This window comes from Eptatretus burgeri, chromosome 11 (assembly GCF_056783735.1).
Source record: "Eptatretus burgeri isolate ZD-2024b chromosome 11, Ebu_testis_v1, whole genome shotgun sequence".
NCBI lineage: Eukaryota > Metazoa > Chordata > Myxini > Myxiniformes > Myxinidae > Eptatretus > Eptatretus burgeri.
Genome location: NC_140971.1, coordinates 52,612,707 through 52,756,885, shown reverse-complemented (window position 1 = coordinate 52,756,885; position 144,179 = coordinate 52,612,707). Strand labels below are relative to the sequence as shown.

Genomic DNA, 144,179 nt, shown 5'->3' with positions numbered 1-144,179 from the left:
CCATGCATTCCTTCCACCTGCCAATCGCTTCACTGATGGGTTTAATCAAAAGCCATCATGTTGCACTTCACAAACATATTTTACATCTATCTGTACATCTCAATGATGAAAAATACTGTGAAATGCATGAAAAACGGATCTTGGCGAGCACAGTGTTTTGTCGTGGAGGTTGTTGTGGTTTTGTTCCATTCTCGGGTGGGTAGTTTCATAAATTTCTCAATAGAGTTTTCCTTACTATAATTCACGGACCGGCGCTTGTGTGTTTGTTTGTTTGTCGCGCTACTCCTCCTGCAGTTCTGGCCCAATTACATCCAGACTTTCCGGTGGTCTTGAGGGATGTGGGGGATTGGTGAGGGGGGGGGGACGACAATAATTAACCTCCGCCATCTTCGAAGATGGATGGAGGTTACTGTTTTCACCCCTTTCTGTTTGTTTGTTTGTTTGTTTGTGAACAGTATTACGGAAAAACTCCTCGACGGATTTCGACGAAACTTGGTGGGGGGGGTTAGGTATGGTCCTAGGATCATGGCATTAAATTTTGGACTTGGTCCCCCCCGCCAAAAAAAATTTAGAGAAAAAAATTTTTTTTTTGCATTTCTACATGTTTTAAGTGATTTCCAACCCCCCCCAAAAAAAATTGTTACCCCTCCCCCCCAAAAAAATTGTTAGAGAAAAAAAATTTTTGCAACTTTTTTTTCAACAAAATTTCGATTTTTTTTGGCATTTTTACATGTTTTAAGTGCTTTCCAACCCCCCCCCCCCCCAAAAAAAAAATGTTGGAGAAAAGAACTATAACTCAGCACTGTTGACATCATATTTAATGAATAAGATATAAGGTTCACTTGAGTGACCCAGCAGTATTGGCGGCGGAGGTTTTGCACTCTCCCGAGTGCTCCCCCTCTAGTTCTCCATGTAAATGTGCATCGTCTCGCATTGCCTCCATGTGGGGGAGGGTATTACAAAACTCCTCCATTTACAGCACAGTATTCCTATCCCCACGTTTTCTCGTGTAGCGATGTGTTTTGAATTATATGCAGTAGGTATGTGTTTGCTTCATGCTCGTACTTATTTGTTTTTTTTAATTCCAGCAGTGATTGATTGTCTATACACCGCCCAAGTAAAGTTATGCATCAGAAGAACATGTTGCATACTTGGAACAAGACCACCCGTCGGACGGGTACTCTGCTTTTGTGATTTAAATTTTCGATCCATATGAAGTGTTTCGTATCTGCCGTTTCTCGCCGGCAGAATCATCTGTAATGGGTGTGACATGAGAAGTGTCGATATTTGTTTCCCTCATGAGTGTTTGTATTTTGGGTTTTTTTTTTGTTATATTGACCAATTCCACCAAATAATATTTCAAAAGAATTAGCTTTTTGAGCACTCTTATGGAATGATGTGACACTCACTTCATTCTTTTCTCGAGTTATTGCATTTGACCTTTAATCGCAGGAATAAGTTATTTTTCTCTGTTCAGTCCATACTCCATGTGTGCCCAGTTTGTTGGTGATCTCCGGGTCACTTTCTGAGATATTAAGATTTTTAAATGTTCGCATTTTTGGTCATTGCAATTTTTTAGGGTCAAGTTTTTCCATGTGGTATCCCAGTGAGACCTATTCCTAAGTCTATCCCTATTCCTAAGTCAGATTTGATTAGTCAAAAAGGAAAATGTGTTTTTCTGCAATCATTTAATTTAATGTGAAAATGTCACTTTTGACGTCATTTTCTGCGAAAACGTGACATCACAGAGGAAGAATAATGTCAAAGATACTTTTGATGTACCTTAATTCATAGAATCAAATGCAAACAAAACCACTTCCTTTCTCTGATGATTCATTCCAGAGTTTTAGTTGGAAACGCAATTTTTCACTCTTTGATGACCTTGACCTTGACATTTGACTTCGGTCATTGTTGGCCACATATCACACTTTGGTTGACCCATGCTATTCTCCTACCGAGTTTGGTGACAATCGGTTCAGCCATCGCCGACCTATATCCAAGATGGTGCGGAGAGATGGATACACACAGAGACAGACGAAAGAGCTCGTCATTCTAATATTTCGCTAACCTCTTTTGGGGACGAGGCATGAATTGATTCTTCACCTGAAGATGTTACCATATTATTGGTCCTCTGATAGAAAGGGCCCCCCAAGTGAGGATTTGCAAGGGGGCACCCACATACCTAGCAAAGGCTCTGGGAGGAGGGTTTAGGAAATAAGCCTTCTGCAAAAGAAAAGGAAGAGATTTTGATGAAGAAAAGTGAATAGGTTGTTCCTGATGGAGTATAATGCAATTTGGAAGCGTTTTTTTAAAAATTTATAAAGAGCTTTTAAAGAAAGACAAACGTTTTATCCAGGAAAGATTCAGTTTGGGGATATTGAAAAGTAAAAGGGATTGGGATACGAGTAATTGAGCACTGGAGATAGAGTTGAGTAGTTTTTTTTTCCGACGTTGTTGCTGTTGGTTGTCATATTTTTTGCTGTTTTTTTTTTTTTGGAGTGAAGAAGAGTGTATGTTGTTGTTGGTACTTTTTGAGCGAAGAAGGGGAATGGATTGAGCTGTGGGATCAGAAGTAATAGTACCTGGGATATAAAAAAACAACGAGGCAAAAAACATCAGGAGAGGAATTACCTGACTAGTACTAATCATAGGCCTAACTTTATCTGGGACACAAAATGGATGATTCAACCTAAGATATGATTTGGGACAGAAAAATTGACATAAACCATGACCAGCAAAACAGGAATTAAAATAAAACAGTAAAACACACATCTGCTTTTGGGAACTTAGCTTAGGCTGAACTGGAAGGAGCAGATGCCAATCACGATGTCCACTTGCTGTGAACCCAGAACCAGAAGTCAAAGTTTAAGGAAAATACTGTGAGTATTATGCACAACAAGGATCATTCTGTTATAACGATTTGTTTGCAGAACACCAGTCATCCAATAAATATACAAGTGGGAAAAAGTTCCTGTGTATCATTTACACCTCTGAAATGAGAAATGAAAATAAACATATCACGTTGTTTGGTCATTTCAATATTTAGTGTTTGATAAACATGAAAGACATGAGAAAGTCAACAAATGTTTGCAAGACTTGTCTCCAGAGGCTCAAAGAGGGGTGCAGTCAAAAGTCAGTTAACAGCTCAGTATCTGGTGTGACCACCATTTGCGTTGACATACACTTAGCAATGGCACCTCATTTGAGGAGACAAGAGTGGTTGAAGAAGGCTTGAGGGATGTCATTTCAAATCTGTACCAAGGCTTGCCACAGTTGGGCCAACGTCGCCGGTTGGTTTTGAAATCGTTATTCTATTTCATCCCACACATCTACTATTGGAGAAATATCAGGTGAAACAGCTGGACATGGAAGTGTGGGAATTTACAATCTCCAGACCGTGAAGTCGGTGACCACTCGTGCGATGTTAGGGAATGCGTTATCCTGTTCAAGTGTGATGTGACATCCATGAACCTGCAAGAATGGGAGGACGCGAAGATGGAGAACTTCATCACGTTACCGAATACCTGTCAAATTGCCATTAATGACCTCCAGCAAGGTTCTGTGATGTACGTTGATGCCTCCCCATACCATCATACTTCCAGCGCCAAACGCCGAATGTTGCACAACACTTGCGTCAGCATAATGTTCCACTTCCCACTGATAAATGCGACAAAGGCCATCACTACTGTTAAGGTGGAAGCTCGACTCATCTGCAAAGAGGACAGCAGCCCAATCTTGTCTCTTGAACCTCAGACGTTTTCTACACCAAGCTAGGAGTGCATGTCAATGACATGGCAACAAAATCAGATGTACTTCTGGTTGTCAAGGTCAGATGTTGTGCTTGTGGAATCGTTTCCTGACTGTACTGGTACTGATTGGTCGCAAGTCAGGGATGCTGCGATCTGTCAAGCACGCTGTATGGAACCGATTCCTATGGTGCACCAACGTCGATGTTGGTGACCAATTAGTGTCAGTACTGTGATAACGGATATGGTTATCCGACCAGTGTGACATCACAGTGATCACCCAGAATGTGGACAGTCTCTGATGTTGCCAGTTTGTTGATAATGTCTCCAGAGTGACTGTATGGTGTTCTGATGAACACCAAAAATGCCTAACCATAACGTTTTGTGGCATTCCTGTCTTGAGCATGCCAATAGCATGTATACGCTCATTTTGGGAAAGGTGTGGCATCCCGTTTACATGTAGACGCCAATAAAAAAAAGGAAAATAATGGCAAACCAGCCAGTATAATCCTTGGTCAGGAAGCTGCTTCAGTAGTATTGATGCTCTGTGAAGAGTATAATACATCAGAGAGAGGGAAATATGGTGTTACACTTCCAACTTCAAGCCGAGAGTGAAGAGTGTGATCAAACTGAGTAGGGAATGAGGTTCCACAAGCAGGATACGAAAGACGTGAAGGAGATGAGATCAGTCGTGAGCCTGGATTTTGGCAGTTTCTCAAGGAGGTCGGGTTGCTGGAAGAATGTGTGTAACATTTGAGAGACTGAAGATGGGCAGAAGGATGAAAGAGTCATGAGAGTAAGCCCTGAATAGAGTCGGTAGGAAATTGAGATGCCACTAACCTGTCTACAATGGGAAGGCAGCAGGATTATCATATCTGCTTCTTTGAGGGGAATGCCAATCATGCTTTGATACTATTTAGAAAGATTTAATAACAAACTGCTTTCTCTCGACTTTCACATACTCAGAAAAACGTGCATCTCAGGTCATGTGACAGGTCACCTGGCATTTGTTTTAAATGGACTCAATGAAAAACAAGTTTTGGCATCATCGAAGCTGTTGAACTTTAAAAAGTAATTTATTTTTGGGGTGAGTACTGTACTCCATTCTGACAATGAGCCAAATAATACTAACAGGAGTTGCAGCATGCTATTACTCTATATAATTAGTTTGAAAACTATATTTCCAAAGCCTGATTCTTATATTAACTGAGCTGAACATTGCAATGACCCATCACATCATTAAGGAAGTTTTTTCTGTGTTATTGGCGGATCATGCTGCAAGACTCACAGGAGGCTTTCTTGACATGATTCCAAATTGATAAACTCGCAGAATCTATCATGCGGCTGTCCAATTTAATGCAATATGTGCAAACTGAGCCCACTGTGTGTGCTCCTTGCCAAAGATTATCTCCAAGTACCTACTTCTGATGTTCACTATGTTGCTTGCATCATGCGATGTCTGCAATGTGGACCACAACCGATGGGCATTGCCTCATGCTTTGCTGGGGGAGTTGCTCAAGTTAATGAGTTATTACAGCTCACCATGCAGGATGATCATACTCATGGTCACGTGCTCTCAATACCCTCCTCTCGTCTTTGTCATTGGCCTCGTGTAATCCGTCACAAGAATGACAACTGTAATGGCTCATGGCACCACAATCTAACGGCACTTGGCTCATTGCCGGGGCAAGAAACGTGCAATGCCTCCCACCATTCTGAAGTGGCACCCTCTCGCCCTCATCCTCCTCCACCCACATTTCCACCTTTCCAACTATCCGTTTAATTTCCGCCATATTCAGCATCTCTCCTTTCATCCATACCCTCATCTCCTTTTCACTATTCCTCCCTATGCAGTAGGTCATGCAAGCATTTGGCAAGACACCAATATCATAATAATCCAATGGTGTAGCTTGCCCAGAATCCAAGCTCTCAGAAAAAAAAGAAGGTATATCTTCTTTGGGGAGCTTTTCCGACATGTCAAGGAAGTTCGGTATTTGGAAGGAGATTCACCGGAGCTAATCGAGTCTATGGCTTGATCCCTTGACAAATTATGTTTCTCGTGCCTTGAGTTTCAAAGCATTGAAAAAGTTTTTATCATAAACTCATTTTTGTGCCATCTGTTTACAAATTTTAGGCTACAGCATATTGGGTTGCTAAACTTGTGTATATGGTAATTTGAAAAGTTTGCAAAACAACATGAGATTGGAACATGAATAGAGGTGGTCTGTTTGCTATTCCCACTAGGTTTTGTGAAGTAATTCGCAAAATTTAAAGTTCTATAAACGAATTACGCCAAGTTAAACAAGTTATTTAAACTCATACTTTTCAAAGCTCTACATGGCCATCAAGAAGCTTTACAGTCAGCTCTACCACGAGGATGCAACTTCTCCTCCTTTTGTAAATAATGACCTTTCACCTATTCAGCTCTTTTCCCATATGTGTGACGCACTTAACCTCACCTGTGTATGCAGATTGCCCAACACAGGCAACCATTGCTTTTTGGTTTGTTTTACCTGATTGCATAAGTAGTGTTTGTATGGCCTGATTGAGTTAAGGTCTCCATATGTTTTGGTATCTGGTCTCTATTGTTATTCCCCTTCAGCCATTGATTAAATATTCAGCATTCAAGAGTTTTCTGCACTCAACTCGTTAATTATGCTATTCTTCTTCCTTAAAAAAAAACTTATTTCAGATCATCATTTAGACACTGTAACTGTAGGTTGAGTGATGAGAGCCACTTGATTGCAAAGTCAGTGGCTTCATGTATTTCTGCAAAGGAGCCCATTAATCTTCTCTCTGCACAGTCTTGCACTATGTGTGGGACTCTGATCTTGATAACCGCAAGACCATTTTGGGGATTCAGTTAGCTTACACTTACACATATTGTGAGCAGTCCTTACATGTATAGTTCACAGTCGGTTGAGAGCACTACACTGGCGTCTGTATAGATCAAAGTCTGAGATTCTTGGTGGGGTCTCAAATTATCTGGCCACTTGAAACTGATGACTTTTCCCATTGCTGGCATCACAACTCCTTGCTGTTCATGTTGGCTGTTCTCATTCTCCTAATCCAGAAGGGCTTTAGCGACTTTAGTTGAGGCCTTGGAGGGTTCACTATGTCTTCATGGATAGGCATGACAACATTGGTCTCTATCCAGTGGTATTTCTGAAACGTTCACACTTGCCTGTGAATGTTTGGGGTGTGATGATGGCCAGCACAGGTAATTACAGTAAAGTGATTGACTTCAGGGTGCAAGAGATGATTCTCATTGTGGAGTTCAGAGTACTCCTTCTTCTTCTCTTCTTCTTCTTCTTCTTCTTCTTCTTCTTCTTCTTCTTCTTCTCCTCTTCCCTTTATAAGGGGTGAGGTCCGATGGCACCAAGTTTCTACCCTGCCTTGAACACGGTACTCTTCCACCTCCCTATGTCCTCAGCCAACTTTCTCGGCTCTCCAACCACCCCTACCTTACAGATATCCCTCCTCACACAATCCTCCCATCTCAACCGCAGTCTACCTATTTTTCTCCTACCTTGCTCCCTCAACCTATCTGCTCTCTTTACCATTCTATATTCACCCATCCGCACCAAGGGTCCAGTCCATCTCAGCCAGCTTTTCACCCATCTCCCCGTCAAAATCATCTGCACACCAATCTCCTCCCTCTTCATTCCCGCAATCCTCCTGACCCAGTTGTTCTCGCAAACCTGCAGTCTCTGTTGTTGTCTCTCTGTCAGTGCTACCATCTCCAGACCGTAAAGGTGACAATTGACAATTACACATGACAATTAATAAATTAATAATTAATAAATCACTGCATCACACAAGAAAGCTCTGACGATTATTGGGGTAAAATCCTCCCGAGGAATCGACAAGCAAGCTGTGCCTACCAGTTAATCAGATGCTGGGCAAATAACGTTATTCTTTTCGCAATATAGTGTCAGAACAGCAAAACCCAGAGATGCCACAGCCACTTCAATGCACTCAAGCTCTGAAAAAGAAATGCACCATCATTGTCCAAGTTCCCCCCAACAAAACTGACTATCCTGGTGAATTGACAGGAAAAGTTGAGTCAAATGGAAGACATGTCATGAGGCATTGTCACAGAGGTCCAATAAACTTTCCTGAGGGAATGTCTGTGAAGCAGCTCTGATTGACCAAGACCTTCTCGCTTTGATCCAATCACAAGGGTAAGCCGAGCGATATAACCCTGCAATTGGAGTTATTCGTTTACTTTGAATTCACACCATGGATGTGCAGATAAGAAACAGAGTCCACACATATTTTAAAATCAAAAAGCCAAATCATTTGCATGACTGCAATCTTTAAAAATTGTAAATCCCTTGTGATAACATTAAATTATTAATCCCAATGCAAACACAATATTTATTAACTTCTAGAAACTAGCACAGATTATCTGGTAATAGCAAAGGCGCGCGCACACACACACACACACACACACACACACACACACACACACACACACACACACACACACACACACACACACACACACACACACACACACACACACACACACACGATAAATCCTCCATTGCAATGTGATAAGTCATCATAAAGAGTACTGAGCTTGGCGATAAGTCTCTGCGCAGAGAAATATTGACTTTCAAATGCAAAACGTAGATGAGTTTAAAAAAAAAACAGAAAAATAAATAAATAAAGGATATTTTGAGCTGAACATTATTAAGTTTCGTTGTTAAGGTCAAAAAAGCAGTCTGTGAGAGTTTGACCACTGTGAGCAAACTGCCCTGGCAAAATGGTGTTGTGTGGTGTGGCATAGCTCACCGATACTCCAGCGAAATGTATCAAATAACTTGTTTTTGGTGACATTTAGCCTCAGCAAATTGAACACCGACTCGGTGTCTTCCAAGAGCGTTGATGCAGTGGTAAAATTTGCATGTAAAACAGCCCCACTCAGGCCATCATTCCAGGAACTTTGGCTTTATGTTGGTTCGACATGATTCCAGCAGGTAAATGGCTTCGGGTAGTTAAGCGAGATGTCAGGACGTTCCTGGCTCCCATCCAATTGCACCTGGCTCTGATTTTGATTCCAACGTTCACAAACTTGTCAACTGCAGCACATTCTAAGCATGCTACCTGAATCACATGTATCAAGCATCTCAGTATGGATTTTTATTGCAAAATAGTATACTGTACCTGAAAACAACCTGAAGGTGTAACCAGACCATAAGGTGCATTTCCTTTGTGCTCAGTCTGCAGAACCTTCCACATCATGAACACCTTCCTCTCCCCAATGCCCTCAACTCCTCCCCACCAACCTATCTTGTGACTCTGACGTCACTAAAATGCCCCAGCAATGGCATCTGCTCTTATCAAGGTCTTAATGGTTTTTGATTAAACCCACTCAAGGCACTGTTTATGCAACTGCCAGAGAACAATGAATGTCTTTTCCTGGGTTAAAAAAAAAATTAATTACTTTCCATAAACTGAAGATCCAAACAAAGATAAGAACAAGACACAAGTGCACAGTACTATAATCTCGTTCTGCAAACATTAAATCTATTTGACGACACGTTTCATACAAAATCAATAAACTAGATCTCACAGACAATATCTAAACCCCAGAGCTCATAACAGATTGGCGAATAGAAGCAATAGGTGAATTTTTCCGTGCAAGTTATTCGACAATAGATGGCTCATACATGATTATGACTCAACCCTGCAAGTAAAGGTAACTATTGATGCATTGTTTGTCAAATGGACAACAAAGGCAAGGTTGTTAATGAGGGGAAGGGTGGGGGGAGGTGGGGGTTGGTGTCATGCAGAGTTTGAACCCTTTTCAAAGAGCTTGAGTTAAACACCACTGTAAATGGTGTAATCAATGGTTGATTCATTATTTACCCACTTATTACCATAAGCATGGTATTCACCATGAGTTAATGACATAGTCACCCACTACAAGTGCACTGCCATATTGGTGTTTTTAGCTTCTTTTTGTCATTGCAAATCACCTCCAAAACATGTCACTGGATTCAGAAGAATTGGACAAGTTGAATTTGGCTTGACCAGAGCATCTTGACTTTCTTTTTATCCTGGGAATTGAAACCAATTCCATGTCATTTTTTTCAGGACTCAAAGCTATTGAGCAGGAGGTATACAGGTCTGCACAAGAAGAATGAGTCAGATGCCTCCAACCCCAAAGCAATAATAGAGAGGAAGGAGAAACAGCCAGTTGCTGACGTTGCTGACTGTGCAAGCTAGGAATAAAGGCTCATTTCAAACAATCATCCATCATCAATCAACCATTATTTACAAACCTTATTTCATGCTGCTTTTCGTTGATGTATGATGTAAAATCGACAAAACATATCCGAGGGTTTGGATTTTAATACAACTTCAAATGAGAATAGCTTTTGTGAAACAAAAGGTGAACAAAAAGGCTAGTGACCCAATTAAAATAAAAGGTATTGTAAGTAAACCGCAAATGAAGAAAGTTGTTCTCTGTGTTGTACGACTCCTGTGTTTCACCTTGTACTCCGGCATGTTGAGACTTTATGACAAACATAAAGATGTTTTTTTTAATTTATTTTTGTTATCCAGCGTCGAGGCTCATGGAAGAGCAGAATGGGGGAGGGAACAAAATGCAAACGGGGGGGGGGACAACAGAGCACAAGTGACAGTGAGATCAAGGGGAGGGGGAGAAAGACACAAGCTGAATGAAACACAGAAAGAAGAGGAAGAGGAAGGCAGGGATGAAACAGAAAAGGAACAAGTCAACTGACAACTAACAAACAAAAAAGAGAGAGAGAGAAAAAGAGGTGAGAGAGAGAGAGAAAAAGAGGTGAGAGAGAGAGAAAAAGAGGTGAGAGAGAGAGAAAAAGAGGTGAGAGAGAGAGAAAAAAAGAGGTGAGAGAGAGAGAAAAAAAGAGGTGAGAGAGAGAGAGAGAAAAAAAGAGGTGAGAGAGAGAGAGGAAAAGAGGTGAGAGAGAGAGAAAAAGAGGTGAGAGAGAGAGAAAAAGAGGTGAGAGAGAGAGAGAAAAAGAGGTGAGAGAGAGAAAAAGAGGTGAGAGAGAGAAAGAGAGAAAGAGAGAAAAAGAGGTGAGAGAGAGAAAGAGAGAGAAAGAGAGAGAAAGAGGTGAGAGAGAGAGGTGAGAGAGAGAGAAAGAGGTGAGAGAGAGAGAAAGAGGTGAGAGAGAGAGAAAGAGGTGAGAGAGAGAAAGAGGTGAGAGAGAGAGAAGGAGGAGAGAGAGAGAGAAAGAGGTGAGAGAGAGAGAAAGAGGTGAGAGAGAGAGAAAGAGGTGAGAGAGAGAAAAAGAGGTGAGAGAGAGAGAAAGAGGTGAGAGAGAGAAAAAGAGGTGAGAGAGAGAAAGAGGTGAGAGAGAAAGAGGTGAGAGAGAGAAAGAGGTGAGAGAGAGAAAGAGGGAAAGAGGGAAAGAGAGAAAGAGAGAAAGAGAGAAAGAGAGAAAGAGAGAAAGAGATATCACAAGAACCTGGAAAATGGGACTGCTCAGGAATGGGGTCATTTGGGGTAGATGAGATCATGACTATGGATTGGGGGGTTGGGGGGGGTGACCTGAGGTAAAGGTGAACAGATGTCTCAAGGCCCTGGAGAGAAGAATGGGACTGAACAGAATGGGGAAGTTGGTTCCACAGGTGTGCCAAAAGAAGAACAAATGAGGTGAGCAGATTTTGAGTTTTTAATTGGAAACCACACACATCAGTAGTTTTTAATTGGTAACTGCATTCATCGGTAGTTTTTAATTGGTAACTACATTCATCTGTAGTTTTTAATTGGTAACTACATTCATCAGTAGTTTTTAATTGGTAGCTACACACATCGGTAGTTTTTAGTCGGTAGCTACATTCATCAGTAGTTTTTAATTGGTAGTCACATTCATCGGTCGTTTTTAATTGATGTCCACACGTATCGGTAGTTTTTAATTGGTAGCTACATTCATAAGTAGTTTTTAATTTGTAGTCACATTAATCGGTAGTTAGTCATTGGTAGCTACATTCATCAGTAGTTTTTAATTGTTAGCGACACACATCGGCAGTTTTTAATTGGTAGCTACATTCATCAGTAGTTTTAAATTGGTAGTCACACACATCGGTAGTTTTTAATTGGTAGCAACATTCATCGGTAGTTTTTAATTGGTAGCAACATTCATCGGTAGTTTTTAATTGGTATCCACACTTATCGGTAGTTTTTAATTGGTAGCGACATTCATCAGTAGCCAGATTCATCGGTAGTTTATAGTTGGTAGCCACACTCATCAATAGTTTTTGATTGGTAGCCACAGTCACCGGTAGTTTTTAATTGGTAGCCACACACAGCAGTTTTTAATTGGTAACTACATTCATCAGTCATTTTTCATTGGTAGTCACATTCATCGGTAGTTTTTAATTGGTATCCACACGTATCGGTAGTTTTTAATTGGTAGCTACATTCATCAGTAGGTTTTCATTGGTAATCACATTCATCCGTAGTTTTTAATTGGTATCCACACTTATCGGTAGTTTTTAATTGGTAGCTACATTCATCAGTAGCCACACTCATCGGTAGTTTATAGTTGGTAGCCACAATCATCAATAGTTTTTAATTGGTAGCTACATTCATCAGTAGCCACATTCATCGGTAGTTTATAGTTGGTAGCCACACTCATCAATATTTTTTGATTGATAGTCACAGTCACCGGTAGTTTTTAATTGGTAGCCACACACAGTAGTTTTTAATTGGTTGCTACATTCATCAGTCATTTTTAATTGGTAATCACATTCATCGGTAGTTTTTAATTGGTATCCACATGTATCAGTAGTTTTTAATTGGTAGCTACATTCATCGGTAGTTTTTAATTGGTAGCCACACACATCGGCAGTTTTTAATTGGTAGTCACATTCATCAGTCGTTTTTAATTGGTATCCACACACATCGGTAGTTTTTAATTGGTAGCTACATTTATCAGTAGTTTTCAATTGGTAGTCACATTAATCGGTAGTTAGTAATTGGAAGCTACATTCATCAGTAGTTTTTAATTGCTAGCGACACACATTGGCAGTTTTTAATTGGTGGCTGCATTCATTGTTAGTTTTTAATTGGTAGTCACACATAGGTAGTTTTTAATTGGTAGCCACAAACATTGGTAGTTTTTAATTGGTAGCTACATTCATTGGTAGTTTTTAATTGGTAGCTACATTCATCGGTAGTTTTTATTTGGTATCCACACTTATTGGTAGTTTTTAATTGGTATCTACATTCATCAGTAGCCACACTCATCGGTAGTTTATAGTTGGGAGCCACACTCATCAATAGTTCTTTATTGGTAGCCACAATCACCAGTAGTTTTTAATTGGTAGCCACACACATCGGCAGTTTTTAATATTTAGCTACATTCATCAGTCGTTTTTAATTGGTGTCCACACGTATCAGTGGTTTTTAATTGGTATCCACACGTATCAATGGTTTTTAATTGGTAGCTATATTCATCAGTAGTTTTAATTGGTAGCTACATTCATTGGTAGGTTTTAATTGGTATCCACACTTATCGGTAGTTTTTAATTGATAGCAGTAGGGTGAATATACTGATTCTGGCTCACTTTTCCCCATGTAAGTGAATGGGGGATTTTCAGCGATTCATATTTTTTTCCCCAAAAAGTAAACCCCTTTTTATCCCAAGGTATATTTATTTGTCTCCCCTTTTAACCTAGGGACACTCTTTTTAAATAACCAATGCAATAAGATAACGATTTGTTCAAGAAGTAAAGTAGTAATGTGATTTGTTAAAGGTGATTCTAAAGAAATATCTGAAACATGTAAGCCCAGGGGCACTCTTTTTCAAATAACCAATGCATATTGTTTAGCTCAATCATTGAACCTATAAAGATTTGTTCATTCTCAAATTCCTTCAATAGTTTAATTTTCTTTGCACAATAATCCCCATCTAAAATATTTAAAAATAAAACATTTGAATCTTTATACTTTTTTAAGATACCCCTTTTGTGCCATTACGAAATGATAAACTTCTCTTAATGCTCTTGTTTGACCACATCCTGAGCCAGATATGATTTTGAGATTATCGTCAATTGTTTTTTCATTGTTCACTTGATAACTATCAAGGTTTTCAGTCCATTCAAGGATATTTTTTTTTTTATTTACATCCTCTAACTTACGAGTTTTTAAATTGATTCGCTTGTTTGTTTTATTTACCTTTGTTTTAGTTATTTTTTCAGTCAGACTTATTTGATATTTTTCACATTCATTATGTTTTCCATTTATATACAAAGACTGAGATTTTCTCCACTCTTTAGTTTGATTAATACTTGGTTTGACCATTTATATATTGTGAAAAAACACGGCGGTAGCCCTTAAAAACCCGAACCCATCTTCCATCGTTAAAACACAATCTATTCTATACACTCTATCATACAATATCCATATGGAACACAATCTATTCCATTATCTAAAATAAATCTCTTATCATCAAAGGCTCCTAATGCCTTTTTATTTACTTCTTCACTAGATATCTTATGTTTATAACTTCTTATTGTATTCATTTTCCTATATTCTTCTTTCTTATTCATCAAACAATTATAATAATTTCGAAAAGTTATTGATTTCTTTATTACATATTTCTTTATTCCCTTTAACCTCTTATCAATCTGATCACCATACTTATAAGCATATGCCTTTGCTCTCAATCCAATAAACTCACTCATTACTTTTCTACCCAACTCATCCTTAAACTTACCAATAACCTTATCATTCTTTTTTGAAAATAAGTCACTCTTCTTACTCAAATTACTTGTATCATATACTCCAATATTTTTCTTCATATCTTTATAAACATCATCAGTTTTTATATGGAGGATAAAAGTATCAGTGTCCATATACAACAATAAAACATTTTCACCAGACTCTTTCTTGAAGTCATTATACAAATAATCATACATCAATATCTTTGATAAATCAAGAACTTCTGTTCCAACATAAATTGGTTTATCCATTACAATACTTTCCTTTTCCATATGAATAGCAGAAAAGTTCTCTGAAAAAACCTCTTCTCTCTCAAAACTTGGTTTATTTATCAATCAAGAAGCTTCTTTCCAAGATGTTGCAAATCTAATGTTTTGCCTGTTTCTAACATTCTCCATTGTCTTTCCAAAGACAGCATTATTCATCCATTTATAGAATTCCCCTTCAAATTTTATTTTTGTATTTGTTCTCATATCTGTATTGAATTTAATATACTTTTTCATCCAAGGACTTTGTTCAAATTTTAAAACTCTATGAATTTTAGCGAGTCTCAGTCCTTCTCTCCAAAACTGTTTCAAGCTTCTCTGATGTAAAACATATCCCTCTTTATCGAAGAATGTTGTTAATAACTTTTCTGTTGATTTGCCTTTAATATTAAAACTTTTATGATAATCACTTAATCATTCTTTCTTTGGGGTTTCTTTCTCACATGCAAAAGGAAGGTCTTTATGCTTATTATGAAGATCACTCGGGTACCTCAAATCAACTTCAAAATAATAACCTTCTTCTTCGTCACTCAATTCCTCTTGAGAAGAAATAACAATATTCATCAAAGCCTTTTCATAATCCTTTTCTTCCACCCACTCAAATTTACCATAAGGCAGAGATTGAGACATTGCCCATCCATACAAATTATTAGCATCAAAATACATCAAATAATTACTATCTTTTTCACTATCATAATTTGGAAGATATTTATTATTTGCTTTGGCATATCTTTTTGAACATACTTGTGATATTCCACCTCTCTGAGACTTCTCAATCATCAAAAGCATATCTACATCACTGATTAAATCTATATCTTGTTTTGTCGTTTTCAACATTGCACTCCAAGCTTAACCAGGAGCTATGAAATAGTGGGCAGGGAGTAATCCACAACAATTTTTATTATGACAAAAGCTTCAATCACATCAGCGAACAATAAAATATGTGTTTTTAGATACAAATCATGATATTCTCCAAGGGTCTTTATCTGAATAATTTTCCAAATTTTTTGTGCGTGTTTATATTCCTGATCACTTATCTCTTTTTCAAAAAGGTTATTATAGAAACTTTCTTTTGAAGGAAGTCATGTTTCTTTAAATCTCATAAATGAATCCATATAATCATAAGGATAAATTCCCTTACTTGTAAGAATTTTATCTTTACTTTGAATTTTATTCCTTTTTTGAATTTCCTCTCTCGTTAGAATTCCCTCTTTAATCATAATTTCATCTTTAAATCAGAATTTCATCTTTAGTTAGAATTTCATTCATCGTTTGAATTTTCTTTATAAGTAGAATTTCATCTTCAGTTAGAATTTCTTCATTAATTTCCTAATTAATTGGAATTTCCTCTTTACTTTGAATTCTCTCTTTAATCTGAATTTCCTCTTTAGTTGGAATTTCCTCTTTTGGAAAGAATGAATTAAGATTTGGAAAAGAGCCCGTGGAGCATAGATTTGATGCGAGGTCGGCTAGTGGTGTTCCCATAAACTTGCAAGAATCTAGAAACCTAATACGAGTTAACGGTTTTGTGAATATCATTTTTGTAAATGAAATATACTTTTGACTTGTGTTTGTTGTGGCAGAAATATTCCCTGCTGTTTTTGAAAGTTCATTTAGAAAGAGATGTGTGTCATAGTTCGCACTGTTGTGAAGAAAGACTGGAATAAACGAAGGAAATTTATAATTAAGATTACAACAGGAATGAGCGGTACCTCTATATTTACCAGTAAGGTGACAATGATCCCTAACTTTAGACTCCTCAATTTCCTCCTCACAAATATGACAGATATTGTTCTTTCTAAATTCGAATTTTTCTTTTTCGGTTAATTTCATCGATTCATTTGTTTCTTTCATTCATTTAGTTAGTCTTATACAATCCTTTTCTAATCATTTTACAAACTCTTGTGAAGCTTTTTTTCCACCATTATGTTCAAGTTTATTATACTTTCCTCCAACAGATGATTTGATATAATAACAGAAACCACAAGGAATATGTTTTTGATATTTCTTTGTATGTGATTCTTTTAGATTAGGAGAAGCAGTATTTATCTTTTTTAGGATACATTCAAAATCAGCGTATATCACAAATGGGTGCATGATAGATTTATTATAATCTTCAAAATAAATCTTTTCACCAGGTTTAGACATTGGAATTACAGCTGATTTATGATTACTACAATATTTGGAATGTTGTTCTAATCGTTCTTTTGTAGGAAATGAATTAAGACATTGCTTACGAGGCTATATTTTGTTTGCTGTTCTGAATACCTGAGAAGAGATTAATCTTGATAAATTATTGATGTATGTGTAATCTGAATTCTTTCCAACACAAAAATATATAAGATCAATGTGTGTTTCTTCATTTTTATAGTTGTATGAAATTTTTAATATTTGAACTTTGTTTGTATCTGTTAATCCATATACATTAATAGAAAGATTATTCTTTTTCTCAAATTTAGGAATATCTGTTAGTGGCATTGGGAATTTAAAATCTTTAATGTCCAAGGTATTCTCATATTTCATATATTGTTTTACTCTTTCTGAGTTACAATTTGGTGGATGTAAGTGAGCAAGAACAGACCAGAGAAAACATTTATTATCATTGTTCTTAATATTAACAACTGCCTCCTTTAGTTTTATTTATTTTGGTTATTCAATATAAGAAGAAGCTTCAAGAGGGTTTTATTTTAGAATGTGTACATCTAAAAAGATGATTTTTAAAATATTAAATCCACTTCTTAACACTGTATTATCAACATCCTCCTCTTGTCTTGATAGTTCTTCATAAACCCCACTATTCAAAAAATCTTGAAATGATGTTATAAAATGAAGATCTGTTCTCATATAAGGAGTTTATTCTTCATCTTGTCTTTTCATATTCATTTTCACCCCCATATGAAACTTTGAAGTTTTCATTTCTTTTAATGTCTTTTTAATAACTTTTTCAACATCAGGTTTCACTATTTCAATTGATTCAGCTATTGATGATGGACCGGGTTCTCCAAATTGAAAAATCCTTATTTTTATATGCCCTTTAAATGCCCCATCAGTGTTTTCAATAAAATAGTCTCCCTTTACTTTAAACTCATTTTTCTTGTGTTTTTGTGATTGAAGATGTCTATTATAACAACTCTTCAAAACATCCTTTGAGCAGATATCACAATGTTTTCTTTCCAACTCAAGAGGAGATATTTGATGAAATAGATTAAATGTATGTTTGTTGGTTTGTAGGTGTTTTTTCTAATATTTATATTCGTGATTACAAACATGACAGTACGTTGTATTCACCATATTTATATAATAAAACTTTGCTCAAACTAAAATTTTCTTGATGAAAATTTTGTTTCATTTATAGGTGAATCTGTGCTTAAAACCATTTTATCCTCCAACTTTTTTCACTTAATAAATACAATGTTTCAAGACACAAAAGACAAGTTTCAATCAATGTCTTCATTTGTAAAATAAACTGAGAAATATGTCAAGGATGTAAAATTGAACAAAGATAAATATAACAACTATTCCATAAAAACAATTATGGTGGATAAGATAAGTTCTTCAATTTCCTTCAGTGGAAGGGCTTTTAGTATACCTGGAAGAACATCAATTAAAGTATCTCTAACAAAAGTTTCTCCTCTCCTTCTGGTAATATATTCAAAACGAGAAAAAGCAATGAAACAAGAAAAAGTATCAAAAAATAAAAACCTTATGGATGAAGCTTTCAAAAGAAAAGATAAGACCATCTGTAATATGCAAGGAGAAATTTGTATTTTTTTCAACAACCCTAAAGATGTAAATCCTGATGAAATAAAGGATGTTAATATATCAGGTGAAATGACATTTCGTTCAGTAATAGTTAAGGATCATTTAAAATTACCTTTCATATAAAAAATGTTGTTGTTGAATCTGATGATAAAAAGTATATAGATATCGATGGTATTATTATTAAATATGAGTCAATATGCAACTGAAAGTATAGATGAATTAAAGTTTAAGTAAAGTTTTACTTTATAAATATGCGAGACTTCCCTGATTCTCCAGATGACAAATTTGAGGAATGTCCTCCGTGTGAATGACGGGGATTAAACACAGAGTCAAAAGCCTATAAACAATGTATATTCTGTGATTATCTTCTAATTAATGAAAATAAAAATTTTTTAAAGGAAAATAATTCTCTTAGATTTACACCAAAAATGAATTACTTTCCAAGATTGATTAGAGAAATGAATGTAACGTATAAAGGTGATAACACACCTTTCCTAACAAGGGAAGAAACTGAATGTATTCGAGAAATGTTCAAAGGATTGTTGTTATCTATTATTCATGGATGTAATTTTCAGGGAAATATCAACACAATATATTGCATAAATAAAATAATGGATTAACTTGAATTAAAGCTGAACTTAGGATAAAATATAGAGTTTCTAAAAAAGCCAAGAATAAATTGAATAACCTGTTTTCCAAATATATAAATGAATGATTTTTTTACCCATTTGGGAAAATAAGATAAAATTTAACAATCATAAAAATCTTCCAAATTCATTAAGATGTCTCATAGTTGGTTCAAGAGGATGTGGAAAAACCTGCTTACTTTTGAAGATGCTCCTGACTCCCAATTTTTCGATTATGATAATTTAATAATTTTCATAATGTCGAGTTTTCAACAAGAGTATCAACAACTCTCACAAGGTTTTAATGCTGGTCTTCAAAAATAAGATATAATCGGTTTATTTAATCTTCAAAAAATCCTAAATGATTATAACATTGAAGATATAATTCAACTATTTTGTGATAGACAGAGATGTAAAAAGAAATCAAAAACAATAACTTGTATTCTTAGTGATAATACGGATGATATACCGTCTCCCCAAGATTTGGATAAATCAAAAAAGAACCTCGTTATCTTTGATGATTGTGCTAATGAGAGAAACCAAACGGTAATGGACAGCTACTACACAAGAGGGAGACATTCTTCTTGTAATTGTATTCATCTTAGTCAATCGTACTTTCAACTTCCTCGTCGTTCCATCAGAAACAATGCTGATACTTTTATTTTATTCAAGTTAAATTCAATAGATATAAACAATTTTTGGAGAGATAATTGTTCTACATTATGTAGTATAAAGGAATTTGGGGATTACATGAAGCACACGACTGAGAAATATAAATATATTGTTGTGAAACAAGATGAGATATTAAATTATATTTTCCAATAAATAAATGGATACGAAAGAAAGAGCAAGAAGATTTAAGGAACATCAAGAGTTGGTTTCAAATGTTGTAAAACAACAGGAAGACATAAAAAAGAAATGCAGACAGAAACTAACGGGTGAATAAGCATTTGAAAGAAAACAAGAGAAATTTTTTAAACCACTTTTAAAAACTTCCCAAGAAAAAATTAAAGATGTTTCCACAGTTCTCACAGTGGAATATACTCCTAAAAAACTTCAAATGTTAAAAGATTTTGATCAAATGACGAAGGAAGAATTAGAGCATTTAGGAGAATGAGAATATGATGATGAAGGTTTATTTCAACAACTGGAAGAGATTAATCGACCACCTGATTATATTGTGAATGCTCTTTAAAACAATGAATATTCGGCGGATTCATAAACCAAAGCAGGACTCATTCCAACAGAACAACCAGAAATATTTAATCTTGTTCAAGAAAAGGTATTGATATTGAATGATCAATTAATGTTCTTGGGTTCCGCTCAAACCCCTGTTAAACTAACTGCGAGATTAAAGTTTTTTCTCAATAAAGATGGAAGACAAGGTTCAACTGTGAGGGATGAATCAAAGTATATTGATAAACCATTGGATATGAATAATAATGATAATAGAGTATATATTGATCTGCTGAACACTCTTAATTATAGGGTTAGTATTTCTGGTAAAAGTAGGAAAAATGAGAAGGAGAAACACATTATTCAGGCTTCAAGTATCCTTGGCTCAGTTATAAGTTTTCTTCCAAATGACCCATCACAATTAGTTAATAGATTGTTATTGTTGTAAGGTGGTAAGAAGGCTGGAAATAATAATTGTTTAAATGAAGAATCAGCCATTTTAGACCAGTTGATGAACATGAAAACAATAAATCTCATTATAAAGACATTTTATCTCATATTAAATAAGATGAGAAGCACAATCCTGAGTTTTAATTTCACAACAAGCGACCACACATCTTCATTCCCATACCCACTACAACTTGACCCAACAAAAGAATATGAGGCATCTTTATTGTCCATGGAAACTTATAATACCTTATTTAATATAACTGATAAAAATGACAAGTTTAGTTATAATCCGGGAAGTGGATACAAAACGATAACAGTCTCACTGGAAGCATATGAGATTTCTTAAATATCTTCTGAAATTGCTCGTCTTATGAAAGAACAGGGTGATGAACCAAAAAATACTGTTATAAACATTCAAAAACATACTTCAAAATCAACGATTAAACTTAAAAATAACTACAAGGTTGATTTCACAATAGATAATTCATTTCGAGAGTTATTGGGTTTCCCCTCAAAAAAAATTGAAACGAATAGGACGTTTTACAGTGATAAAGTCATTCAAATACCCTCAGGAATAAATTCGGTATTAATTTGATTGATGATGCTTATAATCATGGAATAAAAATAGATACAATATTTTCATTCAGTGCATACTCAACCCCAATTGGTTATAAATTCAATATGGAACCCAAAAATTTGGTTTATCTCCCTGTGTCAGGAAAATACATACACAGAGTAAATTTTAGGATAACCGACCAAGATAATCATATGATTTCTTTTAATGGAGAAGGTATATCCATCAGAATTCACTGACGTGAACTTTTCCAAAAAGTAAATTCGATGGTTATTGTGAGGAAAGACGAGTTGATAAAATATAAAATAATTACAGGGGATGGGATGTTCCTTTCCCCACACCACAAGGGTGAAGGTATGTAACTTGGTATAGGATACTATTAACCTAAGAGACAAAGGAGTGTCGGACATCAATTTAGAGGAGATGGGATAATTGATACTCTAATGGGTATTGGTTCAACTATTCTGAAACATAAAGACTTAATTGGTTCAACTGCTTCTGCTGTGGGAAATGTAGCAGGTGCTGTAAAGAGCATAAAAGATGCCCAAAAGGTATCTCCGAAATTACAAGCAATGAAAGAAATTAAGAAAGGCAAAACTCAGTTGTCTCCCCAAGAACGACAGAAAATAATTCTAATACTTGGGTCAGGATTTCAAAAGTTTTAACATCTTTTTTCCTAAATAAATACAAGTATGGAAGCAATTGATAGTATCCATGATTTGGATGATACTATTATCATCTCAAACTCCACTAAAAAAGAAGATTACTTCAAGGTAAATGCAATAACTGGAACAGACTGGAATGCAAATGGTACAAAAAGTTTTGAAATAAATACTCAACAAGCCTATTTGAATCTATCCGAAAGATTCTTGTTGTGTAAATTTAAATTCACTAAGGCTGGGAATAACACAAACGCTGCACTCGTAAATGATTTCTTCTGGAAAATGTTTGATAGTGTTCGTTTGTACATTGGAACACAAGACGTTGAAGCGGTTGATTATGTCTCTGCTCTATCTGAAATGATGAAATTTACACTATATACATTCAGTGATAGAATGGAAAAGGGGGCTGTCGAAGGTTTCATTCCTGATATGTCAACAGGAACAACCACAGACCCTGCATATATTCAAAGGAAAGGAACGTATACTGATTATACAAAAGCAGTTAATAGTTTTACTGTGGCAGTTCCTCTTAAAGGTATATTTGGATTTTCTGATCATGATAAAGTTCTGTATGGTCTTAAAATTAGATTTCAACTGCAAAGGAATGATAATGAAAATAGATTACTTTTTGGAGTTGCTGGTGCTTTTGTTGATCAGAATAAATTTGTAATTGATGAAATGAGTTGGTATATTAGTGAATATACTCCTAATCTTAAAACAGAAGAGATATTGAACAGAAGACAACTCAAAGAAACCGCTCAGTGTATCATACCTCAAAAGAAGATGTCAACACGTTAAACTAAACCAAACCACTTACACGTGGAATTTGGGTGTTCTGGAAGGAAAGCCACCATATCTGTGGATCATTTTTATAAAAACAGATGGCGATACTGCTACTGATAAGAATAATGCATTGAGTGATAATGCTAAGGTGAAACAACTTGGTGTTCCTCTAGATGGAACATTTTATCCACGAGATAGATTGGAAATTAATTGTGAAAAAAATGATTATGCTGAAGCATACAAGTCTTACCAAAAGGTGTGTGAAAGTAATGGAAATAAAGAACCAATTTTGGATATGACAGCATTTAAAAGTTTGTATACAATCTATGCGTTTGACCTGAGTGCTCAAAAGGAAACTATAAAGTCTAATTGAGTGGATACTTCCTTATACATTGAAAGAGGAGAGAGTGAAGAAGTTGATACATATTCTTTGCTTTTGGAATAAACAGAATTACAGATTAATACAGATAATGGTGTTATGATTAATCTCATAATTTTTTTTTAATAAATGAGTGGCAAAGTACCAACTGGGGTATATGTTAATCAAATCAATCTTCATAAACTATCGTCTTGTGTTCAAAATCAAAAGCCTTGGACGATTAACGTTAACACAATTCAGAGAAAAGGAGCAGTAAGAAATGATGTTTGGCTCACAAGAGAACAGGTTAAAATCTTGAACGATACTGGCTCACTTAAAATTAAAATGACAAAAGCAATGTTGAAAAAATATTCAATAAGAGAGAGGAGTGGAGGATTTCTCCCATTTCTTATTCCTTTATTTGCTGGGTTAAGTGCGGTTGGCGCATTGACGGGTGGTATTTCAACAGTGGTGAAAATTGCCAACGAAAGGAAGGCTCAACTCCGGGCTCAAAAATAATTGGAAAGACATAACAAAGAGTTGGAGAAACAAATTAGTGGAAGTGGTGTAATTGTAGATTTTGCTGAAAAACTTGAAGGTCTGCCTGATAAAGCGAGATTGTTATTTGGAGATATGCTTTCTTCTATCGCATAAGCAGGTGTAAAATTAACCAAAAGAGGTAATGGATTATATCTTTCTAATAAAAAAATGAGCATTGATGAGTGGTTTAAAGAATTTGGAAAGAATACAACATCAAATTTGCAATGATGTCATTAATGATGTCATTAAGACTGAAGAGCAATTCGCTGATGAATTACATAAACCAATATTCAGAAAGTTTCGTAGAAGGAAGGTTTATTCCAAGGAAGTTGATTATATCTGGTCTGCTGATTTGATTGAACTCAATAATGATAAGGGGTACAAGTATGCTTTAACGTTATTGATTTGAGGAGTAGATATGCATGGGTTGTCCCTTTAAAAAACAAAACAGGTAATACTCTTATGTTAGCCTTTCAACAAATATTTAATAAAAGTAAGAGAAAACCTAAAAAAAATTGTGGACTGATGAGGGTAGAGAGTTTTATAACAAGACATTTATGAATTTTCTAAAAAAATAACAGTATTACATTATACAGTACCTTTAATGAAGGAAAGTCCGTTGTTGTTGAACGTTTTAATCGTACCTTAAAAGAGAGACTATATAAAAAATTCACACAACTTGGTTCACAACAATGGTCATCTTTTATTCAGGATATTGTGGATAAGTATAATGACACGATTCACACATCAACGAAAATGAAACCATCAGAAACATTTACGAAATTAAAATATGAAAAAGATTAATGTCAGAAAACCTAAGTTCAAAGTTTGTGATATCGTAAGAATATATAGGTGGAAATCTCATTTTGAAAAAGGTTATATTAAACGATGGACGAATGAACTTTTTAAAATTGTTGATATAATAGATACAGTTCCTTGGACTTATAAGATATATGATTTAGAAGGGGAAGAGATTTTAGGTTCATTTTATTCACAGGAATTACAAAAGACAAAACTAAGCAGATAATTCCCATGGGAGCAATGGGTTGTCCCTTCACTCCCTCCTACTATACACCTTTGTGGACACTAGAGGGCCAAGTCTGAGGTGTGTCAAGGGGGGACGTTCACAGAATCCTCAACTGAAGAGTCAAGGCTTAACGTTTGTTTGTTGGTGTGTGTGTGTGTGTGTGTGTGTGTGTGTGTGTGTGTGTGTGTGTGTGTGTGTGTGTGTGTGTGTGTGTGTATGTGTATGTGTGCGTGCAATGGGAGCAATGGATTGGCGCTTCACTCCCACCTACTATACACCGTTGTGGACACTCGAGGGCCAAGTCCAAGGTGTATAACAGGTGGCATCTGCCGTATATAATGTGTGTCAAGGGGGCGTTCTTAGATCTGTGAACCCAAAACACAGAATCCTCAACTGAATAGTCAAGGCTTAACTTTTGTTTGGTGGTGTGTGTGTGTGTGTGTGTGTGTGTGTGTGTGTGTGTGTGTGTGTGTGTGTGTGTGTGTGTGTATATGTGTGTGTGTGTGTATGTGTGTGTGTGTCCCAGCCCTCACATTCAAAATCTCAACCCCCCCACCCCAACCCTCACATTCAAAATCTCAACCCCAACCCAACCCTCATCCAACACAATGTCTTTTTCAAAATGACATTTCCACCTATATATATTTTTTACGTTTTTTTTTTTTCTCTTCTTCCAATTCTGTCTTTTAAGGCTTTAAGGTTTGATGATGTAGAAAGGGGGAGTAAGCCTGCACTTTCTTCCCAGTACTTTCTTGATCTTGCTCCCATCAAGCACCATCCAACAAAGAACTACATCGATAGGTTTAAATCCCAAAGAGTGATAGCATTTCAAGTCTCCAAAATAAACCCAACTTTCCAAGTCTTCAAGGTATAACCACATTCCTGTTGAGTTTCCAAGATATGTATCACATTGTGAGTTATCAAGCCAGAACCCACATTTCAAGTCTCCAAAATAAAACCAACTTACAAAGTCTCTAAGGGATAACTCATTTCCTGATTTGTTCAAAATTTGTGAGTCTCCAAGGTAGGTCCCATATTTAGAACCATCTTGGCAGAACCCTTTTCCTGAGTCTCCAAGGTAGTTATTTAAACCATCAAGGCAGAACTCATTTACTGATTTTTTCAAAATTTGTGAGTCTCCAAGGTAAAACTTGTATTCTGTCTCATCAAGGTCGAGCTCGTTCTGTGGGTCTTGGTCACTCATAAGGTCTTCAACCAAGCCAACAATTTTGCCCCAAGTTGTAGCAAAAGCAGTATTTTCATTTTGTATTTCAGATACAATTTCCTGTGAGAGAAAATAATAATGTATTAATGAAGTTATTTAATTATTAAATGAGTCGATGCTTAAAAGAAACCGAAAATAGGAAAATAAAATCTTACCTCAACAGGTAAGAGGTTTGAATCCAGTTCATCAACTTGAAGGTTTAGTTCCATACAAGTAGTCAATCTACAAGCAAGCTCATCCCACTCAAGCTCAGTACAGCACTCCATTGTCAGAATTTTTTTTAAATGGAGTCTGGGTTGAACCTTTTATGTGGAAAGACTGTTGGGCATGGTTTCCCTGGGCAACCGCAGGCAAGCCCAGTCAAGCCTTGTGAGAATGGAGAATTTTTTTTTCAAAATGGACGATTCTTTGAAAATTCCCTGGGCAAGCCCAGGCAAGCCTTGTGAGAATGGAGAATTTTTTTTTCAAAATGGAGGATTGTTTGAAAAAAATTGCCGAACAGCCCAGACAAGCCTTGGAAATTTTTTTCAAAAACCATAACAATCTAGAATTTTCTCGTGATTTCTTTGAGAGTCAGAGATGAACTGGAAATTACGTAACAGTAGGCAGGGCTTAGTAAAAGTGGGCGGGGCTTAGTAAAAGTGGGCGGGGCTTAGGAAAAGTGTGCATGGTTTATGAAAATACCTCATGAGAGTGGGCTGGGCTTAGGAAAAGTGGGTGTGGCTTATGAAAATGTAGGCGCGGTTTTACAAGTGGGCGTGGCTTATGCAATAAATAATCTGAGGCTCAGGAGGTGGTCAAACAAGAGCATTAAGAGAAGTTTATCATTTCGTAATGGCACAAAAGGGGCATCTTAAAAAATATAAAGATTCAAATGTTTTATTTTTAAATATTTCAGATCGGGATTATTGTGCAAAGAAAATTAAACTATTAAAGGAATTTGAGAATGAACAAATCTTTATAGGTTCAATGAGTGAGCTAAACAATATGCATTGGTTATTTGAAAAAGAGTGTCCCAAGGCTTACATGTTTCAGATATTTCTTTAGAATAACCTTTAACAAATCACATTACTACTTCACTACTTGAACAAATCGTTATCTTATTGCATTGGTTATTTAAAAAGAGTGTCCCAAGGTTAAAAGGGGAGACAAATAAATATACCTTGGGATAAAAAGGGAGTTTACTTTTGAGTAAAAAATATGAATCGCTGAAAATCCCCCATTCACTTAAATGGGGAAAAGTGAGCCAGAATCAGTATATTCACCCTACTGATAGCTGCATTCATCAGTCGCCACACTCATCTGTGGTTTTTAGTTGGTAGCCACACTCTTCCGTCGTTTTCAATTGATAGCTCCATTTATTGGTAGTTTTTAATTGGTAGCTCCATGCATCAGTAGGTTTTAATTGGTATCCACACTTATGGGTAGTTTTTAATTGGTAGCTACATTCATCAGTAGCCACACTTATCGGTAGTTTTTACTTGGTAGCCACAGTCATCTGTAGTTTTTAATTGGTAGCTACATTCATCGGTAGTTTTTAATTGGTATCTACACTCATCGGTAGTTTTTAGTTGGTGGCCACACTCATTGATAGTTTTTAATTGGTAGCTACATTCATCAGTAGCCACACTCATTGGTAGTTCATAGTTGGTAGCCAAACTCATCCATAGTTTTTAATTGGTAGCTACATTCATCGGTAGTTTTTAATTGGTAGCTACATTCATCGGTAGTTTTTGATTGGTAGCCACACTCATCGGTAGTTCTTAATTGGTGGCCACACACATCGGTTGTTTTTGATTGGTAGCCACACTCATCGGTAGTTTTTAATTGGTAGCCACACACATCGGTTGTTTTTGATTGGTCGCCACACTCATCGGTAGTTTTTAATTGGTAGCCCACTGCAGAAATATGGTGGCTTATTGTTTTTTCATGACGTGTCATCTGATCTTGCCAACATTGCCCATTCACACTTCACCAATGGAAAAATGTTACATATGATTATTATACAACGTATTATTTTGTTGTCAAGTCTCTCAAAAACCAAGTGTTTTGCCAACTTCCACTCCTCCATCCCTCTCTTTGCCCATGCAATGAATCACCTGCCTTTTTATTTTTTTTCACTGTCGTGGCTCGTATGAGAGTTAAAAGCTACAGAGAATCACCTGCCTTTGCCCATGCAATCGCAATCTTTCCCCAGCCTTCAATAATGCAAATTTCTGTATCTATTCACAATTATCCTATCATGTCTGTAGTCACTCTGCACTGTCCCGCTGAACAACACAATCAACAAGAAAAAGAGCAATGAGATATTGCAGACTTTGGCCAAGACTTGTTTTGTGTTATGTTTGTATGGTGTTTGTGTACTGGTGTTTTACATAATTAATTAGAGACATAATTAGAACTGCCACTTTATAACTACCGGCAGTGATGACCGGGAAACAAGACGTCCCACTTTTATGCAACCCCACTTTAATTGGACACCTGACCCTGACCCATGACGTTTTTTTAAATTCTTATTCAATTGAATTTAGAATGGGATTGAAATAAATTCAATTTAAAATGGAATGGAAGACCAAATCGGTACTCCTGCATTGGAGTCATCAAAAGAAACCCGAACAAGCAAAAAGCAAAGATGAAGTCATCAGGAGTTACATGGAGAGGATTCGCATTTCATCTGATACTCCTCTTCCCTCAAAACCATCCAGGCACAGCCAAGTGAGCCTTATTCAAAAAGAAAAATTAAATTCTGGCTGTGAGACCATGTGTCCAATCAATTTGACATTTAAAACATGTATTCCACATCACTACTAGATCATAATTGTGAAGTTTCATGTCAATTCATTAAGCGGTTCCAGAGAAAACATTATTTAATATTTTTCATTTGTGTAAAGTTTCCTCTCGATCTGTCCAGCCATTCTGGAGAAGAAGATTTTTTATAAGTTTTATGGTATATGCAATATGGCTGCCAAACCATGTGACCTATGACATCATATGTGTGAAGCTTTTGTTCCTCATGACCACAACGTGCTCCCAGAACCAGCCCTCATGACCCTCTCTCCAGGCGCTTCTTCTTCACCCTCGAGGGTTCCTGCACGCCAAGAGTTCTCTCTGGTGTCTCTTCTCTCAGCCGCTCCTTGTACTTCTTCTGGGAGGAGTCCTCCTCTGGCCTCCCTGCCCATGGGGCAGCCCTAATAAAAATTAGTCTGTTGTTAGCTTCTTGACCCTCCAGCATATTATGCAGCCGTGGCTGGCACACCCTGGCCAAACAGATTGTGATGGCCTTTTTGCGCACGGTGCCTTTTGTGATGGGAAGTCTTCACCTTCCCATCACAAAAACCTTCCCTTGCCTTGCCCACAAACAAGAGTTGTTTACACATGCAATATTGCAGAATATCCTGTCTATAAATTATATACACTGTTTCCTCAGCATCACATTTTACAAAACGACTTACTCTTACAGGTCCGTGTTACATCACAATCTAGCCGACGCAAAACACACGGACCATTTTACACTTACCACAAACTAACTATGGATCCCCCCCCCCCCCCCGCTTTCCACACAACAATATTATTTTGAAAATATTATGTCTCACAGACCAAGCTGTTACTTACTTACTCACAAATACCACAACATCTAGCTTTCAACTTACAAAGTTGGTTCCACCTATGAGAGAAAAGAGGAACAAATGAGCAAAATTGAGCATTTAGCCTGGATTTTGAGAGTTTCAGCGTAAGCGGATTTCCAGAAGACCTTGTGTGTCAGGTAGAATCCTGAGTGAGGAAGGGGGAGAGGGGAAGAAAAAGGCAGAGTGTGCAAAACCATAAAGGAGATGGTAGAAGACAGATGCCACTGACCTGTCTGCGATACGAGAACAACAGGCCTGGAGACTCGGCTTCACCACAGGAGATTTCAATGTCGGTTTCCTTGGCATCAAGAAATGCAAAGTGTGAGGCCAGGGCACCAGCCGAAAGTGGAGAGGAGTATTCCATCGATCTGTGGATAAAGACCCTGCAAGTATATAAAACTTTAGTTTTGCCAAGGAAAGACTTTGCTTGACAAAAGATGCCCAGCCTTACTTTGGAGGCCAAATTTGATATGTGGTTTGTATCATTTGTGCTTGACTTTAATTTTGACAGTGATCGAAGGCCAGGCAGGAGCTTGGACATGTATCACATACAGGACGTAGACATTGTAGACACCAGTTAGTGTACTCATATTAATTACAAGGACATTATTAAACTAGAGAGATTATTGAACACCTTATCCCACGCAGTCTTGAGTGAAGAAGGACATTGGCAGGGTCTGCAAGCACAGCTGCAATTTGATTGGTCAAGATGATGTAAAATGCCATAATATTTTGTCGAAGTACTGCTAAACAAAAGGGTTTTGAATGTGCCAATAAAGTGATTTGTGTTTTACGGTGTTCATGTATGTAATTCAGTCAAAACAAAGAAAATATTTTAGAAGTTGTAGAAAAAAAGCTTTTTTTCGGAATTTTACCACCGTTGATGCAGCGCCTTTTAACACCACATTATCGAACACATTACATTAGTTATTTGTGCTTGTTGTTTGTGTCCTTTATTGAGATCGTCAAAAACTAAGTTTCCTGGTTGGAATGGTTTTCAATTTTGTTTGACTGTCAGACAGGCAGACAGACTCAAAAAAATCTCACTCCTCTCTGTGCATGCAGGATCGGGACAAATTGAGAGCCAAAATACTGCGAAGGCCTAGGTCACATTTGCCACAGCGGCCGTGGGGTCTCCAAAATCTACGGCCACTAGCAATTATAGGGCGGCCACAGTATTTCCATGGTCACACAATGTAGCAGTCGCATATGTTTTTATTTTTCAGGGAGCTGCACGGCGTATTTAGGCCTAAGTCACATTTGCCACGGCGGCCGTGGGGTCTCCAAAATCTATGGCCACGAGCAATTATAGGGCGGCTGCAGTATTTCCATGGTCACACAATGTAGCAGTCACGTATGTTTCTATTTTTCGGGGAGCTGCACGGCGTATTTATAAGTTGTGGAGACCGAAAACGTGGGGTTGCCGTGCAGTCTTTGATTTGATGTCGCACGGTGACCTTAGGGCATTCCTGCGGCGGCCATATAATTTTCAAGGCAGATGCAAGGTGCCTGCAAGGTGCCTGCAAGGTGCCCGCAAGGTGCCCGCAAGGCGACCGCAGGGGGACCGCAGGGGGGGGGGGCTAAGGCGAACGTGCGGCCAGACGGACGGTAACGAATGGGTTAATTTTTTTTTTCTTACCAGTTTTTTTTTTTTTCGGCTTGTCGAATTGCTACGGTGAACGTAGAAATGAAAAAAAGTTATAACTGCGCTTTATAATTCCACGGCGACCTTACGGCCTGTAAAATATAGCTATATGGTGTAGGGACACCCTGAGGCCACCTCAGAAACTCTGCGGCTGCCGCACGTTTCTGTCAATTCAGAGGGCATACGGCCGCCGTATCCTCGCCAAAGAGCAAATGCGACTTAGGCCTAAACTACAGGGTTTTTTTTTCAAATTCATGTTCAAATATGTAACATTCAATTGAAATTAAGTTGTTGTTTGATCATAAACTGACGTTTGGAGACAGACAGACAGACAAAGTGAACCAATTGCTTAACCCCACTTTTGGCTTCACTTCAGGGAGAAACAATGGACAAACACATATGGAACTCGTATATGGGATTTGAACCTGAGTTTGCTGTATCATGAGTTAGAGGTTCAGACGGGAACACAAAATGTTCATCCCAAATTTTAGGACAATTACCCTTATTATCCTCAGTTTTTTTTTTGTAAGTGCCTAAATCTAGGTGCCGATACTTTTTATCGGAAGAACCAGACAGACATTTCATGCCAGATTGCTCGATTCTTTCTGCCTTGGGATTTGCAGGCAAAAGCGCCTGTTCTTTGACGGCACAAATATATGGTTGTCATTGCACTCTGGACATGCTCTTTGAAATTGTGCAGAAAAATATTCCAGCAGCAACGCTCATCAAAACAGTTTTCAAAAACACAATTGGCCGACGAAATGCACGCGTTCAACCGTACCATACGTGGAAATGCATGTCCAACGGTGGTTACCTCACTTAGCATGTGATAAAGAGTTAGTGTGGTATGGATGTGCATATGAAGAACCAAATTTTGAACCTTTGATTTTCACACTTTAACTTTTTCTTTGGCTTGCTGCTTCAAGTGGTGAATTTCGATACATTCATCTATGTATCTTCAATTCACTCCGAATAGTTACAGTACATTCAGGCGCACACACACACACACACACACACACACACACACACACACACACACACACACACACACACACACACACACACACACACACACACACACACACACGACAAGCATTGCCTTCGGCCAAGGTTATGGACAACCTTTAAAGATCCCTCAGAATAAAATTACTGTGAATAATATCTCGATTTATAAAATCAAGTAATGCATTGGGAAAAAAAACTTTAAATGAACCAAAGCATGATATTCTGAATCAAATCTCATGCAAAGACTAATAGTTTAGACCCTGGGAGGTCAAGAATGTCTGATCTTTTTCGTTTAATCCCATTTGTTAGCCACATAAGCAAATCGAGGCGATTCTTCTCATAAGTCCTGGCTTCGGGGAAGGAGGAAAGGGGAGAAGTGATCCACATGTCCTTTGAAAAAAACAGTGTGGGAAAAATGCACACCTATCTTCATAGTAGTATATCCATCGCTGGAGGTCTCAAATGAAATCCCAACCTACAAATATTTCATTTGCATCAGTCCGCCTGACTGATTTTCATGTCATCAAATGCCTTCTGGGCACATGACTTAAGGTAATGCATTTTTCAAGGTGTCTTGCCGATGATATGTATCATTGTCTGTTGCAGAGCATCGGTGCTGCTGGCTCAATTTCTTGGCAAGGCTCATACTGGGTGGTTTGCCATTGCCTTCTCAGCAGTAGTTCAGGCAAGAATTTGTAATCTGTTCAGGGTGCTGGCGATATCTCGCCTACTCTTCACGGAGGACACCGTGGATCTTTAAATTTACCAACTAATGATGGCAGACGGGACGTCCAGTTTAACGTCCATCCGAGGGATAGCACGCACATTGAGGAATCACCGCAGCAGTGAAACACCAGGATGGCCGTGTATAGCTGGGTCGGAATTACAACCCAGGCAAGATGGCATAGAGGTGAGTGTGCTTACCTCTTGGCCATCCTTTCAGCCACCAAGGTGTCTTCACTAGAGTAAAACTCATAACCATCACCTTTGTCAAATTTCACTCTTTTGAAATAAAATAATGAGGTTACTTTCGTGCTGACATCTTAAAATCCCAAGGGCTACATTTGTACAGTATGCAGGGCAATTCTTTTCACAAGTCCTGGCTTTTCTGCTTTGATTCTCACCAGTTGTAGCGTTTGACCTTACTTCACAAGGGGCCATTAATATTTTAAAAAGATGACATAAACATCTGCTCGCCTTTGCTTGTGCATTTCAAAGAACACATCCTGTATAAAAATGGTTCTCAAACTGAAGTTTCTTTACCAGACCATTCCATTAAACTTGCGGATTATTTCAAAACTCCAAGTTGTTCCAATGAGAAAGACAAACCTCTATCTACATTGTCGGCTATTTCAAAGAAAACCTGCAGGAAGGGAAGAAAAGATCCATTTATCACAGTTTTTTTTTCTCTCTCTTGCCATTTAAGTTTCTCCCTCTCCTGCGGTTGGGCTCACCCAATATGCAATTCGCTTCCACGTCCTGCAGAGAGTTCAGCATCGTGCCTCGCCTGCATAAGTCAATGGGTGCGCAGAAAGATGGACACTGCGGATGCATTCGTGTCTTGTGTCCAGTGAGGGCACGGCAAATTGGAAATGGTCCGAGCAATCATGGTAGGCCATCACCCTGAAAGTTAAAACATAGGCATGATAAAATCCATTCAGGCAGTTTATCACAAAGAGTATCTGCCTGCATGGGGTTTGTTTAGGTTTTTACAGAAACCATCATGATAGGTCGCACGGTTTGGGAGAAAGAACATTGTCAATCGGGGTACCGAGGGGGCGACTGCAACCAAAACAATACCAATTTGTAACAACTGCTTATTGGTAAATGCTGTCAACCTGAAAGTCACTTTATTCTGTACCATTTCTCACCCATCTGTGCCCTGCTATTGTTTATGGCTTTGTTTTTGGCAAATTGGCACGTTACGAGGAAAATAGCACTTTGTTGCAAATGTGTTTGGAAAGTCAAGGCGGTATGTTGTCAGGAAAAAAAAAGTCGTGTTTCTTATTTGTACTGGAATGGAATGGAATGAAAACGAAGTTTGCTGTCACTGCAGCCTGAGCGGCAGTTTCCCGTCACAGGGCTCTTTCCGCTTCACTGGGCTCAATTGGCTGGAAGGATTGCTGAGAGAGGAGAAAAGTCTGTGGTTGGTGGAGTTTGTTTTTATATTAATGTTTCAAGTGGAATGTCATTAATCTACTGAGCATAATCTTTCCTGGATTTTTTTTTTTTAATGGACTGCAAATTAATAAAAGGACCGCTCGAGGTCAAGTTCAATTGTTCCTTGTTGCAAGAGGAAAACCCCGAGAACTTTTATGCAGTCGTGACATGTTAGGGTAGATAATCTGTGCAAAGTGAGGTGGTGGTGGTGGTTGCATAACCTTATGAAAACTGTTTGGGTCCCATCTTGGCGTTTCTGCAGGAAAAAATAGACCCAGTGGTGCCCAACTCCTCTCTGGCTCAAATTTCTCAGCAGTCACGAGGGTATAATCCACACCTGTCATGGCAATGCAACAATGCTTTACTTTATCCACCACTAAGCCACTTACAAAGTGAGTAGGAAATGAAAAAGATGTGATTTTTCACAATTTCAGCAGGTTGGAAAAATGTACTTTATATTCAAAGTCCAGCAAAGGAAAAAAAAACAACAATTTGCCAACAGAAGCAGGCCAATGTACAGTGGAATTGAAATCTACCTGATGAAACCATCCCAATACGTACGTTTCATTCTCTCTTTGGGTGGTGGCCCATGTTAATACAGTGTGGATACATTCTCATTCTTTCTTTCTTTCTCTCTCTCTCTCTCTCTCTCTCTCTCTCTCTCTCTCTCTCTCTCTCTCTCTCTCTCTCTCTCTCTCTCTCTCTCTCTCTCTCTCTCTCTCTCTCTCTCTCTCTCTCTCTCTCTCTCTCTCTCTCTCTCTCTCTCTCTCTCTCTCTCTCTCTCTCTCTCTCTCTCTCTCTCTCTCTCTCTCTCTCTCTCTCTCTCTCTCTCTCTCTCTCTCTCTCTCTCTCTCTCTCTCTCTCTCTCTCTCTCTCTCTCTCTCTCTCTCTCTCTCTCTCTCTCTCTCTCTCTCTCTCTCTCTCTCTCTATCTCTCTATCTCTCTATCTCTCTATCTCTCTATCTCTCTATCTCTCTATCTCTCTATCTCTCTATCTCTCTATCTCTCTATCTCTCTATCTCTCTATCTCTCTATCTCTCTATCTCTCTATCTCTCTATCTCTCTATCTCTCTATCTCTCTATCTCTCTATCTCTCTATCTCTCTATCTCTCTCTCTCTCTCTCTCTCTCTCTCTCTCGCTCGCTCAATGTCGAAGATGAGGAGCAAGATGTGCTGGCAAATTTCCACCGACTCGTGATAAATGGAACACATTTACTTTGCTGTGGGACCCACAGGATGGAGCATAAATCAAATGCCCACGACTGGTTGACTGAGTCTCAAGCATAGGATAAAAGAGAGCATTTGCCGGAATGGCATTGGTGTTATTAAGGTAATTTAATGCCGAGTCTTTCTCGGAATTGAATGGAGCACTTTTTTGCATTCATGAAGTCGTGCACGCACCGCCAACATAAGCTATCGGTTTCCTCCTGTCGATGCAACACTGAGGTTGGAACACGCAATGGACATCCACGGAGATCAGTATCCTTCATGATGGTAGATGAAGGGTTAAGGCTACAAGCGTTTGGCACGAGTACAATCCTGGGAAGGGTAATTCACTAGAGGTCAGTATATTACTTTAGCATTAGTCATGAACATCACGAACCAAAAAATATGCTTGGGCTCAGAAAGTTTTACCTTACACTTAACCACCTACTACTACTACTATTGCTATTTAATGGTCCTAACTCCTAATCATTCCTACCTTCTTGTTGGGTTGGCTAGATAAACGTGTTTTGCCGGTCATTCATGAACGAGCTGGCCAGGTCTGATATTCGACTCAGGTTGCAGGCATTTGTAATTTGTTCAGGGTGCCCATGATAACTCGCCTACTCTTGAAGAAAGACACCATGAGATAAATAACATACACAAATTAATGGTAGCAAATGAGAGACCCAGTTTAACATCCATCGGATGGATGGTGTTTGGAAAGGCAAGGCTACCCTGCCCGCCATAGATTAGAGTCCTGACCACCGAATGTCCCATTATCGGGAGGGCAAGATCCAGTATTATCCATGAAAGATTGCGATTGCTATGCATATCTCTCCACTATCTGCCAGCCTTACATTATAGTGTCATCCACCAGTATTTTTTTAGGAAGTATTTTAAGTTATTCCAGATGATAGAATATGTGTAAAATGTAATTCCACCGAACAATGTAACACAGCAATGTCTTTCCTTCTCCTTGTTAACGAGTATTGTGAAAAGTTCCTGTTGAAGTGTTGTGGCAGAAACCATTGTCGTATCTCAGCAGGTGTTTCGATATACTCTCCTTTTGCAAAAAAACCAACTCCAAATGCTTTGCTGCTGATATGAGTCCTTTTGATGCTGTGCCTTTATAATACGAGTTCCCTTTCAAGGAACTTCGACGGAGGAGGAAGCGATTAGTTACAACAAAGCCTGTGCTAGTATAGCCAACCAATGGTTGTTTGGCCATGTTCTATTCTTTTTCAAAATGCTGAGCATCAACCAAGTTAGCAAGACATACCATTTTTAAGTACAGAGCGTTTCAAAAAGATTGATACAACTTTGACTTGCTGCCATTTCTTTGTTTTTTGACCGATACCGTTTTCCTTTTCAGAGTTTGGTGGTGTTATCGTGGTATTTGTTCTCTTGGATTTCTAGCTCCGTAGCTCAACTATGCCATCGACAGTGAAGCAGAAGACAAAAGTGCTCGCTCTGTGGTATGAAACTAAATCATATGTAGACACCTGCTGGAGGTTCTGCCAGGAACACGACCTCAGAACATGTGATGTATTGTGTCATTGTGTCATTCAATGTATTGTGAAACATTTTGAGCACAAGCGTACAGTTTACAACCAGAGCAAGCGCAACAGTGGCAGGCCAGCAGCAGTAACCAAGAGCCAAGCCAGCATCGATGCCATGTGGGATTCTGTAGTGGACAGTTGCAAGAAGTCCCATGGCCAGTGTTCCCAGAAGCTAGGCATCAAACCAACATCAGTCTGGTGTATCCTCACTAAGGAACTTAAGTTTTTCCCATACATCATCTCTATTAGGCATAAACTGAGTCAAGATGACATGAGAAGGAGACGATATGTGCAATTGGCTCAGTGACAGAATGGAGCGGTACCCAAACTGGATCAACCTGATCTGGTTCAGTGATGAAGCCCATTTCCACTTGAATGGTGCCATCAACAACCACAACATCATTTTATGGGGGGCAGAACCACCTGAGGAGATCACTGAGAGGTACCTGATAGGGCCTAAGATCACTTGCTTCTGCGCCTTCAATGCCTGAATGGAGAATGCTCGGGCCTTACTGGTTTGAGAATGACCTGGACTACTGGTTCTGGGGGCTGCCAAGGGCTCTGTCTATGCCAACCACCCTGCCACATTGGATGATCTGAAGCAGGAGGTGTCAGACTACCTCCAAGCAGTGCCACATGAGACCTCCAGAAAAGTTTGACAGAACTTTGGAGTCAGGATCAGTGCTTCTCTGAACGTCAAATGCAAGGATTTTGCGTAATTGCCAATTTCAGAACTTGGGCTCTCACTAACTCTCACATTGACTTTCTGCAATAGCAATCAGTGATATAAAAAACACCATGTCACAAGCTTTCAATAAATGTTTGGTTCACATTCCTGAGGTTTCTGTTTCTTTGAAAATAAACATTTAAAATTGCATCACTCGTTTTGAAACACCCAGTATTTGCTATGACTTGGCCAGGAATCGAACAATCAACTCCAAACACAGGGTGGATTTTAACCAAAATCAAATTGGCTTGTTGTTGTCACATAACCAACTCATCCACCACATTTTGTCATAACTTGCCCACAACTCTTTTAAATATCATGCTATACTGTCGGACACTGACATTCACAGATTTGACATTCGCGGACAACGCGTATTCACTTCATAAAATGTGACCTGCTTCTACATTTGCAGCCTTGTGCTTCGCGTATTCATGGTTTTTCAGGGGATTTTTAATCTCCCCTTATGAATCACGAACTGCCGGGAACCTATTCCCCTTTTTCACATTGAAATAATGCCCTGACATTCGCGGATTCAATGTTCGTGGAATTTTACAGGAACGTATCCCCCGCACATGTCGGAATCTGACAGCATATTGTTTTTGGCCCAATCTCTCAATGGGGAAGAATCACTTTTAAAATTAAAAAATTCTCCATCTGGATCCGGATTTGGATCTTCCTCTGAAATTGAATTGATTCGTCTTTGTCAAACTCACAACCTGTTCACCAAGTTTGGTCTGAATCCATCCATAACTTTTTTAGATATCGTGCTCACAAACAGACAGACAAACACACTGGTGAAAACTTAACCTCCATCCACCTTTGGTGGTAGAGGTAATAATGGAACTTGTTAATGACACAGAAAAAAATAATTATAAAGACCATTAACTGGCAGAATCAAAACATCATCATAGATTCACAACAAAAGGAACATGAGGAATAACATTTTCCAACAAGACAAGAAAGGCAATCAGTAAAGCACAAATATCCAAATCCGGATCCACAGTGCTGATAGAAAGTCTACACCCCCTTTGAAAATTTTTCACCTTTTGTTGCCTGATAGCCTGGAATTAAATTGCATTAAATCAGACTTTTTCCTTCATTTACAACTTCGAAGTGAAAAACAAATTATACAAATTTCAGAAAATTACTTAAACATACAAAACGTGAATATCTTCGTTGGATGAAAGTCCCCCCCCCCCCCGAGTTAATAATTGGTGCAAGCACCTTTGACAGCAATTGCAGTTGTGAGTCTGTTGGAATAGGTCTCTACCAACTTTGCACACCTTGATTGGGAAATATTTTCCAATTCTTCTGTAGAAAACTGTTCAAACTCAGTCAAGATGCATAGAAAGCACTGATGGATTTGAATTGCAGTTTTTCACGGGATTTGATGGAGAGCATTGGATTTAGGTCGGGGCTCTGACATTTATCTTTTTTTCCTTAGCCACTCCAGTGTAGCTTTGGCTGTGTGTTTCGGGTTGTTGTCATGCTGAAAGGTGAATTCCGTCCCAGTTTCAGCTTTCTTGCAGAGGGCAGCAGCTGTTCCTCTCGGATTTTTTCTGTATTTTACTCCATACATTTTCCCTTCTATCCTGACAAGTGCCCCAGTCCCTGATGATGAGAAACATCAACATAACATGATGCTGCTCCCACCATGGTTCACAGTTGGGACGGTGTTCTTTGGGTGACATGCTGTGTTGGATTTGCACCAAACAACGTTTTGCATTGAGGCCAAAAAGTTCCATTTTGGTTTTGTCAGACCACAAAGCTTTTTGCCACACGGCTTTAAAATCTCTGCAGTGTTTTTTTTTATATAACTCAAACAGGATTCAAGGTGGGCTTTTTTGAGTAATGGCTTCCTTCTTATCAACCTACCACACAGGCCAGACTTGTGGAGTGCTTGGGATATTGTTGTCACATGCACACAGTGACCAGTCTTTGCCATAAAGGCCTGTAGCTCTTTCAAAGTTGCCATTGACCTCTTGGTGACCTCTCTGTTCAGTCTCCTTGTTTGGTTATCCAGCTTGGAGGGACGGCCTCGTCAAGGCAGGGTCTTGCTGGTATCATACGCCTTCCACTTCTTGTCTGTGATTGTCTTAACTGTGCTTCAAGGGATATTGAAGGCCTTTGAAATGTTTTCATTCCCATCCCATGATCTGTGCCTTTCCACAACTTTGTGCTAGAGATCTTTTGAAAGCTCCTTGGGTTTCATGGTTGAGTCTTTGTATCAGAATAACTGCAATTTAACACAGGTTTAAACCTGCAATTTAACACAGGTTTAACAATAACTGCAATTTAACACACCAATTAACTTGGTGTGTGATTTTGAAGGTGATTGGTTACACTTGAGCTCATTTTCAATCGCTTTTATAAGGGGGGTGGACACTTATCCAAACACGATATTCTAGATTTGTATTTTTAATTTTTTCTTTTTTGAAATTTGTAGAATTTATTTACAATGTGTAAATAAAGGTGAAAAAAGTCTGCTTTAATGCAATTTAATTCCAGGCTATAAGGCAACAAAAGGTGAAAATTTTCAAAGGGGGTGTAGACTTTCTATTGGCACTGTACCTCCACCAAGCTGAACAGTTTACGTTTTGTATCCCTTTGATAGGCTGGATCTGTATCCGGACACGAACCAAAATCGAATCATCTTGTTCTTGTCACCAAGTTTCATCCGAATCTTTCCACAACCTTTTGAAATGTCATTTTATTTTTGGTTTTTGGCCCGATCTCTCAATTGTGAAGAATTACTAAGAAACTGAAAAAAATTGAGTATCCGGATCTTCACCAAACTCGAATCAGTTCGTCCTTGCACACAACCAACCTGTCCACAAGGTTTCGTCCCAATCCATCAGCAACATTTTGAGATGTCCTGCTCAAAGACAGACAAACAGACAGCCAGACAGGGGTGAAAACATAACCTCGGTCTACCTTCGGTGGTAGAGGTAAAAACACAGGAACTAAACATTTCACCGATGTGGCTCCTTCAACCCCAATTAATTTATTACTGCAGCACGAATCATGGGAGGGGGGAGGGGGTGGAGTAAGGTGTTAAATTGAGACAACAAATCGAAAACGTTCCGAAATTTTGCCAACGTAATACATATATAGGTCCAAAGTGATCACGTGCACCACCGACATCTCGAGATTTCAACATTGAGGCGCACGCGCTGAGAAACATTAAATACATCATTGAGTTCCCGCTGCTAAAAGCGAGCTGTCATGCATAATGGTGAATAAAAGTTGAACTAAAATCAACAATTATATGCACATTTGGTGACGTGCTCAATGTAAACACTATATTTTTAAACATTGTCAGTAACACCTGACCAGTACAACCTCGACAAGTGCTTGTGGGATGTTTACCCTAGTAAGTGTAATATTTGCCACTTTTATATTGTGCCGAAACGGAACTATGCCTCCACATATCCACAACAATGTCCCTTTCATTATTCAAAAATAATAATCATAAATATACATGCTGAATGCGACCAGGTCTCATCTTCAAAGGGGATATTCAAAGTGATCCATCAACAATCAGATTCGGTGAGTTGTGTCGTGTCCGCTCTGAGCCTGAGAGATCGGTGGTTCGAACCCTAGGCGAGTCATTCCAAAGACTTTAAAAACGGTTAATGCTCACCATTTACAAAGGATGGAGCACGCACAAACAACCACTCCAACATAAACATCGTGTATTTGTACTATTGACAAACTTTGAATCAAATATCCATCCTCTTTGACAAATAGGGACTTGTTGGTCCACTGGACCAAATTTTCATTGGTCTTCACAGAGTTGTTGCTTCCCCGCCTTCTGTACTGCTTGAGCATTAGCTTGCCTTGAGCATTATTTATTTTGTAATTGGAATGCCATGCCATGGTAGAAGGACATATTAAGCTGCTCTATACACCTTCACATGGCGTGCGTTTATAACATGGGAATTCTAACGGATTTTTTTGGAGTTAAGTAGCCGAATCAACTCAGGCGATCATTACCATAATTTTGGTGCATTGCGTTCCACATCAGAACTCTCTCGTAGAACTCCACAAAAAACATGCCACACACACACACACACACACACACACACACACACACACACACACACACACACACACACACACACACACACACACACACACACACACCTCATCCATTTATAGTAGAGCCTGAAAGAGTCTGAGGGGTCTTGTGCATATTTTGGGTCCTCGAAGTGTTATGTGTCTTTGTGGTCTTTTGGGTCCTCGCGACTAAATTGTCGAAATGGTCTGAAGTGTTGGAAGGGTCGTAAAAGGTTGAAAGCAGTCTTAAAAGATCGAAGGGGTCTTAAAAGGTGTATTTTTGGTATAAAGGTTTGGAATTGTCTGAAGGGGTCTGAAGGGTCTTCAAACATATAAAAAGGGTCTAAAGGTCAAAGTGGTCTTTCGGGTACCAAAATGTCGGAAAGGTGTGAAAGTCGAAAGGGTAGAGAGGAGTCTAAGGATATTCAGAATTATAAAGGGTTAAAGAGGATATAAAGGGTCTGAGAGGATACAAAGGGTCTAATGGGTGTAACAGGATCTTTGGGGTTTTAGGGTTCTAATGGGTCTTAAAGTGTGTGGGGATCTTTCGGGTCTTTGGGGTCTACAATAATATTTAGGGGTCTAAAGGGTCTTAGGGGTATATAGGGTCTATAAGGGAATTAAGGATCTTCAGGGTGTAAATATTTTTAGGGGACTTAAAGGGTCTTAAGGATTTTAGGGGTCTTAGGGTCTTTGTGGTCTTTATGGTCTTCGTGATGTTCATGGGCCCCATCTGTAAAGGGTCTTCGTGTGTTCAGACCTCATCTGTAAAGGGTCTTTCAGGGTCTTGAGGTGCTTGTAATTAATACACATACACACATTGTGTGTGGACAAACAGGAAAACAAACGGACCCCAATGCAATACCCTCTCCTCTGGTGAGGGTAACAAGACAGAGAATTGAACAAGGCTGAGACTCGACAGGGTTTATAAATTACAGTAGATCTAAGGACGAATGACCCGCATTAAAGAAGATCTACGTGCGAACAAATTCACACACTCACTCACTGGCACATACTGTATCTAGACTGCAATAGTCTCTTCCCATCCCATCGGAAACAGGCGAGGTCACCTCACTTATTTTACTATCACACATGTACTTACAATCGCAATTCCAATTATTAATCCACAATCATAATGTGCACAAATTCAACAATTAGACAAGCGTGCAGATGTAACAAATTCTTCAAATTATTCATCATAAAGAGATGTTGACTTCACTCGAAGTCTCTGTGCAGACTAATGTGTGCATTAAAGCACGAAGGACACAGCTCAACGAACACAAACAAACAATGATGTTGGGAGTTCCGTTCATTCATTTAATAACTCGCTCTCTCCAAGAGTTTCCACATTTGCTATTACGTATAATTACGCTTTTTGTTTGCATGGCGATTGTCCAAAATGAAAAAAGACTTACAGACCAGACAAAAGTATGTCTCACCTGCAAATATATTTCATATATAAGGATGTTACTGTCATGCCTGGTATAGGCTTAATGGTTAGGGTGGTGGGCTTGGGATCCTAGGATCCTGAGTTCAAATCCCACTTTTCTGTTGAATTAATACCAGGTGGGGTTGACTCTGCCTGTCATCCTTCTGAGGTCGGCAAAATGAGTGCCAGCATGCTGGTATCCTGTGTCGGAGTGTTGACTCGTCCAGGACTTTATGGCAAATGTCATTTCCAAAAGGTAAACATTGATTATTCCTGTGCACATCAAAAAAAATCATAATCATATCAACAGATGCTTTTCATGGGGATTTTTTGATTCCCTTTCAACAGTACTCTGTGCAAAGATCCTTTCAAATAAACAATATATGATACCTGTGCAAACACTTTATGCTTCAATACCCAATAATACAAATCATTAAATTCCTCGTTGAAAACTTGCATGCAATAAAATCGACTACTACCGCTACTACTGCTTGCTACTACTATACTGGAACGGTCTATGTCTCTCGATTCTTGAATAAGAATGCTCCAGACAGTTTAACCATACACTTGCAGAGGTTTAAATCACTTTTTCTTTTTTTAAAACACTCTAAGTGTGTCAGTAAAAACCGTGCCTTTTCTACAAACCCACATGTCCTGCCAGACCAGGGATGAGTCCGCACGCCATATGCAGTGGAAATGACACAACGCATGGGCGGAGCATAAATATACATGAGGCAAAACATGAAGAGGCATGAGGCAAGACTTGCATGGAACATAATATACATCTTACATTCAAACTTGGTTACATCACAACTACTACGACTACTCCTACTATGATGCTACATCTTTAATGGCCACAATGATTCCGACCTTCTTTTGGAATCCGCTTGAGAAAATTTGTGGTCCAAGTCCTTCACAAACCAGTGGGGCAGGCCTGATGTTCGACTGAAGGTAAAAGGAAGTTGAAGTTGTCCAGGGTGTCACCAATAGCTCGCATACACTTTGCAAAAAACACTGTAGGATCTTTACTTTCCACCAACTCGCACGAACAAATCTGACACCCAGCTTAACACCCATCCAAGAGACTTTCGTCAGTTTGTGATGCAACACCCTGCTTGTGCAGCATGCAATCTGACAGTTTATAGTCAGGTCAGGAATTGAACCCAGATTGGATAGCTCAGAGATAACACACCGTAACACAATTTTTAATCCTGGGTAGTAAGTGTTATTTCCGAATTGAGTATGCCTCTAAAGTGGAGAAAAGGGCTATTATTCCCCTCAAACTTTGCTTTTCTGACCAGGAGAGTGTTTTATTAGAAATTCACCTATTTTCAATGAGAAAACAGGTGAATTTGTGTCTAGACTGGATATAAGATATTGTAGGATGTCACCTTTATATATGACAAGCTCGCAACCATTTGAAAACATGAATGAACTTGACAAAATAAACAGTGACGGGGAGCCGAGCATAGCTGCACTAACCTGATTGCAGTTTTGGTGGGTCAGTCCTAAAAATCACTCTCCTGGTCACAAAAGCAAAGTTTGAGGGGAATAATAGCCATTTTCTATACTTTTGAGGCATACTCAATTCGGAAATAACACTTACTACCCAGGACCAAAAAATAAATAAAAAATTGTCATACGGTGTAATCAAATGAAAGACCAAATATTACATTGGAGCCATCAGAAGGAACCTGAATAACCAAAAAGCAAAGATAGAATCATCAAGGGGAACCTGGATGGGATTCGTGTTTAAGCTGCTACTCCTCTTCCCTCAAACCTTCCCTTGGTGGAGCCAAGTGAGCCTTACAATAAATTTTTTGAAAGAATTCACTTCTCCGTCGACAGATAGATAAAGAAAGAGACAAAATAAGAGTAAAGGAGGGATAAAAGAGGGGAAAGAAAAGAAAAAGCAAGGATTCGAATGAATAATATTAGTTGCAACTTTAATAAGTAAGTGCACTACCTCTGCAACAACCTATCTGACTCATGTAATAAGATTACCAACCTAAATACTGACATATAGGAACACTGTGCATCGACATCAGGTGTTGAAGCCATGAGAAGTTACTTTTCCATCTTAGTATGTTACCCCCTTCTTAGCAAGACCACTTCAACAGACTTCATTACAGATATAATTGTTAAAGTTAGGCCAACTTAAGCATAAAATCGAACGAAGCCTCTTGCACAGGTATTCACTGCACCAGTTATAGAGTTTGAAGGAATTGCAAGACCTTCCAAATTTGCTTCAATATGATTCATCCACCCAATTCTTAAGTATTGACTTTCTAAGAAATTTGATTCTAAATTATAAACATGCTGAAAGCACAACTGACAGTTTGAAGTATTACCCATATTCCATGAAATCACCTTGTCTTATCATTTAATACTCGCAAAGACTGAGAATTTTGTTTTACTTTATGCCCTCTGAGACCAGTCTGGCAGCCACAGATAGCCAGTGGAGCACATGCGCTATCCAGGTTCTATTTTTCAGATCAATGAATTATATTTGTATTCAGCTGAGATAGCATTGTCAAGGGTTATACACTACGTGCCGATTATGCGACCCAATAATAAAATGACTTTTACCGGGGTACCGCCACTCAACTTCTCTGCAGGTGTTGAGGCTCATGGAAGAAGTGACAGCCTGCTGTTCTTTGGGATACAATGAGATACTTATACTGTACATCCACAAGTCGGTGAGACAGCCTGCTTAACAACCTCAAAGTCATATATTGAAATGACATTGAAACATGAACACAAGGGACAGCAAACTACTGTAGCCATTTGCGTTACCTTCTGGTAGCACCATGAATACATTGGCCAATACAAATCCACCTGCAGACTTGTAATAAAGAGCATGATGAACGACCTGATTCTCATTAATACCAACTTTAAGGGCAGCTGGTGTGAGATGGTGCGTAACAGCTGTGAACCATTATGGGTGATAATATCTGCGGGCAATTTTGATCACTCAAGCTGTACCATGCATTGAACCAGCAGCTGAGTTGGGATTATGAGTGCTTGCAGAACTTTCTGAATCAGCTCATCACATCATGCAAGCTTTTTGCAATAGTACATAATACTGGAATTTTTTTCTCGTGTTCCTTGCTGGACTGATTTACTTGAGATCACTTGCTGTCGTGCAGCTTTACTAATGTTTGGTCACAACATTTAGGTCCCTTTGGATTCTTACTTGGAAAGCCACCAGATAACCAATAAGGTCAACCTGTGAAAGGGTATGTGCATGATCCAATGAGAATGCAGTGAATTCATGAATATGCTCACAATCACACGGGGCATAGAGACAGTAACATGACAGGCGGTACGATGGCAAGACTCAAAGCAGCTGATTTTGGAGAAGGTGCAATGATTTTGTTTTCTTTCTCTCGGAGGAAAAATGAGTCAGCCCGAAATTTACATCAACTTTGCAGGTGTCTGTCATGCCAGAGAGGATCACTGATGTGGTCACCAAAATTCAAATGAGCTCGTGTGCCATTCGGGACAAACTGAATCCCAACAATGGCATGTAAAATCCCTCATGGATTGAAAGGATAGTCCAGAGGTTAAATGCAACAACACCTGGTAACGTCAAGGTTCTGGTATCAACCAGTTCATTGGCTGAATTGTAAGTGAAGGGAAACTGGGCAAAACTATCTGACCGTGAAAAATTCACACCAATTGTGTGACAGAATTTGTTATGAGAAGAAAGGTTAAATAAAGGAGGATATGTAATCCTCCTTCACTGTTTCCATAGTTACGAATGGATGGTTTTAATGCTAAGCACTGAGCATGTCATAATAATGATGAATATTTGCATATGACCATCTGAATATCAAGAAATGTCATTTTTTGCATACAGTCTTGGCTCATGGAAGGAAGGACAGGAAGGAAATAATATAGGAAGATAATGCGACCGAGGGAAGATAAGTAACGCACAGAAATTGGGACAACAAGTGCATGAAAGCATAGGAATGAATTATGAAATAAAGGAGAAAGGAGAGAGAGGAGAGGGAAGGAACATAGTATAACCTGTGAGTATAAGGCAGCTTGGATCTGATCTACAAAGGAAGGACATTGGCACGACAGGGGATTGCCAGTCTGTGGCTGCCTATGGAGGACAGCTTTGATAAAAAAAAAGTCTGCCCTGGAAAGGTTTACTGAAAGAATGGTCAAGAGAGGAAAAGCACAAAAGTTTGAGAGAATGAACTTCCAGTAGTTGGTTATGGAAATGGATTGGTGGGATTGTTGGATGATGCTTCTGGAGGGACATGGTGAGAAGGCAAAAATTGTCTGGATTAAAAGACATGATCCAGATGCAAGACCACTATCTGACCCCTTCCCGGTCATCGGAGAGGGAAAGCCATTGCTGCCGACCTGGCAGTCGGAAGTGGAATGGAGTAAGGTTTGGCAGTTGATGTTTTCTATCTCACTTGAGGATGGACATATATTCATGGAGATCAGCCAAGCTGTTTTCGTGTCTATGAGCGAACAGACAACACAGACGCATTGTAGGCGACATAAGTATGATTCAAACCGCCAACCTCCCAGACTCAAAGCGGATGCTCTAACGGTCTCACCATTATACCACCAAGTTTTGCCTAAAAAAAAAACATTGTCCTTTTTAATCGAATATGCTTTTAGCAGTTTAACCTTTATTTTCTTGCTGTAGGCAGTGTCTGCAGTGCAAAGACTTCATTTATAACCGATATTGCTGAAGGTAAACACAACAAAATACCACCATTGGTTAATCTGACGAAGCTGTTAATTTTCTCTCACCATGTAGTCATGCAATTAAACAACTTCTTATGGAGGGCTATTACAGATATCGCATTTTGCGTTATATGCCTTCTGCTTGGAACATCCTTCGAGGAGTCGTTACATTTCATGACCCAGTGACTATATAGCCCCCCACAGAAGCATGACCATCCTTTTCACATCCTGTCATAATGGCCGAATTGGCCAGTGACCTCGAACGTCATTGTTAAGTTCCTTTTTTGTAAATTGCTCTGCTTGATAGCATGTCAGCCCGTTCACGAAACAGTTTTTAATTTCCGGTCAATTGTTAAAGTTTAACATCCTAAAGGCGTGCATCATTTCGTGCATAAAATATGCAAAGCACATCATTATACCGCCAATGTAAGATTGAAATCTATCATACTAGGCCCTAATATAATCACGTATCAGCCAGTGTGTTTATACTGTAATACTTCATCATAATACCTATATCGGGTCAAATCAAACCCCATTCATACTTTGGATAAATAAAATTAATTGGCTGGACCCTTTGCAATTCCTTACACCCTTTGCAAGTACACGTTTTGAAAAGTTAATGTTTATTGTACGGTGCCATATGCTTGCTGTGGTCTTTTGAATTTGATCTGAGTCTGACCTCCATAAAAGGAGAGCATATAATGTAGGTAGAATAGTATTTTTGATGCAATTTTTTGGATATAGTGTTGGTAATGTAAGTACCAATATTATCATGTGTTTCGTGCTTTCGTGCACGTGCTGAAAATCAAGATGATGGCAAGTGATCAATCGGAATGAAAAGGGAGAAATGGGCAATAATTGTGAAATTTCTGGTTTAAAAAAATCCGATCAGATCAAGTAACATGCTCCATACAGAGCATCGGTTACTGCCGAAGCAGTTTCTTTGGCAGGGTTACAGTCCTGGATCGGTCGCCTCTCCGACACAGGAAGTCAGGGCAGGATTATGGCAATTTGTTCAGGGTGGGTGGATGAATCATACTGAAGCAAATTTAGAAGGTCTTGCAATTGCTTTTAACCCTATAACTGGAGCAGTGAATGCCTGTGCAAGTTGCTTTGTTTGATTTGACGCTTTAATTGGTCTAACTTTAACAATTATATCTGTAATGAAGTCTGTTGAAGTGGTCGTGCTAAGAAGGGGTAAGATACTAAGATGGCAAAGTAACTTCTCATGGCTGCTGATGCCTCAGTCGCATTGAAAGGACAGGCAATGCATCTGAGATTTACATGACTGCCCAGCCTGAAGTGAATGTTGTATGTGGTTTGAGTCTGTAAATTGTTTAGAAGTGCTTGCAAATGGAGTTTGAGAATTGGGAAAAGAACAATGGGATAGTCCCAACTACACTCCCAACACATATTGTTGTGGATTCGAACCTGTCAATTTTGTTAATGGAGGCGGAGGGTTCGTTTCACCACGACTGACACCAATTTGTTGTGGGCCGGGTATCGGCTGCGAGCACGACCACAAGATGGAGCTGCAGAGTCGACCACTGAACACCCAGAATTTAGATCGTACCTTTTCGGAAAACTCCGAAAGTACGGGTCCCTTCTCGGACCGTGAATCGTCAAGAAATCCACCACGTGGTATAGGGTTATTTGTCAATCTTCAAAATACCTTTAAGACCACGTGGCGATCTAAAGAGGATTCACACCCTCGACGGTGCTCGTACGGAACGAGCCGCTAGCGTGCTCGAACCGTGTGCGACCCGAGCGGATGATCACAGAGATCCGTCGGTCCAAATGTCCCCTTACGGCGGCAACAACGGCCTTGCTAATTCTCTAACACACGTCACGTTAAGCCAATGAAAGAAACACAGCAACGAACTGAGACATTTAACACATGGGTTTATTTATAATGGGGCGGGGGGGGGCATGCAAGAAGCAGAGTTATCTGAATATAGAGATGCAAGGCAATTTATGTACAAGCAAAGAGCCCTTATACAATTCCTACTTACTAGACTGGCACCACCAAAACACACACACACACACACACACACTTGAAATGTTTTTAATTCTTGGACTTGAAATGTTTGATAAACACCATTCTGTAAGAATTTTATTACTTCAACAGGTGGTGTAAGACCAAAACTATCAAAATAATATTTGTCTTGACGATTAAAAATACAAACACAATGAGAACCGTTTCCATTTTTATCTACTAAGTTCATAATAATATTTTTTGTATGTTCAGGCAAGTACGTTAATTCATCTCTCATACAAATAACCACATGATGAATTTTTAATTTCTTACAATATTTGACAAGTTGTAAATTTGATGTTGTATTCTTTCCAAATTCTTTAAAAAACCACTCATCAATGCTCATTTATTTATTAGAAAGATATAATCCATTACCCCTTTTCGTTAATTTTACACCTGCTTGTGCGATAGAAAAAAAGCATATCTCCAACTAACAATCTCGCTTTATCAGGCAGACTTTCAAGTTTTTCAGCAACATCTACAATTACACCACTTCCACTAATTTGTTTCTCCAACTCTTTGTTATGTCTTTCCATTTATTTTTGAGCCAGGAGTTGAGCCATCCTTTCGTTGGCAGTTTTCACCGCTGCTGAAATACCACCTGTCAATGCTCCAGCCGCAATGAAACCAGGAAATAAAGGAATTAGAAATGGGAGAAATCGTCCATTTGTCTCTCTTATTGAATATTTGTTCAACATTGGTTTTGACATTTTAATTTTTAGTGAGCCAGTTTCGTTCAAGATTTTCACCTGTTCTCTTGTGAGCAAAACATCAATTCTTACTGCTCCTTTTCTCTTAATTGTATTAACGTTAATCATACAAGGCTTTTGATTTTGAATACAAGATGATAGTTTATGAAGATTGATTTGATTAACATATACCCCAGTTGGAACTTTACTACTCATTTATTTTTCAAAAAAATTATGTGAGACTAATCATAACACCATTATCTGTATTAATCTGTAATTCTGTTTCTTCCAAAAGCAAACAATATGTATCAACTTCTTCACTCTCTCCTCTTTCAATGTATAGGGAAATATCCACTCGATTCGACTTTACAGTTTCCTTTTGAGCACAAAGGTCAATCGCATAGATTGCATCTAGACTTTTAAATGCCGTCATATCCAAAATCGGTTCTTTATTTCCATTGCCTTCACACACCATTTGTTAAGACTTGTATGCTTCAGCATAATCATTTTTTTCACAATTAATTTCCAATCTATCTCGTGGATAAAATGTTCCATCTTGAGAAACGCGAAGTTGTTTCACCTTAGCATTATCACTCAATGCATTATTCTTATCAGTAGCATTATCACCATCTGGCTTTTTTTTTATGAGCCACAGATATCGTGGCTTTCCTTCCAGAACACCAAAATTCCACGTGTTAGTGGTTTGGCTCAGTTGAACATGTTGACATCTTCTTTTAAGATATGATACATTGAGTGGTTTCTTTGAGTTAAGTCTTCCATTCAACATCTCTTCTGTTTTAAGATTAGGAATATATTTACTAATATACCAACTAATTTCATCAATAACAAATTTATTCTGAGCAGCAAAAGCATTAGCCACACCAAAAAGCAATCGAATTTCATTATCATTCCTTTGCAGTTGAAATCTAATTTTAAGACCATACAGAACTTTATCATGATCACAAAATCCAAATATACCTTGAAGAGGAACTGCTGCAGTAAAACTGTTATCTGCTTTTGTATCATCATTATACATTCCTTTCCTTTGACTATATCCAGGATCTGTGTTTGTTCCCGTTGATATATCAGGAATAAAACCTTCGACAGCCCCCTTTCCCATTCTATCACTAAATTAATAAAGTGTAAATTTCATCATTTCAAATAAAGCAGAGAGATAATCAACCACTTCAACTTCTTGTGTTCCAATGTACAAACGAACACCATCAAACATTTTCCAGAAGAAATCATTTACGAGTGTAGCGTTTGTAAAATTCGTAGCCTTATATTAGTGAATGTAAATTTACACAACAAGAAACTTTCGGCTAGATTCAAATAAGTTGGTTGATTATTTATTTCAAAACTTTTTGTTCCATTTGCATTCCAGTCTGTTCCAGTTATTGCATTTACCTTGAAGTAGTCTTCTTTTATAGTAGAGTTTGAGATGGCAATGGTGTCATCCAAATCATAGATACTATCAATTGCTTCCATACTTGTATTTATTGAGGAAAAAAGATGTTAAAACTTTTGAAACCCTGACCCAAGTATTTGAATTCTTTTCTGTCATTCTTGGGGAGACAACTTAGTTTTGCCTTTCTTAATTTATTTTATTGCTTGCAATTTATGAGATTGCTTTTGGGCATCTTTTATACTCTTTATAGCACCCACTACGTTTCCCACAGCAGAAGCAGTTGAACCAATTAGATCTTTATGTTTAAGAATAGTTGAACCTATACCCATTAGCGTATCAATTATCCCATCTCCTTTTTTTCTAAATTGATGTCCGACACCCCTTTCTCTCTGAGGTTTATAGTGTCCTCAACCAAGATAGATACCTTCACCCTTGTAGTATGGGGAAAGGAACATCCCATCCCCTGTATTTATTTTATATTTTCCCAACTCGTGTTTCCTCACAATAACCATCACATTTCTTTATTAGAAAACTTCACGTAGGTGAATTCTGATGGATGGAATTTCTCCATTAAAAAAATCATTCGATTATCTTGGTCGGTTATCCTAAAATTTACTCTGTATATGGTTTTTCCTGACGCACGGAGATAAACCAGATTTTTGGGTTCCATGTTGAATTTATAACCAATTGGGTTGAGTATGTGCTGAATGAAAATATTGTATTTGTTCTTATTCCATCATTATAAGATCAATCAAGTCAAAGTGAATTAATAACAAATTTATGCCTGAGGATATTTGAATGACATTATCTCTAAAACATCCCATTAGTTTCAATCTTTTTTGAGGAGAAACCTGTACTGTACTGTACTGGGAGATACTTAGCAGGCAGACACGAAGCGGAGGAACAGTCGAGCCGGGCTGTGTTGCACGAGTGCGAGCGCGGGCGTACTGTGCCCGCGGCTCTCCTTTATTCCGTACGCGGTACACTCACGAGCCGGCCGACTCCAGAATTACTACGACGCCTCAGACGGCGTGCACACCTCATATCCCTCGCCGAACCCCACGGCCACTCCTCCACCATCACGCCCATCATGCATCATCATCATGCCCCTCCCCGTGGACATGGCTACACCACACTCCTCCCTCCTAAAAGTATGATTATTAAATGATCAGTATTATAAGAAGCATGCAGAACACGAAGGACTTCGTATAATAATCATGGAAATAAAATGAAAATAGCACACCACATCATATAATGTGTCGATGCGAGCGAGTGGAGCAGCAAAGGTCAGGTCTGACCGCGTTACCGATATGAAGCAGCAAAATGAGAAGCACAGCAGCATTATGCAGCAAAAACGCCCCCCCAGGTGGCCCATGCTGACATGACTCTGGCCAAGGTCGTAACGACCTCTCGAGCTAACCTCCTCCGGCCCCATCAAACGCCTCCGGCCCACTCCCCCCAGGCAGACCCGACGTAGCTAAACATCCCGAGGCCGGCAGCCCGCTATCTGGAAGTCGTGGCGCCAGCCTTAGACCTTGGCCGGGGGCGCTGAATAGCGCCGCTGGCTGCATGCATTTAATGCGCCAAAACAACTCACGCACCACCATCAGTCGAGACGCCAACGCCCGTCCAAACGGCCTTGAGCGAACACAGAGAGTTGCGCTCGCAATCAGAGGTGGAGGTAACGCAGACCAGGGCACCAGTCTTGGTGCCGAGTCGATCTCCGAGACCCACACGGCCGCTAGACAGGAGCAACTCCACTTAAACCACACTGCAATCATAGGCTCGTTATAAATCATTACGAATAATACTCGAAGCATCGCAAATTCATTTTTCCGTACAGCGCGCTTTTTTGATAAAATCCCAGCATATGACAAAGCAATTACCTGCGGCCCGGGACAGTGGACGGCCAACTCAACCTTTTTATTCGCCACCACCGTCCCTGAAGCCCCTACATCACATTGATCATAATCCAATTCCCATTTAATGATCTCCGTCACATCCACTTTTACACGAGAACTGCTGGCATTTATTTCAACAACGTTAAACTGCATCAATAGAGCAAGGAAAAACACATATGCCATGAACAACAACCCACAACCCGCATCACGAGTCCGCTTCTTGGTTGTCGACTTGATGCTGCGACTCGCGACTCCCTTTAACGCCACGGGCCCACCGCCACCTGTTGAAGCTGCCTGAACCACACCGATGCGCATTGCCTCTCGAACCTTGCCACAGCGCGGGAACTCATCGCGAGCGAAGCGCGGGAACTCATCGCGAGAGCTGATACGGCTCTCGCCGCCCGCCAGAGCCTCGCCCTCGGTACTCGATGAAGGCCTCGAAGTGAGTACCGGCACATCTGGGGGTACGAACCGGAGACCCAGTCCGAGGTGCGCAAGCCAGTCTCGACCCAACAGGGGGGGCCCCTCCCCTCGTACAACGAACACCGAGAGCCGGGCGCGTCGATCTCGGTAGCGCACTGAGACGTCGGCCCTCGCAAGCGGTGCAATCGCTTCACCGGTGTACGTGTATAACGACAAGGCCGTCTTGACTAGGCGAATACCGCGAAGACCACGAGCCGCCCGCTCACCTATGACCGACACCGCAGCCCCAGTATCCACGCAAAACACAGTAGGTTGGCCATTCACTTCGACTTCAACCGTGAAAGGCGTCGTCATCTCCGAACCAACGGAAAACAGACTCAACCGTGGTTGCATCTCCCGCTCTGGTTCGCCGGCATTGTCAGGCCCCGGTTGCAGGCCGATCTCCAGGTCACTGGGGTCCTCTCGCACCTCGTCACCCAAGACCCCAACGGAGGCTCCCGCCATCCGACACACACGCTTCAAATGTCCCACCTTGTGACAATGCAAACACACGGTGTTCTTATACGGGCACATTTGTCGCAGGTGCGGACCCCCACACCCCCAGCAGCCGCGGAAAGTCCCTTCGCTCCAGGCGCGACCGTGCTGCGGTGCCCCTTCGCTCCCGGTGCGATCGTGCTGCGGTGCCCCTCGTCCCGCACCGCCAGGCGCGCGTGCGACCTGCGGCACTTGAGCCACCGCTCGGACTCCGGGCTGCGTGACTCGCGGCACTTGTGCGATTACCGCATTGACTTCGGGATTAGCTGCCATACTCCAGCTGGAGCTACTCATTGCGTCCTGGCCAGCAATGGCACGGACATCCGTGAGCGTCTGTTCGACAGACGAAGCAGTCACGACCGCCGAGTCGAATGTGATGTCGGTTAACCGCAGGATAGCCGCTACCATCTTTGCGTCTCGCAGACCAGAAATAAAACGATCTCTGAGCCTTGTCGGACGCTCCTCTGCCGTGAATTTGCAAGGCACAGCCGAATGCTTCACTCGTGCCACGAAGTCCGCAACGCGCTCCTCGCCACCCTTAGCGAGATGATCGAACTGGAACCGCGCGAGATGTAACGACTTCTCCGGCGCCAAGTGGGTCTTCATTTTCGTCACGATGTCCTGAAAGGATAGCATATCATCACTGGGTCTATTTGGAGCCACCAAATCACTCAGCAGACGGTAGTGCTCCGTTGATAGCGAGGCGAGCAAGATCGCCTTGCGTTTCTCTTCATCCTCTACATCATTTGCCCGAAAGTAGCAACCCAACTGTTCAGAAAACAACTCGAACTCATCTCCCCCGAACACGGGTACACATCCGTGTGCCGTGCCGCGACCTTCCGCCATGTTCCGTGAGACACTTGGTTCCGTAGCTTGGAACCGCCCTTACACACGCCGATCCGCCGATCTTCGTCGCCAACTGTACTGTACTGTACTGGGAGATACTTAGCAGGCAGACACGAAGCGGAGGAACAGTCGAGCCGGGCTGTGTTGCACGAGTGCGAGCGCGGGCGTACTGTGCCCGCGGCTCTCCTTTATTCCGTACGCGGTACACTCACGAGCCGGCCGACTCCAGAATTACTACGACGCCTCAGACGGCGTGCACACCTCATATCCCTCGCCGAACCCCACGGCCACTCCTCCACCATCACGCCCATCATGCATCATCATCATGCCCCTCCCCGTGGGAATGGCTACACCACAATATCTCTCCAAATGAATTATCAATTGTGAAATCAACCATGTAGTTGTTTTTAGGTTTAATCATTCATTTTGATAGAATGTTTTGAATGTCCATAACAATATTTTTTGGTTCATCACCCTGTTCTTTCATAAGACGAGCAATTTCGGAAGATATTTGAGAAATCTTTTGTGCTCTGGGTGAGACTGTTATCGTTTTGTATCCACCTCCCAGATTATAACTAAACTTGTTATTTTACTCGGTGATATTAAATAAGGTATTTTAAGTTTCCATGGACAATAAATACGCCTCATATTCTTTTGTTTCCTCAAGTTGATGTGGGTATGGGAATTAAAATGTGTGGTCGCTTGTTGTGAAATTAAAACTAAGGATTGTACTTCTCATCTTATTTAATATTAGATAAAATGTCTTTGTATTGACATTTATTAATTATATTCATGTTCATCAACTGGTCTGCAATGGCTGATGCTTCATTAAAACAAATGTTTTTTTCCAGCCTTCTTACCACCTAACAGCAATAACAGTCTATTAACTAATTGTGATGGGTCATTGGGAAGAAAACTAACACCTGAACCAAGGATACTTAAAGCCAGAATAATGTGTTTCTCCTTCTCATACTTCCTACTTTTACCAGACAGACTAACCCTATAATTAAGAAAGTCCAACAGATCAAAATATACTCTATCATCATTATTTTTCATATCCAATGGATAATCAAAATATTTTGATTCATCCCTCACAGTTGAACCTTGTGTTTCATCTTTTTTGAGAAGAAACATTAATCTGGGAGTTAACTTCACAAGGGGTTGAGCAGAACTCAAGAACCTTAATTCATGATTAAATATCAATACCTTTTCTTGAACAAGATGAAATATTGCTGGTTGTTCAGTTGGAATGAGTCCTGCTATGGTTTTTGAATCCGCTGAATATTCATTGTTTTGAAGAGCATTCACAACATAATCAGGGGGTTGATTAATCTCTTCCAGTTGTTGAAATAATCCTTCATCATGACGTTCTAATTCTCATATATGCTCTAATTCTTCCTCCATCATTTGACTGAAATCATTTAACATTTTAAGTTTTTTAGGAGTATATTCTATTGTGGGAACTGTGGAAACATCTCTTATTTTTTCTTGTGAAGTTTTTAAAAGTGATTTAAAAAATTTCTCTTGTTTTCTTTCAAATGCTTCTTCACCCATTAGTTTCTGTCTGCATTTCTTCGTTATGTCTTCCTGTTGTTTTACAACTTTTGAAACCAACTCTTGATGCTCCTTAAATCATCTGGCTCTTTCTTTCGCATCCATTTATTTATTGGAAAATATCATTCACTGAATTATAAATGTCAATAGGGAAATTTTCCTTTTCTTCCTCATTAAAGTAGAATTGTTCAAATAAATCCTTTTCTTCAAATATTTCATCAAATTCTATATTAACATTAATACGAGTTGTAATTTTTTCTTCACCAATACTTGTATCTCTGCTTTTCATACGTTTGCGTTGAGTTTCTTCATAAACATCAAAACCGAATGATAAAATCTTAACCCCATTACCACTCAGATGTTTTATAATTTGTCTCATTCCTTCTGGATTCATTTCTAATATCCCAAGACCACCACATTTTAGTTTCTTTAACTCACTCTGACAATGTGAATATTTTGATGTACCAAGAGAAACCTCCTCAAATATTTGACCTTCATTCCTCAATCACATATGTTCCTCGACTGACACTTAGTAATAATCTTCACCTTCTACTTCTCCAGGCCTTTTTGCTCTCATTGTTGTAGATACAATGCGTATCATGGGGTGTTTTTTTACGTAAATTTTTAAATATTCTCATTTGTACTATAAAAGAACCTTGATTTATGAAAGTTTTTTTTCCAGAAGCAGATTTACCCACAAGATTTGTAATAATAGTTGACATTTATATATGTAATTGTTTATAAAATAAAAATATATATCTCTTAATATCTCATCTTGTTTCACAATAATATATTTATATTTTTCTGTCGTGTGCTTCATATAATCCCCAAATTCCATTTTACGACACAAAGTAGAACAATTGTCTCTCCAAAAATTGTTTATGTCTATTGAATTTAACTTGAACAAAATAAAAGTATTCCATTGTTTCTAATGGAGCGATGAGGGAGTTGAACGTATGATTGACGAAGATAAATACAATTACAAGAAGAATGTCTCCCTCTTGTGTAGTAGCTATCCATTACCGTTTAGTTTCTCTCATTAACACAATCATCAAAGATAACAATGTTCTTTTTTGATTTGTCCAAATCTTGGGGAGAAGGTATATCATCCGTATTATCACTAAGAATACAAGTCATCAGTTTTGATTTATTTTTGTATCTCTGTGCATCACAAAAAAGTTGTATTATATCTTCAATGTTGTAATCATTTAGTTTGTTTTGAAGTTTAAATAAACCGATTATATCTTATTTTTGAAGACCAGCCTTAAAACCTTGTGAGAGTAGTTGATACTCAGGTTGAAAACTCGACTTTGTGAAAATTATTAAATTATCATAATCCAAAAAGTAGGGTGTGAGGAGCATCTTTAAAAGTAAGCAGGTTTTTCCACACCCGCTTGAACCAACTATGAGACATCTTAAGGAATTTGGAAGATTTTCATGGTTGTTAAATTTTCTTATTTTCGCAAATGGGTAAAAAAAAATCATTCATTTATATATTTGGAAAACAGGTTATTTCATTTATTGTTGGCTTTTTTTAGAAACTCTATATTTTATCCTAAGTTCGGGTTTAATTTCAAGATAATCCATTATTTTATTTATACAATATCTTGTGTTCATATTTCCCTGAAAATGGTAATCGTGAATAATATATAACAACAATCCTTTGAACATTTCTCTAATATGTTCAGTTACTTCCATTGTAAGGAAAGGTTTGTTATCACCCTCATACTTTGCATGCATTTCTCTAATCAATCTTGTAAAGTAATTCATTTTTGGTGTTAATCTAAAAGAATTATATTCCTCTTTATATTTTTTATTGTCATTAATTAGAAGATAATCACAGAATATACATTGTTTATAGGCTTTTGACTCTGTTTAATCCCACTCTGTCACATGCAGGACAATTCTCAAATTTGTCATATGGAGAATTAGGGAATTCAAGGGGCTCAATCTCTAGTATACTATTCATATTTATAAAGTAAAACTTTGCTTAAACTAAAATTCATCTTCAGTACTTTCATTGGTGCTTTCACAATCTTCGATAAAACTACTTTCATAACTATCATTTGAACACAAACTCTCAGTATCATAACTGTGTTCTGTTCCAGCAGAGATACTATCATCACTCTCATAATCTTCAAAATCTTCTGTTGAATAATGACTTATATTTAATTTGTAGAAAAATATTACCATCTATATCTATATACTTTTTTTCATTAACAGACTCAACGACTACATTTTTTATATTAAAGTTAATTTTAAAATGATCCTTAACTCCTATTGAATGAAATGTCACCTCACCTGATATATTAACATCCTTTATTTCATCAGGATTTACAGCTTCAGGGTTGTTGAAAAAAATACAAATTTCTCCTTGCATATTACAGATGGTCTTATTTTTCCCTTTCTGAAGCTTCATCCATAAGGTTTTTATTCTTTGATACTTTTTCTTGTTTCATTGTTTTTTTTCGTTTTAAATATATTGCCAGAAGTAGAGGAGAAACTTTTGTTCGAGCTACTTTAATTGATGTTCTTCCAGATATAATAAAAGCCCTTCCATTGAAGGAAATTGAAGAACTCATATTATTCACCATAATTGTGTGTATCCAATAGTTGTTATATTTTTCTTTATTCAATTTTACATCCTCGACATATTTCTCAGTTTATTTTACAAGTGAAGAGATTGATTGAAACTTGTCTTTTGTGTCTTGATACATTTTATTTATTGAGTGAAAAAAGTTGGAGGATAAAATGGTTTTAAGCACAGTTTCGCCTATAATTTAAACGGAATTTTCATCAAGAAAATTTTATTTTAAGCAAAGTTTTGTTGTATAAATATGGTGAATACAACGTACTGTGATGTTTGTAAACATGAATATAAATGTTATAAAAAAAACACCTTAAAACCATCAAACAGACATTCAATTTTTTCAGACAAATATCTCCACTTGACCAAGCAACAAAATATTGTGATAGATGTGATAATGATATTCTTAATTTTTTTATAATAAACACCTTCAATCACGCAAATACAAGAACAATGTAGAAAGGGAAGGTGCCACTACATTCTCCATTGAAAACACTGATGGGGCATTTAAAGGACATATAAAAAGATTGTTTCGCTTTCAAGACCCTGGACAATCTTCAATCATTGAAGCTGTTGATATGGTTAAACGAAGTATTGAAACGATAATTAAAAACCCATAAAGTGAAATGAAAACTTTTAAGTTTTATATCGGAGTAAAATTGAATATGGTAAGAGAAGGTGATGAAACTACTCCCTATATAAGGACAAACCCTCACTTTATCTCATAATTTCAAGATTTTTAAGATGTGATATTTACGATGAACTCCAGAGACAAGAACAAGATGTTGATAACACTGTAGTAGGTTGTGGATTTGTTATTACAAAAATAATCTTTTTTGATATACACATCTTAAAATCAGATCCTCTTCAAGTTTCTTCTTATATTGATTGACCAAAAGAGATAAAACTTAAGAAAGCGGTTGTTAATATTCAAAACTTCTTCTTCTTCTTCTTCTTTCGGCTGCTCCCGTTAGGGGTCGCCACAGCGGATCATCCTTGTGATCCGCATCGTGATTTGGCACATGTTTTATGCCGGATGCCCTTCTTGACGCAACCCTGGTCGCCTCTTACGACACAGGGATATGGTACACCTATTTTAACCGGGGTATACTCTGGCCCAGTATACTGGTACTCATTTTGCCGACCTCGGAAGGATGACAGGATGAGTCAACCCCCTGGTGCATTAATTCAGTGGCCCAACGGGCGTTTTAATTCAAGGACGTTTTGGATCCCAAGCTGCTGCCCTAACCACTGCGCCAACACCAGACTTTAGGTTGTTAATATTCAAAACAAAGATAATAAATGTTTTCTATGGTCTGTTCTTGCTCACTTACATCCTTCACAATGAAATCCTGAAATAGTTGAACATTATAAGAAATAGGAGAATACATTAAATCTTAAAGATTTAAAGTTTCCAATGTCATTGAGAGATATTCCTAAATTTGAGAAAATGAATAATCTCTCTGTTAATGGATATGGATTAACGGATACAAACAAAGTTCAGACCTTAAAAATTTCAAACAACTATAAAAATGATGAAACACACCTTCTCTACTTTACTTCAAAGGAAAAATCACATTATGCTTTCATCAAAAATTTATCAAGATTAACCAAATCACAACTATACAAGAGAAAATGTAAAACGTATCCTTGTAAGAGATGTCTCAACGATTTTCATCCAAAAGAACAATTAAATCAACATTCGAAATGTTGAAGTAATCATAAGTCAACCGTAATCAATTTACCAAAAGCATGTTCAAACATAACATTCAAAGATTTTAACAAATCTATAAAACATCCGTTTGTAATATATGCTGATTTTGAAAGTATCCTTGAAAAGATAGATACTGTTTCTCCAAATCCAAATAAATCATAAACAAATAAATCTCAAAAACATACTCCTTGTGGTTTCTGTTATTATATCAAATCATCTGTTGGTGATGAATACAACAAGTAAGAACTTTATAGAGGAGAAGATGCCTCAGAGGAGTTTCTAAGATGATTGGAAAAAGACTGTATAAGACTAAGAGATATAATGGTTAAAACCAATTAACCAATGTCATTAACAAAGGGAGAGAAAAACGAATTTAGAAAGAACAGTATCTGTCATATTTGTGAGGAGAAAATTGAGGGAGAGGTCAAAGTTAGGGATCATTGTCATCTTACCAGAAAATATAGAGGTCCAGCTAAATTCCCGTTGTAATTTTAATTACAAGCCACCAAACTTTATTCCTGTCTTTCTTCACAACAACACTCACAATGACACATATCTATTTATGAATGAACTTTCAAAGACATCTGGAGATATTTCTGCTTGATCACATAAGCTCACCTTACTAAAGTCCAGGTGAGCTAAAAATGAATGAAATTGGATACAATGATGTGGTTTGATGCTTGTGGATGAACATTTCTCAAAATTTTATTGTAAAGATCATCGTGTCGCATTCATCACCATTTATCATCACTTGGTCTCTATAAACCTGGCAAAACTGTTCTTTATTGCAGGGACACTATTTGCAGTAAATGTGACATCACGCATCACAGGCAACAGCTGGAGACAAAAAAAGTAAATAAAACTTTGAGAAGTGTTCTTTCACAAGCATAAAACCGCATAGTAGTATTCCATTGCATTCATTTTTACCCCACGTACGCAAAGCTAAAAGTGGCGTAAACGAAAGCAGTCAGTCACGTATGTACGTACGTACATATATATGTATGTATGGACATATGTTGTCTTACTTGGAACCTCCTTGTCATTACTGATTAGTCAATTCTGTTTTCAGTCAGCAGGCACAATGGCATTGTGTGGTAATGACATGGATGTATATGATAGCCCACGCTGCACGAGTGAGAAGATGACTCCACCCAATAAAAAGTCCATCACTCAGAAACTGCTTTCAGAAAATATTTGATTATTAGTATCCTTTCATGAGATCAAAGGAAGGAGACCTGTGAATGGCAGTTTGTAACTGGTGCACACTCTCGTTCAGGAGCAGTCATGGTGGAATCAATGCCATCAAGAGAGGACATAACACCAACAAATGGCAAAATAAACGTGGTGGAACCAACAATAAGACATGTGGCGAATATTCAACACCAACGAATGGCAAAATCAACATAGTGGAACCAACAATAAGAAACGTGGCAAATACTCAACACCAACAAATGGCAAAATCAGTCAACACCAGCTCCTCTCTCAAAAGTTTCTTCCCTGATAAAGATTGTCACACAGAAGTTCTGGTGACTAAAACAGAGCTTCTTTATGCTGGACATACAGTGGAGCACAACATACCATCTGCCTCAACTGACAATGTCAGACCATTCTTTGCAAAGATGTTCCCTGGAGACATCTCCAAAAATTCTGAGTCGGCACGGAGGAAAACAACTGCTATCATCACACATGCCTTAGCACCATGCATGCAACAGCCGGTCTTGGACTATATGAAACTACATCCATTGTCTCTTTCAATTGATGGAGGGAGCAAGTCAGGAGTCAATGTACCCACTTGTTGTGCACTTCTTTGCATGAACCACGTCACTACAAATTTCTGGTGGATGTGTCTGATGTCAAACTGTACAGGATTGGGCATCTTTGAGAAGGTGGAGGAGAAATTTCGAGCAGATAGGAGCCCATGGGAAAACACAGTGGCTTTGAGTGTCACCAATGCAAGTGTGAATCTTGGAAAACGCACAGCATTCTGCACACATTTCAAGAAGAAAAGTCCCGATTAATGCAGCAGATAATCATAACAATTGTGCAAATTATGACTAAAGCATGGAATTTTTACCAGTGTTAGTACATACCATAAGCTTCATTTTGAGATCGGGGGTAAGTCAGATTTGACCTCTGAGGATAGTGAGAGGTCAATGACCTCAAAGTATCAAAATATTGATGTTTGGCGTCATTGGTTAATGGTAAACATGTTTATGATGTACAAACCATGCATTTGTGTTCCAATAAAAGTGTCTACATATTCCACACAGCGTTGGTAATTATTTACAGGTGTCTTGCTTTGACCTCTGAGGACTGTGAGAGATCAATGACCTCAATTATATTGAAATTGTCATTTTTTCGTGATTCTGGTGCAGTTTGTCTGTTTTGGGAATCATTAAAAAGGTATGTTGCCATGTGTTGGTCCCTTTATCTTCTGGAGAGCCTTTATACATAATCACAGGATGCAACCATGACTGAACAAGTGCTTTAAATGAGGTCAGTGACCTCAGAAAACAAATTTATTGAAATACACATTTAGGTTATTGTGGTGTCCAGAACAGCTTGCATGAAATCGTGTTGTAAGATCATCTGTGCAACCTTAATTTTCAATGTGCACTGAACATAGTCTATCAGCTTAAACTACAGTGAGGTCAGTTACCTCAGACACATGTATAGTACATACCGGTACATGTAATACACACGCATTATCCATATAGATGCATAAATATAAAGGTGTCTGATTGCACCTAACAGTCTCCCGAACATGCACATAATGCAGTGCACTTGAGTGCAACCCCTCTCGCAGCCGCAGTGGATCAGTTTGTGCAAGATTTTGATGCCTCTGGCAGTGTCGTTCAAAGAGGCTGCCACCCAGAGGCCTCCTTTGTCCAGCCCCAGTCAGATGGGATTGGTAACTCTGGATTCAGGACTAGAGTTTGGTTCCAGCAGTTGCCCTGGAGAGATGCACGCTTGATGTGCTGCTGGAGTGCTGCCTGCATTGGGGGAATGTTTTCTAGAGCCCTAGACTTGTGTGCGAAGAGCTGTTTCCTAGCATCGTTCACTTCGATGGTGTCACTGGTGCGGACATACATCAGCACAACGAAGCGCTCCAGCAGTGACATTGACTCCTCACTGACATCACTTGGCATGCGTAAGAGTTCTTCAAATGCATCAGTCACCTGTGGGAACACTTTCCAAATCTCCCAGGCAGTCTTCTTCCCTCTGCCAGCGAAAGAAGACACAGTGTCGCACCCTGTGAGGGCATGGAAGATGGGGAGAGTAGCACATTGTCTTGGGTTCATTGCGGCAGCCAGTTGGTGAACAGCTATGTACCGGAAGCTGGATCCAGTACCAAGAGCTATCCACAGCTCGTCAGGATTGACGTTGTTGAATGAAGCCACAGCCAGGACCACAACATCAGTATCCACAGTGGGTATGGCCACCTTCCCGATCCCCTTCTGCACAGCATCTGCCACATGCAGAAGCAGGCGAGTGTCCGCCTCCTCGTGTGAACATGAAGCTGGTCAAGTCGGACTCGGTAGGAGAGCACAGGACCTCAGTTCCACATGTTGCATACATTTCCTTGCCATCTGCTGTTGGAAGACGAATGGCCTCTAGTGACAGGAAACCTAAGAGCTCAGTCTTGTTTTGATCCACACGAAGGAAGTCCTTCCAGTTCTTAGGCATGACGGTAGAGGGAGCCACTCTCTTCCTGACGCCCTTGCCCCTCTTCTGTCTGGTCGTGCCTTTCAGGCTGTCAGGTAGATATACATCCCAGATGAGGTCGAATCTGTTGACCTTTTCGAGTTGAGTGGAGATGTAAGGTGCAAAGACTGTGTTCACATACTCTTGAAAGGTCTTCACCGTTAGAGGATTGAGCATTTGAACAATAGCTGCTCCGTCAAGGATTGTGGCATCAAGCCCAGGTGCGCTTGTGGTTTCGGGTTGGTCTGATTTCAGGCAGTGTAGTAGATCTGCTTTTACTCCAAGGCGCAGTTTTCCTCCTGTTGATAATGCTGGTGGGGCTGCCTGGTTCTCGTGGCAGAAGAACTGGTCCAGATCCCCATCATGTGATTGGCAGGCAATATACAGCCTCGAGAAGAGACTACAGTCACTCTTCACTGCGGCAAGTTGGATCTGCTGCTTTTACTGTGTCTTGTTCTGTGGCTGACTGAAGAGTGGCAACTTGTTCATGGGCAGTGTTTCTGTAACTGGCTTCGTGCATAGTTCCAGTCTTTCTTCAACAAACTTTGTGTACTGCTCCTCACCAAGGGACTCAATCTTCCTCACAGTTTCTGCCAGTGGGGTGTCCATGATGTCTCTCATGTCAAGGACCAGTAGGTCAAAGCTAGACATCTGTAAATAACTACCAACACTTTGTGGAATATGTAGACACTTCTATTGGAACATAAATGCATGGTTTGTACATCATAAACATGTTTAACATGAACCAATGACGCCAAACATCAATATTTTGATAATTTGAGGTCATTGACCTCTCACGGTCCTCAGAGGTCAAATCTGCCTTACCTCCCAATCTGAAAATGAAGCTTATGGCATGTACTGACACTGGTAGAAACTTCATGCTTTAGTCATAATTTGCACAATTCTTATGATATGAGAGATTATCAGCTGTACTCGATGTATTCACAGGTGGATGTAACTGCCACATACTACACAACACAGCCAACCACACATCTGACGATGTCACTCTTACAAGTGGCTTCTCAATTGATCATCTCCTAGTGGACCTCCACTACTACTTTGACAAAAGTAAGAAATGAAAAGCTGAGCTCAAGGAATTTACTTCATTCTGTAATCATAAGTACAGAAAGATTTTCAAGTTTGGATCAACTCGATGGCTCAGCAGGGACACTTGTATAAACAGGATTCTGCTGCAGTTTCCTCGTCTGAAGAGTTACTTTGGCAGTCATAATACCACCAAAGATCCGAGACTTTGATGGCTCCAAGAACACTTTGGAAATCAATAGACTGAAATTATCTGACATTTTTCCAGACCATTCTGAAAAGGTTTGTCGACATCAACAAAAGCCTGATGAGAGTCTTCATGGTTAGGGTGCCTGACTCTCGATATTAAGGTCCTGAGTTTGAGACCCTGTCAGCTGTTGAACTAACACCAGATGGGGATGACTTAGTCTGTCATCCTTCCGACGTCAGCGAAATGAGTACCAGTGTACCGGTAATAGGGGCATTGCATCAACAGCACAGCACTGCCCTCATCCGAAGATGCTGCCCACAGCCTGGCACTGCATACGAAGGAGGAGAAGGACACCACCAAGATCTTTCAATCTGAGGGACCTAAAATTCATTGCATCAAGACAGAACTGACAATGTTTCTACAAGGCTTGTTGAGTCGTTTTTTGAAAGAGGAGGCATTCATGGAAAGGAACTCAGTGAAGTAGATGTTGATGATCCAGATTTACTCCAGGACAAACCTTTCTTGGGTTTTCAAACAACCAATCTAATACAACATGTTGATCTCTTACAACCTAAGATTGTGAAAATCCAATGTCATTGTAGTAAATTCTATCAAGACATTAATTCAAATATGTGCTTGGAGAAACTGAATTTGACGATGTCAGATATTTTGTTGAAATTTTCGCCATATTGAAAGGCAAGCTGTTGAGCAAGGAAGATGATCTATTCGATGAGTACATGACGTACAGAATACTGCCAGACACAGCCATTTCTGATCCAAACCAAGGGGTGGACAAATCCTGGCATGAGACATCGTTGATGAGAAGGGCAGATGGGGAACCATGATTTTGTCTTCTGTTTACAGTGGTTCAGCATGTAATTGTCCTGCCTCACAGTTATGCCAAAGGGGAACGTATCTTCTCACAAGTTTGCAAGAACAAGACCGATTTCCAAGGGCGCTTGTCAAATGATGTCACCCTGCCTGCTCTCATCACATGCAAAACTAACTTATTTTGTAAAAACCCCGGGCCATAAGTTTGATCCTCCGAGATATGTCATCAGAAAGGCCAAAAAAGCCTGTGGGGAATACATTTCAGAACACAGTCACATGGAGTGTGACTTGGTCTTGGTCAGGTCTTGGTCAGGTCTTGGTCATGTTAGTTTGATTGATCTCTGCTCATTTGATGCTTCACGATCGTTGAGATGAGTCGATACAGTACTTTGACTGGAACTGACAACATATCGAATACTGTTTTTACCACATTTGGTTAACCCCTTGCGTGTTGCATTGTTTATGGCCGCATGGTTCCCTGTTGTTTAATTTTTTTTTCATAGGGCTGTAAATTTGAAGTGGTATTTACAAAAAAAACACAACTTTGGTGTCAAGTTAGATGAATCACCAAAATTAAAGCAGAGAAATTGTTTCAATTTTTTATGTCATCGCAAATCTGCGACCGCAGCACACAGAGGGTTACCCCCCCCTCCCACTTTCGATTCCGACCAACCCATTTTTTCTTGCTTTCAACTTGCCATGTATGCGTGTACGAAATAAATATCTCTTGGGAATTTCCCCGACTTCCAGACTAATTTTGGCTTCACGACCAAGCCAATTTTAATGTTTATTTACTTCACATAAAATGTGAATTACATGCCTCCCAGTTTGTTTATAAGCCTTGATCAGTCAGGCAAAAACCAAGAGTTTATTTTTCATGAAAGACCATCATTTTCTCTACTTGTTGTTCGTCTTTCGGCTGCTCCCATTAGGGGTCGCCACAGCAGATCATCCGTTATGATCCGCAGACTGATTTGGCACAGGTTTTACGCCGGATGCCCTTCCTGACGCAACCCTGGTCGCCTCCACGATTTTCTCAACTCTGCATTATCAATTATGAGGATCACTGCGAACAAAACATGCATTACCTCGTTTGAGTTGTAATCAAAATGTACCTTTATTTCCTCAAAATGTACCTTTATTTCCTCAAAATGGTACCATTATTGAATGACAGAAGACACGTTGACAAAATCTTCAAATGTTCACCAGACGCCAATGAAGCCTCACAGCAATGCGAGGTGAAAAAGATGGCGGCAATTTCTGGGTGGTTGGATGGCCTGGCTAATGGCCTGGCTCATGGTCGGGTCTTGTGATGCAGGGGGAGAGGGTGAAAGGGGGTGGCCTGTAGATTTGGTGGCGCTTATGACCCACAGACAGGACTTGAGCTTTATATAAGATTATAATATTTTTTATAGGTACCTAAAGCATTGGATATGGAGAGGGTTACAGGGGAAGCTGGCAGTACTTGGTGGTACATTGAGTATGGATAGTTGATTGTGCACATCTGTGTTGATTGTGATGTCTGTGAGAGAGTCTCATCAAGAGATAGTGTGTGGTTGGTGTTGCACATTGTTTACTCTGACACCATCTTTGTCCAGCTAAAATAAATAAATAATAATTTTTTTTAACAATTTTTTTTTCACACCCTGTTGATGTCCCTGAACCTGCCAGCCTTTTATCGTCTCCACTCCTCCCCCCATTCCCACAATGAAATCAAGTCATTAGCTTGTCAGATTTACGTAATCTGGGGTTGGTGTCGCGCTGGGGTGATGAGTTGAATGATCTCCTCCTGTGCCAAATTTCCTGGTAATTCCTTGTTATCAAGTTGGCATCCTCGAAGGCATTTCTTCAGCATTTTTTAGCTTCTCACTCGACTTGTTAAGTCACGGCTGGTGGGAGAGGGAGGGGCGGCAATAAACCCGACAATTGTAGTGCACCACCGAGGCTCCCAAACATGCAATGCCGAGAGCAGTCACCTGGGGATAATTGGTGAGGTGAGAGCTGATTGGTTGTTCCCTCTAATTATGGGTGAGAGACATGATTGGATGTTGAAATTTATATGATGGCAAGCAGCAAAGCACGGGAAGCGAGCGCAGCTGAAAGGAACATGGCGTGCGCATAACCCCAGATGTGAGTTCCAATCACGTCTTTTTGGTAACAAACATTTTCAAAAAGGATTTGATGCATAAAAGAAGAATTGCCTCTCGCATAGGCCAGCAAAAACTAACTGTGGCATTATCCCAAAATATATCAGCACACTAACTATTCTTTGGATGTGACCTGGCCCAACAATTCGTGAAGGCAAACACTCCAAGGCACTAACTCTGACAAGCACAAAAATATCCACCAAAAACACTGGGAGAGCAAGGTGTGCATACCTACATATACATGAGGGTGTATCAGAGTGACCATTCTGCCGAGCGTGAATGGGGTATGCCAGGCTCATGGCACAAGAAGGAAAAAGTCCGAGTTCAGCCTATGCTTGCCAGGGTGTTCAACTCCATTTCTCAGCATGACCAACCATGCTTTTAAGTGCCCCTCACCCTCCCCTTTTATCAAGAGAAGTTTGAGATGGCTAGCCTCAGTGGAGGTGCCATTTGCTGACTGGTCTTTGGACCTTGCACACGAGTGCAGCTCCAGATGGTTCTTCGGTCAACTTTCTTGTATCTCAACCTTCAGACTTTCCACTATTTATTCTTCTCATACCATTTCTTGCTGTGCGCATTACTTGATCTACATTATAGTACTTTACTACAGATCCATTGCTGCTATGAATAAAGGAAATGGGGCAAAGTCATGGGCAATAGAACATCGCCTTTGCACTGTCAGGGCATGTGACCCGAATAGGAGTCATTACAAGCTTTCCACCGGCACCTATGAGCTTGGTGAAAGACATTAACTGCTAATAGCTATATTGTGAACCATTTCTATTACATATGGGCTAAGTTTGAATCTCTAACAAATGGAACGGATTTTTCTGTAATAGGAAAAAAAAAATCAGTGAAAAGTGTTTAGACTGAAATCCTCGATTTTAAAATGCAAGGTTGAAGTACTGCGGATGTAAGTTGTTTGTGGTTATTTGTATAATAATTAATGGCAACATTTTCTTTTTGTTAACATGGTAAAGTAGTACTGGGGGGAATATATAAAACGTGATTTGTGTGAATGGGAATGTGTTCATTGTTTCTTCACAGTTTTCAAATCATCTGTACCAAACTCCGAGAGGTGTGTAAAAAAAAAAAAAAGATTTTACAGTTCCTTATTTACTTCTCTTTCATTGAGTTCAGCCTGCGCTTGCGAGGCGTAAAAACACACGATGTTCCCTTGTTGAAGGAATTCTGTGTTTTTAACAGGAAGATACTGGCCTGATATGGCAAGTAAGAATGAGGTTAAAAGGCTAACGGGGAGGAAAAACATCATATAAGAGATGAAAATTAGGAGGTGGAGATGGATTGGAAACATGTTGAATATGGAGGATCAAAATATACCGAAAAGAGAAATATGCTGGGTACCTGATGGGAAGAGAAGATTTGGATGGCCAAGAGAGACCTGGAGACGTACCATCGAGAAGAAAATGAAAGGAATTAAGGTCACCTGGAATAAAATTGGAATGTGAGCCCAAGACCGACGAAAGTTGCGAATGTTCATAAGAAGCTCCATATGCCAGGTTCATGATTGGATAATTAGCAAGTAAGCAAAGGGAAGATTGGGGGAAGGATTCACCCCATTTACTGATTCACACAAATTTCCTCCAGCGAGCGTCACTTTCCTGCATGGGAATATTTCCAACCTTGACTTCACAGTCAGTCCCAAGGGATGTTTCATTGACGTTCTATCACCTTTCGCCCGAATCTGATCAAATTTGGCCTCATAGAATCAGGGAAGCCATATCATTAGGTGCGATGGTGAATTCTTCATTTGGACAAGATATAAATTTTCAATTTGCACGAAATCACAAAAAAACTTTACTTTTGTGAATTTTTTTCTACAGGTTCGAAGGCTCACTGAAGAGCTGCCACACGTGCGTGCGCGCTCGCATACACACACACACACACACACACACACACACACACACACACACACACACACACACACACACACCAAAGAACAAAGGATTTGACTTTTATCAAGAGACAAACACCTATTGGCCTTGGGGGAAGTAAATTCCTGGGTGCCTTTGGGTGATGGCGATCTCGTGACATTGCTTTCGTTTGAGGAGTAAGTGGAGTATTTCAAGGAGAAATCTACACCGACCCCAAACACCCCCATGGGATTCCAACCCACGGGATTATCTGTGCTCTATCCGCTAAATGCTGAGCTTTAAGTGAGGAAGCAGCACACATACCATTTTAAAATTCTTTGGTATTACTCGGCCAGGGTCGAAATCAAACTGCCACCCCCAGCACAAAGCAGACACACAAACCTCAATGCCACCAGGTGTGGTATTCAATTTATTTATCTCTATTTTTTTTTCTTTTCTTAAAGATAACATGCATTTTAAGCATATTTTGAAGAAAATTTTAGACCAGACAGCAAGTTTAATGCCTTATACTCAGATAATGACGAATGAAGGGGAATATCAATGAAGCAAAAAGTGGGGTTTAAGCGATCATACCGTACATGCGTATGTACGTGTGTATGTGTGTACATGCGTGTCTGCATTTTGTTATTCCCTTTTTTCTGGAACCGCTTGTCTGATAGACACAAAATTATCACCACAGGTGTGACTACTCATGTATAATGTTTTCATGATAATGACATCGTAGGTCACGTGGGGTGGCAGGCAAGTTGGAAGAAAGGAGAAAGGTTGGACCTCTGTATCTCAGAAACTGCTCCATCAAAAAAATTGAAACTTGGCACATGTCAAGTACTCCCCTATGAGGAATAAGTGTGATTTTTTTATGATGTCATAATGCATATGTAGAACACTACATCCGATCAGTATGAAAAATTTTGAGGGTCATCTTGATCTGGATAACTTGATCAGCACAAATTTTTTTCTAACGTCATCAGTCATGTGGTATGGCAGCCATATATATATATATATATATATATATATATATATATATATATATATATATATATATATATATATATATATATATATATATATATATATATTGAAATATATTGTTGCGAATTAGCGTCCGCCGGCGTGCGAACGGCCACGTAACTCGAATCGAGGCACGTCGCCCACCAGACGGACAATTCTGTCGTGATCCTCTCGGACTAACGCTGGGAGCTAGTCACGGGTGGGCCTTTCGGCCTCACCACGATCGTGCCAATCGGCCCCCCGTGTGGGATAGGGTTGTTCGCCAAATTCGACCTACCTAAGTACCCACGCGGAGGGTAGACCGGGCGATCGCACCTCGCCGCAGGTCGACTCCGGACACGGGCCACTTAATCGACCCGTTCCGTACTAGCGGGATAACCGAGCAGTATAATCGTCGGCCTCGACAGTTCCGATTAATTATTGGGTATATTAAGCCCACTACCAACCCTTTACGTGAAGCAAGATGGAGATTCAATGAAAGAAAAGACGAAGCGAAACGGGAAAACAGTTCAACATAATGCACATTTATTCCGCGGCACACGGAGAGCACACATATACAATTACAACAATTATGCACCTACAGCAAATGCTACAAAAGAAACACAACAATGCAGATCTACTACCAACTACGCGTGCACACGGCAACACTTACACAGTTTTACTTTACAGACGGCGCCGACAACACATTTACTCAAAAGCAAAAGAAAAGGGCCACCCTCAAAGACAAGGGGGCAGACGGGGCCTGTGGGCCGCGAGACCGGGTGGATCCTACCCGTGTCTTTGTGATGAGCCGCAAATATGGCGGCGCGGAGGCGCCCCGACTCCGCGCTCCTTCACGGGTTTCGTTGGCACTGCTTGGAGTGGGGTGGGAACGGGGCCCCCCTTTTCGCACTATCTCAGCGCGAGGGGAAAAAGGGGGGAATTGTTGATGCTCTGGGGAAAGAGGATAGCTGGCTTGCTTGGGTCCCGCGACGAGCGATTCCACTGCGAGCTCGTCGCCGACCGCCGTCTTCCTTGCCTCGGACCCGAGCTATTCGGCCTCTTCCTCAATTCTCCTTAGCCGACTGCAGCAAACCGCCTGTACGCCCTCGCCTCCCGACTCATTCCCCGCTCCTCCAAGGCCGACTTTGCGCTCAAACCGACTCGACCGCGCTCCAGGCTTCCTCTCTCTGCAGCTCCCCGACAGACTCCGAACCCCGACAGACTACGAGCTCCACTCGGCTCTCCGACCCGTCCAGACTGACTCTTCCGAAACTGACTGCCGCTGCCACACTCTGCCGCTGCCATACTGACTCTTCCCAGAAGAGCCATACTGACTCTTCCCAAAACTGACTCTTCCGAGCCTGACTCGACCCTGCGCTCGGCACTTTATAGGCCGGCAGGAGAACCCATATGCAAATTTCTGGATCAGAACGAGCTCGGGGGTGGAGCCACGCTCTCCCATTGAACGGAGAAAAAGGGGCGTGAGTCTCCCCAGATCCTCAAATTTGCATATATCGATTCTACACCGACGTGCCTGGAGGCGGGGCCAAACCACCCAGCGAATTGCTGATTGGACGGATCAGAAGTGGGCGTGTATCATTCCTGATCCGAATTCTCCTCGGAAAGGCCCCACTTTGCACTCGCGGTTTGGCGCGCGTCCCGTTCGAGGCCAGGACAGCCTGACGCTCGGCGTTCACAAGTGGTGCAGGAATGGCCGCAGAAGGAAAGGTGAAGGTGGTGGAGGGTTTATTGTGGTGGTTTATGGCCATGGCGACGTTTGAAATGGCGGTGATGCGATGTTTCCGGGAGCGAGTTGTGAAGGTAAAGGTCGTGGCTGTTGGCGTTGTTGTTGTTGTGAAGCGGCGTTGCGGTTGGTGGTTGTTGTGTGATGGCGGTTGAGACGTGGTTGGTTCAAAATAACGATAGAACAGAAAAATGGCAATCTCAAAGGGTCGCAGCCCGAATGGATCACATTTATTCCCTCTAAACAACGGGTTTGGGGCTAACTACACATGTACTTACAGAGATATCTCACCTACGGGACCTGAATGGTGATTTGCGAATTTCCTCAACCACAACAATATATATATATATATATATATATATATATATATATATATATATATATATATATATATATATATATATATATATATATATATATATATATATATATATATATATATATATATATATATATATATATATATATATATATATAGATACATTTAATAACCTTCAAAAATATTCTTCTCCAGAATGGCTGAACAAGGGGAAATTTCCCACACATGTTCCCCAAGCCTTGGGGATACCAGGGTGTTCATGAGTAATTGATAGGTCACATGGTTTGGCAGCCATATTTGACTGAAGGAGAATATTAAAAAAAATTCTCTCTCTTGATCCACTGCATCAATTGAAACTTCAAAATTATGATCTTCTATTGATGGGGGGATAAAAAAAAATTCAAATTTAAACCGGATTGGATGTGTGGTCTGGCAGCCAGAATTATTTAATTGTTCGAATCTGTGTTCTTTTTTATTATTTTTTTTTTGAATAAGGTTCTCTTAGCTGCACCTGGATGGGTTTGAGGGTAGAGGAGTAGCAGTTAAAACCCAAGTCCTATCCAGGTTCCTCCTGATGACTTCATCTTTGATTTTTGCTTGTTCAGGTTCGTTCTGATGACTCCAATGCAGGACTGCAACTATTTTATTTGGTCTTCCATTTGATTTTAATTTAATTTTTTTTACTTACAAATAAAACTTACAATAAAACAAATACAAATAAAACGAGTTACTTGGCTAACACCAAGTCCTTCTCAAGCGTGTGCAGGGTAAGTATTCTATGTACACCATGTAGTTATAGTTAGTACCTGTACTTAATATTGTTTTTAGATCATCAAATTTGTTGTTTGTTCATCAAACACAATTAATTTCATAACAATCCGTTGGATACATATACAATGAAATTATTATTATTATTGTAAACTGTCACCCTGGCATTAGCATGCAAGGTTATATTAAGACCCGTCTCCCAGCACCGGGCTTTTCTGGATGTTAATGATCCTACATTGTCTTTCGTTGAGAGGAGGTGAGTTATAGCAGACACCCTGAACAAATTACAAATTCTTACCATCTTCAGTCGAATGTCAGGCCTGGACAGCTGATTCTTCAAAGACTTGGGACAAAGACGTTCCACATCGGCCTCACAAGAAGGTGGGAGTAATTGGGGACGTTAGAAAAGTATTAGTTAAGGTGAGGTGGGGAAAAATATGATATCTCTGAATTTCCTTTTAATCGGTTGACTGATCAGCCAGCAGACAATGATTTCGCCATTTTGCAAAGTATGGAAAATACAAATGAATGTTGTTCAACTATTAAAAACTGAATACATTTTCATGAAGGGCATCCGTTTTAGAAATCCCTGACTTGTGCAGAGTTGAGGAAAATTCTTTTTAACAATAATATGATGTGTTTATATATATATATATATATATATATATATATATATATATATATATATATATATATATATATATATATGCATATATATTATACATTATGTACCTGCATAAATCAGTGTGTATTTGGCTGTCCCCTTCCATTCGGCCGATTTGAGGAGGGTTTTAAAGGCCAATATTTGAACACGACTGTGTTCACTACGGTCTATTTGTGAGGATAAAAAAACTCGAAAAACATTTTCCATAAAAGAGTAATTACGAACATCTCTTCTATCTATTGGAAATGTAGATGGTGACTGGCAACAGAGCCTCAAGGGCGTTGTAAAGAAACATTTAATTTTTTTAATAACAATAAATACAAGGTGCAGGGAGGTGAACAATAAATACGCAAAATGTACAAAGAATAAAACGAGTGTTCATTTATGTCCGTAGGATGTCTAATAAATAAAGAAGATTTTAGCACACCTGATGCTAGGCTGAGGCTCCTGATCTTGACACGCTCACGAGGATGTACCGTGGAAATGAAAAGTCCCAGGAGATAAAGAAAATAGGGTTTCATTTGTTCCTTGTGGAGTTTTGAAATCATACTTTTTCTTTCAGGGAAACATATCTTCCAGTCTCCTTGAACATCGATATTCTTTTTGGACTTGTACTCTTGAACAGAGCATTGGAACTGCCAAAGCAGTTTTTCCTTGGCTATTTGGCACAATCTTGGATGGGTCGCCACTCCAACCATTCCGTGGAGCAGAGCTGTAATTACATTAATTAAAACACCCCCTTTGAAGATAATTAACGGCTTTATTTAATTCTACACCACTCCTTCTTAATGCCATACCCAGGCGATGCATGACATCATCACCAGGTGCTGAAGGAATGGAGTACTCAGTTTTTCTTCATTTGTTTGTTTGTTTTCTTGTTGTACCCCACTCCTTCCCAATTCCATATCCAGGCGATGCATGACGCCATTGCCGGGCACCAAAGTGAGTACTCAGTTTTCACTCCATTTGTTTGTTTTCTTGTTTGTTCGTCTGGGCGATATCTCGGAAACGGAAATTTGGGGACAAAAGTGAAGATGTACTTTGGCAAAAACAGTATATTTTTTATTTTTTGATGAAATAATCAATTGAATCATTACTTAATTATTTTATTTCTCATCCTGGCAATATTTGAGGCACCTTTTGAGCTCAGAAGCTCATATTTTGGACATGGCAGTAACCCTTGATTTCGCCATAAAGAATATTTTTGATTTACTGATTAATCAATTAATTGATTAATTACTTAATTATTATCGATTTATTAATTAGATATTTATTTTATTTCTCATCCTGGCAATATCTCGGGCACATTTTGAGCGAGGAAGCTGATATTTGGACATGACTGTGACAAAGTAATTTGGCTATAAACAGTATTTTTGATTTATTGATTAATTAATTTATCGATTATTTATTTTCTTGCTTGCTTGTCCGGGCGATATGACGATATCTCCGCCATCCTTTGAGCTCGGAAGTTGAAATTTGGGGACAAAAGTGAAGATGTGCTTTGGCAAAAATGTTTTTTTGTTTTTTTGTTTTTTTCATGAATCAATTAATTGATTAATTACTTATTTATTTTATTTCTCCTCCTGGCAATATCTCAGGCACCTTTTGAGCTGGGAAGCTGATATTTGGACAGGACAGTGACCAAGTGATTTAGCTATAAAGAATATTTTTTGATTTATAGATAAGTCAATTACCTGATTAATTACTTCATTCTGATCGATTTGTTATTCATTTATTTATTTTCTCATCTGGGCAATATCTCAGGCACCTTTTGAGCTTGGAAGCTGATATTTGGACATGATAGTGACCAAGTATGGTAATCTGGCTATAAAGGGTATTTTTGAATTATTGATTAATCAATTAATTATTTATTTTTCGATTAATCACCTAATTTTCAAAAAGTTCCAGATTCTGATGAAACTGTGATGGTAGGTATGATATTAAGCAATTGATAGAGAAATTAATTATTTCATGATTATTATTTATTTATTTTAATTTTACAATTAATCAATTAATCAATTATTGTACACTACTCCCTCCCAATTTCGACTCCATGTGCTGCAAGGCGGCATCGCCGGGCAGCGTAGGTGCCACGGTGATGTCGCGCTGGAGGTTTTGTTGTACACTGCTCCTTCCCAATGCCATATGCAGGTGATGCAGGATGTCATCGCCGGACGCCAAAGGAAGGGAGTACTCGGTTTTCACTCCGTTTGTTTTCTTTCTTGTTTTCTTGTTTGATTGTCCAGGCGATATGTCAGCCATCCTTTTTTTTTTTTGTATACCTTGTCGAGGGTCATATGAGAGGTAAAACACAATGCACAGAAAGGGGGCATGAGACAAGAGGGGTGGTGGTGGGAGGGACAAAACAGTGGGGAACAGACAAATTAGGAGATCTGTGGAAGGGAGAGGGATGGGATGGGGAACATGGGGAAGAGAAGATGGACATTACAGGGACTTTCAGGAAGGAAAGCAGGGGAATTGAAGGAAGTGGGCTTGGGTGGATTATCGGGAGTAGAAAAGATCGAGGATTTGGATGGGGGATGATAAGAGGTGGTGGTGAACAGCTGTTTTGAAAGCTTGGAGGGAAAAATGGGAAAGAATAGAGTCTTCTTCTTCTTCTTCTTCTTCTTTCGGCTGCTCCCGTTCGGCATCGCCACAGCGGATCATCCGTATGATCCGCATAGTGATTTGGCACATGTTTTACGCCGGATGCCCTTCCTGATGCAACCCTGGTCACCTCTTACAACACAGGGATATGGTACACCTATTTTAACTGGGGTATACACCGGCCCAGTCCACTGGTACTCATTTCGCCGACCTTGGAAGGATGACAGGCTGAGTCAACCCCCTGGTGTATTAATTCAGTGGCCCAACGGGGCTTGAACTCAGGACCTTTTGGATCCCAAGCCGCTGCCCTAACCACTGCGCCAACACCAGGCTCATATATATATATATATATATATATATATATATATATATATATATATATATGTATGTATGTATATATGTATGTATATATGTATGTATATATGTATGTATATATGTATGTATATATATGTATATGTATATATATATATATATATATATATATATATATATATATATATATATATATATATATATATATATATATATATATATATATATATATATACCGGCCTGATCGCCGACCTTGGAAGGATGACAGGCTGAGTCAACCCCCTGGTGTATTAATTCAGTGGCCCAACGGCCACAACGGAGTACCAGTGGACTGGGCCGTCATATATGTATATATATATATATATATATATATATATATATATATATATATATATATATATATATATATATATATATATATATATATATCCAATAATTGACAATAATGTTGGGAACCACTCATCTTATGGGAAATGCCATTCTTAATATAATAAAAAGGTTTAAAAAATTCGAACTTTTAAACAGAGCTTGGGATGTGCACTTTGATTCCATGGCCAAAGTACACAGTCCAACAAGCCTGTCCCATGAACATACACATGATCTATACAGCTCGAATCAAAAAGTTGAAGCACGTGTTAAACCAAACACATGCATTCTAACCAAAAGAGTTGACTGGAGCATTTGTCTCGTCAATGGGGATCATCGGTACGACCTCACCTGCTATTAAAGAAAAATGCCTCCATGATGATTGCAGCACCTGTGGGTGATGACCTCAGGTTTGCCTGGAAGTGTAAGAAGGAAAATCAAACTTAACCTGGCCCATCATGGCACTTTGAATGTTATAAAGAGACTTGTGCAAACAAACAACATGTGAATAACCTAGAACAGTTTGAAACGTATAAATATGTTTTGCCTTCTTCCTTGGTGACTGACTGTGGAAGCGATGATGACGTCATATAGTCCGATTATACGTCACCAAATAATTAATTTCGATTTTAAACAATGCAATTGCAATAGGAGGGCAGGATATGGCATCGGTTAGAGAGGTATGCGGAACGATGCAACAGAGTTTATAAAGTAATCCGCTGGCACATCTTTAAAAACTTTGACATCCCAGTTCCAGAAAATTTGTGGGAACATGAACCAAAAGTAATCACTGAAAACGTGGAAGTACCTATCGCTCACGTACGAACTAATGATCCCACTCGATGGCCCACTCGCAGCTTCGCCGTCCAGCCTGGGTTCGAATCCCGATCCAGCTCGAAACTGTCATCCCGATGTTTCATATGAAAAGTGATTCATCAATGTGTGGGCCATCCCTCGGATGGATTGGGCGTACAAAAGGCATGGGATATGATTCTTCTTCGTTTGTGGCATCATTGGCTATAGGGCATGGCTGTGACGCTGATGCAATGCCTTCTGCTGGTTCGAGTAGGACTTTTTTATTTGTTCATACTGCTGGCGATAGCTCGCCTACTCTTCGCAAAGGACCCCGTGGGATCTTTAACGTCCACAAACAAATGCTGACAGACGGGACTCTGACAAACATCCATCCGAGGGATGGCATACACATTGTCATGTGAAATACCGCGACGACAGTTTCGAGCTGGGTCTGGATTTGAACCAAGCATTTGAACCAAGAGGAGGAGGAGACCACAAAATCAAAAATAATTTAATTATATAAACTAACAAGCTCAAATGAGCTAAGATCCTTGTCCTCTTAATGATGACGTCATAAAAACTAATATGACGTCATTGTATCAGGTTTGCGATAAATTATCTGTGCTAATGCCTGGCTTGATTCCCGCAAACAAAATTCAAACAGCTTGCCCAGTTTTGGAGATAATGGTACAGGCGATTTCCATTAGCCGCGATATTATGACGTCAACTTTTTTTCTGGGATTAATTTCCAAAATTGGAGATAGTTACTTCCTGCGCGTGGGTTTTCTGCATATACATGGCAAGACTTCACGAAGATCCGATGAAAACTCTGGGTTGTGAAACAAAAAATGTCAAAAAATAGGAATGACGTCATAAAAATTAATATGACGTCATAGTGATGTATCATATGTGCGGTAATTCATCTCTGCTAATGCCCTGTTCGATTCTCGCAAACAGAATTCAAAAAGCTTGCCAAGTTTCGGAGATAATTTTTTAGGTGATTTCTATTAACGGAGATATTTTGACGTCATAACTTTTTTTCTAGGAGGAATTTTCAAAATCGGAGATGGTTACTCTCTGCGCAAGGTATTTTTACATATATATGCCAAGTTTCAGGATGTTTCGATGAAAACTGAAGGCTGTGAAACAAAATAGTCCACAAGAAGAAGATGAAGAACAACAAAGTGAGTAAGACTTAGAGATCCTCCACGAGGATCAAAAAATCAAAGCTTCGTGCATCACATAATGTTGCCCCTCCAGAAACGCGACATTTGCCGTATTAATTAATGCTCCTCCGAAATCGAACTTTCTTGAATTTAAAAAATCCCGGTTTTGAACCCTGAGACACGTGTGACGTCATAACGAAGGTGTTTCCTTGAACGTGAGCGTCCTCACGTGGCCAGCTTTCGAGAGTGCTCGATATAAACTGGCAATGTCATCGTTTGGTCAACCAAAAGAGAAATAACAGTCTAGTCCATTTATGAGTCGATATTTTCACTTTATCCATGAATGAGTGATTGATTGATCCTCAAGTCATGACATGTGACCGGGAGTGAACCAGGTGCTGTGCATTAAAGGTATTTCATTGCAAAGTTTTGTGTTGGACTCTCGTTTTACACTGAATGTTCAAACCTGGGGGCTGGATACCATCTTTCCTGTCGGAAGGTGACATGATTTCCGCATTGCTGCTCAACTTGAATCTCACATCCCTACTTTGATTGGTATCTACATGTGCAGGTTTCAGAATGTGGAATGGAGTCCTCCCAGGGAAGGCTCAAAGTCAGGTCAGGTATGGGAGCATGTGCCAGAACAGCGCGTCGCTGCGTCCACTTTCCGCCGGTACTCCAGGGGCCTCCGTCTGGCCATCCCCCAGGCAGATGCCAGGCCCATCCCCATCTCCTTGAGATGATGGTCAACCTGCTGCAACCATGAGGCACGTGGTCGGCCCACTGGCCTCCTCCACTCATGAGACTCCCTCGCTGAGAGAATCTGGTGAGCAGGATCAGCGTCAGGAAAACGAGCCACATGTCCATACAGCCGCAGCTGACGCTCACGGACTATGCAGGTGACAAATCTCATCCGAGTCTCTCTCAGCAACCGCTCGTTGGACACAAAATCCGACCAGCGATAGCCAAGGATTCTCCGAAGAGACCTGGTACCAAAGGAATTAAGTCTCCGTCTCAGATCCTTGGTCAAAGTCCAAGTCTCGCACCCATAGAGCAAGACTGGAAGTACCAAGGACCTGAAGACTCGGACTTTCGTCCTCCCGCACAGGTACCGGCAGCGCCACACCCCATGATCCAGTGAATCCATGACTCCCCAGGCCCGACCCAGACGTCTATTGACCTCCGGCTCACAACCTGCGGAGACATGAATATCACTGCCAAGGTAAGTGAATCTATCCACGACCTCAACATCCTCACCACAAACAGACACAGACAGACAGGCTCAAAGTATCCATCTTCATTTCAGTATGGGGTCACGATTCATGGACCAAGCTGTGAAGTTTTCTGTTCTCAAAGTTTTGTGTCGAGGGCTCTCTACAGGATCGTCGCTGATCCTCGGACAGCTTCCAACTGTAGTTCGTTTGTTATATTATTCCCTGGGATAGTTTTTCGCTCACCTCTAAAGTAGTAATGGGGAGTTTATGGGATGGTGCATCGTCCGTCCGTCCACAGATACTTCCAACTTCTTCTCAGAAACTACACATATGATTTCAATTAAATTTGACCACAATCTTCATCACCCGTGATGGCATAAAAAAACTGGGTCTGAAGGGGTCAACAGAGGGAATTTACCGGGGGGGGGGGAGAGAGAGAATAGGTTTCCTCCCCAAAGAGGTATTTGCTTTCTTCTTAAAATATACAAAGAATTCCGATGAAAATTCACAACAATCTACATCACCCATGGTGTACCAAAGTTTGTTCATGACATTAGAAAAATCTGGCTCTGAAGGGATTTAAAGGGATTGCCCCCCAAAACATGTATTCCTTTCTTCTCCAAAACTACACATGCAATTCCGATGAAACTTCACCACCGTCTTCACCACCCGTGATGTACTAAAATTTGTTCACGTCATAAAAAAATAATGCATTGGTATTTACTTTCTTCTCAATTATCCATTTTGTGGGTCATCCATGTCTTCCAGTGGTTACCTGGTTATATTATCCAGCTACGACATGATGAATGCCCAGGGATATTGCCTGTATGTTTAATATCTCTGTGAGGTTCTTTGTCATCATTCCTGTAGCTCCAGCTATCACTGGTACAACTTTGGCATTCTTCAGCTTCCAGGATCTTTTCACTTCATTCTTGAGGTCTTGGTGTTTAGTCATTTTTTTGATTTCTGCATTGTTTAGTCCAAAATCACTGTTATTAACACCTCAATCGTCAATGTCTTCTTCTTCCTTTTTTTGTACCTCAGTATGATATCTGGTTGCAACACTTTGTTCTCGATGTTAACGCTCGATGGGATCATTAGTTTGTACGTGAGCGATAGGTACTTCCACGTTTTCAGTGATTACTTTTGGTTCATGTTCCCACAAATTTTCTGGAACTGGGATGTCAAAGTTTTTAAAGATGTGCCAGCGGATTACTTTATAAACTCTGTTGTGTCGTTGTGTGTACAGCTGTTCTGACATGAGCTTGTTTGTGTGTGTGTGTGTGTGTGTGTGTGTGTGTGTGTGTGTGTGTGTGTGTGTGTGTGTGTGTGTGTGTGTGTGTGTGTGTGTGTGTGTGTGTGTGTGTGTGTGTGTGTTCAATCATAAAGCAAAACATATTTATTAACCCCACCTCCACCCTCACCTTTCTCTCTTCTTTTCTTTTTCATACTCTCTATCTTTATCTCAAAATCTATTTCTCTCTATATCTCTCTATATCTCTTTCTTTCTCACCCCTTCCTCACATCCCTCCCTCCATGGTAGAGCAACGTTTGGTGAGGCATAGCTCCCCCCCCCTTCCTCACTCTTCCCCCCTTCCTGCCTCCTCTCTCTCTCTCTCCTCCCTGCTCTCTCAACCCTCCTCCTTAATACCCCGTTAGCGAAGCGACGGGTTGTATTTGCTGGTGTATAATGTTTCGGTCATAATTATGACGTCATAGGCCATGTGCTGTGGCAGCCATGTTGGAAAAATGTAAAAACTTTGGACCTCTGTATCTGTGAAACCGCACCAAGGAAAAAGTTGTAAGTGGGCACACGGCATGTACTCATCATGGGGAATAAGTGTGATTATTTGCTGACGCCATAGGTGCCTTCATTATGACATCATAATTGCATATGTAGAATGCGACATCTGATCAGTATGAAAATGTTTGAGGGTCATGTCGGGATAAAATGGTCCACAGGTATAAATTTGATGATGTCTTCGTTATGTAATTCGGCAGCCATATTGTTTATTTTAACGTTCAAAAATCTTCTTCTCTGAAGTGGCTGAACAGATCGAGGTGAAACTTTGCAGGTGTGTCCGCCTATCCATGAAGAACAAAAGGTTCACACATATAATGTCATGGGTCACAAGGTTTGGCAGCCATATTGGATTTACCCTAAAACCTATAAAAAATCTTCTTCTCCAGAACAGCTGGACAAATCGAGTGGAAACTTCACACAAATGTTCCCCAAGCCATGGGTGTACAAGTTTGTTGAGGAATAATTTATAGGTCACATGGTTTGGCAGCCATTTTGGATTGAAAAAATATGAAATAATGTTTTCTCTGGAACCGCTTAATAAATCGATGTGAAACATCATATTAATAACTTCGGAGTGATATGGAATACATGTTTTAAATTTCGACTTGATCAGACACATGGTTTGGCAGCCAGAATGATTGAATTCTTCGATCTTGGTTCTTTTTTAATTTATTTATTTAGTAAAGCTCACTTGGCTGTTCCTGGATGGGTTTGAGGGTGGTGGAGTAGCAACTGAAATATGAATCCTATCCAGGTTCCTCCTGATGACTTCATCTTTGCTTTTTGCTTGGTCGGGTTCCTTCTGATTACTCAAATGCAGGACTGTACCTATTTAGTCTTCCATTTGATTTTACTTGAATTTATTTTAATCCCATTGTAAATTCAATTGAATAATGAATAATAGTAAAAAAAAAATGTCATGAGTCCGGGTCAGGTGTCCGATCAAAGCGGGACTCATGCTTCCCAGTCATCAATGCCAGCAATTATTTAGTGGGAGTTCCAATTATGTCTCCTATTAATTACTTAACACACCAGTACACAAACGCCTTCTGAGCCTTCTGAGCAATCATCCACGGCAGAAATGAGTAATTAGCTCAGGATTCCGGCGATAGCTTGCCGACTTTTCACAAAGGCGGACACCGTGGAATATTTTACGTCCACCAGGTAATGTCGACAGACGGAACACGCACACATCCATGACCATCTGAGAGACGGCACACACATCGATGTAAATCGCCCGACGGGACCAAAGAAACACCAGGACGACATTTTATAGCTGGTTCGACATTCGAGCCCATGCTGGACAACTCGGAGGTGAGTGTGCACACCTCTCGGCCATTCCACGGGTACACGTGAAGCTGCATGAAGGTGATCATCCGCCACGCAGTTTGAAGTGAAATGTGACGCGAACTGAATGTGACGTCAAGCTCTGCGTTTCCTCGGTAACTGAGTCTATTGTTTCGTTTACCGCGAGGTCTCCATGGGCAACGCAGGACGCGCCGGCACAACACACGAGCTCAACAAGCACCGACTCTCTTACCCTGGGAGAACCACACGGTCGGTGGTGGTGGTGGCACATTCGCTGGTACGTCAACAAGTCTCTGATATCGTTGTTGTATGACGTGAGCTTGGCATTTTTATTTCCACAAACAATAGTTTGTTGCAAACGATTGTAGTGGAGATTCTAGAATGAACAAAGCAGGTGTGTGGCTCTCAAGTTTCGACCTCTCGATAGGTGTGCATCGCGCATCACCATGATGCTTTCAACACCTGCTGGTTACTGTTCACAGCGATCACAACATCGAAGCATGTTCTCGATTTTGCCCGATTTGCCCAGGTTTTCATCCTGTAAATAAAAATCAGACGATGGATGCGACAAGAAGCATTCGTGCTGGGAGGGTGTAGCATCATGGAGCATCCCGGTGGTGTTTGTCTCATCTGTTGTTTACGGAGCAAAATTTATTTAATTTCGACCTGAGAACACCTTTTGAAAACGACATGAGATCGCTGATAGAATACGGTGTGATATATGATATGGGGGTACGTCGAATCTGGGGCTGGAAGGATGGTCGTCTAGACTCTCGAGGTACGCACATTCACCTTTAAGCTGTCTTTCCTTGGTCCAAATCCTGACCCAGCTATAAACTGTCATCCCGGTGTTTCACAGGTAGTGTGATTCATCAACGTGTCCCTCGGATGTACGTTAAACTTGGCGTCCTGTCTGTGGCATCAGTTTGTGGACATTAAAATCCCATGGTGTCCTTCACGAAGAGTAGGCAATCCATCGCCGGCACCCAGAACAAATTACAAATGTCTGCCCTAACTTCTGCTGGTAAAGGGATGGCAAACCGCCCAGTATGACCCCAGGCCAAGAAACTGCTTCAATCGACCAATGCTCTGCATCAGTCAGAGTATGGTGCATGGGATGAGGTATTGAATCCATGACACAACAGTGACTGACAAAGTGAGATTTCATTGTTTTGCTCGTGTTGATTGTGACAAGTCAGAGGTTGAGGCTCGTGATTGGAAGATAATTCTCAGCATTCCCAGTTAACCCAGTAAGATTGTCTTCTTGTTCTTTAATCATTGGCAGAACTTGGCTGATGACAGCATCATTTGCTGGGGTGCACAGCCGTGCTGCTGATTCAGTGCCCCCTGTAAGTTAGAGCAGGACTTTGGAATTTAGCCAGGGTGCTCAGACCGAGAAACGGCACACACATTGACGACTCACCTGGGATGACAGTTTGTAACCCAGGCTAGACAGCTCAGAAACGAGTGTGCAGAGGAGCTCCAGGCCATCCTGCCAGCCCAGTGAGACAGTGCAGTTGGAATGGATAATATTACTCATATCTTGTGCACAGTTCAGTTTGATTACTCTATATTACTGTTGAAAATAGAGCATGGTGTTGGCGCAGTGGTTTGGGCAGCGGCTTGGGATCCAAGAGGTCCTGAGTTCAAGCCCTGTTGGGCCACTGAATTAATACACCAGGGGGTTGACTCAGCCTGTCATCCTTCCGAGGTCGGTGAAATGAGTACCAGTATACTGGGCCGGTGTATACCCCGGTTAAAATAGGTGTACCATATCCCTGTGTCGTAAGAGGCGACCAGGGTTGCGTCAGGAAGGGCATCCGGCGTAAAACATGTGCCAAATCACTATGCGGATCATACGGATGATCCGCTGTGGCGACCCCTAACGGGAGCAGCCGAAAGAAGAAGAAGAAGATATTACTGTTGAAAATCCAAAGCAGAATGGACCAAACATTATCTTTTTTGTTTGTTTGTTTGGTTATTGAGGCTCACAGAAGAGCATCATAACAGTACTTCAAGGGAAAAACAAGGACAAGAACATATATGCATGCAGTGCAGCACAAGCAGATGATTTGCAGAAGAAGGAATGGAACAGGATCTCAGTGGGTGTAGTAAAGCTCAGATGTAGAAATGGTGAGACCATGAGGTGGTGGTGGTTGTGGTGGGCAGCAGATTTGAAATCTTGGAGGGAACAGCTTGAGTTAACAGATCCAGGAAGACAGTTCCACAGGGCAAGAGAAGAGCGCATGAATGACTGGACGTGTGCATTACGCTTAGACTGGGGGGAAGGGTTTCTGGATGTGTGGCCTGGAAGGACAACGGTTAGGGGAAAAAGGGTGAAGAGGGCAGAGCATGAAGATGAGAAGAGAACCTTTAAAAAATCCTGCAAGGCCACAAACCTTTTTGAAGTGAGCCAGACGCAGACCCTGAGCTTCACGCTGGGCTCGGAACCATGTATGGTTTTAAGGAGAGTTTGGTTCTGCTGGAGGGAAATTGCGAAGTTCCAAATCCACAGCGATAATGCTTTGAAACCATACATGTTTAACCAGTAATAACCAAGATGGGGAACATAAAGTAAATCAATGCAATGCAAATAAATTGGGGGTGGGGGGGTGGGGGAACCCAATTGGCATAACGTGCTTAACTGAGACAAAGACAGACTGCAGGACTCAGGGTGGCACCGACCTCGGCCTCTCCTTGCCCTCACTTTGGTGCTGACTCCCTCCTGGCCCTTTCACCTTTTGCTGACTTGGCTGGCTTACATAGTCATCGTGCACTCCTTGCTGTGAGGATTGCCCTCCCCCTTTCCCCACAAGCGTTACCCACGCCCTCCAACAGTAGAAAAGTCACTCAAGTGTCTCCGGCATGCCAACGCAGCCACGTCCAAAGTCACTCCAGTGGACACGTCATGTCTAGAGAACAAATTTCTGCACGTCATGTTTCTGCACAGGTGGAACCACCATTTTGACATGGTCATGTGTTTACAATGGGGAACGATTAAGAATATTAATTACACATGGGGAAAAGGGTAGAAAAGAGACAGACACATGGGTTACGGTGACAAGGAGCTTCCGATTCACGAGATTCTGGTCATCTCTAACTGGGGTTACAAAACACTTATTCGAACATGCATAATGAAATAACTAATTGATAATTAACCCTTCATTACCCCCAAGTCATTTTTGCAACCACATTCATCACACACTTGCAGACCTCGAAATAGTAGTCTGCCTTGTGTTATTAGGCAGACAACTTCAGTCAGTACGGGACTTTTAAAAGGATGTAATGATCCCCAAATTGCTTGATGAGCATGTGCAGAAATCCCAGGAAGTTGAAGAGTTTGGGCAAAATAAAATGTGTTCGGGATAAGGATTGTTACTTTAAATGGCTCACCAAGCTTCTGAAATAAGCCGAAAATACTTGGAAAAGTACTTAAGAGAAAGGGCTTCACCTCTGCACAGCAAAACACTCGGAGAACTTTCTCAGCTCACAGAACGGGCTGCTGCTTAAAGTACAAACTCCCGAACATCTGGACCGGTGCAAGGTCCGAGTTGACGGGCGTGTGCTACACAAACCCCCGATGGATCGCTGCCAGTGAATGGACTGTGTATCTGTATTTAAAGTTATTTTGAACACCGATGGGAAGGACATATCTGAAGCTTGTGCATGTACATGGTAAGTTTAAAATGATGATATTTACCATTAATCATGTTGGGATAGGCAGGGGTAGGGGGTGGGAGGGGGGGAGCTATGGGCTGTTATATACATATTGTTTGTTTGGTTCTGGGGACACAAGAGAAATTACACCAGATTTTTGCAACCATTGGTGTGTGTGTGTGTGTGTGTGTGTGTGTGTGTGTGTGTGTGTGTGTGTGTGTGTGTGTGTGTGTGTGTGTGTGTGTGTGTGTGTGTGTGTGTGTGTGTTATAAGCCTGGTGTTGGCTTTGTGGTTAGGGTGGCTGACGGGATCTTAGGGTACTGATTTTGATCCTCGTTTGTCGCTGACGTAACATCAGGTGAGGTTGACTCGGCCCGTCATCCTTCCGAGGTCGGCGAAATGAGTACCGGTGTACTGATATGGGGGCACAGCATCAGCAGCAGAGTCGTGCCACAACAAAATGACAGCTACCCCGCAGCCAAGCTGCCATATGCAAGAACAAGAAGATTGGTTATTATAATTAATGGTTCGGGTAGTGGGCTTGGAATCCGAGGATCCTGAGTTCAAATCTCCCTCGGCTGTTGAATTAATACCAGGTGGGGTAGACTCTGCCTGTTATCCTTCCGAGGTTGGCAAAATGAGTGCCAGCTTGCTGGTATCCTGTGTCGGAGTGGCGACCCGTACAGGATTGTACACACTAGCGAAGGAGACTGCTTAGGCAGAACCAACACTCTGCACAGAATATGATCCCAATGGATGGATGGGTTGATCGTTATTATCTCCATATTTTGGGTTGCAGAAGGTGGAACAGCCTCCTCCCAGGACCAAAAGTATCCACACGTCCATTTCGGTAAGGGAGGGGGGTCACGATTTATGGACCAAGTTGTGAAGTTGTGTTATTCTCAAGGTTTGTTCTGAGGGCTCTTTTCAGGATCATCACCAAGCCCCAGAGAGCTTCCAGCCTTAGTTTGTTTGTAGTAATATTCCCAGGGCTGTTTCTGTTAGGATCTCTAAGGTTCTTCTTCATCATTCCCAGAGATCCAGCTATCACTGGTGCAACTTTGGCATTCTTCAGCTTCCAGGATCTTTTCACTTCATTTTTGAGATCATGGTATTTGGTTATTTTCTTGATTTCTGCATTGTTTCAGACAAAATTACTGGGTACTGTAACCTCTATTAGCAATGTCTTATTCTATTTAGTACCCAAGTGGTATATCCGGTCACAATGCTTTCTTTTCTATGTTCACGCTTGATGGGATCATTAGGTCGTATGTGAGTGTCACTTCCTTGTTTTCAATATTGCTTTTGGTTAATGTTTGATGTTTCCACTAGTTTTTTTTTGATACTGAGACTTTTGTGGATGTGCCAGTGGATTACTCCACATACAGTACCTTGTTGAGCCTTTCGGTGTACAGCTTCTCTGACATGAGTTTTTTACATCCCGATAGGAGGTGGCTCGTATTTTGTTTGTACCTTGCACAATCTACACTTGTCCGATTGGCTCAGTCCCACCATTTTTTAAAGCCATTTGTGTCGTGTCCTTGGTCTTGGGCATTCGTTCTCCATTCCAGTTAAGCTGACCTCTCCTCAGCCATTCCAAAGAGCCTTCTTTGTCCATTCCCAATCTGTCCAACACTTTTTATTTTTATTTTTTACACCTTTCTGCCCTTTTGTCGTTTGCCCATTGCCAGTGTATATCTGTTGATACTTCATTTTATATTTTTCTTCTGTCTTTTTTGCTATCATCGGGGCGCATTAGTTGTTTCGGTTTCATGTGTGACATCTTCCATTCGCACCTGTGTTTGGAAATTCTTTCCTCGGTGGGTTAGGGATACCTTCTCTGGTTTGTTTTCTTCATATTTGTTTACAAATTGGAGTCTGTCTGTTGCACTTTTCTTATATGCAGATAATCCTACAGTTGTCATTCTATGCATTTTGTTGAGCTCAATCACGTCGTTCCCTTCTCCTCGTCTTGTTCGGTACATTCTCGGGATTAATTGATTTTTGCAAAACATTTTATGGACGGTGATGAGTTTCCTTGTTTTGACATGCAGTTTATTGATTTCTGATTGTGGTCAGTTTATTTTTCCACAGCTGGTTTATGGTCAGTTTATTATACTGGAATACTAGTATTTACGAGTTGGTTTATGGCTTTGATTTTGTTCCTTGAAGAAAGGTATTTTTTAGGATCAGCCTCGTTCTCCACAGATATTCTTTGGTAATTGTTTTGCGCATTTGTTTGTGATATATTTGGTGTCCCTCTTCTACTCCGAGGTATTCGTATGATACTTCATTATCGAGCTCCTTTATTGTTGTATCTGTGTCAATTTTTATGTTGTCCGTTTTTGTTGGTCTACCTTGCACTTGGCACACTTATCGAGGCCAGATTCCAATTGAATGTCATCACATTTCCATTTCAATTTGAGTTGTTCTGCCAATTTTTCATAGTTTCGTGCAAAGAGTTTTCCATGTAAAGTTCTCGTATTCCTATATTTCTTTGATTCCGATTTGCATCCAGGAACACAATTACAGTTAACCAGCTTAAAATTGCCACTTTTTCATTAAATGCTGAAAATTACGTTTAAAAGACGATTTGAATCACAGATTTTGTACTTGTAACAGCAGGTAAAAAGTGTCCTGCAAGCCGAACCAAATCAGTGTAACGCACACACACACACACACACACACACACACACACACACACACACACACACACACACACACACACACACACACACACACACACACACACACAGCACATGCGCAACAGGCCTCATTTGGCTTTCAAACGTCATTTTGAGAGTTGCTTATTATAAATGATCCACTGATGATCTGACTGCCTGGCTCATCAGCTTGGCCCTGTTCTTCATCAAAGTTTCGATCCTTTCCACCCAGACCCTCTCCAAACAGTGAGACCACAACCTTGACATTGAATCCACATCCACAAATGTGTCTATCCGGTCCGTCAATCTGGCAATGTGATCTCCCTTTGTGAACCTTTAACCATAGCTTATTGCTTTACCTGTGGAAGATTACCTTAATGTATTATGAGAAGATTACCTCCATGTATTATCATACATTCATAATCCTTACCACACATCCCATTGAATAACAATAAATATGCTACCTTACATTCCCAATAAGGACACACACATCCTACCTTACACATGACACATAGCCCACATTCATGAGCACATCAATTGGCTAACAACTGATTTGAGTTATGATTCAGATAGAAAGATTTTCATTCTAACCAAGTAGCCACATGTTATACTGCACCCTATAGTAACCACTGAAAATGGTTTAAAATGCAATTATTTTATCTTGCAGATACCCGTCTACAAATAGTATGGGGGACAGGATGGATCACAATACTCGGTTACGGTAGTTTCTTTGGATGTTTTGTGCCACATTCAACAGCTCAGTTCATATTGGTGTCGTGTCTGGGTTCCCATGGTAGTGTTTGAGACCGGTCACTTTAGAGTTTAGATTGTTGGCCTTGACACGTCGTGCCGGATGAGTAATACGAACGATTTGACATATTCATCGTTTCTATATCACCTCCATCAACAGATTAACAACATGGCAGGATAAAAGTCGTAAATGCTGAGTTGAACAAACGTCCTGAACTCATGGACAGTTAAGTAAAGCACATTGTCTGGGACCCGGCCGTAGGTTTGCCGCCGAACGCTACTGATTGTGACGTCATCGATTCCCTCTTTGAAAAATTCTATCTATATTCGATTGTTATCCCCCGCCGCGTGGCGGAAGGGGGATATTGTTGTCACCCGGGTGGTCCGTCGTCCGTCCGTCCGTCCGTCCGTCCGTCCGTCCTGCCGGCTGGCTGGGCGTCAACATTTATAGCCGTGAGTGTGATAACTCATAAACTGTTCGCCATATCGATTTTAAATTTGGGTCACACATGTACCACCTGAAAAGGAAGAACCCTATTGATTTTGGGCGTGGCCGGCTTCAAGATGGCCGACTGGGGCGGTCGTCCGTCCGTCCGTCCGTCCGTCCGTCCGGCTGGCTGGGCGTCAACATTTATAGCTGTGACTGCGATAATTCATAAACTGTTCACCATATGGATTTAAAATTTGGGTCACACATGTAGCACCTAAAATGGAAGAACCCCATTGATTTTGGGCGTGGCCGGCTCCAAGATGGCCGACTGGGGCGGTCGGCCGTCCGTCCGTCCAGCTGGCTGGCTGGGCGTCAACATATATAGCTGTGAGTGCGATAACTCATAAACTGTTCGCCATATCGATTTGAAATTTGGGTCACACGTGTACCACCTGAAAAGGAAGAACCCTATTGATTTTGGGCGTGGCCGGATCCAATATGGCCGACTGGAGCAGTCCGTCCGTCTGGCCGGCTGGCTGGGCGTCAACATTTATAGCTGTGAATGTGATAACTCATAAAGTGTTCGCCATATGGATTTGAAATTTGGGTCATACATGTACCACCTGAAAAGGAAGAACCCTATTGATTTTGGGCGTGGCCGGATCCAAGATGGCCGACTGGAGCGGTCCGTCCGTCCGGGTGGCTGGGCGTCAACATTTATAGCTGTGAGTGTGATAACTCATAAACTGTTCGCCATATGGATTTGAAATTTGGGTCACACATGTACCACCTGAAAAGGAAGAATCTTATTGATTTTGGGCGTGGTCGGATCCAAGATGGCCGACTGGGGTGGCCATCTTGAAAAAAATGTTTTTTGTAATAAATGGAAAAACGCTTATCTGATTTCAATTATTTTTTAATGGCGGGGGATTCCCCATCTCTGTTGGTATATTTACATTTGTTATTGTTAAATATATGTATATATACACATCATCACAAATATTCAGACAATCATATACGTTTGCTCCATTAGAATAGGATTCCATTTGGTGGTGTTTTGTGAACTTTAAGAACACTTGTTTTAATCCGCTAACTGTAGCACCCTGTGTTAGTATACGTACATCTGACTCGCTGTTTTAGTCTGTTGTTAAGTTGTGTGCTATGTTTAGTTGCTCGCACTATTATGATTATTTCACTTACAACTGTGCTGTAAAAGAGCTTGCTCAGAATGTTGATGTCCAAGATAGGTATCCGTATGCCTGGTGTTGGCTTAATGGTTCGGGTGGTGGGCTTTGGATCCTAGGATCCCGAGTTCAAATCCCCCTCGGCTGTTGAATTAATACCAGGTGGGGTTGACTCTGCCTGTCATCCTTCCAAGTTCGGCAAAATGAGTGCCAGCTTGCTGGTATCCTGTGTCAGAGTGGTGACCCGTCCAGGATTGTACACAATAGCCAAGGAGACTGCTGAGGCAGCACCAACACTCTGCACAGAGTATGGTCCCAATGGATGAATGGAAAGGTATCTGTACAATATGGAATAGAACAGCATCTCATTTGCCAAACACGATGATATGATATTTAATGTTATTAATATCGATTTGTAATTCCAAAAAAGAGACTGGAGTATGAATTTGTTTTTCTTTTTTTAATTACATCTATTTTTGATATGACTAAATACAAAACCCATCATTAATTGTGGGGAAATAATAAATGAATCAAAAATAAAAAAGACACAGCAGAACATTCAGTTTTTTAGTCGTATATTCCCTCCGCGAGTGATCCTGAGCAAACAGCAAGCTATTCAATGAACCATCGATGAGAAAACCAGCAAGCGTGCAGTCCTCTAGGCATTTATGCTCTTGGCACAACTCCCCAAAGTGTCACCGGTGACCCCTGACAAGCTGTCAGAGCTCCAGGGCCCCTTCAGGCAAGCCATATAAGGCTGGCTGTAACCATAAATTGCCCAACAATGGTGGTAAGCCATTACACTAATGACAAAAGGGACACAGCCCTCTCTAATAATGAGACCTAAGTCTGTGCAGCTCTACCGATGAGTTCGATGCTCGATTGTGTGTCAAAATGGCAAAGGCTGCACATTCTCGAGTGAGGAAGGATATCTCGATTTCACTATGTTGCAGAGCTTCGAAGCAAAAATCTGAAGAGGTGCCGCTTGTCCAACAAACAACACAAACGAAGTTCCAAAGTAAAGAGGTGTAAAATAAGTGAGTTGGGAATATAGAAGGAGACCATCCTCAATTTAAAAATGTATTCTACACATGAGACATAGGAGACACATGGAAAAGGAAAACTTTTGGAGGACGAACTGAAAATGTCAGAAATATCTTCAAAAGAGCAGGAGACAGACTCACTTCAAAATATCACCTTTGTATAGTCACTCAAATCAACAATCGCCAATCCAAAGGTTGAATAAACGAAATAACTTATGAAGCCAGAGAGCAAACATCTAAAGAGCAGAGAGAAAGAACTCTTGAAAAAATAATTAAACAAAGTCGAAAAACTGGTCAAATAAAGGAAAATGGATATTACTTTGGACTCGGGGATATGTGAGGCAAAAGTGCACAAGACGAAATGGTGTATAAACACATGGCTGCTTCGATTTTGAAAGCACTGCTAATATAACGATCATGTTCATAGTAAAACTCTGAATTAAAAGAAAATTTCACCAAACAGAAAATATTGTTACGGTGCCGGGACGTCGACCGGGAGCACGACCGCGAGATGGAGCCGCGAGCCGGCTTGACCGATCGCCCGGAATGTAAAGGTCGTCGCCCCGGATAAGTCCGGAGCAAACGGGTCCTGACTGGACCGAAGTTCGCCAATATATAGACCACGTGGGGTAGGGTCGATTGCCAACTTTTCAATTTACCTAAGTACCCACATTGTCCGACTACTGGGGAAGTTCACCCTCGGCCGACTTTGTCCGAATCGAGTCGCTATCGCCGACTCGGATCGGGTGTAACCGAGCGGAATTACCAAAGTCGGGCTGGACCAAATGAACAAGTTATGAACACTAATCCTCAAACACGCGTCATGTCGAGCCAATGAAAGAAACACAAAATGAGCTGATACATTTAACAATTGGGGTTTATTTATACAGTAATAATGGGGAGCGAGGGAACACAAAAGAGCAGAACTAAACCGAATACAATAAATGCAAAATATACAGCGAACAAAGCACTTAACAGTTTTCTACTTGTTAGACGAGCCCACGGACACACATACGCACACACAAACACACACACACACACACACACACACACACACACACACACCCAAGAAATGGTGGCTGATGCCTTAAATGCAGACTTCAGCTCGGAAGGACAGATGAGCTGAAGCCCAGGGACTGCCTCGGACCTTTCCACCTCATGTGGTCTTCAAGCTGTTCGGACCGGGCACCAGCGTGGGTGAGGTGGATCCAATCACCACGAGCCGCGATACTCTCCGAGCTCCGGCGGATCCCCTCACGCTCCGGACCACATTCTGGTGAGACAAGGTGCCGATCCTTCCCGACCCGATGCGTCGCTTCCCCGAAGAACCACCGACCAAGATGAGGCCAAGAAGTCGCACCAAACCGGGAACCAAAAAGAGACCGCCAAGAGCTCCATGCACCAAGAAGAGCCAGCCGAGCCAAGATGAGGCCACGAAGCAGGACAAAAGCCACCCGAAGATCCAACTACTCCAGCCGAGCTGAACCAGCACCAGAACAACAACCATCAAGCCAAGCAGAGGGTCCCCCTCTTATCCCTCTCAGCCCCGCCTCACTTCTGGCGTGACTCAATTGCCCTCGTGCGCCGACCCCCCTCCCCCCCACACACACACACAACCACGGGTGGGGGCTGTTTACGTTGCTTTCTGCCAACCCGCCCCAACCGTCATTCCTGTTTACGCCGTTGAATCACGGGACGGGAGGGTTCTTCTTCTTCTTAGTTGTGGAGGAGGGTCGTTCTGATTGAACCCGAACTATTAAAATGAATCACAGTGCATTTACGTAGATTTACCCATTAAACAATGGAAGGCGAGCTATCTATAGAACACATTCTTATCGAAATAACTGAGCTGAAGGACCTGAATGTTGAGTGTGATCGATTTCCAAATTTGTAACAATATATTGATAGAAAAAGACAAAGAAACATAGAATAGCAAGTTTATGTTGAACTAAGACATGAATGGTCACCAACAGAAAGTGAATTTCCACCATTGTCACAATGAACTGATTTGAATTACAATTGGGATTAAAGTTCCACAATACAGACTTCATTGAGAAGAAGCCCTCAACCTACTGTGATGAGGTAGCACAGCTGATAGTGGGGAGAATGGCACTCCTTGGACGAGCAGGCACCTTGGATTTCTGGAAAAATGGACGTACATAACGATCCAACAGTGGTGGTCGAAAGGAGTGATGCCATGCAACAGGGCGTGACCTCAACAACGAAGGCCCAACAAGAAGGAAAATGGTGCAGATCCAACCTTGGAGGGAGAGCAAGTTTATCAAGCTAACTCAAACCAGGTGGCACAAGCAGAGAAAGAGTAGAGATGACAGAGGCAAGGGATGTGGAGGATAGTCAGGAGGAAAACAGGGAAGGGCAGGAGAGCGGACATGAGGATGATAACGAGGACCAGTGCAGACGAGAAGAAGAGTTGGCCAGAAAATAAATAATACAGATGAGTTTGACACCATTCAGGGAAATATCCCTCTTAAAAAGAAATTGACACTGTGTGTTTTGTTGCTGCACTGCACATTCAAGTGAAAGGAACAGACAAACAATACCCCCAGAAAAAAGGGCCAGGTCCCACAAAATGAAATCAAACACTGCCATGGTAACATATACTGGAAAGGCAAAGAGAACAATTGAGAAAAGACACTGACAAATTGAACAATTCAGTGAGGGAAACGAAGCCTAAACATAAGAGAATCCACATAATGAAATATGAATATAAAATCAAAGAGAGCTATCGAGTCAAGTTGTGCTGAAAACAAACTCAAAACAGAAATGAGAGAAAGTAAAATGTCAATAAAAAAATACAATGAGATAAAAGAAAGAAAAATAAAACAAAACCAACTGTTTGAAAGTAACCCAAAAAGATTATCTTGAGAACTTGAGAAAAAAAGCAGCAAAATGTTTCAAATCCTACAGAAAAATACAAGTTATAGAGAATATTCTGGAACGCAATTGATGAGGACTGAAAATAATGCAAGAAGGAGGTGGAATAGATCGAAAACTTGAAAACAAGAAAAGCATCGTCTGGAGGAGATGCCTCGAGTGATAGCTGATGAAGATAAAAACTCGGTGGAGCGCAGAACTCCGCCAAGCTGAACAGTTCACGTTTTGTATCCCACTAATAGGTCGGATCTGGATCCAGATCTGAACCAAAATCGAATCGTCTTGTTCTTGTCACCTAACTAACTCATCCACCAAGTTTCGTCCGAATCTGTTCAAAACTTTTTTAGATATCGTACTATATATTGTTTTTAGCCCCATCTCTCAATGGTGAAGCATCACTTCAAAAATGATTGCATCCTGATTCGGATCTTCACAAAAATCTAACCGATTCGTCCTTGTCTCAAACCCAACCTGTACACCAAGTTTCATCCGAATCTATCAATAACTTTTTGAGATATCGTGTTATATATCGTTTTGACCCCCATATCTCTCAATGGTAAAGAATCACTTACAGTATTTTAAAAATTTGAGTGTCCAGATCCGCATCTTCACTAAAATCGAATCAATTAGTCCTTGTCACACACCTAACCTGTCCACCAATTTTTTTTTCGAATCCATCCATAACTTTTTGACATATCCTGCTCACAAACAGACAGACAAACAAATGGGTGAAAACATAATCTCCGTCCACCTTCGGTGGTGGAGGTAATCACAACTTACAAAAATGTCAAATGTTAAAAGCTCTGGTCCAGATGGGGATTTTGTAACAATATTGATCGCAAACCTGCAGACTTCGAAATAGTAGTCTGCCTAGGCAGGCAACTTCAATCGATCAGGAATGATCCACCGATGATCTGATTGCCTGGATCATCAGCTGGGCCCTGTTCTTCCTCTGCTAAATCAGCTGGGCTCCTGCTAAACCAAGCAGATGTTCTTCACAAGCAGTAGATCGCTCAATTATTTACTGGCTCATCCAAAGGAGGAAAAGCAATGAGTGAATAGTTCACAGAAGGTTATAACTTCCTCATCCCATAACCTAAGGAAACACAACTGCCTCAGAAAATAGACTTGTATATAACATGCAAGCTCTTTGCTGGAATCATCATGTATCACCCGGAACAAAAATGACTGGAAGCCGAACAAAAAGCACTGCAGGCAAAACTGCAACGGAACAATTGACCAACTCTTATTGAGCAAGACCATCTTCAAAAAAATGCAGAAAACGAGGCACAAAACTGTCCATGTTTTCAAGAAGGCAAAAGAAGAACTCCTTCAATCGTGTCCCACACTCATGGATCATACAATGCACTGAACTGTACAAAATCGACCTCAAAGTAATTGGCTTAATGAAACATGCAATGGAATGCCGGAACAAAACCTTGACACGACATCATGCAGAATGAATAATTCAATTCCCAGATTACAAAATGCATTGTGGTAATTTCTGGGGAGGTAGTCACTCCCCTCCCACACTCCCCCCCCTTCACTTTTTTGTGGTTGGTGTTCTGCTAAAGTAATTTGGACTACTTAAAGGCCCAGTCACACCTTGACGTTTTAGCCAGCTTATGCCGATTTTTGGAAAATTTGTCTAAAACGCTGGTACACGTCGAATACGTTATGGTTAAGTTTTGATAACATTGAGAGCACGCTGAAAAACACTGCCATACGTCATTGTACGCTGGCTTTAAACGTTGTACTTTTCGGTTGTCCTCAAATTTTCCATGCTTGAAATGTTAAGACTTATCCCAGCGTATGACTCGCACGTTCCACATAACGCTGGCCATAAGTTTTAGGCACGTCACACGATCGTTAACACACGTCGACACACGTTACTTGTAAGTAACTCATAAGTCGAAACACGTCGAGGTAATGTTTAGCGTACCCGAAACTTATTTCTAACCTATGAGTAACGTGTTGTAGGCACGTTACGCGATCGTTGACACACAGACACACGTTACTTGTAAGGTACTCATAAGTCGAAGCACGTCAAGGTAATGGTTAGCGTCAGTCTTCCACACTCCCTGGTTTTTTTTTTTTCTTCCTCCTTCCTTCCTTCGGTATCATGGTGATGTTGACACTTCGATTTCTAGTGCGGTTATAACATACTATAATTAATAGACTGCCGCTCAACGATTTAGATCATAACCGCACTGTACACTGAACACCGTCATACCGAAGAAAAAAAAAAACCGGGAGTCTGGAACACTGACGCTAACCATTACCTCGACGTGTTTCGACTTATGAGTACCTTACAAGTAACGTGTGTCGACGTGTGCCAACGATCGCATATCGTGCGTACAACTTATTCCCATCGCATGCGGAACGTGTGTCATACAGAAAGTACGTCGTAAAATGTTTAACACGTTTAAAAGTACAAGACGTACTCCACTTACTACAATGTATGATAGAGTACTTTAGCGTTCTATTCACGCATACCAAACTTACCCATACCGTATTCGAAGTGCGCCAGCGTTTTAGACGCATTTTTCAGAGGTCGGCATACGCTGGCAAGATCGCCAAGGTGTGACTGCCATGTTGACACTTCCATTTCTCCGGCGGTTATGATTTGAATCATCGAGCGGCAGCCTTTTAATAGGCTACGCCACGAGTTCGTCAGCGATACGTGCCGCAGGTCAGGTCAGGTATGGGAGCATGTGCCAGAACAGCGCGTCGCTGCGTCCACTTTCCGCCGGTACTCCAGGGCCTCCGTCTGGCCATCCCCCAGGCAGATGCCAGGCCCATCCCCATCTCCTTGAGATGATGGTCAACCTGCTGCAACCACGAGGCACGTGGTCGGCCCACTGGCCTCCTCCACTCATGAGACTCCCTCGCTGAGAGAATCTGGTGAGCAGGATCAGCGTCAGGAAAACGAGCCACATGTCCATACAGCCGCAACTGACGCTCACGGACTATGCAGGTAAAGGCCCGGTCACACCTTGACGTTTTAGCCAGCGATGGCAACGTATTAAATGTATCTAAAACGCTGGCTTACGTTGAACTTTTGATGTTTTTTTTTTTAAAGATTCGGACATATTCATAGCGACTTGGTCTTATGTATAAAGCATTGGTAACGGACACAGAACGTTTTCGTTGTGTTATAGATAACTTATACCAACGGATGCTGAACCTGTTGTCGGCCTACACAACCGATGCCCAACGATAGTCTAACTTAGGCATAGCGTGTTGCACGCATCGCCGACGATGTCGTGACGTAGCCTATTAAAAGGCTGATGCACAATGATTCGAATCATAACTGCCGTAGAAATGGAAGTGTCAACATCGCGGTCACACCTTGGCGATCTTGCCAGCGTATGCCGACCTAAGAAAAATGTGTCTAAAACGTTGGGGCACGTCAAATACGGTATGAGTAAGTTTGGTATACGTGAGTACAACGCTAAAGTACGCTATCATACGTCGTAGTAAGTAGAGTACGTCAAGAAATTTTAAACATGTTCAAAATTTTACGACGTACTCGGCGTATGACATACGTTCCGCATGCGATGGGGATAGGTTGTACACACGATATGTGGACGCTTACACACATCCACAAAGGCTACTTATAAGCTACTCATAAGTCGAAACATGTCGCGGTAATGTCTTTTTTACGCGAAAATTATTTCTAACTTATGTTTGACGTGCTTTGAACCAATTCTTTACGTAGTCCCAACACAGATCGACGTATGTCGACGTATTCCAATGACGTCTTCCGGTCGACAAAAAAAAATAAATGAACGTGTTTCTAGCTTACAACTGCCATATAAAGACATGTTCCCAGCGGTTTTGGGAATTGGTATATAAAAATGCTGCTCATAAAAGGGGAACCCAACAGTGTTTTCGAGTCCTTTTTTGAGTCGATGTCCATGTCAGCAGTAACAGTAACAGTTACAGTATCAGTATCAGTATTAGTATTAGTATTAGTAGTAGTTTGTTCATGTTGGCAGTAGTAGGTGAGTGTGAGGGGGAGGGTGTGGGTTATGATGGATCGTCCTTGCGTTTAACGATTTAACGATTTAAATGATAAACTCAACGATTTAAATGGCTGCATCTCCACTATTGAAAGTAGACGCTTGTGCTCAACAATTGGATTTTTTTACACTCAACGACTTTTAAACGGTACCACTCAGCTATTTTCATTGTTTACAATGAACGATTTAAATTGCTGTCACTCGCCTTTGTTTTTTGACGCTGGGGTTTGGAAATTTGAAGCGTTTCTTCTGAACGTGTTAAAACGCTCAAACTCGACTATTTTAAATAGACGCTGCCGATGGACAATTGGAATCATAGCCAAGAGTAGGGAAAGAATACTGGTTCTGGCTCACTTTTCCCCATGTAAATGAATGGGGGATTTTCAGCCATGAAATTTTTCTTTTTTTTCCCCTAAAAAATAAATCCCCTTTTTAGCCCAAGGTATATTTATTTGTCTCCCCTTTTAACCTGGAGCCTGGTGTTGGCTTAGTGGTTAGGGTGGCGGCTTGGGATCCCAGGGTCCTGAGTTCAAATCCCGTTGGCTGCTGAATTAACACCAGGGGGTTGACTCAGCCTGCCATCCTTCCGAGGTCGGCGAAATGAGTGCCAGTGTACTGGTCCCGGTGTATGCCCCGGTTAGAATAGGTGTACCGTATCCCTGTGTGTCGTAAGAGGCGACCAGGGTTGGTGTCAGGAAGGGCATCCGGCCATAAAACATTGCCTCAAGAAAAAGCCAAACCCCTGCACAGCAGGGAAAAATGACTGTAAAAACGGTCATTTTTTTATTTCCGCTTTTAACCTAGGGGCTCTCTATTCAAATAGCCCATACAACAAGATAAAGATTTGTTAAAGGTAATTCGAAAGAAATATCTGAAACGCCTAAGCCCCGGGACACTCTTTATCAAATAACCAATGCATATTGTTTAGCTCACTCATTGAACCTATAAACATTTGTTCATTCTCAAATTCCTTCAATAGTTTAATTTTCTTTGCACAATAATCCCCATCTAAAATATTGAAAAACAAAACATTTGAATCTTTATATTTTTTAAGATACCCCTTTTGTGCCATTACGAAATGATAAACTTTTCTTAATGATCTCATCTGGCCACCGCCCGAGTTGCAAATCATTTTTGTACATAAACCATGCCAGAAAAAAAGTTTTGTTTCAAATGTTTTCAGTTCATGCCGTGAAAATGAGGAAGTTTTTTTGACACGGCCGTGCTGTGTGAATGAGGAAGTGGTTTTGGACTGTCATGCTGTGAAAAAATAGGAACTATTCTGTGAGACAAGGTCTCGTGTTTATATTTTATCTCAGAACACGAACTGAAAACATTTGAATCAAAACTTTTATGGCGTGGTTTATGTCCAAAAACGATTTGCAACTCGGGCGGTGGCCAGATGAGATCATTAAGAGAAGCTTGTCATTTCCTGTGCCCACACCCAATGATTAAGCAATTTCCTCATCGTTGCTTTATAAGCGGTTCGCCAGACAAAGTTTCTGCCAGACGGGATTTTCATTTTTACAACTGAGGCATGGACGATATTTCTTCCGATGAAGCCAACAGCCCACTACAGAGTTGGTAAGTTTGTGTATGCTTTTCTCTTTGAACGATGAAGCAAATGATTATTAATTAAATCATGATAATTCTGATATATATATATATATTTTTTCCCTGACAGGGCATTGGAAGAAATTGAGTTCACATATCACGACGTGGTTCATGAAATTAATACTCTTATTGAAGAGATCAATGATTTTAGAAGAGAATTGAAAGACGTTTTCAATGAGTGGCATGAAGTCTTATCACGTCCTCTCATCTCGAAGGAATTAAACCAATGGTGAGACACGTGTGTGTGCCTCTCTCTCTGTCTGTCTTTCTACCTACCTCTCTCTGCTCTTATTGAAGAGGCCAATGATTTATAATGACTGGTCTCTGATCTCGAATGAATTAAACCAATGGTGAGGCACGTGTGTGTGTGTCTATGTGTGTGTGTATGTGTGTGTGTGTGCGTGTGTGTGTGTGTGTGTGTGTTGCTTTCCCTGTCTGTCTCTTCATCTATACCCTTGACTTATTTTTTTTTTTTTTCAGCACTATCGCACAACATCAGCTGTTGAAGCAATCTTGTACAACACATGATTTTCTGGAGGTAAATATTTCTGAATTATTATTAATATCACTCGTACAACACATGATTTTCTGGAGGTAAATATTTCTGAATTATTATTAATATCACTCTCTCTTTAGAATGTCGCCTTATGTTGGTTGCATCATTAGTTTGGACGTGGTTTTGTCAGTACACTGGAATTCATTTTATTGACCTTGAAAGGATGACAGGCTCCTGGTGTGTTAATTCAGTGGTCAACGAGGCTTATTCATATTACCATGTAATTATCTTTATAGAACCTAATTATTATCCACTTTTTGTTTCAAAACAGAATATGGTGTCTGAGTTTCGAAATCACAAGGCATCTGAAGAAGATTGCTGGGAAAGATTGTACATTCTCGCAAATGAATATTTAATATTTTCAATATTAATAAATTATATTTGTTTTGTTTACAATTACTTGATTCTGAATTACAAGAAAAGAATAAAAGAGATGTATAGGGGGGGGGGGAGGGGGCCCGGTAGGTGCGCTCCCCCAATGACCCATCACCCCCTCATCCCATCCCCCCCCTCCCCATGTGTGTGTGTGGGGAAGGGTGGGGGTGGGATGAGGGAGGTGGTGGGTCAAAGGTGGGGGCGCACAGGGGGATGAGGGGGGTGGGGCTTGTGTGGGCGGGGCTTGTGTGGGCGGGGCTTCGGTGGGGGCTTGTGTGGGTGGGGTGTGTGTGGGAGGGGCTTGTGTGGGCGGGGTGTGTGTGTGGGTGGGGCTTGTGTGGGTGGGGCTTGTGTGGGCGGGGGTTTATGTGGGTGGAGCTTGTGTGGGAGGGGTTTATGTGTGTAGAGTTTTTGTGTGGAGCTTGTGTAGGCAGGGCTTATGTGGGAGGCGTTTATGTGGGCAGGGTTTATATGGGCAGGGGATTATGTGGGTGGAGCTTGTGTGGGAGGGGTGAATGTGGATGAGGCTTCTGTGGATGAGGTTTGTGTGGATAAATGGATGGGTGGAGAGATGGGGAGATGGGTGGATGAGTGGAGCTTGTGTGGATGGGTGGATAATTTTTTAATTAAATAAACATGTTGTGTGTGTGGGGAACTAATTAACTAATCACTAATTATGTGAATATGATGAATATGGGTGGAGCTTGTGTGGGGTTTGTGTGTGTGGAGCTTGTGTGGAGTTTTTGTGTGGAGGTTGTGTGGAGTGTGTGTGGGGGTGGTGGGGGGTGTGTGTGGGCGGGGCTTCGGGGGGGGGGGCGTGTGTGGGCGGAGTCAAAAGGGGGCGGAGTCAAAAATTTCAATTTATTGGAGCTTGTGGGGGGGTGTGTGGTGCGGTTTGTGTGGGGTTTGTGTGGGCGGGGTTTGTGTGGGCGGGGCTTGTGTGGGCGGGGGCTTGTGTGGGTGGAGCCAAAAAGGGGCGGAGTCAAAAAATTTCAATTTATCTTTGTCTTTTGTAATTCCTGTGAATAAAATGAACCTAAAATCTCTTCCCCTTCCAAATCATATATCTTATAAGTCCAAGGAACCGTATCTATTACATCAACAATTTTAAAAAGCTCGTTGGTCCATCATTTCGTATAACCTTTTTCAAAATGAGATTTCCACCTATATATTCTTACGATATCACCAACTTTGAACTTAGGTTTTCTGACATTAATCTCTTTTTCATATTTTAATTTTGTAAATGTTTCTGATGGCTTCATATTTGTTGACGTGTGAATCGTGTCATTGTACTTATCCACAATATCTTGAATAAAAGATGACCATTGTTGTGAACCGAGTTGTGTGAATTTTTTATATAGTCTCTCTTTTAAGGTACGATTAAAACGTTCAACAACAACTGCCTTCCCTTCATTAAAGGTACTGTATAATGTAATACTGTTATTTTTTAGAAAATTCATAAATGTCTTGTTATAAAACTCCCTACCCTCATCAGTCCACAATTTTTTAGGTTTTCTCTTACTTTTATTAAATATCTGTTGGAAGGCTAACATAAGAGTATTACCTGTTTTGTTTTTTAATGGTACAACCCACGCATATCTACTCCTCAAATCAATAACGGTTAAAGCATACTTGTACCCCTTATCATTATTGAGTTCAATCAAATCAGCAGACCAGATATAATCTACTTCCTTGGAATAAACTTTCCTTCTCTGAAACTTTGTGAATATTGGTTTATGTAATTCATCAGCTAATTGCTCTTCAGTCTTAATGGCATCATTAGAGCCTATAAGTTTTTGAATTTCCAAGTCCAAGTTTCAATTTAGCACTGATCATCTTCTTCACAATGAACCGATCAACTTTTTCTCTCAAGGTTGGATTTTGTATCAGAGACAAATTATACAACATTTCTCTATCGGCTTCATGCTTTTCTTCCAACGTTGTGGTATTCCCATAATCAATATCGTGTCTCATGCACACTTCATCAACTCTATTGATAGGCCGACTCCAGGATTTAGGATTGTCTGCCTCATCTAATCTTTTATCCAAGTTTGTGCCTGGGCCACAGAAAGAATACCCTGGAAGATGTAATTCCCTGGTATTCCAGTAGTTGTAAATTTACTTCCTGATAAAAACTTTTGGATATCTCCTCCTAGTTTGTGTTGGGAGATAAATTGATTTTTTTGAACCACACACCGAACATATACCTTTTTGTATAACCCTGTTATTTTTACTTTTAATATATGAAATATTTTTAGTATTAGTTTTCTTTTTACATTTGAGACAATAACTCATTTATTTATGAGAAAAATTCCTGCAGAGTGCAAAAACCTTTTTAGTTTCCAACATGCACATTTGAATCTTGATTTTTAAAACATAAAGAATCCTTAGAAATGCCTTCACTCTCTCCCCCATTTATTTAAGAAAAAAAAAAAAATGAAAAACTTGAATTAAAATCCATATCTTGTCGATGTCAATAGTCTTGTCGAAAGTATTGCAAATAGACTTACCAATTCTTTGTTTTCCTCCTCGGTGGGTTGAGTTATTTTCTGTAATACCCTTAATCTTTTTTTAATCTCACTGGTTTCCATATTTTGATATTTATTTTGTCTCGCTCTTTCCTCCCTCTCCTCCTTCTCTCTCTTCTCTTTTTCCTCCTTCTCTTTCTTCTCCCTCTCCTCCCTCTCCTCCCTCTCCTTCTCTTTCTTCTCCCTCTCCTCCCTCTCTCTCTTCTCTCTCTCCTCCCTCTCTCTCTTCTCTCTTTCCTCCCTCTCCTCCTTCTCTCTCTTCTCTTTTTCCTCCTTCTCTTTCTTCTCCCTCTTCTCCTTTTCCTCCTCTTCCCTCTCTTCTTCAACTCCTTCCTCATCCCTTACTATCCTTGAATCGCTTACACCCCATAGAATATTATACATATATTCATCAGGATTTCTTGTTATTCCTGTATCCAAAATAATTTTTTGCAACAGGAAACCAATAAAATTTATTTTGAATTTCTAAAAGAGCCTTACCTTTTCTTAACTTTATAATTTTTTCATTATTTAACATTCTAATTAAATCTAAAGTTGTCGGTTTATCAACATCAGCATAATGCCAATCTTTTATTGAAAATACCTCATTCTTATGTTGTAGAACATATTTATTAAAATACCGAATACCCTTTTCTTGAAGGTATGCTTGGACACAGAAATGATAATTTTCTTGAAGCCTTCTTGCTGTCATTTATGTATTAGAAATATATGTTAGAATAATATTATGGCACGAAACACCTCCCCATCTTCCCATAGTTAAATCATTTTGTATTTCCTTACTTATTATATATAATCCTGTTTTTTCTGTTTTCATGAGATAAACAAGGGCAAAACCATTATTATATTTACCCTTATTAAATTCTTTTTATTTGTTGTTTACTAATCGTAGCCCCACAAAACTCATTCTCGATACCAAGTGGATAATATTCTTCCTTACGAGACTGATTTAATTGTTCCAGGTCTTCGAGGTTAATTTTAAATGACCAATTATACCCTAAATCATTCATATCATATCCCCATTGTTCTATTCTCATACAAACGATACGCCCTTCTTTATAAAAATTTATTTTAATTCGAACTGTGAATTCTGTATGACCTGGAGATAATATCAACACTTCTGTATCTTTGGAATACACGGCTGTTTTATTTAAGGATATATATTGTGATAAATCGCTTAATCTCACCAAGTCATTCGCGTCAGTCGGGCTTGGATAATTTTTTAATTTATAAGCATTTTTCATGTTAATATTTTTGGTTATATTATATTTATGTCGTTCAGCCTGTGCCTTTGTGTAATAATTTGATAAATCAATATCCAGTTCTTGAGATACACCAAAGATAGAACCATCTTTACCAACATAAGTCATTTATATTAGATTAAAAATAATATCATAAAATTTTTTATTTTTGTTGAGTTGAAATAACACATATAGGCATAATTGGCCACAACACTTGGAATTTAATTCTTGGACTTGAACTGTTTGATAAACACCATTCTGTAAGAATTTTATGACTTCAACAGGTGGTGGAAGACCAAAACTATCAAAATAATATTTGTCTTGACTATTAAAAATACAAACCCAATGAGAACCGTTCCCATTATTATCTTCTAAGTTCATAATAATATTCTTTGTATGTTTCGGCACATTTGTTAATTCATCTCTCATACAAATAACCACATTATGAATTTTTAATTTCTTACAATATTTGACAAGTTGTAAATTTGATGTTGTATTCTTTCCAAATTCTTTCAACCACTCATCAATGCTCATTTATTTATTAGAAAGATATAATCCATTACCTCTTTTCGTTAATTTTACACCTGCTTGTGCTATAGAAGAAAGCATATCTCCAACTAGCAATCTCGCTTTATCAGGCAGACCTTCAAGTTTTTCAGCAAAATCGACAATTACACCACTTCCACTAATTTGTTTCTCCAACTCTTTGTTATGTCTTTCCAATTCTTTTTGAGCCTGGAGTTGAGCCTTCCTTTCGTTGGCAGTTTTCACCGCTGTTGAAATACCACCCGTCAATGCTCCAACCGCACTTAAACCAGCAAATAAAGGAATTAGAAATGGGAGAAATCCTCCACTCGTCTCTCTTATTGAATATTTTTTCAACATTGGTTTTGTCATTTTAATTTTAAGTGAGCCAGTGTCATTCAAGATTTTAACCTGTTCTCTTGTGAGAAAAACATCAATTCTTATTGCTCCTTTTCTCTGAATTGTATTAACGTTAATCGTACAAGGCTTTTGATTTTGAACACAAGATGATAGTTTATGAAGATTGATTTGATTAACATATACCCCAGTTGGTACTTTGCCACTCATTTATTTAACAAAAAATTATGTGAGACTAATCATCACACCATTATCTGTATTAATCTGCAATTCTGTTTCTTCCAAAAGCAAACAATATGTATCAACTTCTTCACTCTCTCCTCTTTCAATGTATAGGGAAGTATCCACTCGATTAGACTTTATAGTTTCCTTTTGAGCGCTCAGGTCAAACGCATAGATTGTATACAAACTTTTAAATGCTGTCATATCCAAAATAGGTTCTTTATTTCCATTACTTTCACACACCTTTTGGTAAGACTTGTATGCTTCAGCAAAATCATTTTTTCCCAATTAATTTCCAATCTATCTCGTGGGTAAAATGTTCCATCTAGAGAAACGCGAAGTTGTTTCACCTTAGCATTATCACTCAATGCATTATTCTTATCAGTCGCAGTATCACCATCTGGCTTTTTAAAAATGATCCACAGATATCGTGGCTTTCCTTCCAGAACACCCAAATTCCACGTGTAAGTAGTTTGATTGAGTTTAACGTGTTGACATCTTCTTTTGAGGTATGATACACTGAGTGGTTTCTTTGAGTTAAGTCTTCGATTCAACATCTCTTCTGTTTTAAGATTAGGAGTATATTCACTGATATACCAACTCATTTCCTCAATTACAAATTTATTCTGATCACCAAAAGCACTACCAACACCAAAAAGCAATCGATTTTCATTATCATTCCTTTGTAGTTGAAATCTAATTTTAAGGCCATACAGAACTTTATCATGATCACAAAATCCAAATATACCTTTAAGAGGAACTGCCACAGTAAAACTATTTTCTGCTTTTGTATCATCATTATACATTCCTTTCCTTTGAGTATACCCAGGGTCTGTATTTGTTCCCGTTGACATATCAGGAATAAAACCTTCAACAGACCCCTTTCCCATTCTATCACTGAATGTATAGAGTGTAAATTTTATCATTTCAGATACAGCAGAGACATAATCAACCGCTTCAACTTCTTGTGTTCCAATATACAAACGCACACTATCAAACATTTTCCAGAAGAAATCATTTACAAGTGTAGCGTTTGTGTTATTCCCAGCCTTAGTGAATTTAAATTTACACAACAAGAAACTTTCGGAGAGATTCAAATAGGTTTGTTGATTATTTATTTCAAAACTTTTTGTACCATTCGTATTCCAGTCTGTTCCAGTTATTGCATTTACCTTGAAGTAATCTTCTTTTTTAGTGGAGTTTGAGATAATAATAGTATCATCCAAATCATAGATACTATCAATTGCTTCCATACTTGTATTTATTTAGGAAAAAAAGATGTCAAAACTTTTGAAACCCTGATCCAAGTATTTGAATTATTTTCTGTCGTTCTTGGGGGACAACTGAGTTTTGCCTTTCTTAATTTCTTTTATTGCTTGTAATTTATGAGATTCCTTCTGGGCATCTTTTATACTCTTTACAGCACCTGCAACATTTCCCACAGCAGAAGCAGTTGAACCAATTAGATCTTTATGTTTAAGAATAGTTGAACCAATACCCATGAGAGTATCAATTATCCCATCTCCTCTAAATTGATGCCCAACACCCCTTTGTCTCTTAGGTTTATAGTATCCTCTACCAAGATACATACCTTCACCCTTGTAGTATGGGGAAAGGAACATCCCATCCCCTGTAATTATTTTATATTTTCCCAACTCGTGTTTCCTCACAATAACCATCGTATTTATTTATTGGAAAACTTCACGTAGGTGAATTCTGATGGATATAACTTCTCCATTAAAAGAAATCACACGATTATCTTGGTCGGTTATCCTAAAATTTACTCTGTGTATGCTTTTTCCTGACACAGGTAGATAAACCAAATTTTTGGGTTCCATATTGAATTTATAACCAATTGGGGTTGAGTATGCGCTGAATGAAAATATTGTATTTGTTTTTTTCCCATCATTATAAGCACCATCAATCAAATCACAGTGAATTAACACCGAATTTATTCCTGAGGATATTTGAATGACATTATCACTGTAAAACGTCCCATTAGTTTCAATCTTTTTTGAGGAGAAACCCAATAACTCTCTAAATGAATTATCAATTGTGAAATCAACCTTGTAGTTATTTTTAACTTTAATCGTTGATTTTGAAGTATGTTTTTGAATGTTTAAAACAATATTTTTTGGTTCATCACCCTGTTCTTTCATAAGACGAGCAATTTCGGAAGATATTTGAGAAATCTCATATGCTCCGGGTGAGACTGTTATCGTTTTGTATCCACTTCCTGGATTATAACTAAACTTGTCATTTTTCTCGGTTATATTAAATAAGGTATTATAAGTTTCCATGGACAATAAAGATGCCTCATATTCTTTTGTTGTGTCAAGTTGTAGTGGGTATGGGAATGAAGATGTGTGGTCGCTTGTTGTGAAATTGAAACTAAGGATTGTGCTTCTCATCTTATTTAATATGAGATAAAATGTCTTTATATTGATATTTATTAATTATTTTCATGTTCATCAACTGGTCTAAAATGGCTGATGCTTCATTAAAACAATTGTTATTTCCAGCCTTCTTACTGCCTAACAACAATAACAGTCTATTAACTAATTGCGATGGGTCATTTGGAAGAAAACTAACACCTGAACCAAGGATACTTAAAGCCTGAATAATGTGTTTCTCCTTCTCATTCTTCCTACTTTTACCAGAAAGAATAACCTTATAATTTAGAGTGTTCAGCAGATCAATATATACTCTATCATCATTATTTTCCATATCCAATGGTTTATCAATATACTTTGATTCATCCCTCACAGTTGAACCTAATCTTCCATCTTTTGTGAGAAGAAACATTAATCTTGGAGTTAGTTTAACAGGGGTTGAGCAGAACCCAAGAACCTTAATTCATCATTAAATATCAATACCTTTTCTTGAACAAGATGAAATATTGCTGATTGTTCTGTTGGAATGAGTCCTGCTTTGGTTTTTGAATCCGCTGAATATTCATTGTTTTGAAGAGCATTCACAATATAATCAGGGGGTCGATTAATCTCTTCCAGTTGTTGAAATAAACCTTCATCATCATATTCTAATTCTCCTAAATGCTCTAATTCTTCCTCCGTCATTTGACTGAAATCTTTTAACATTTGAAGTTTTTTAGGAGTATATTCTACCGTGGGAAATGTGGAAACATCTTTCATTTTTCCTTGGGAAGTTTTTAAAAGTGGTTTAAAAAATTTATCTTGTTTTCTTTCAAATGCTTCTTCGCCCGTTAGTTTCTGTCTGCGTTTCTTCTTTATGTCTTCCTGCTGTTTTACAACTTTTGAAACGAACTCTTGATGTTCCCTAAATCTTCTTGCTCTTTCTTTCGCATCCATTTATTTATTGAAAAATATCATTTAATATCTCATCTTGTTTCACAACAATATATTTATATTTTTCAGTCGTGTGTTTCATGTAATCCCCAAATTCCTTTTTACTACATAATGTAGAACAATTGTCTCTCCAAAAATTGTTTATATCTATTGAATTTAACTTGAATAAAATAAAAGTATTAGCATTGTTTCTGATGGAACGACGAGGAAGCTGAAAGTACGATTGACTAAGATAAATACAATTACAAGAAGAATGTCTCCCTCTTGTGTAGTAGCTGTCCATTACCGTTTGGTTTCTCTCATTAACACAATCATCAAAGATAACGATGTTCTTTTTGGATTTATCCAAATCTTGGGGAGACGGTATATCATCCGTATTATCACTCAGAATACAAGTTATCGGTTTTGATTTCTTTTTACATCTCTGTGTATCACAAAATAGTTGTATTATATCTTCAATGTTAAAATAATTTAGGTTTTTTTGAAGTTTAAATAAACCGATTATATCTTCTTTTTGAAGACCAGCATTAAAACCTTGTGAGAGTAGTTGATACTCTGGTTGAAAACTCGACTTTGTGAAAATTATTAAATTATCATAATCTAAAAAGTTGGGAGTGAGGAGCATCTTTAAAAGTAAGCAGATTTTTCCACATCCACTTGAACCAACTATGAGGCATCTTAATGAATTTGGGAGATTTTTATGGTTGTCAAATTTTATCTTATTTTCCCAAATAGGTAAAAAATCATTCATTTATATATTTGGAAAACAGGTTATTTAATTTATTCTTGGCTTTTTTCGAAATTCTATATTTTATTCTAAGTTCAGGTTTAATTTCAAGATAATCCATTATTTTATTTATGCAATATCTTGTGTTGATATTTCCCTGAAAATCACATCCATGAATAAGATATAACAACAATCCTTTGAACATTTCTCTAATACGTTCAGTTTCTTCCCTTGTAAGGAAAGGTGTGTTCTCACCCTCGTTCTTTACATTCATTTCTCGAATCAATCTTGTAAAGTAATTCATTTTTGGTGTAAATCTAAAAGAATTATTTTCCTTTTTATATTTTTGATTATCATTAATTAGAAGATAATCACAGAATATACATTGTTTATAGGCTTTTGACTCTGTGTTTAATCCCCGTCTTTCACACGCAGGACAATTCTCAAATTTGTCATATGGAGAATCATGGAATTCAAGAGGCTCAAAATCGAGTAAACTATTCATATTTATAAAGTAAAACTTTACTTAAACTGAAATTCATCTTCGATATCATCTTCGATACTTTCAGAATCATCTATACTTTCATAACTATCATTTGAACACAAACTCTCGGTGTCATAACTATCGTTTGAATGCAAACTCTCGGTATCATAATCACTCTCATAATCTTCAAAATCTTCAGTTGAATATTGGCTCATTTAATTAGTAGAAAAAACATTACCATCGATATCGATATACATTTTTTCATTAACAGATTCAACTGCTACATTTTTTATATTAAAGGTAATTTTAAAATGATCCTTAACTACAATTGAACGAAATGTCATTTCACCTGATATATTAACATCCTTTATTTCATCAGGATTTATATCTTTAGGGTTGTTGAAAAAAATACAAATTTCTCCTTGCATATTACAGATGGTCTTATCTTTTCTTTCTAAAGCTTCATCCATAAGGTTTTTATTTTTTGATACCTTTTCTTGTTTCATTGCTTTTTCTAGTTTTGAATATATTGCCAGAAGGAGAGGAGAAACTTTTGTTAGAGATACCTTAATTGATGTTCTTCCAGGTATACTAAAAGCCCTTCCACTGAAGTAAATTGAAGAACTCATCATATCCACCATAATTGTTTTTATCCAATAGTTGTTATATTTATCTTTGTTCAATTTTACATCCTTGACATATTTCTCAGCATCTTTAACAAATGAAGAGGTTGATTGAAACTTGTCTTTTGTGTCTTGAAACATTGTATTTATTAAGTGAAAAAGTTGGAGGATAAAATGGTTTTAAGCACAGATTCACCTGTAAAATAAACGAAATTTTCATCAAGAAAATTTTAGTTTAAGCACAGATTCACCTGTAAAATAAACGAAATTTTCATCAAGAAAATTTTAGTTTAAGCACAGATTCACCTGTAAAATAAACGAAATTTTCACCAAGAAAATTTTAGTTTAAGCACAGATTCACCTGTAAAATAAACGAAATTTTCATCAAGAAAATTTTAGTTTAAGCACAGATTCACCTGTAAAATAAACGAAATTTTCATCAAGAAATTTTTAGTTTAAGCAAAGTTTTATTATATAAATATGGTGAATACAACATACTGCGATGTTTGTAATCACGAATATAAACATTATAGAAAACACCTCCGAACCAACAAACACACATTTAATCTATTTCACAAAATATCCCCTCTTGAGTTGGAAAGAAAACATTGTGATACCTGCTCAAAGGATGTTTTGAAGAGTAGTTATAATAGGCATCTTCAATCACAAAAACACAAGAAAAATGAGTTTAAAGTAAAGGGAGACTTTTATATTGAAAACACTGATGGGGCATTTAAAGGGCATATAAAAATAAGGATTTTTCAATTTGGAGAACCCGGTCCATCATCACTAGTTGAATCAATTGAAATAGTGAAACCTGATGTTGAAAAATTTATTAAAAAAACATTAAAAGAAATGAAAACTTTAAAGTTTTATATGGGAGTGAAAATGAATATGAAAAGACAAGATGAAGAGCAAACTCCTTATATGAGGACAGATCTTCATTTTATAACATCATTTCAAGATTTTTTGAATAGTGGGGTTTATGAAGAACTATCAAGACAAGAGGAGGATGTTGATAATACAGTGGTAGGAAGTGGATTCAATATTAAAAAAATCATCTTTTTAGATGTACACATTCTAAAATCAAACCCTCTTAAAGCTTCTTCTTATATTGAATTACCAAAAGAAATAAAACGAAAGAAGGCAGTTGTTAATATTAAGAATAATGATAATAAATGTTTTCTCTGGTCTGTTCTTGCTCACTTACATCCACCAAAATGTAATTCAGAAAGAGTAAAACAATATATGAAATATGAGAATACCTTGGACATTAAAGATTTTAATTTCCCAATGCCACTAACAGATATTCCTAAATTTGAGAAAAAGAATAATCTTTCTATTAATGTATATGGATTAACGGATACAAACAAATTTCAAATATTAAAAAATTCAAACAACTATAAAAATGAAGAAACACACATTGATCTTTTATATTTTAGTGTTGGAAATAATTCACATTACACATACATCAATAATTTATCAAGATTAATCTCTTCTCAGGTATTCAGAACAGCAAACAAAATATATCCTTGTAAGCGATGTCTTAATTCATTTCATACAAAAGAACGATTAGAACAACATTCAAAATATTGTAGTAATCATAAATCAGCTGTAATTACAATGCCTAAACCTGGTGAAAAGATTTCTTTTGAAGATTATAATAAATCTATCATGCACCCATTTGTGATATACGCTGATTTTGAGTGTATCCTTAAAAAGATAAATACTGCTTCTCCTAATCCAAAAGAACCATATACAAATAAATATCAAAAACATATTCCTTGTGGTTTCTGTTATTATATCAAATCATCTGTTGGAGAAAAGTATAATAAACTTGAACAGTATAGTGGAAAAAATGCTTCACAAGAGTTTGTAAAACGATTAGAAAAGGATTGTATAAGACTAAGTAAATTAATGAAAGAAACAAATGAACCGATGAAATTAACCATAGAAGAAAAATTAGAATTTAGAAAGAACAATATCTGTCATATTTGTGAGGAGGAAATTGAGGAGTCTAAAGTTAGGGATCATTGTCATCTTACAGGTAAATATAGAGGTCCCGCTCATTCCTGTTGTAATCTTAATTATAAATTACCTTCTTTTATTCCAGTCTTTCTTCACAACAGCGCCAACTATGACACACATCTATTTATAAATGAACTTTCAAAAACACCAGGGAATATTTCTGCCATAACAAACACAAGTCAAAAGTATATTTCATTTACAAAAATGATATTCACAAAACCTATAACTCGTATAAGGTTTCTTGATTCTTACAAGTTTATGGGAACACCACTAGCCAACCTCGCATCAAATCTAAGCTCCACGGGCTCTTTTCCAAATCTTAATTCATTCTTTCCAAAAGAGGAAATTCTAACTAAAGAGGAAATTCAGATTAAAGAGAGAATTCAAAGTAAAGAGGAAATTCTAATTAATGAGGAAATGAATGAAGAAATTCTTACTGAAGATGAAATTCTAATTATACAGAAAATTCGAACAAAGAATGAAATTCTAACTAAAGAGGAAATTCTGATTATAGATGAAATTCTGATTAAAGAGGGAATTCTAACTAGAGAGGAAATTGAAACAAGGAATGAAATTCAAAGTAAAGAGAAAATTCTTACAAGTAAGGGAATTTATCCTTATGGTTATATGGATTCATTTATGAGATTTAAAGAAACACAACTTCCTTCAAAAGAAAGTTTCTATAATAACCTTTATGAAGAAGAGATAAGTGATAAGGAATATAAACACGCACAAGAAATTTGGAAATTATTTAAGATAAAGAACCTTGGAGAATATCATGATTTGTATCTAAAAACAGATGTTTTATTGTTAGCTGATGTGTTTGAAGCTTTTAGATCACTCTGTCATAATAAAAATTGTTATGGATTAGATCCTGCCCACTATTTCACAGCTCCTGGTTTAGCTTGGAGTGCAATGTTGAAAATGACAAAACAAGATATAGATTTAGTCAGTGATGTAGATATGCTTTTGATGATTGAGAAGTCTAAGAGAGGTGGAATATCACAAGTATGTTCAAAAAGATATGCTAAAGCAAATAATAAATATCTTCCAAATTATGAGAGTGAAAAAGATAGTAATTATTTGATGTACTTTGATGCTAATAATTTGTATGGATGGGCAATGTCTCAATCTCTGCCTTATGGTAAATTAGAGTGGGTGGAAGAAAAGGATTATGAAAAGGCTTTGATGAATATTGTTATTTCTTCTCAAGAGAAATTGAATGGCAAAGAAGAAGGTTATTATTTTGAAGTTGATTTGAAGTACCCGAGTGATCTTCATAATAAGCATAAAGACCTTCCTTTTGCATGTGAGAAAGAAACCCCAAAGAAAGAATGGTTCAGTGATTATCATAAAAGTTTTAATATTAAAGGCAAATCAACAGAAAAGTTATTAACAACATTCTATGATAAAGAGGGATATGTTTTGCATCAAAGGAACTTGAGACAATATTTATCTGCTGGGTTGAGAGTAGCTAAAATTCATAGAGTTTTAAAATTTAAACAAAGTCCTTGGATGAAAAAGTATATTAAATTCAATACAGATATGAGAACAAATACAAAAGTAAAATTTGAAGGGGAATTCTATAAATTGATGAATAATGCTGTCTTTGGAAAGACAATGGAGAATGTTAGAAACAGGCAAAACATTAGATTTGCAACATCTTGGAAAGAAGCTTCTAGATTGATAAATAAACCAAGTTTTGAGAGAGAAGAGGTTTTTTCAGAGAACTTTTCTGCTATTCATATGAAAAAGGAAAGTATTGTCATGGATAAACCAATTTATATTGGAACAGCAGTTCTTGATTTATCAAAGATATTGATGTATGATTATTTGTATAATGATTTAAAGAAAGAGTATGGTGAAAATGCTTCATTGTTGTATATGGACACCGATAGTTTTATTCTAGATATAAAAACTGACGATGTTTATAAGGATATGAAGAAAAACATTGGAGTATATGATACAAGTAATTTTAGTAAGAAGAGTGAGTTATTTTCAAAAAAGAATGAAAAGGTTATTGGCAAGTTTAAGGATGAGTTGGGTGGAAAAGTAATGAGTGAGTTTATTGGATTGAGAGCAAAGGCATATGCTTATAAGTATGGTGATCAGATTGATAAAAGGTTAAAGGGAATAAAGAAATATGTAATAAAGAAATCAATAACTTTTAGAAATTATTATAATTGTTTGATGAATAAGAAAGAAGAATATAGGAAAATGAATACAATAAGAAGTTATAAACATAAGATATATAGTGAAGAAGTAAATAAAAAGGCATTAGGAGCCTTTGATGATAAGAGATTTATTTTAGATAATGGAATAGATTGTGTTCCATATGGATATTGTATGATAGAGTGTATAAAATAGATTGTGTTCCATATGGGTATTGTATGATAGAGTGAATAGAATAGATTGTGTTCCATATGGACACAAGTTTTAACGATGGGAAGATGGGTTAGGGTTTTTAAGGGCTTCCGCCGCGTTTTTCACAATATATAAATGGTCGAACCAAGTATTAGTCAAACTAAAGAGTGGAGAAAATCTCAGTCTTGGTATATAAATGGAAAACATAATGAATGTGAAAAATATCAAATAAGTCTTATTGAAAAAATATCTAAAACAAAGGTAAATAAAACAAATATGCGAATCAATTTAAAAACCAATAAGTTAGAGGATGTAAAGAAAATAATAAATATGTTTGAATGGACTGAAAAATTTGATGGTTATCAATTGAACAATGGAAAAATAATTTACTACAATATCAAAATGATATGCAACTCAGGAGGTGGTCAGATGAGATCATTAAGAGAAGTTTATCATTTCGTATTGGCACAAAAGGGGTATCTTAAAAAATATAAAGATTCAAATGTTTTGTTTTTCAATATTTTAGATGGGGATTATTGTGCAAAGAAAATTAAACTATTGAAGGAATTTGAGAATGAACAAATGTTTATAGGTTCAATGAGTGAGCTAAACAATATGCATTGGTTATTTGATAAAGAGTGTCCCGGGGCTTAGGCGTTTCAGATATTTCTTTCGAATTACCTTTAACAAATCTTTATCTTGTTGTATGGGCTATTTGAATAGAGAGCCCCTAGGTTAAAAGGGGAAATAAAAAAATGACCGTTTTTACAGTCATTTTTCCCTGCTGTGCAGGGGTTTGGCTTTTTCTTGAGGCAATGTTTTATGGCCGGATGCCCTTCCTGACACCAACCCTGGTCGCCTCTTACGACACACAGGGATACGGTACACCTATTCTAACCGGGGCATACACCGGGACCAGTACACTGGTACTCATTTCACCGACCTCGGAAGGATGGCAGGCTGAGTCAACCCCCTGGTGTTAATTCAGCAGCCAACGGGATTTGAACTCAGGACCCTGGGATCCCAAGCCGCCACCCTAACCACTAAGCCAACACCAGGCTCCAGGTTAAAAGGGGAGACAAATAAATATACCTTGGGCTAAAAAGGGGATTTATTTTTTAGGGGAAAAAAAAAGAAAAATTTCATGGCTGAAAATCCCCCATTCATTTACATGGGGAAAAGTGAGCCAGAACCAGTATTCTTTCCCTACTGCCAAGCTATACATCGAAGTGTGAACATCCTCGTCATGCCGAAGAAAAGTTTGAAGAATGTTGCAAATGTGTCCTGGCCGTGGCCGTGGACGCTGACGCAAGGACGATCCATTATACCGACGTCTTTCAGCCGATGAGTAACTTAAAAGTAACGTCTGTCGATGTGTGGCAACGATCGCGTAACGTGCCAACAACACGTTCATCATAGGTTAGAAATAAGTTTCGGGTACGCTAAACATTACCTCGGCGTGTCTCAACTTATGATTAACTTACAAGTAGCATGTGTTGACGTCTGTCAATGATCGCAGACCGTGCATACAACTTGTGGCCAGCGTAGCGGAACGTGTGAGTCATACGCCGGCATACGTCGTGAAATTTCAAGCATGAAAAAATTTGAGGACAACCAAAAAGTACAACGTTTAAAGCCAACGTACAACGACGTATGGCAGTGTTTTTCAGCGTGCTCTCAATGTTATCAAAACTTACCCATAACGTATTCAACGTGTGCCAGCGTTTTAGAAAAAAAATTCAAAAATCGGCATACGTTGGCTAAAACGTCAAGGTGTTACCGGGCCTTAACAAACCTCATCTGAGTCTCTCTCAGCAACCGCTCGTTGGACACAAAATCCGACTAGCGATAGCCAAGACCCAAGACGTGCCGCACGCTATGCATAAGTTAGACTATCGTTGGGCATAGGTTGTGAACGCCAACAACAGGCTAAGCATTCGTTGGTATAAATTATCTATAAGACAACGAAACGTTCTGTGTCCGTTACTAATATGTTATGCATACGACCAACACGTTATGAATACGTCCGAATCTTAAAAATAAACATCAAAAGTTCAACGTAAATCAGCGTTTTACATACATTTTGATACGTTGCCATTGCTGGCTAAAACGTCAAGGTGTGACTGGGCCTTAAGCAATATGTTCAATCTTTACTGAGTTGGAGAATGAGTTGAAGTAAATCCTGAGGATGAAGGACTCTACACCAAAATCTTTGAGAAAATTGAGACAACCAGACAAGTGCAGGTTCTGCAAGATTGAAAGAGAAAACACCAATCAACTTCTCTTGGAATGCAATAAAACTCATGTCAGAACAACGAAAGGCACAACAATGTATGAATCAGAACGTTTGAAATAATGGCTTCAAGCACCGTCTCCTCGGTGTTATGTTTTTTTTTTAATACCTCAAAGAGATTTCTGCTTTGTGAAGAAGTGCATTTCATACAGTGTGTTCCTGTTCATAAAGGAGATCTGTTGTACAAAGGTACAATCACATGTTTATCCACAGTTGAGTTCGGACCAGGCAGGATTATTGGACTTCACAAAGGACTTCACAATTGTACATGAAGGATGTTGCAGCAGTGAGTCGAAGAAAGCACCTACACCTAGGGTGTGGGGGTTAGCGACGTTATGATAAGGGCTGACAGGATGGCCTAGAGGTTGCACAATCACCTCTGAGCGATGTAGCCTGGGTTTTAATATTGACCCAGCTACAAACTGTCATCCTTGTGTCTTTCAGGCAAGGCGAGGCATCAATGTGTGTGTGCCATCCCTCTGAGTCTTACCATCTACCAGCCTTAGTTGGTGGATTTTAAAGATCCCACGGTGTCCTTTGCAAAGAGTAGACAAGATTCGCCAGCACCCTGAACAAATTACAAATTAGGCAAGCTATCTCAAGCCAATTCTGCTCTAACCCACAGAAGGCAATGCATCAGTGGCACAGCCACCCCCTCATCAGCTCAGTCAATAATGCTACATCCAAAAAAAAAAATATGTAGAAGCAGAAGGCCTTACTAAACCATTTCCTGGTGAATGAAGTGTCAGTGTTCTGAAGTTGGGATGTAATCCCCTTTAGTGGGTGTCATAAGGTGGAACAGAGTCCTCCCATGTCTCAAAATATCCACCATTTTTCTACAATCACCTATCGAGGACAAAGTTGTGGTGCGTTGTTGTTCTCATATCTTTGTTTCATTGCCTCAATTAAGAATTGTAACTGAACCTCAAGCAGCCTCGAATTATAGGACAAGGGGTGAAATCAACAGAACATTCATTGACCTCTGCCATTGGAGCAAAAGAGTTCGTGCCGAAGCCATCGTTTTAAACACTCAGTGATAGGCACGTGTTTCTGCTCTCCTGACATCTTCAGAATTCCAATAATAAGGTTTGAAATGTGAGGCTTTTGGCTCGAAACCATTGAAGGAATTTTTGGTGTTCTGCAGGGTGCTGGTGTATCTGTTGAGCACAAGATTCCACCCATTTATGTGTACTTTTTCACACTTTACATTGCATTGTGATGCCTTTGGGTCTTTTGAAGTGAAACAGTTTCAATGATTTGGATTGTCTTATAATATATAAGCACCAATGGGAGAGTTATTTCAGTTAACACTAAAATGTTTTATAGTATACGTGTCCCCATTGTACGTTTTATACTTGCACTTGGTTTTGATGTCACTTTTCAGATTGGCCAATCAGAAGTCCAGGTAATGACCTGTTCTCCTACTGTTATCGACTGCCAATCCAAACCTCCTTCCAACATTAACTTTCAAAACCAGAGGACACTGAGCATCAAAGCGGAGACCCCATTAAGCAAATCCCATTGGATTGGGAAGCTCAATGACGAAGCTCTATTAGGGAATGACAACTCATTGTTAGGGGCACCATATTCTGCTGCAGGTGTTCATTGGGAAAACAAGGCGATCAAGCAATTGGCAGTTCCAGCAACATTATGGAAGCAGAACAGTCGGAAGTGCCGACTTTTCAGGACCAATACTGCAGTGCTTTCCAGGAGTTCTGACGGACGTACCACCATCTCTGAAACAGGGGCTCAATTCGTGCTTCCGGTGGTCCCACCTCGAAGACCCACCATGCGTGTGTGCTACATTTGTGGTCGAGAGTTTGGAACTGTCTCAATAACAATCCACGAACCTAAATGTCTGGAGAAATGGCGTGTTGAGAATGAAAGGCTGCCAGTACATCTTCGCAGACCAGAACCAAGCAAGCCAGAGATCTCCAGCGAGCTGCACAAGGTGTGTTGATTATTACATCTGCCACCGACGGTGGATGCAGGTTATGTTTTCACTCCTGTCTGTCTGTCTATCTGTCTGTCTGTGAGCACGAAATCTCAAAAAGTTACCGTCAGATTCGGAAGAAATTTGGTGGACAGCTTAGGTGTGTGACAAGGACGAATTGATTCGAGTTTGATGAAGATCCAGAACTGGTTCTATAATTTGTAAAACGATTCTTCACCATTAAGAAATATGGCCAAAAACGACATATAGCACGATATCTCAAAACAATATGGACGGATTCAGACTTAATTTAGTGGATAAGTTGAGCATGTGAGAAGAACAACCCAATTCGATTCTGGTTAAGGTCCCAATGCAGATCTGGCTTATCAATGGGAAACAAAATGTAAACTGCTCAGCTTGGCAGAGGTATGGACTCTTTTGAGTGCCTTTCTGGTTTAAATTGTTTTATCTTAGATTGTGCAATCAATTAAACTTTTCAAAGTTGTTTAAGAAAGGACCTCATGTGATGCACAGATTTTAGGGGTTTTTTTTATTTGAACATTTTAGTCACTTTTTTACCTAAGACAAGATTTTGTCCATTTCAGGCAACTTCATTGTGATGCCTTTGCTCCTTTTGAAGTGAAACAGTTTCCATCTCATTTCCCTTGATGCAAAGTAATTAAGACTTCCCCTAAAAACCAAAGGAAGGTTTATTGCTGTTGTAGGGTTTGTTTCTACAATTTTCACCCCCAAATTTTTCATGGTACCACAGAGTTTCTTATACCCAAAAGAGTACTAACCCACCATTTATTTTTAAAAAGAAAAATTCCCTATTTTTTTTTTTTTTTCCTTCTGCACTCTCAACACTAAATTTCCAAACTGTATCAATTTCTGAGCTGGATGTCAGAGATGGCAGGGACTTTCAGAATGAAATTCTCCATCAAAATGTGAATAAAAAGTACATGGGGTTTATCTAATTATAGACATTTTAACTATTTACACCGCAACTCGACTCAAGTTTGTCCGAGCAAAAGAAATTACTCTCTCCAGATAGCCTCGAGCAAGTTGCATCAACTCGTACTTTACATCATATCCCTCCGGGTTAAAGGTCAAGGTCAAGTGGCGGTCTGAACAAAAAGTTTTTTGTCAACACGCAATTTTATCAATGTGGAATCTCAAAGACTGGCTTGGCTTTCCGATTTGTTTTTAAATCAAAATAATGTACCCACTCTGAAGTTATGCACCTGATATTTGTTTAGTTTCCTTGACCCCCTCCATACAATATCTTTCCTACTACTCTATTTGGTCCCCCGCTTCCATTGTCGAATTTTTAAAGAGTATATTCATGAAAAGTTAAAGATTTTAGGGAGAGTAAAAAGTTTTTCCCCCGAATCTAAAGTGAAACTTGCCATGGATGTGAGTCCTTCTCTAAGTCTGTTCAAAGCAGTATCACACATTTTCCCACTGGTGTGTGTCTATTATGATAATGGAAGATAATTCATGTCTTTGTCTTCAAAATCTGTCCAAAAAAGAAAAACTTTTGACTCGCCCGTGTATATGCAAGGAATAGGCACAGAGTATACTGTACATATATTAACTCGTACATGGTAAAAGCTTGTAGATATTTGCTCTGCGTCCATTCTACATTCATGAAATTGGTACTGTTCAGGACCTAAAGGTATTATACATATTCCCACTGATTCTTGCAGCATGAGAAAAGTACCATGGTGAAAAATGTGAACGATGCAGCCTGGCAGAGTGCCCAGGCACAGCTCGTGCCGTGCAGCACGTGTGGCCGTACTTTCCTACCAGATCGACTGATGGTCCATGAGCGGAGCTGCAAAGCACCCGCTGGTCCATCATTCAGAGGCAAGGCTGGTGGTACCAGCAACAATCAGAAGGACCAAGGAACCTTTGGTGCATCCTCCATAGCCATGAAGTCAAGCTGTGCTGGAACCAGCAACACTGGTAACTTGAATAATGACAATAAGGAATCCTTGAATGTTTGTTATGCAGCTGGTGGACTTAAAACCTCTAACCAATGAATGGGTTAGAGTCCAGCCCAATCCGACTATCTGTTGAATAATAATTTTCTCACTTTCACGTGCAACTGAAACAGTTTACAAGCCAATCTAAAACTTTATGGGTACACTGTTACAACGCTTTGAAGGACCAACTCTCTGACCCAGTTGAATGAATGGATGAGCGGGATGCCTCTTATGACTGTAGGTATCAAACTCAGCAAAAAAGGTTAAAATTCCTTTGAAATGATCAAATGTACATATATTTCATGATGTTGAGTTTTCTTGGATAGATTGGAGATTGGGACAGATTTTCTTTATTTCACTCTATCCCAAAATAATAAACGTCAAGATCGTACGATGATCCGAAAAAACATATGGCCATCATTGGATCACGGTCCAAGGGTAAGTCGTGGGCAATCGCCAAGGGAATGCCTTCGTGAAGGACACCGTGTGATTGATATATATATATATATATATATATATATATATATATATATATATATATATATATATATATATATATATATATATATATATATATATATATATATACACACATTTGTGAGATAAATTCAGAATGTATTATGAAAAATGCAAAAGATAAATGTACAAAAGATGATCTTATAGACATAGAAATTATAAACAGGTAAACCAAATCGACATCTCAGGTGGAGTAACGCTTGGAAATATGTACACAACATGGCCAAAAGTATGTGGACACCTGCTTGTCCAAAATCCCATTCCAAAATCATGTTATTAAGATGGAGTTGGTCCCCCTTTGCTGCTATTACAGCCTCCACTCTTCTGGGAAGGTTTTCCATGAGATGTTTGAACATTGCTGCAGGGATTTGCTTCCATTCAGCCACAAGAGCATTTGTGAGGTCGAGCACTGATGTTCAGAGATTAGGTCTGGCTCACAGTCGATGTTCCAATTCATCCCAAAGGTGGTTGATGGGGTTGATGTCAGGGCTTTGTGCAGACCAGTCAAGTTCTTACACACCCATCTTGACAAACCATTTCTGTATGGACCTTGCTTTGTGAACTGAAATATGCTGAACTGAAATGTGAACATTGTCATGCTGAAATAGGAAAGGGCCTTCCCCAAACTGTTTCCACAACGTTGGAAGCACAGAATCGTCGAGAATGTCATTGTATACTGGAGTGTTAAGATTTCCCTTCAGTGGCATTAAGACACCCAGCCCAAACCATGAAAAACAGCCCCAGACCATTATTCCTCATTCACCAAGTTTTACATTTGGCACAATGCATTCAGGCAGGTAGCGTTCTCCAGGCATCCACCAACCCCTGATTTGTTCCTCGGACTGCCAGATGGTGAAGTTTGATTCATCACTCCAGAGAACGCGTTTCCACTGCTCCAGAGTCCAATGGCGGTGAGCTTTACATCACTCCAGCCGGCGGTTGGCATTGCACATGGTGATCCTAGGATTGTGTGCGGCTGCTCGGCCATGGAAACCCATTTCATGAAGCTCTCGACAAACAGTGCTTGTGCTGACATTGCTTCCAGTCAGTTTAGAACTCGGTCGTGAATGTTGCAACCAACGACAGACGATTTTTCCGCGCTACGTGCTTCAGCACTCTGCAGTACTGTGCTGTGAGCATGTGTGGCCTCCAGGTTCACGGCTGAGCTGTTGTTGCTTCTGGACGTTTCCACTTCACAATAACAGCACTTGCAGTTGACTGGGGCAGCTCGAGCAGGGCAGGAATTTGATGAACTGACTTGTTGGAAAGGTGGCATTCTATGACGGTGCCACATTGAAATTCACTGAGCTCTTCAGTACGACCCATTATACTGCCAATGTTTATCTATGGAGATTGCATGGCTGTGTGCTTCATTTTATACACCTGTCAGGAATGGATGTGACTGAAATAGACAAATGCACCAATTAGAAGTGGTGTCCACATAATGTTGGCCTTGTAGTGTACCTTCAAAGACAGTTTATAATTCAAATACAGGGTGGGGCATTTATTGAGATTTATTAGTGCTGTAAAAATCTTAATGAGCATAAATGCAGCGTTTTGCATGTGGTTGGAAAGCACGTAGATCAGGACTACATTGAGACATAACACAATTACTTAAAAATTACATCTCACAAACGGCCCCCATTGAAATTGCGGCCTTCACGAATCAGCATCTTGTTCATTACTGCATGCAATGTGTCTTGAGAAATAGTGTGGACGGTAGCAGTGATGTTTGCCTTCAATTACTCCATACATGCAGGTGAATTCTCGTCTGTAGGTCAGTCTTCCATCGTTCATAAATTTCAGGCATCACCTGTAACAGTGGGGGAAAAAAATATCAGCTCCGTCCTTAATGCTTCCCACCAAAATGATAACAAATGTGTCAGATATAAATGCCTCATCCTATATAAAGAAAACCAGAAAAGAATTATTCACTTGAACCACATTTTTAATGAAGCTCAATTCATCATCTAAACTTAGTGTTAAATACACAAGAAAGCTTAAATTCTAACGACGTTTATGAGCCAACAATTGCCTTTAAATATAAACTCTTAGCGAAACAAAAAGGGGGGCGGGGGAAGTAGGGGTGTAGTGCTGCTGGAGCGCACTAGAGCACCACTCCGGCACCTCGATCCATCATAGGCGGATCTGCAATACTAATAAATAAAAAAAGACCCACATTAAAATCGATTAACCATTTTCAACCTAACATTTGTCGACATTATTTATTTATCCATTTCTTGGTTGCTATTATCCATTTTTCTCCATTTTTAGATATTAAAAAACGTTCTGTATTCTGAATGTAGTCCCTCACAAATGCTTTTTATATCGTATGAGAAACGATTTACGACTTTCCACGACTGTTTCGACAGCTCTGATAAGTCCCCACAATTACCATCTCTCAGGAAACCCTCATCCTGATACACAGTGGTCCATAGATAAGCTTGGCGGGGGCTCCTCCTTATGACTCCCCATTTCTTTACCTTTCTCTCCCTGTTCCTCATACTCCGTAGTCACTGCAAACACAACAAATTTGTTTGCAGAAGTTGTCACAAGAGGATCGAGTAAACCTGAAAATGACGGCCTGGACAGCATTTGTTCGACAACCATGATGGCATTGTTTACTTGGAGACTGTCATGTTATTAAGCAGTGCTGAGCACTCCGTTCTGTTGGAGTGCTTCCTAGAGTACTTTGAATCAAGCAAGCTGCTTGTCAAGTAGTATGGATAGCAAGCTGCTCGCTAATGGAACACACCCCAGAAGTGTTACAGCTATGTCTACAGAGCCATTCATACATCACTATTAATTGATAAGTTGAGAATTTATGGAGTGGCTTTGTACTTAAACCTTTGTTTTTTTTTATCCGTAGTATATCGATAAATCATATTTGTGTGGTTATTATTTTCACGAGGTCTTTTGAAACCAAATTTCTCAAATATGTGGTGCTTTACTGTACACATCTGGGCAATAGGGTGTCTGATGGAGGGGACATGAACCCTTGGAACCCTGAGCTCCATGGACTTTTGGCTTCCCCGCCCTGGGCTCCCTGAAGAAAAGTCCGGCCGCTCGGGTATATGGAGGTTTAAATAGCGGCTGGTAAAATGTCCGCGAGGGTTGAATAGTGGTGGGTAAAATGGCCGCTAGGGTTGAATAGTGGCGGGTAAAATGGCCGCTGGGGTTGAATAGTGGTGGGTAAAATGGCCGCTGGGGTTGAATAGTGGCGGGTAAAATGGCCGCTGGGGTTGAATAGTGGTGGGTAAAATGACCGCTAGGGTTGAATAGTGGTGGGTAAAATGGCCACTAGGGTTGAATAGTGGTGGGTAAAATGACCGCTTGGGTTGAATAGTGGCGGATAAAATGGCCGCTGGGGTTGAATAGTGGTGGGTAAAATGGCCGCTAGGGTTGAATAGTGGTGGGTAAAATAGCCGCTAGGGTTGAATAGTGGTGGGTAAAATGGCCGCTAAGGTTGAATAGTGGTGGGTAAAATGGCCGCTAGGGTTGAATAGTGGTGGGTAAAATGGTCGCTAGGGTTGAATAGTGGTGGGTAAAATGGCCGCTAGGGTTGAATAGTGGTGGGTAAAATGGTCGCTAGGGTTGAATAGTGGTGGGTAAAATGGCCGCTAGGGTTGAATAGTGGTGGGTAAAATGGCCGCTAGGGTTGAATAGTGGTGGGTAAAATGACCGCTTGGGTTGAATAGTGGCGGGTAAAATGACCGCTTGGGTTGAATAGTGGCGGGTAAAATGGCCGCTGGGGTTGAATAGTGGTGGGTAAAATGGCCGCTAGGGTTGAATAGTGGTGGGTAAAATGGCCGCTAGGGTTGAATAGTGATGGGTAAAATGGCCGCTAAGGTTGAATAGTGGTGGGTAAAATGGCCGCTAAGGTTGAATAGTGGTGGGTAAAATGGTCGCTAGGGTTGAATAGTGGTGGGTAAAATGGTCGCTAGGGTTGAATAGTGGTGGGTAAAATGGCCGCTAGGGTTGAATAGTGGTGGGTAAAATGGCTGCTAGGGTTCAAAGGTTAATGAATCCCTTTATTTCCCATTGAAACAAAAGTTTATTCACCAGGAATGCCTCCCTCGGCATTTGTGAGGGGCATCTTTTATTTTGATAGTAATTCGGTGCATATATTTTTAAATTTTTGGAAAAGGTTTCAAAAGCAAATTGATGGATTATAACTGAACAATTTTAATTCTTCTGTGGAAATAATTGTTTGAAAGAACAAAAAAATCAAATACATACATTCAATATTGCATAATACTAGCAGACACCCATCTACAACAGGTATGGGGGGCAGGACGGATCACAATACTCAGTTATGGTAGTTTCTTTGGATGTTTTGCGCCGCATTCAACAGCTCAGTTCATATTGGTGCGTATCTGGGTGCCCATGGTAGCGTTTGAGACCGGTCACTTTAGATTGTTGGCCTTGACACGTAGTGCTGGATAAGTAACATGAACGATTTGACATATTCAATGTTTCTATATTACATCCATCAACAGATTAACAACATGGCAGGATAAAAGTCATAAATGCTGAGTTGAACAAACGTCCTGAACTCATGGACTTAGTTAAGTGAAGCATGTCGTCTGGGACCCGGCCGTCGGTTTGCCGCCAAACGTTGCTGATTATGATGTCATCGATTCCCTCTTTGAAAATTCTATCTATATTCGATTTTTTGAATCCGCTATCACCTGCGTAAATACATGGAACACATAATGTGAAGATTTCGGAAGTATGAACAGAATATGTTCGGAGAAAAATGTGTTAGAAGTTCCAGGCTTACGCCCATTATATTATGATATCCCACAAACCACTACAGTTTAAAGATGGAGGTATCCAGTAATGAAGGTCAGTCTTGTGTTGGTGCGCAACCTTCCACATGGTCCGAAGTAAAAAATGATATTAATAAAATCTTCTCTTCATTTCTTAAAACACGTAGTTTTGTCGAAAACCAGTGGTTGGAGACAACATTGATCCGATTTATACTATAAATGGATGAAGTGTGTGTGTGAGGAAAGCTTTTTGTGTCTATTAATTACGTACATCTATTAATTAATTATGCACTATTGGAATGTATATTTTGACCCTTTAGACTGACGAGACCCCTTCGACCTTTGAAGACTCTTTAAGACCCCCAAGACCCTGAGGACCAAAAATATTCAAAATAACCCAAGGACCCAAAAGACCCAAAACACCCAAAAGACCTCTAACACCCTGTAGACCCTCCTTTAGTACTCGACTATAAATGGATGAGTAGTGTGTGTGTGTGTGTGTGTGTGTGTGTGTGTGTGTGTGTGTGTGTGTGTGTGTGTGTGTGTGTGTGTGTGTGTGTGTGTGTGTGTGATGTTTTTTGTGGAGTTCTGCGAGAGTTCCGATGTGGAATGTGACACACAAAAATGATTGTCATGATCTCCTGAGTTGATTAGGCTAATTAGCTACAGAAACAAAAATCCGTTGGAATTCCCATGTTGTAAACACACGTCATGTTAGGGTATATAAAGCAGCTTAATGTGTTCTTCTACCATGGCATGATGTTCTAATTCGAAAGTAAATAACAAAAACAATGATAACATTGTAACAAAGCATATAGTAATGAATACCAACAATATTTATAGCAATAATAAGAATCGTAGTATCATATGGCAATAATAATAACGAACAAATAATCCCCGTGCTAGCCCCAAGCACATCTGGGTTAGTGAAAAGCAAACTAATGTTCAAGCAGTACAGCAGCGGGTATGCAACAAGGCTGTGAAGACAAATTAAAATGTTGTCCATTGGACCAATGGGCCCACTAGTGTTCTTAAAAGGAGGTTCTGAATTGTGAGATTGTGTGTGAGTGTTATTTATGGTTTTGCTTATCATGGTAAAATGTGCAAATTAAACTTATCACTCATTTTTGGCACTCAAATGAGTCATTTTAAAACTTGATGCAACCAAGATGAGTTCTGGTGATGACATCACAGCCTATACATTTTCACCGGTCTCCAGCACCTCAAAATTTGGCACAACACCACTGGGGGAAAGAGATGTAGCCATTCTATTTTTCAGGTTCAGCCCCGAGTTAAGAGCATCCTTGAGAAGCCACGGGAGACAGAGAGAGAAAGAGAAGATAGGAGAATAACAAATAAGAAAAAGAAAGTTTTGGCCTCAGTTGTTAGTATCTGATTGTGAAGCCACAGCTTGGGAAGATCCAGAAGGCTGTTCAACAACTGGGCATGGATTCACAAAAGTGAGGCAGAGTCCTTAATGTGTGCAGTCGGCCACTTGTGGACACAATAACCCGTGAAGCAAGGATGCTCTCCAAAACGGCCAATGAACGCCGTTTCCCACAATTCCTCCCAGTCAGCCAACCCAAACTTGCGGTGTGCAGCCGACTTTAACAACTGCCACCAACAACAAAAATCTTGGCAGCCAAAATCTCCTTTTTATTAAAAAATTTCAAAAACGATGTGAGGCCCACAGGCCAATGAAGAAGTCTACTGGTGGCATAACTGTCAGGCCCTACACATGTTCTTAGTCATATATGTTCTAGGAAGCTTTCTTTGACAAGTCATCTTGGAGTTAAGTCATCATGGAGCTGGATGGAATGCGGCTTTATCTGTAATTAAACATTCCAGGAGAAGAAACACTAAAAAATACTCTTCTGGGTCAATGTTCTTTAATGGAATTCCCATTCAAGAGAGCTGAAATAATCTCAGGTATTTCCATGGGTAGCAGCTGCAGAAACAGGTTTATACCACATGTTCAACTGATTGTGGATTATAACTAACGAAAGACAGAGCAAATGAATTGGAGGAGCAAAGGCAAGATTTATACAACAACACAACGGCAAGACTATTTCAAAATTGATAAATTATTCCTAATCTCAAACTTAAACTTCAAGAAACCACAATTTACATCACATAATGCTGCATCCCTCAGCTCATAATCAATGTCATGCAAATTTGTTTTTGTTGTGTCGTGTCCAATCAACACAACTTTAATTTGATGTGAAAAAACGAGTTAGTATCTATTTACGATTGGTGTCAGAAGTTTATATGAATGGGTTATTCGTTGGGACCCGAGAACCGCTTGGGTTGGCCTGCTGACATTATCATGTGAATCCCTGACTGATGATTCTGGAGGACCCAGGTTGAAATCCAATTTACCACACATATTTGTCGATTCTCGACTCATGTACTTGTAATTCATTTTGAAGTACACTGACATCTACTGACGCCTTTGCCCTGCATGTGATATATGTACAAGCTCCTTCATGAGCCTTAGATCAATGTAAAAAGTAAAACCCTATAGGCAGAGATGTTTGCGCATGATAAACTTACGTGTTTGCTTCTTTTCTGCCATTGGTTTCATGAATCTACTCGGTGTGCCTATACATTGCTTCACTGATGGGTTTAATCAAAAGACGCCATGTTGAACTTCACAAACATATAGCATATACTCTATCCGTGAGTCTCAATGAGCACATAAAATGAAGTGAAACACATGGGAAAAGGATCTTTTATAACACCAACTTGTTGCTGTCCTGGTTGTGGTTGTTGTTGTTGTTGTTGTTGTTGGTGTGCTCCTTCTGTATATTTACCTCTGCCACCGAAGGTGAAGGAGGTTATGTTTTCACCAGTTTCTATGAAACCCAAGCTGTTTACCCACCATCCTCTGACATTTATCTCTTCCATGAATCATGACTTCTGTATAAGTTTTTTTTTGTAGAAAAAGGACCAAACAGTGAGCAGTCATTAATAATCCTCCCAAACACGTCATTCAGAGATATATGACTTATATTGTTCACCATTAGTAATTGCTTCAACTTTATGTTTATGCTATGTGATAAGGGATAATAAACGAGGTGTAATTAGTGTTTTGACTGCTAAACCATTGATTGTTGGCTGCATAAGAATATCACATAAACTTACAAACTAATAAGGATCTTTTGGGCACAGCATCAACTCAGAAAGACCCAGAACGATTCAGAATCCAGAAGGGACAAAAATGGAATACAACGGAGCAACAACAGGTAAGACCAGCAGAGGACGCTCACAGGTCACAATAAAACACAAACCGCATCATCCGATTGGTCCGCGACGTGATCGTGGATTAAGACCTCAGAACATGATATGAGACCACAGAACTCGTTCAAACTTTAACAATCCCATTCTACCTTTACCAGCAGCCGAAGACACCTCTCAAACCTAAAACAGTGGTCTGTTACATCTGCGCCCGTGAGTTTGGGACTATGTCCATTGCTATTCATGAACCTCAATGCCTCAAGAAATGGCGCAATGAGAATGTCCAATTGCCAAAGCATCTCCGGCGGCCAGACCCCCAGAAACTCAAAGTTAACATCATCAAAGGAACTGAGTCCCATGTTGGTGAGTAAGTTTATTATGGGGAATTTGGTCTCTTCACCATGTCTGGATAATTACCATGTTTATTTTGTGCATACCTGCCCACACAGCGACTCGCACGGATGACATCGCATCTGCGAACATAGCGGCATGGGAAAGCTTCCAAGCTCAGCTGGTTCCATGCAATGTATGTGGCAGAACCTTCAATCCCGACCGCTTTTTGGTCCACCAGAGGTCCTGCAAGCCAAAGGTTTAAAAGGCTGAGGGTCGTGGAGCTTAATTCACTTTACCTGTCTTGACTGAGGAAGTTTTACAGCTACCTTAAATTCGTCGTCTGATTTTATTTAGATCGCATGAAATATTTACTTATCCTGAGCACTCCAAGTAGAAATATTAATTTAGTCGGTTCTGATTGATCACTTTTGTTCTGTTACCAAACACCAAGTAGATGGTAAATTTGCAGTTTTACAATCAACAGCAGAAAAACATTAAAAAATGTCCTATTTACCCCAAAATGACAACATAATCATTGAACTTATTCAATTGTGCTGTTGAAAGTGTGACCGTGTGAACGAATGTTCGTCCTACCAATTGACCACCAGGAGGCCACACCTGATATGTCAGCCCTTTTGACTGCAGTCATGGAATGTGGTGTTTTCTTTGAATGTTATTGCTTCGTATACTCAATAAACAGGTGCAGAAGTACCACGTGACATCATTGTGTATGTACTCATTTGTTGCTGACAATGATCGGAGACACGATAGCCAAAATTGTCCATTTACATTGCTGTAATATTGTATCTCATTGAGTTCTATTCCATATGTGCATCTCCGTGGTTGACCCTCAGATCGAAGGTATTCATTATTCAGCTACAGCTAGTTATGGGTTTATACCAACAAATCACACCACACATTCTCCATCTGGTTCGCTTGAACTCATGCCCATACCATGGGGAGTGTGCTCAAAGAAAGAGCGGTATGGAAGACCACATTGATGTCATTACATCATCACAATATTTTTGTTATGCAAACATCTTTGCAAAATCTGCAGCATGACGATGATTACTATGACAATGACTACCTCTTTAACAACCCCAAATACTCCCATACTCTTGTGTGGTCGGTCGGGGAAAGGTTTTGGACTTTTGGCCAAAGTCTTTCACAAACAGGGTGGCCAGGCCGGACGTTTGAAAGAAGGTGGCAGGAATTTGTAATTTGGCCATGGTGTTCGCGATAACTCGTCTACTCTTCATAAAAGACACTGTGGAACATTTAGCATCCACCAACAAATAGGACACGCAGCTTAACATCCATTTGAGGGACGAAACAACATCGTGATGCAACACCTTGCCTGCGAAGCATCATTCCGACAGTTTATCGTCAGCTCGGGACTCAAACCCATGCCGGACAACTCGATTGGAAAGTGCACCACGGCTGCCATCTTGAGAGGTCCTTGTGGTTCGTGCTGTTTGTCAGCATGATAGTGCCAGCTGCATTGGATTTTTGTCACCATGGTGGCAACGTGAGCAAATTACTTCTCCTGAATTACAAGTACCCCCATCCCGAACACGCTATCCGCCACAGTTGTACCTTTTCCGGATATCTTCGATTTTACACTCCATCTAGGTGCGCAAGCTAGCGGCAAAATGATATCGTATTTCACTGAAAATCATCTGAAACTACATTCGAATTATGAATGAGCATTTCAAAAATATTGGGTCACATCGGCGGTGTCATGGTTTTACATGAAAAATGCAGTGTTTATGCTGCTGGTGTTTTCTAGAGTGATTATAATGCTATGAGTCAATGAGTTCTACCATTCTGAGTATAAAAAAGGGGTTTCACGTCAATCACCGAACAAATAAAATATTAATTGGTTTTCATTAATAGATCCATGGCCATGCAAGACATCCACGCTGCCAATTCACTCAGAGGAGCAATGGAATTGCATTTCAGCCTGAAAACTTTTCATCAGCTCAAAAATTTGATGGACAACTTTTATAAACATGAAAAAAAATGCCACAATGGTCTCAAATTACTGTTTAACTTGACGAGTTAGTTGCCCGTGCCTGCACGGGATTCTGAACGTGGTCAGGATGGAGGAGGAAATCCACCATACATCTTCTGTCATCGAGTCGGCAAGCTGGGAGCAACAATTCACATTCATTGCCACATCTGATGCAATTTAAATGCTCTAATGGTAGCGAAGTGCTCCATTTGAAACTGTTTGGTCGATATATTAAGCTTTTTGATGCCGAGGGTCCGTAACAAAAATTTGTATTGGTGTCAAAGCCAGTTAATTGCAAATTTAAAGTCGGATTTTAAGTTTTGGGGTTAGTGACGTCACCATCTACTCTCACTGATTAATCAGTCCATCAATTTATTTCAAACATAGTGCTCTTCATTTCCATCAAAATCTCATTGTGTTTGTGTTGGTCGTTGGTATGAGAGGTCAAGCAAGATGGCCAATCAATACCACCTTGTACGCATCGGCCTCCATCCCAAAATGGTTGAATGGTGCTTCGCCGAATTGAACCGTTATGCATGAAGATCCTCTTCATGCCAAAACTTAACAGATTCAATGCTACCTGACACCCCAAAGGCAGAACGAGAAAACGTCCCCATGCAGGTCTTTAACAGTTAAACAACAATGATGACTGTGTAAATAAAAATGGTGACAATAACAAAATGCAGTTCTACATTAAATTACTAAACACGGAGATATGACGAACAAATCCGATGGGTCTGATTTTGGATGGGGGATGAGTTGAGATGGTGGGGAACAGCTGTCTTGAAGACCTGGAGAGAAGAATGAGATTGAAGAGAATGTGGAAGTTTGTTTCATTTAATCCCACCACCTGTAGACCCAATGAGTAGAGGTGAGCAGTCGTCCTGGATTTTGGCAGTTTGACGAGATTTGGGTTGCTGGTGGACCGCATGCATCCTGCAGATACTTGGAGGAGACAAAGCATGGAGAGGGCAGAGGGTGCAAAACAAGAAAGAAGGCGGAAGAAGACAGAGATCACCGACCTGTTGGTGGTGGCAAAGTGATAGGCTCATAGACCCAGCTTCCTCACGAGGGATTGCAATGGTCTTGAAACCTTGGTTTCCATGGTGTCAAGCTGAGCAAGGTGTGAGGCAGGGGCAACAGTTCAGAGGGGAGAGCAGTACTCCATCAAGCTGCAGATGAAAGCCTTGCAGGTGGATAGGAGTTCAAGTGTGTCAAGGAAGGACTGCATGATGGAGGATGGCCAGTCGGCGACTGGCTTTGGAGGCCAACTTTGGAATGTGGTTTACTCAAGAGAGATCATGGTTGAGAGTGAGCCCAAAAGTTTGAGTGAATTTCTTTGAGAGGGTTGTTGAGAAAGTATATGGGAGGGTTTGCTGTACTGTCTGTTTGGAGAGAGAGAGAGAGAGAGAGATAGAGAGAGATAGAGATAGAGATAGAGATAGAGATAGAGATAGAGATAGAGATAGAGATAGAGATAGAGATAGAGATAGAGATAGAGATAGAGATAGATAGAGATAGAGATAGAGAGATAGAGAGAGATAGAGAGATAGATAGATAGATAGAGATAGAGAGATAGATAGAGAGAGAGAGAGAGAGAGAGAGAGAGAGAGAGAGAGAGAGAGAGAGAGAGAGAGAGAGAGAGAGAGAGAGAGAGAGAGAGAGAGAGAGAGAGAGAGAGAGAGAGAGAGAGAGAGAGAGAGAGAGAGAGAGAGAGAGAGAGAGAGAGAGAGAGAGAGAGAGAGAGAGAGAGAGAGAGAGAGAGATCAATGTTAAAAGACATATTCCAAGTGTTTGACCAGTTTATGTTTTTATCAAAGTCTGAAGAGAGGAAAGAGGCTGCTGCCTGTCTATCTGAGGATGAGCGATGTTATGGCAGAAGGTGGAGTCATTAGTAAATAGATCAAGGGGTGTTTGTGACACTCCAGACATCTCCGAGTGTTTGAGGCCATTTTTTAAAGCCTCCGCACATTTCTGATCACTAATCGCTTGCCAAGCCAGTGCGGTCATATTAATCACTGTCCGGAGTATCAACCAATGTGCAAATTGGACAAAAGAACACTTCTTTTTTAGCAGTCAGAAAATTTCTGCATTTAAAATGTTGAAATTTGGTTCAGGTTAAGAGGTTCTAGAGGTTATCACCAGACATGTCCAGACGGTAGTCATCTCCGACAGTTATCTCCAGATATCTAGTGGCTATCTAGATATCTAGATAGCCTAGTGGCTATCTCCAGACAGTTATCTCCAGTCATATCCGGATGGTGTTTGTCTCTGGGTGGTTTTTGTTCCCAGACATGTCCGGATGGTGCTTATCTCTGGACATGGAGCCTGATGTTGGCTCAGTGGTTAGGGTGGCGGCTTGGGATCCTAGGGTCCTGAGTTCAATCCGCGTCGGCCGCTAAATTAATTAATACACCAGGGGGTTGACTCAGCCTGTCATCCTTCCGGGGTTGGCGAAATGAGTACCAGTTCCAGTGTGTGTACTGGTAGAGCGGCACTGCATCAGCGACACAGTCACGCTTCAAGAAATGATAGCTACCCCGGAAGCTAAGCTGCCATACAACCACCACCACCTCTGGACATGTTTGGGCATTCTTTATGTCCGGACGTGACAAGACGGTGTTTGTCTCAAGACAGTATTTATCCCCGGATGTGTCCGGGCAGTGTTCGTCTCCAGACATGTCCGTGCAGTGTTTATCTCTGAGCAGTGTTTTTAGTATGACGAGTAGAAAATGTATTTCAGACATAATTTTGTTTCCATCTTCACTGTTATTCTATGCAGAATCATTTTGATGAGACAGTATGAATTGTAATTAACACTCCACCACACGTCTCCCTTCCCCTCATCTCACCTCATGCTTACTTTTGCCAAACTCCTTCCCACCTCCTCCCAAACCTCCTCCCTCCTCCATTTCCTACAACCCTCTGGACATTTAAACGCACTTGCAGAATATCCACCCTATCTTCCAAGCATGCAACACATTCTTCTGATGCATACCTTTATTTGGGCAGTGTACAGGCAACTGCCATCTCTGCGAGGCAAAAAATAATAATAACCCAGTGATGTGCATGATATGACATACCTACTGCTTATAATTCAAAACACCTCCCTGCACTGGAAAACGTGGGAACAGGAATACTGTACTGTAAATGGTGGGATCTTGTAATACCAGGGGAAACCTGGAGGCAGTGCTACACAATACACATTTACATAGATAATTTGCGTTCCCTCCCCCCTTCCCCCACCCCTCCAAGATCACCGGCAAAGACAAAAACACCCCTCTTTTAATATACAATGTCAAAACTCGTATAACAGCTAACACACAGAACATATAACAAGGGGAGCAGGAGACAAGAGGGACAGGAGAGGGATGGGGTGGGGTACACAGGGTAAACAAGATGGACACCGCAGAGACTTTCAAGAAGGAAAGCAGGGAATATGAAGGAGGTGGGTTTGGGGTGGATTAACGTGGGTTGAAAAAGATCGAGGTTTTGGATGAGGGAAGATAAGAGATGGTGGTGAACAGCAATTTTGAAGACCAGGAGGGAAAAGTGGGATTGAAGAGTGTGTGGGAGTTTGTTCCAAAGGTGGGGAAAAGGAGGAATGAAAGAGTGAAGGTGAGTAGTAATCCCCTATCCATTAATTGGGGTCATGCTGATTTTATGTAGCAAGCCTGGATCTAATCAGACCAGAACTGTCGCAGTAACAGCGTGACAAACAACCAGCCACACAAACCACCAGACCATGAATTATATTAAGGATAAGGGAAGAAAGGGGGAAGTGATTGCGAATTTAATGTTCCATCTTTATTTACTTTTAACATTGTTCTTAACAAACGGGGCAGGAACAATACAGGCATGATAGACCGAATGGCCTTCTCATGTGCCAAAGTTCCCTGTGTACTGTTGTTAAGAACGGGAAGAAATGGGGAGTGGGAGGACAGCAACTTGTGAGTGGGGTTACATGTAGTTGGAAGAGGAAGGTTGAGACGTTGGGAGGGAGGGGGATTGAGGACTTGTGGTTGGGAGGGGAGTTGAGTACTTGAGGTCTGGAGCAGTTGAGGACTTGAAGAAGAAAAGGGGAGAGGATGACAGAGTTTGGCTTGGGAGAGGGGGTGGGGGCAGCGAGGGAACAGAGTTTGGATCGAGGGGTTTGAGGCTTTTTTGGGGTGGGGGGGTTGAGTTGAGGACTTGAAGAAAGGGGGAGGGAGCACAGAGTTTGGGTGTAGTGGTATGGGGTCAGAGAGAGGACAAAGTTTTGAGGGGGTTGAGGACTTGGGATTGTGTGTGCATTTGTGTGTATGGGGGTTGGGAACCTGAAGTCACATTTTTCATTATGCAGAATTTCCATGGGTCCCAGAGAGTCCCGTTGGCTCTTTTAGGTCTGTTGGGTTTTGGGGTCCTCTCGGTATATTGGGTTCTCTCAGTATTTTTGCGTCCTCGTGGTCTTTTGGGTCCTCTGTGTCCTTTGGGCATTTTAAGTCTTCTGGGTCTTCGTGGTCTTTTGGGTACTTGGGGTCTTTTGGGTACTCAGGGTCTTTTGGATGTTTTCATTCCTCGGGGTCTTTTCATCCTTTGGGGTATTTTTGGGTCTTTGGGGTCATTTGGGTGTTTTGAAGTGTTTGGGGGCAAGGGTCTTCAGGACCTTTAAGGGTCTTTGGGATCTTTAAGGTCTTTTTGCTCTTTTGGTTCTTCTCGGTCTTTTGGGTATTTTGGGTCCTCGGGGTCATTTAGGTCCTCAGAGTCGTTTGGGTCCTGAGGGTCGTTTGGGTTTTTTGGGTCTTCTGGGTACTTTAGGTTGAGTATTTCTGGTTACAGTTGTTGGTGACATCAGGTCAGCTGTCCAACCAATGGGTGAAGAGCAGAAAAAAATACATACATACATCCATATGCTCCACTATATATAGATGACAGTTGAAATGTAATATGCTCTAGAATCTCTTTTACCTGAACTGAATTTTAAAATTTTAACTGTGGAATTGAACTTAACAACAGCTCCGACTGCTAAAAAAAAGGTGTTCATTTGTACAATTCACACATTGTTTGATATTCCGTTAAGTATGATCTCGCCAGCCGTTCCTTATCAACGGTTTCATTGGAGTGCTTGCTTGAGTCCTCAATAACCGGAATCAATTCCAAAATTCTGTCATCGATTCCAACCATGGGATCAAAAGGAATCGAGTCGTGAACTGGAATCAACATCAATTCCAAGTAATTCCTACTTCATAGAAAGAAGTTTTTTTTGGGGGGGGGGGGATTTTTTCACATCTGTTGGATTTCTTTTGATTTGAAAATTTACATATGGCCTGGTAATGTATTAATTGAAAAGGATCATGCCCCTGGTGAATCCCATTTGCGATATAGCAGCAAAAGCAAGTCACTTGCAAACGAAACATGTCCAAAGGGCGTGTTCCTTTTAAATTAATAACAAGGCATTTAGAGCTGGCTGGTAAAGCATACTGATGACTTTCCTGATGGACAGGCCAGCAATACATCGACTGATCAAGTTTTGACAACATTTCTTTCAAAAGGTCCAGAAGTGCAGTATGGAACTATTTCAGGAAGGTTAAAGAAGGGAGTCTGAAAGTTGCATGCTCACTTTGTTAAATCGACAATGCTCATCACTGCAATGCGTCCAATATGCTAAAACATTTGAAAACCAAACATCAGAAAGAGTACCTATTATTGACGGTTGAGAATGTGGATTCAAAGAAACCAAAGTCTACAATAGCAACAAGTTCACTTTCGCAATCTGAAAGCATCCCTCTCCATCTCCCTCTCCCCCTCCCTCTTCCCCTTCCTCCATACCAAGGAAAATCCAAAGGAGTGCATGAATGAAAACTGGGTATTTGGGAAAATTGAAACACCGGCTTTGAAGAAGATTTTTGAAAATGGCTTCCCATCATGAAAGCCTTATCCTTGGTCAGCCCAACTTCATCCTACAGGGGTTATTGATTTGGCCTCCTCAAAAAGTCTTGCCTTGGAAACCCGATCAACTCTCACCGAATAGTTATAGTATATATAATCGAAATATGAATTTGGATTTGAGGATCAGATCTCATGTTCTAAATAAGTGTCCAAATATGGAGTGAAATCTGAATTTTTTTTAGAAATTACCAATTCTTATAACTAATTGTATTTATTTAAGCAAAACATTAAACTTAACTTTTTGTACTGTTCAGACGATTATATTGAGTGAAGAGGAGACTAAGGAATGTGCAGAAAGTAAAACTTCATTGAGTGCAATGAAAATAATTAACCAGTGGGATCGCTGCGCTCTAAAAGCTGTATTTGCACACCACGGTGATACAATTGACCAGGGTCCTTTTTTTTGGTAATTACGTACGCAGTTTGTTTGTTTTTACACGACATCGCTTTTTTCAAATTTTTGTATTATCTCCTTTCATTATATCTATTAATATATATACCTATAAAATATTAATATAAGCATATAAATATATACCTATTAAAAAAGAACTTCCAATGTCGAATCGAAACTCATGTCCCAAACTCCGCATGTTGGTTTGAGCTGGCAAGGCAGAAAATGACATTTTGTGCGCTCTCTTTGGGAATATTATTTTGCAAATCTTTCACTTAAATTCCATACTTAAAGAACAATATTTAAAGGTATGCCTGGTGTTGGCTTTATGGTTTGGGTGGTGTGCTTGGGATCCTAGGATCCTGAGTTCAAATCACACTTGACTGTTGAATTAATAGCAGGTGTGGTTGACTCTGCCTGTCATCTTTCCGAGGTCGGCAAAATGAGTGCCAGCTTTCTGGTATCCTGTGTTGGAGTGGCGACCCGTCCAGGATTTTACCCAATATCCAAGGAGACTCAAAAGTTGATTATGGAGATGGAGGGGTATGGGGATGTTGATAAGACTTTTAGGTAGTTTGAGTATTGATGGGTGATTGTGTACAGAGTGCTGTTGGTGGGGGTCTTGTTAAGGGGGGTTGTGTGGTTGATGTGTGTTTTTAACTACCAAGCCCAAGCCTCCCTCTCCGAGGGCAAGAAAAGAAAAAAAATTACAACAAAAAAAATACAATTTTTTTTTCTCTCATTAATTAAAAACATTTTGTTTTTTTTGTTTTGTTTTGCATTTTCCGTCTTGGATCTTGGGTTGGTGTGGTGTTCGCGCAGGCATGATGAGCTGAATAGCCTCCACCTGTGTTGGATTTCCTTGTTGAGACTGCTTACGAATTAGGCAGCACCAACGATCCGCACAGAGTATGGTCCTGATGGATGGATGGATGGATTTAAAGGTAAGCCTTTGTACAGGGTGCCCCACAGAAAACCAGGAAATTTGAGATGTTGAGATTTATTTTGCGCTATTTTACCATATCATTAAACGAACATATAATAAAGTGTATCTTTGTTTTACACTACATCTAAGTTTGCTTTTGTTTTGTTTTAAATAAACTGTACCAAATTTCCTGGTTTTCTGTGGGGCACCCCCCTGTAGTTCTCCTTTTGGTGTACTTTATCCATGTGGAACTTCATACATAACCACAACTGAACTTGGAACAGGCCTCGGTCTCAACGGTCGCTCATTCGTGACGTTACCTGATACGAAACTCTTCACTCTAAATGATCAAGTTGTAAATATGTAAAGGTCAAACGTCTCAAAAGCTGGAAAGGTCAAATGGTCTGAATGTCTTTAAGGTTGAAAGGTCGGAAGGTCTGAAAAGGTCAAAATGGAACGAAAGGGTCAAAATGGTCCAAAGTGTCCCAAGGGTCTTAAAACGTCTGAAAAGAATCTGAAGGTCAAAGGGGACTTACAGGTATTATGAGGTCTGAAAGGTGTGAAAGTATAAAAGTCTTAAAGGGTGGAAAGGAGTCTAAGGATATTATGAGGTTCTAAAGGG

The 144,179-nt window shown here is 39.7% G+C and overlaps 1 protein-coding gene and 2 long non-coding RNA genes across 4 annotated transcripts; 2 read left to right on the top strand and 1 right to left on the bottom strand.

Annotated features, from left to right (window-relative positions):
* Window positions 1–33,445: 33,445 nt before the first annotated feature.
* On the bottom strand, window positions 33,446–46,194 carry LOC147017079 (uncharacterized). Its single transcript, XR_015049715.1, has 3 exons — window positions 46,134–46,194; window positions 34,579–34,694; window positions 33,446–33,820 (listed from the first exon to the last, which is right to left on the bottom strand). It is a non-coding gene; the product is annotated as an uncharacterized LOC147017079 (long non-coding RNA).
* Window positions 46,195–85,785: 39,591 nt separating this feature from the next.
* On the top strand, window positions 85,786–135,023 carry ZNF475 (zinc finger protein 475). Of its 2 annotated transcripts, none has more exons than XM_085846448.1 (6): window positions 85,786–85,890; window positions 123,119–123,471; window positions 125,163–125,421; window positions 133,901–133,974; window positions 134,128–134,329; window positions 134,416–135,023. In XM_085846448.1, the coding sequence occupies exons 2-6, from the start codon at window positions 123,310–123,312 to the stop codon at window positions 134,559–134,561; spliced, it is 843 nt and encodes a 280-aa protein (XP_085702574.1). In that variant the 5' UTR covers window positions 85,786–85,890; window positions 123,119–123,309; the 3' UTR covers window positions 134,562–135,023. The 2 variants fall into 2 exon arrangements, with proteins under 2 accessions (XP_085702574.1, XP_085702573.1); XM_085846447.1 differs by having other exon boundaries at window positions 85,790–85,890; window positions 122,905–123,471.
* Window positions 102,592–104,871, top strand: LOC147017078 (uncharacterized). Its single transcript, XR_015049328.1, has 3 exons — window positions 102,592–104,103; window positions 104,355–104,412; window positions 104,702–104,871. It is a non-coding gene; the product is annotated as an uncharacterized LOC147017078 (long non-coding RNA).
* Window positions 135,024–144,179: the final 9,156 nt, after the last annotated feature.

Coding starts and splice junctions, on each gene's coding strand:
- ZNF475 (XM_085846447.1), top strand. CDS start 122,929: ATGACCTGTTCTCCTACTGTTATCGACTGCCAATCCAAACCTCCTTCC. Junction 125,422..133,900: donor TGCTGGAACCAGCAACACTG/GTAACTTGAATA, acceptor TTTTGGGCACAG/CATCAACTCAGAAAGACCCA. Junction 134,330..134,415: donor AGGAACTGAGTCCCATGTTG/GTGAGTAAGTTT, acceptor CTGCCCACACAG/CGACTCGCACGGATGACATC.